The sequence below is a fragment of the Tympanuchus pallidicinctus genome, unplaced genomic scaffold, assembly GCF_026119805.1.
Source record: "Tympanuchus pallidicinctus isolate F22 unplaced genomic scaffold, pur_lepc_1.0 scaffold11, whole genome shotgun sequence".
In the NCBI taxonomy this organism is placed as follows: Eukaryota; Metazoa; Chordata; class Aves; order Galliformes; family Phasianidae; genus Tympanuchus; species Tympanuchus pallidicinctus.
In genome coordinates, this window is record NW_026294627.1 from 23,980,375 (window position 1) to 24,123,176 (window position 142,802).

The following is a 142,802-nucleotide window of genomic DNA, read 5'->3' on the forward strand; positions in this document are numbered from 1 at the left end:
GGCTTGGACGACTGTGTAGAGGAAATGGACCTGGGGGTGCTGGTCAACACTCAGCTGAACATGCGCCAGCAATGTGCCCAGGTGCCCAAGTAGGCCAGTGGTATCTTGGCTTTTATCAATGTCCTGGTTATATCAGTATTTGATATCACGACATCATGCAACAATCTGTTTGAAGTAGAAGGACAGTGCACTGCAGTGCTGTACTTCCTGGTCTTGTGTTCCCTAGCAGTCCCATGTGAGTTTTGATTCTCCAAGAAGAAAATACACTGAAATGTACTACAATTCCCAAGGACCTCCACATGATCTACAATTCTGAGTGATGGGTTTGAAGGCATTTCTGGGTTCCAGCAGTGCAGTGAGCGACAACATGGTCAGAGCCTTCCTCTCTCTCCCATTTGAGTTATCAGTTGTAACTTTCTTATTATTATCTAACATTCTTTTACCATTTGTAGTAAGTTTATTATCTCTTAATTGGGCCTTAATTGGGTTGTCTTTCTTTCCTTCTCCCTGAAAGGGGAGAAAGGGACCCTTGGCCTGTCACGCTTGAAACTGCAACAATCAGAAATAATGTTGTCAGCAGGAGCAAAGAAGGGTATTTCTCTCCATACTCAGCAAAGATGAGTCTGCACCTCAAGTACTGCATTCAGTCTTGGGTCCCTCACTACAAGAGAGACATTGAGGCCCTGGAACATGTGCAGAGAAGAGCAGTGAAGCTGGTGAGGGATCTGGAACACAAATCTTACGAAGAGCAGCAGAGGGAACAGGGATTATTTACTCTGGAGAAGAGAAGGCTCGGGGAGACGTTATTGCTCTCTACAACTACCTGAAGGGAGGTTGTGGCGAGGTGGGAGTCAGCCACTTCTACGTAACTATCAGTAGGACTAGAGGGAATGGCTTCAAGTTGCACCTGGGGAGATTCAGGTTGGACATTAGGAAATACTTCTCCAGAATTGTGGTCAGGTGTTGGAACGGGCTGCCCAGGGAGGTGGTGAAGTCACTGTCCGTGGAGGTGTTCAAGAAATGTTTAGATGTTGTACTGAGGGACACGGTTGGTGGGAAATATTGTTGATAGGTAGAAGGATGGACTGGATGATCTTAGAGGTCCTTTCCAACCTTAGTGATTCTATGATTCTATGATTCGTGATCATGATTCATGGTCATGCCAGTTGGCCTCAGAGCCAATGGTCAGACCTTTGACTGTCTGATATACTTGCATAGATGTAGCCTCACATGTCACTTGCTTGGCATGCACACCTTCTAATCACACCTTCTGTTCTACAATTTAATAGCACTACAGAAATAATAGTTGCAGCATTGTGTATGAGAAGAATCACAGGGCTAACCAAGTGGATTAGATCAGATTTTTGCACTTTTATTAAAAATAAATAAAAGCATTAACATTTTAAGAATATTTTTAAATATTTAAAAATATTTAAAATAAAATTTAAAAAAAAATTAAAGAAAAAGAAACGAGGAGTTCATCCCTTTGCACTCAGATCTTCCTATGGGCTTGTAAAATATGACCTAAATATGCATGAGCATCAGAAATTCTGGAATAGCCTTCTGATTTCCCAAGGAAATTTCTACAAATTGTGTTTCCTGTTTGCTCTGTCTGAACATTGAAATTAATTTGCTGTTTGCTAAAGCTGTAGAGCTTTTGGCATCTGCTTTGGCACTCAGAAATAAAAATATCTCCCACTGATTTCACTGATATTGACTAATGACCAACATAAGTTTTCTTCAGAAGCAAATTCTGAGTTCATACTTACAAGTATTCAGCAATTCATATCCCACTACTAGAAAGCTACTACCCAGTCAGCAGATGATCCCATGAGAGACATATGTCCTACACACTTTGAATTCTAAACATAAAAATTCACACTGAATCTCTTAAAAATAACATATAAAATGTATCCTTTCACAGGAGTTATTTGGTGAGTAATTTCTTATGCCAACAATTGAAAACTCACTCTTTATTCATGTGGTACTTGCAAACAGAAATGTAGGAAACTCAGAGTATATAGCAGCATTGATGCTCTGTATGTGTTGATGTTATCAGAAATGTTGGGGATCTATGATGTGTTGGGAAGATTGTGCTGCTCAAGGGAGTAGCCTTTACAGACATAGCAGCCCCAGCTGTATACCCCTGGTAACTGCCACCTGTGCTGAGACTGGTTGGAGGCAGATTCAGTTCTCTTCCCTTTGCTTACCCATGGCCAATCCCAATATTTTTAGTGAAGATTTATGTAGTCCTATTAGTCTGTACAATTCTATCTGAGATGCTTGGGAAACTTATGCACTATTATACCCTCCACGAAAGAATCAGTGAATTACAGCAGTGCCTAAGCTCAGCCAATTATTACTTAAATATCTAAGTGGGTGTAAACAGCGTATCTGGAAACTCGGATGTACAACTAAATGGTCAGGAATCTCGCGGAGTATCTCTGGAGGTCAAGGCTTCCATCTAGTGGTAGAACTTAAAGGTGCAAAAAGTGATAACGGCTGAGGTCTTTGTGAAGGCTCTATGAGCACACAGGCCAGGCAGCATAGAGAAGAAGAATGCAGCAAAAGGAAAGACTATTCAAAAGGCAGCCAGGCAACCCACAACATCACTGATGTTTGGGAGGAGGAATGTAGCTCGGACAGGAAAGGAATATAGCTTCTGAATTTATTTAAAGATAGGAGAGGCATTCTGAAGAAGTATTGGTGATCAGGTGTAGTGGGTAAGCTGTGTGACCCATTGCCTCAGGTGTGGCAGAAGGCAGTCTCTTCTCTTGATGTTTACCTGTATTCTTGGATTTCATTTTCAGGAAAAAAAACCTGAGTCTTTGAGAGTGAGGAGGAAGGTGTTTTCTAGGTTGAGGTCATCCTTCCAAAAGCTCTTGATATCTTTTTCCTCTCACGTGGTTTACACTGCAATCTGGCTCAAAGTCACTTCTGCAAGGATATGCTGAAGAGATGGAACAAAGGGAGCCTTTATTGGAAAACATAATGACATTATTGGCTCTGCAACAGGCAGTGAACTCTATAAAGAAAGAGGGTTTTGTCCTTGTAGAGGTTGTCTCTGCAATATTATCCTGCCATTTCTCTCCTTATCCTCTTCCCAAGAAAACCCACACCAACCAAACAAAAAAAGCAACCTCAGCAGACAGTTCTTGATATTCATGGGCACAAATCCAGGCATACGCTGCAGGAATCTAAGGGCAGATTTCATCAGCATATCAATAGTCATAATGATATTCATTATGCAAAAAATGAGAAACGTTGAGACTTGTGTTATAAAATATAGTGTTCTTCATACTGTTGAAGTCTATAATGCGAGTGGAAGTGAATTAAACTCAAATATCAACTCAGTTCCCGTTGCCTCATATTTTCAAACAATTGGATTTCTCTCTATACGGGAAGAATTATGGATGACTATGGATTTCCACTGTAACTTATTCCTGTGTATGTTCCAGTTCTATCTACTTAGTTCTAGAAGATGTGAAAAATATCCACCACAAAGACATCGATAGCTGTGTTTTGACCCAGAAATACAGTGTCCTTTGCTTGCTGCCAGCTCTCACCATGATCTGATGTACTATTCTGGCCTGTGCACTTTTTGTAACTACCACAGTTTCCTGCAGGTTTATTATTATTAATAATGTTTTTAGAAAAAAATGTAACAGGATCAGCTTCTCATACTGAAGGGACCCTCTCTCAGCGATGCCTGGTGCCAGGGCCAGAAGTCTTGAGTACAAACAGGAGCACAGGAGGTTTTCTCTTCTTATGGTCAAAAGCACATATTCTGCCTGATTTCAGGGTGTAAACATATATTTCCACGTTCCTTTGAGCACAGTGTGAGTTCAATTGCAAACATTTAGAGTTACATAGGTATTTTAGATTGGGAAGCATCATTTGGCTTTGCAGATTACAGTAAACATCTTGCTAGGATGCAAGGTTTGAGACAGATGCCCACCAGGACATACCCTCTTTGTGACTTTCTTACCCAGTTACCTTTCTTGAGTCTTTTCAGGTTGTGTTGAGAACATGGGTAAATAAAAATTTAGGTATTTTTGTCTTACTCTCTTTATTATTATAAGTAAACCACCTCTGAGCTTTATAAAAATTCCGAATTCACTGCGAGCAACATCTATTCCAGGAACTCATCATGCATCCATTTCTAGATATTGCCAAAGGGCTTTGTGCAAACTTTCTGAATCAAATATTCTAGCAGCACTGCACTGTGTCCAACAGCCTGGTGGTGGGTCTCTGCAACTTCTGAGCAGCTGTTGCCTTAAAATAATATGTTTCTTCATGTTTAGATCCCACACAGTATGTTAATTAGTATAGAAGATGAGGTTGATTGAAAATTTCAGGGAGAATGTAAACAAGTTCTCTTTGGCCTTGTGAACAGGCACAGCAGTAATTTGACTGTTCCCAGTGAGGGGAAATTCTGTAGGTTTGGCTTGAAAGCATCAGATGAGGGTTGTTAGTTGTGTTTTCCTCTTCACTCTCCTTTCAGCTTTATCTACAGACTGACAGGGCTGTTTGCAAGAGTGATGGAAAGGCAGGTAAGAAGTGAGCACAGGCAGAAGATCAAGCTAGCCGAGGAGAAATAGTACGTTTGCCAGCAACAGTGCTTTCAGTTAAAAATGACAAATGAGCAAGAAAACATGGAATCTTAATTCTCCTCCTTCAACGAGCAATCAGGGAGAGGCAACAAACTTCCTACTGCTCCTGACAATCATAGGAAGTAATCATCCTTTGTGTTAGGCTGCAAACAGATTTTTTTCCCCTATGGAGACTGTGATCTGAGCAGAAAATATGTTCAAAAAGATCTATTTCAAAACATATTTATTCTCTTTCTATCTGGTCTCCCTAGTGCTCATATAGTATCTCTCTTGCATTAAGTCTTCCTTTCTCGTATCTCTCAGCAGATCAGGACAGATAGTTAATGTTTGAATTATATAAAAAAATTCGAAGAATGGCTGCTTATAACATTCATCCTCATTGAGCCATCCTGAAGGAATCTGTTTATTCACCACCCTCTCCTGTCAAAGACTTCATCAGTGGATGATAAATGTGACAGGCAACTAGCTAGACATCACAACAATTCTTCAGCCATCTCTGCAACAAAAGACTCAAGAGCGGAGAGAATAACTAATTCAACTAAGACTAGCAATGCTTGCAAATGTCCTAACAATGTTTGCATTAAAAGGACACAGATTATTCCAAAGAAACAAGAAAGGACAACTGGCTGTTCCTTGACCCTGTGAGACAGAAGACAAGACAAAGTTCCCCTGTAAACCTTGTCAAGCAAATGAAGTGGGGTTGTTTGAGGAAACAAAGGGAAGAGAGAGGCTAGATAAAGAAGTGGGTAAGTGTGGTAACATTTCACTCTCTTATAAAGCTGCCAAGCAACAGCTATAGAGATATGGATATAGGCAAAGGGAATTTCTCTAGAGTGAGTTTTACTACTTTGTCATAGGATGCATGCTTACCATTTCCAAAGAGCAAAGCCAAGGTATGCTGAATTATAAAAATGAAATAAAATAATACCAATACCTAATTTGCACAATCACTTTCTAAGCATTTAGATGTACATAAATTATGGCATTTCTTTATTTTTCCATTCCTGATGGAAATGTAGTCACTCCTTTGGTTACTTATTGTCAGTGCTTATGCTGCAATAAAACCTATTCAGTGAATGAAAATGTCACATGCAGTGAAAATTTATGGACAATATGCGGGATCTAAGTCAAATGGAAGTAACATATTCAAATCTAGATTAGCTGGGAAGATGATGCTCCAGATTTACAAAAGTTTATTCATTCACTGACTTTTCTGACTCAGCTGGTTTTGCAGGTCATTGTTGCTTTAGCATAACTCAGGCATATCCTTAGAAAAAGAAGATCACCATTAAATATGACGTGGGCCATACATCTGGACTTCACTGCATTTACCTGAAAATCAACTCAAATAACAAATCCTTAGGGAACTAATTTGTCCAATTTCATGGCTCAGAGAATCAATAATAGGGTTTTTTTTTTCAAATGCGTGGTATCAGAACTGCTCCTCACTTCCCATATTTTGGGAATTTCCTGAATGAGGAAAGGCATCGAGTATTTGCTGACAGTAGTTTTGAGGAGGCAGAATTCCAGACCATTACCTTCATAGTTTCCACAGAAATAAATAGGAGGCATTACTTTTCGTGCAACGTACTTATTTTTGTTTAGTTTTAAGTTGTGTCTCCAGAATTCCTGCGTTATTTTTAACATTTCTCTTAAATAGGAGATTCATAGGAGGCTGTGTATTTTTTTTGTGTGTGTTTTTACAGAACTTCAAGGGAACATATGACATGGCTAGCAAAGGATAGGGATTAAAGTGGAGGAACAGATATGTGTTGTGGTGAAGATCTGTTCATAAATAGATTTTAATAGAGATTGACAACTTCACTTTATTTATGAGCCATCTGAAATAGCACAAGTCTCAACAAATTAACTATCCATTAGTATGTCTTATACTGATTTTTTAAATTTTTTTGTTTAAAAGCTAGACTAATGTTTTCACTTAAAAATAAAAATGTAGTAAAATATATGTAGGTCACTCTAAAAATAATGCCTCTGATTTTTTTTTCCATGGAAACTGCAACAGATATGAAGAGCACAATGACAGTATTTGATAGAACTAATTCATAGCTACAAAACTCTATTTTTCAACATTCTCCACCATCAGCTATGCATTTTTGCCAACAGTGAAAAAAACTCTGCATGTTGAGCTCATAAATAGCTGCACCAGTGGAGATGATCCACTGCTGAAACGCATCACCCACCTTCTCACTGTGCTCTTACCTATTTGGTCTCTATAAACATTCAATAAGCATCAATGAATGTCAGTAGGTGCATTTTTTTTCCACGTGGAAGAATTCAATTCCACACCTTTTCTTCATATGCACTTCCATGCCAGATTCCATTCTATCAGACTGCCTCTCTGCTTCTATCTCCTGCACAGCAACAAAATATAATGGAATATTGGTGGGAAGGTTCATCTACAGGTTGTCAAAAGTTTCCTTCTTTGGTTTCAGAGCTTTACATTTTGACAATTCAGTCTTTGCAAAAAACCCAAAACAAACAAAAAACCCCACAAAACTTAAGGATGTGTGATTTTATAATTTAATCCACCCATTAATCATGAACTCATGTGATCAAGGTATTTTAATTGCATTTATCTACACATCTGATATTAACTATGTATAGTTAATATCAAAATACATATACTGTGTTTTCTAGTTGGATCTCCTTACCCAGTCATGACGGCTCAGGAATTGCTAGTATGTTGAGTGTAGATAACCATGGCAATTTGTGTGCTAATGAGTAGTGGTCTGTGGAACTCAGATCAGCCCATTAGGTACAAAGCCAGACAGAAGTACTGAAAACAGTAGCAGGAAAAAAAAAAAAAAACAAAAACAAACAAACAAACAAAAAAAAAGCCACTTAGAAATTATAGAGCAAGTGAAGTAAAAATCAAGTAGCCAAGTGAAGAAATAAGGTATGAGCATTGTCTTGTCAAAGTTAGTAATCTTAGATGCTGTTAAATATTTAGTGTGGTCTATTTGATCTGCTTCTCACAAGCTTCTTTGGGAGGTCTTTATTTATGATTTAATGGCTGCCTGTGAATTTGGTACTTTGAATTGAGAGAGCAAATATTCTTCTTCAACCATACTATCCATCTGATAAGTGTTTTTGTTTGTTTGTTTGTTTGTTTTTTGTTATTTTGCTTGTGTATGTGTGTGTGTGTGCATAAAAAAATAATTCTGGAATAAAACCGTGGTTTTTAATCACCACTTGGCTTAGATGCAGTAACATATTTGGTCCCCAGCAGTAAGAAGAGAAGAGACCTGTGATCTGTGGAGGTCAAATTCTAATTGCCCTGCTGTTTAGTTAAATTGGAGCAGTTACAGATACAAGAAAACTGGAGTTTGACTTTAAATAAATAACAGCTATTCAGAAAACATGTTTGAACAAAAATGCCCTATAGGAAATCACCTAGAAAAGATGTAGGGCATTCTTCTTCTTGCAAAAGACACTAGAGACATTTTTGACCTTTAAAGATATCCAGAATTTTATTCTTAAACTTTCTAATTCTGGAGAGCTATTTAAATTACAGTAGAGACACTGAAGAAAATAGATTGATATTAATTTTTACCATAGGAAAGGAAGATTTTATTCCCACTGCTCATAACCAGTACACAGAATAAAATATTAATGTCTGAAATAATCATGGACGTCCATTTATTACATCAAATGAAATTCTACTATATAACATAGCTATTAACTGACTAATGCATTTATTAGTCTTATTTTAACACCACAGTGAACAATGAGAACTACATGTAAGTTGATGCTCAGTGAATGTGAACCAACAAGCACTTGAAAAAATTGGGCATGGACACACTTAAAGGCATAAAAGATTTTTGAGTTATTTTTATTTAATTATTTATTTTTATATCAGTGAGATGTCAGCATATGCTTTAAGCACTTTGTTGAAACAGGACTGGAGTATCTAAGGCCCATATGGATTATTATTATTATTATTATTATTATTATTATTATTATTATTTTCCCCCAGAAATCAGCATGCATCATTGCATTTACTCTTCATGGTGTACGACGCTCCTACTTTTTTATTTTCACTAACAGAAGCCTGGTGGATTTTTTGTTTGTTTTTTGTTTCTATATGCGTGTCTGTGAATTTGACCTATAGCTCTTCATAAGATTGATTGAGCTTGGAGGTCAGTCTGCTATGGCAAGACAATGTCTGATCCTATAAGCAGTTGCTCTGTGGAGTTCCCTTCACTCTTACTGATTAGTGTCTTTGTCAGTAATTCTTTGAGCTCCCAATGATTTTCTTGACTCATAGACTTTTCAGGTGAAGTGACTTCAAGGTTACTTCGAGTATCTACTTCGAGTGTCTCTCTGAGGCTCACTGGTGTTGTATCTTATTTATAACCAAAGATCAGAAGACCATGTAGAAAATCAAGCTGTTATTGATGACCAGATATTTCTCTGGTGGAGAAAATTTCAGAGATAATTTTACACAGATATTTAATCTCTTTTCATAGTTCTAATGGTCCACACTAGCATAAAATCAACTTTATTACCTAGTTGTGGCAAATTCTTATTAGAATCTTTTGAGATCCTCTGACTTTTAGGTTGCATAAACCTTTATTTGACACTTCCAGTATAATTAGTGGAAGTTTGTTTAATAGAGTCTGCAGGATGATATCTGTGGCCTTTCAAAATTTCCTCAAATATCGAAAACTTGAGCAGAATGAGCTATGAAAATTGTTCTGAATATGTTAAATCTGGACATTCCTGCTTTTTTCAAAGAGTTGATTGGTTTGGTGGTGTGAAGTGAGCATTTTCACTCTCTACTTCTCTTTAAAACATTCATCATGCTGTTACACAGTCACAAATGATACCGATGCTTGAATATGCTGATAGCAGCCAATGTTGTCGGTAGCTTCCAGTCAACAAAAACACTACATTAGAATGCTCTTCCATTTGTCTAGGAAAAGAGCTACTAGAAATGCATTTGTTTCTGCCTGCTTTTTTAAAACAAAACAAAACCACAAAATATTATTTTAGAAGTGTTTTATTTTACAGCATCCCTTACACAGAGCAGCTTTGTACTGAGCGTAACAGACCCTGACATCTGAATCCACTTTGTTCCCAGTAGTGCTGTGGTATCGGGTAGCTGTAGCCATCTCCTGATTACCACAGGGTGAAACTCGGAGCGATATCTAAATTCTGCCCGTTAGAAACCATCCCTCTGCACTTTGCCCCTGCAGAGGCTGATCCCGAGAAGCGATCCCGAAGAAGCCACCCGCAGAGCTCCGGGATGCTGTCAGGGCGGCAGAAGCACTTCAGCACCATGGCCAGCACCGGGCACCCGCCCGCCCGCGGAGCTCGGCGGTGAAGGAGGCGGCAGCGGCGACCCGCGGGGCACCGAGAAACGTCGAGGACGGGATTTCCAGCTTGGTGATTACGTGCTTATATGGAGACCAGTCACACGAAAGGTCAAAGCATGACCTTTGACTTCCTGCGCTGTGTTTTAATCCGAGGAAAGAACAGAGCTACTTCACTGATGCAAATGGAATAGAAGACAGGCTTCTGCTCTACGATCACGCTCTTCACAATGTGTTGGACTGCAGGCAAAGGAAGCAGTAATAGATGTTTTTTGTCTTCATTATAGTAAGTGGCAAATCTCTTTGTCAGATGAGGACAAGGGTTGCAGCTGTAGATTTAGGGTTAAATTAAGAAGCTAAAGGAGAAAAGTGTAACAGGGTCAAAGAAACACAGTATGTTTAAAAAGATCCATTCCATATTTCACCCCAACTCCCACCGAAGAAATGCAACAGATGACATTCCTTACTGGGATGGCACAGGTTCTGCTGTCAGGCTGATCCGCAGCACCTCTATGTATGTCCTTGGAGATGAGCAGGAAAAAGTGAGTGAACCATTAAAAAAATGCAAAAGTACAAACAGCATTGACTCCTGCAGCCAGTCAAAAGAGGAAGACAGAGAGTGGATGTACTCTAAGACTCAGGACTGCTTGAAATACTTACAGGACTTGTTAGCCTTGAGGAAAAAATACTTTGACAACATCAATAAGTTGAAATCCATGCATATGACTGCAGATTCCCCAACATCCACAAAATCATCCAAAACTGGAAAGAAGTCATTTCTTCCACTTTCCTCCAAAGAGTTTTCTAAGGTAATTCCTAAGAACTTTTATTGTATGATTAGTCTTAATCCATGAAGCAATTGTATGTATGACCTATGTTGATTTTCTGCCTTACTGGTTTCAGCTGTCTGTCTTTTTTGTTGCTGTTGTTACTCCATCTGAAATGCTACCAAATACCCTAAGATATTTCCAGATTTGTGTGAAGTCAAATATGAATGACTGGTCAAGGAAAGAATTATGTGTGTTTGTAGAAGTGTGGAGAGAAAATAAGAGAAGATAAGAACTATGAGCAGATGGGAAGTACTTGAAAACTTGTTATGAAAGAGATGTTTTCTCTCAATTCTGACTGGCTACTTAAGTGGCTCATAGTTCTCCACTGTGGTTATTTATAGCTGTTAATGACTGAAAAGCACAGTAGTCCCTGTGTTTATTGGTATCCTTCTCATTGGCAAAACTTACTGAAAACTATTGTGTTTTCTAAGAAACAGCTGTGATTTTCTTTGACTGATCAGACAGCTTGTCAGTGCTATGTTCATCATCTGTGCAAACTACTGATACATTGTAGGCAATGGAGAATTGGTAGGGGTTCCTTTCTCTGTTTATTAATGAACTGTCAAATAGTTTTGAAGCAGACACTGTAGTTCTTTGTCCTTTACTACAGTGATACAGTGTCCTTTACTACAGAAGAATAGCACTGATTTTTTTGTTGCTGATTGTTTCTATAAGTCCTAGAGGGAAAAACAATGCAAACCTTCTGTAGGGCTGCACCTTACAAGTTGCATGTCACTAGACTGTCCAGTAGTTTGACTGTGGGATTGATTCAGTTAGGAAAAAAGAACTGATTTGCAGCAGGTTGGGTGATCTATTTAGGGAACCAGACCACAAACATGGATTTGGCAGCAGACATGCAGGTTATCCAGTGCAGCCTTTAAACTGGATACTAATAAGAATGGTGGGAAGAAAGGATATAATGGATTACCTACTGACTAGGCCAGGTAGACTTTAACAGAAAATTATTCCACATTTATATGCTCTCTCACAGCATAATGTCAGTATGGCTGAGGCTGAGTTCTGCTGCATACATTGCTTAACCAAAGGACAAGATTCATATTTTTAGAGTTAGATACCATATTTTTTAATTCTACATCCTGATCTAGAACCCATTCTGTCAGTGGGAATCCCTCAGTTGATTATTTGGTCTTTATGTCATTTTTTTAATGCTTTGAGCAAGAAACAGTACTCAGTTCAGTGGGCTGGAGAAGACAGATTTTATAAAGACTTTACCATTTAGGACTAGGGAAACATGCAAAGAGAATAACTGAGTTATAGGAGAGTGGTATGATGATGCCAAGGGAGAGATGAATCTCAGCACTACAAGATACATAACCTGTGAACCAGTTTTTCATGCACAAAGACTGGCTTCATGCAGGAGAGAGTTATAGCATGTCTGCTCCCCTGATGAGCAGAGCAGTGATGTAATGGAGCATGAAGCATGTCTACCACTAGGCAGAGGAGAAATATGAGTGCAGAAGAACATTTAAACCATAGACCAGGAGTCTGTGAGATAGATTGTATACAATTATGATTCATGTAGAATTCTGACTCTCTGATATTTGTCATTGAAAGTGCCACTGGAAAAAAAAAATCAGCAATTTAACTTGAGTTTGGCGAACAAGTGAATCTCCCACATTCTGAGGCTATGAATGCTGTCATCTCTCTGTGGCCAGTTATCTCTTATGCATCCTCAGGCCTGATACTGGCTGACACGCTAACTCCACAACATTCCCCTTTGGAACATCAGGAGGACATGCTGCCCAGCAAGTCATTCTTGCTGACACAAATAGTGGGGTCACAGCTGCACAGCTCTGACTTTGCAAAAATTAGGAAGAGGCCAAGAAGACTTCTACAACATAGGGTACACTCCACTTCCTGACTCCAAGTTTTATGTTCACAGACTGCAAGATTCATTTTACCAACAAGGTTGAATAGTTCTGTCCCTAACTACCTCTTTATATTAAATTTCCTGCCAATTGAATCCACCTTTTTTTTTTCCCCATACATGCTGCACAATTAATAGGAATGTGCTTTGCCCAGACAACCTTGTGTTCAGGGAAAGTTTAATTTAATTCAGATGCGAAACCCAAAGCCTGGACTACAGGCTCTCTCGATTCAAAATATGTCACCTGAGGCTTGTGAAAGAAAAGAATAGAGAAGTGTGTCAGATTCTGGAGCACACACTTTAAAAAAATGTCTTTTAAGTAATGAAGTCTTGGGTATAATGGCAGTGACTATTCTCAGTCAGTGTGTGGTAGTAGTTATCCTTTAGCACTTCTAAAGATGTCAATCAATCAACCTATAAAGTTCAGAAGGAGAAACCCACTCATTTCTGCCTGCACCATCCCACAGAATGGGAAGCAAACTCGTTCTTCAGAGATGTGACACAGCATATATCTTTTGCTTGTGCATTTGAAACCCAGGACAATAAGTTTCTGATTCAGAATTGCTCTGGCAATTGGACTGGCGGGGAAAATACACGGCCCTTCATTAGGCAGAACCTTCATGAATGGCAGAAGGGTTCACCCTGTACTGACCTACAGATTTGCTAACTGAGGCTTTATGAATGCTTCAGCATCTATAGACAGACATTTGCTTTTTTAACAAGACAGGCTCCTAATTTTAAACCTCATGGCTTTCCTGTGGGAATTATCATAGTGTTGAATGACTCATTTTTTAGCACTCACAGTCCTTTTCCATTTCAAAAAAAAAAAAAAAAAAGACAAGCAATTTAGATCTGGATTCATTTTATCAAACCAAGGCATTTTAATAAGATGCTTAAATTAGTAACCAAGTTGCTCCATGATCCCTCAGCACTAAGGAACTAGAGCTGACTGAAGAGGGGAATTCAGCCTACCTAGATTCTGACTCATCTCTTGAAGGTACTCGAGCCCTGCATTAATTAAAGAAGTAACCTTGTATGACTCCATTTCTAATGTGTGCATCCCCTTAGGTGCCTAATACTAGGCAGGATGAATTTGGCCACAAAGATCAGCTGTCACCTAGCCACCCAATTACATGGATCAATAGAGGGATTCTGAGAGATTTTATAAAGACATGTTGGCAGTGCTGAAGTGGAAGATGTCTGACGTTGAGCATGCAACAAGAAGGACACTTGCACTGATGTTCTGCCTTCTTCGTTGGCTGATGTGGAGTAATCTGGAGCCTTTCTGAAATCTTGAAATATGGAACCAAATAGAATTTTTGCAGCTTCCTTATACAGTTTTCTCATTAAGACATTTTTTTTCCAACTGCATCTAACTTCTTTTCTTTCCCTATCTTATCAACAGACATCCATGGAGAGAAGAAAAGTCCCACAGCCCAGTTCAGATGTAAGAGAAGCTATAGCGTTCTTTGACTCAGTTATTGCAGATCTGGATTCAGAGAGATGCCGGAGAGCTCCTGACATGGACCTGCCAAATGTGGATGTTGATTTTGATGGTGAAGTATAAAACAGATTACTTATGATGTGCGATGAGTAGAGGGAAGAGTGGTCAAGTAAGATCAAATTTACTTAAATGGACAATTTTCCTCTCAGTTTTGCTTCTGAGATTTAAGAGTATTAGAATCATAGAATCATAGAATGGTTTTAGTTGGAAGGGACTTTTAAGATCATCTAGTTCCAACCCCCTTACTATAGGCAGGGACATTTCCCTCTAGACCAGGTTGTTCAAAGATCTCTAAGATCATCTAGTCCAACCATCAACGCATCCCCACCACGCTCACTAACCATGTTCCTCAGTGCCACATCTCCATATTTTTTGAACACAGACAGTGACCACCACCCCCCTGAACAACCTGCTCCACTGCCTGACCATTCTTTTGGGGAAGAAGTCTTTCCCCATATCCAACCTGAACTTCCCCTGGCACAACCTGAAAGCATTACCTTTTTTCTATTGCTGTCAACCAGGAGAAGAGGCCAATCTCTACTCCATTGGCACAAAGAACATGGCCAAAATCAAATGCATTATGAGAAACTACAGTAACGCATTGCTTGTACCCTGTTGAAAGGTAGATCTTTTGTGTGTATTACATGAACAAATGTAGCATATATATTGAGGAGTAGTGCTTGCCTTCCACCTAGGGCTAAATTCCATCCTGCATCTCAGTTAATTATTTCTATGTCTAAATCTCATGCTTATCATTGAGAAATGGATAGATGCTTTATCTCCAAACAGAAAAAAAAAAAAGTCCTTCAACGGTTAGTCTAAATAATAGTACCTTTCCAAAGGTTGGGATTACTTGACCAAATGAAGATGTGCCTTTCTGAACTCATCATCCATGCTGCATAATCAAGTGGAGAGAAATATTTTTCTCTTTTATGCTTTGTCTCAGGCTAAGGAACATATGTGAAACAGATCAGAATAGTTCTGTCCTCAAGTGCACATTGCAGGTCTTTGACACAAGTGTTCATTCTTCAGGCACTGAAATATTAGATAAGATGAATCATGATGAATTGGTTCGTGTTTAGAATAATGCTAACAACATACCAATGTTTTGGTTGTTGCTGAGCAATGCTTGCACAGTCACAGGTGTTTCAGCTTCTCATGCTGCCCTGCCAGTGAGGGGGCTGAGGGGTAGGAGCTGGGATGGGACAGAACCAGGACAACTGTCACAGACTGGCCAAAGGGACGTTCCATTTCATGTGGTATTGTGCTGGACATTAAAACTGGGTGAGCTGGCCTGAGGCAGGGGGAACCATTCTTTGGGACTGGCTGGATCTTGGTCAGAGGTGATGAGAAACTGTGTTGTGTGTTGCCTACTTTTTTATTTGTTTTTGTTGTGATTTTCTTTCTTTCTTTCTTTCTTCCTTTCTTTCTTTCTTTCTTTCTTTCTTTCTTTCTTTCTTTCTTTCTTTCTTTCTTTCTTTCTTTCTTTCTTTCTTTCTTTCTTTCTTTCTTTCTTTCTTTCTTCTTTCTTTCTTTCTTCTTCTTTTCTTTCTTTCTTTCTTTCTTTCTTTCTTCTTTCTTTCCTTCCTTCCTTCCTTCCTTCCTTCCTTCCTTCCTTCCTTCCTTCCTTCCTTCCTTCCTTTCTTTCTTTCTTTCTTTCTTTCTTTCTTTCTTTCTTTCTTTCTTTCTTTCTTTCTTTCTTTCTTTCTTTCTTTCTTTCTTTCTTTCTTTCTTTCTTTCTTTCTTTCTTTCTTTCTTTCTTTCTTTCTTTCTTTCTTTCTTTCTTTCTTTTCTTTCTTTCTTTCTTTCTTTCTTTCTTTTCTTTCTTTCTTTCTTTCTTTCTTTCTTTCTTTCTTTCTTTCTTTCTTTCTTTCTTTCTCTTTCTTTCTTTCTTTCTTTCTTTCTTTCTTTCTTTCTTTCTTTCTTTCTTTCTTTCTTTCTTTCTTTCTTTCTTTCTTCTTTCTTTCTCTCTCTCTCTCTTTCTCTCTCTCTCTCTCTCTCTCTCTCTCTTTCTCTCTCTCTCTCTTTCTCTCTCTCTCTCTTTCTCTTCCTTCCTTCCTTCCTTCCTTCCTTCCTTCCTTCCTTCCTTCCTTCCTTCCTTCCTTCCTTCCTTCCTTCCTTCCTTCCTTCCTTCCTTCCTTCCTTCCTTCCTTCCTTCCTTCCTTCCTTCCTTCCTTCCTTCCTTCCTTCCTTCCTTCCTTCCTTCCTTCCTTCCTTCCTCTTCCTTTTTCTTATTATGCTGTCCATATCTCAATCCATGAGTTCATTTCAGTTTTCTCCCCCATTCTACTGTAGTGGAGTGAGTGAAATGCTGTGTGGTATTTAACTTTCTTCTGGGTTAAATCAAGACAACTGACAACTCTTTTAACTTGGGATTACCTTCTGTCTTTCAGTGGCTACCAGCACAAGTGAACACAGTTTACATTCAAACTGGATCCTTCGTGCTCCTCGCAGGTACTCAGAAGATACTGCCCAAACAGCAAAGGCTGCAAACCAGTCACAAAAAAACAGCCAACGAAGAACGACTGGCTCTAGGAAGAGGTTGGAAAGACATCCTATGTACTTGCCCAAAGCTGTGGAGGGAGCATACAACACATTAAAATTTAAGCCCAAAACACGAAAGAAAGAATATTGAAAGAATATTCCATCTTCAGCTGAAGACAGAATGTTTGAAATGGAAGACTTGATGCTCTTTCTTTTTTTTTTTTTTTTTACCTCTAGCCCATCTTTTGCACTCTAGAAATAATACGTGCAGTCATTGAAGATTCTTCATTTTGTATACACGTCAAGCCATCGCAATTCCAACACTGGACTCATGTGAGGATTTAACTCATCGAGTTTACTGTGCCTAACAATACTGCTTTGTCATTCAGCATTGGGGGGGAACTCCCAACTTGACAAGCCTTCTTGTAGTGCTGTTATTGAAAGCAATGATTCAGAAATTATCTGGCGTGGTAAATTTTCCTCTGAACCCAATACAGCAAGATGGTGCTGCTAATACGCTATGAGCTTTTGCACCAGTTTTCAAATTCAGAGCAGTGAAGCAGAATTTCCTCTATTTTTGTATGTGAAAATTTGTATGTGCCATTGTTGACTCTGTGTTCTAAGAGCATACAGCAGCACTGAAATAAGAGAAAGCTGTGGTACAAGCAGAAGAGGCTGTAATGAAGGAATCAGCATTAGAGGACTCGTACTGTTTTGAGGAATAGCTTTGGTGTTTTTGGAAAAAAAAAAAGTCAAGTACTTTTCTTGCTAGTGGGAATAGTTCTGTTCTTGGATACAACAACATCAAAGGATTTGCTGCTTGCAAAAATATGTTCAGCTGTTTTCATATAGTTACACTGCCTCTTAGTTTACATTTATTTCATCATCTGGATGCTGAGTAAACTTGAACCAAATGCTAGGAATGTAGGCTTCCTACTATGCATGGAAAGCACTTAATGTCTTAGAAAATAACACTTTGTGAACGAAGTGAAGCAAAGGTTATCCTCAAGAGCAGAGGGCAATTTGCAGGTAAATACACTACATCAGAATTAGATTATACATAGTATTTTGATTTCTGCCAGCCCATCATTGAATACTACACATACTAGGAAGAATGCAGTCTAGAAGTGTTCCTCTTCAGCTTTTTCATATTAGAGGTGATGTCTTCCACGTGTTGTGTGAAATTGATATGACCCATACTCTGCATCTTTTTCTGTGTATATCACAGGCATCAGTCTGAGACACCTCTAGCTCATGCTTGGTCTTCAGAATTTGCTAAGATGTTTGGATCAAGAGTTTGTTAATCCTACTGTTTTTTCATCTGATGTTCAGTTGGTGGTTCACTGTGGCAGATGAATCACAATAACACTGATACGACCACTTCTTGTTTCTATGTTGTAGGTTTGGTGCCCACAGGCTCAGATAAACTTCATAAGGCACTGGCCATCAAAATAACCTATCTGATACATCATTTACTTTACTTTCTGATACATCATATACATTTACGTTATTGAGTGCACCCTCAGCAAGTTTGAAGATGACACCAAGCTGAGCAGTGCAGTCAATACATTGGAAGGAAGGGAAGCCATCCAGAGGGACTTGGACAGGATGGAAAAGTGGACCCATGAAAACCTAGTGAGGTTCAATAAGGCCAAGTGCAGAGTGTTGCACTTGGGCTGGAGCAATCCCAAGTATTTATACAAACTGGGGGAAGATCTCCTGGAGAGCAGCTCTCTGGACAAGGACTTGGGGGTCCTGTTGGACGAGAAGCTGGACATGAGCCAGCAGTGTGCACTTGCAGCCCAGAAGGCCAACTGTGTTCTGGGTTGATTAAAAAAGGGGTGGCCAGCAGGGAGAGGGAGGTGATTGTCTCCCTCTACTCGGCTCTTGTGAGGCCCCATCTGCAGAACTGTGTCTGGGCTTGCGGTCCCCAGCCCAAGAAAGACTCAGAGCTCTTGGAGCGGGTCCAGAGGAGGGCCACTAAGATCAGAGGGCTGGAGCACCTCTCCTATGAGGAAAGATTGAGGAAACTGGTCTTGTTTAGTTTGGAGAAGAGAAGGCTCTGGGGAGACTTCATTGCAGCCTTCCAGTACTTGAAGGGAGCATATAAACATGAGGTGGAATGGCTGTTTACTAGGGTGGATAATGATAAGAAAAGGGGGAATGGTTTTAAACTGAGACAGGGGAGGTTTAGGTTAGATACTAGGAGGAAGTTTTTCACTCACAGGGTGGTGACGCACTGGAACAGGTTGCCCAAGGAGGCTGTGGATGCCCCATCCCTGGAGGCATTCAAGGCCAGGCTGGATGTGGCTCTGGGCAGCCTGGTCTGGTGGTTGATGACCCTGCACATAGCAGGGGGTTGAAACTGGATGAGCACTGTGGTCCTTTTCAACCCAGGCCATTCTATGATTCCATGCTTCTATAACCACTATAAACATTGTACTTGCAGAATACTTGGCAGGTGGCAATTCTTAATGATTTGTGTTCCCAGTCTTTGGGACTATGTTTTTCAACCACCATTTGTGCCATGAGGAGGAGGAACTCTCAGATCTCACTGATCTAAGACACTTTCTGTCATGAGATAGGAGAGTGCCAAAAAATTGATGTTCTTCCTTTCACAGCTGGCATCTCCTGTTTGATGAAAGCATTTTGTTTATTTTCCTAGTGGTGTTCATGAAGGAGAAGGAGGAATTAGTTCTGCAGTACTTTAATTCTGGAGGCATTTTGCTATTCTCAGTCTACCCAGTTTAGCCAGCATCACTGACACAGAATCATAGAATGGATTGGAGTGGAAGGGACCTCATAGATCATCTAGTTCCATCCCAGGATGGGCTGCTGGATCAAGCACCAGATCAGGCTGCTCAGGGCCCCATCCATCTTGCCCTTGAACACCTCCAGGGATAGGATATTCCCAGCTTCTCTGTGCAGCCTGTGCCTCGGTGAAAAATTTCTCCTTGACATTTTTGAGAAGAGCTTAAATTAAGGTCTAAGTTTTGCTTCCTTGCTGTTTGTACTTGTCACAATTGGTCTGTTGGTGGATAGCATTGCTGCCATTGTAATTCACCAGTCCTTTTTCACTTCCCTGAGCATAATACCTGTTTGCCTTTGATATGGTCACTCAAAGACACTCACTTGAGCACATGGGACAGCCAGAATACAGCATGCTCCAAACAGAGCCCCTTTCCTGAGTATCTTAAGGCTGCAGCTGCGTGTTTGTGTCAAAAGGGAATGGACAGTGCTCTGGCAAATCTGTGACCCTGAAATCGCTCTCCAAGCAGAATCTCACACTGAACTTACTGAGGAACATGTTTCCTAAGTGCGTGGTTACTGTTTTGATGATGGGAAACAAAGCACAGACAGATGCTGACAGAAAGCCTCACAATTGTTTTGAGGTACTGTGATAGAATTAGGTAAACACATAATTAAAATATTGACAAAGAGAAGAAGAAAAGTTTTCCAGTGGTGTTCAGGCCTGGACTGTAGTTCATATTTGTAGTGCCAAGGTTTTACTGATGTGAGCAGCTGATCTTTTTTGCTATTGCTTGAGGAGTACAAAATGATCGTAGAATCACAGAATCATAGAATGGTTTGGGTTGGAAGGGACCTGTAAGATCATCTAGTTCCAACTCCCTGCTATAGGCAGGGACACCTCCTACTAGACCAGGTTGCTCAAAGCCCCATCCAGCCTGGCCTGGAATGCTTCCAGGGAGGGGACATCGATAACGTCTCTGGGCAACCTGTTCCAGTGTCTCATCACCTTTACAGCAAAGAATTTCTTCCTAATATCTAGTCTAAATCTACCCTCTTCCCTCTTCCACTTTAAAGACATTTACCCTCATCCTGTTGCTACCTGTCATTATAAAAAGTCCTTCCTCAGCTTTCCTGTAGGCCCTGTTCCGGTTCTGGAAAGCTGTTATATGATCTCCCCAGAGCCTTTTTATCTGCCCTGGTAAAGCTGGTCATCTCTCCATGACAGGGAGTACGGGTGTCCTGCTATCCAGCGCACAAACTCCAGTGTGAAACAAGAGGTTTGCTCCGGAAATAATGCCTCCTATTTCATTTCATTGGCCCACAACATCAGAGGCAGATGTTGGTGGTATGGCAGTAGAGATGGAACCTTCTCACAAGTATTTCATTACATGGCAGTAGGAGGGCAGTCTGACAAAATGGCATCTGACATGGAAATGCATATGAAGCAAGGATGTAGAATTTAATTCCTCCATGAGGGAAAATGGGGCCCACTGATATTCATAGACATCTGCTGAACATTTATGGAGACCAAATAGTGGATGTGAGCACTGTGAAGCAATAAGGGCTGCATTTCAGCATCAGTGAACGCAACAGTGGGTCACCTCCATCAACAGTTTTTTATGAGCATGACATACAGGTTCATTACTGGTGAAAATGCATAGCTAATGGCAGTCACTACGTTGGAAAATAGCTTTTTGTAGCTGAGAATTTGCTCTATCAAATAGTGTTATCGTACTCTTTGTATCTTGTAATTTTCATGAAAATAAATGGAGGCATTACTTTCAGAACAACCTACATATTTGTTTTTATGAATAAGAGTGAGGGGAAAAAAATCATCTCCCACATGGCTTTGGAGGCAGAGCTGTCTGCACCAACAGCAAAGGGTGTCCCTCTGCCTGCTGTAGGGCCTCTAAGTTACCTCACTGCAACGTGTGGCTGTTTTCAGGCACTGGGAGGCTGAAATTAAGAACCTACTGTAAGAGTCTTGCTGATGTATATTGTACAGAAGAATTATTCATGACCAGCGGAGTTCTACATGACCTAGATCCTTTACAGAGATCAGTAGTGAGTTTTTTCAGTCTTGTTCCCGGGCTCTGATAGTGAAGGCAGTAAACTGGGAGCTCTGCCAATAAAGGCTTCAGTGTGCAAGCACCGATCTCCAAAAGCTCTTTCCCAAAAATGAGTTGGAGTAATGGACAAGTCTCTCTTATTCTGTTGCTTCAAACTCAGCTCTGTTGAAGTACTGAGGTATTTCTTGCTCCTCTTACCAGTGTAATTGGTGACCACTGCTCCTGAAGGGGCTGTGGCTATGAATTTCAGTGATGCCACATCCACAGCTATCTGTGAAAAACCAAAGGCATCTTGAATACTTGAATCCAGTAACCGAAAATAAATGAAATCTTTTGAAGAAGTCATGTCCAGAGGGATTAAAGATCATTTTATTTAGACTGTCCTAAAATGTTGAGGAGCTTGATGCAACCAAAATGCACGCAAGTGAGATGAAACTGCAGCATCTTTGGCAGAAACAGAAGAAATATGGACAACTAATGAAAAATTGGCAGCTGGATAAGATACACAATCTGATTTGCACCTTTTAGTGCCATAAAGATACAGCTAAGGCAGAAGGTGTGAGCTCTGCTTTAAGTGATGCCAGAAGTTCTCCAGGGTAATGTGCAGCAAAGATATCTGCTGCTGAGGCTTGAATGAGATGTATAAAAAAGATTAGATTAGCACTCAGTAGTTGTGTTCAAACTGTTCAGTTGTAGAGCATAATTCTGCCTGGGCAAATTTAGGATAATTCCTCTTCTGTTTCCATGGTGAAGGAGGCCTACAAGGAGAAGAAAACAAAGTGAAGTTGGCCAGTCACAGCAGGCTATGTATTAGGAGGCTTTTGCAATCTTCTGGTCCTGTAGCTCTCAGTTATGCTGATGGTAAGGTGGAAAGAAGTTGCATCAAGTTCATGGAGTTAGTCTTGAATTAAGATGAGTCTAGCAGCTAGAAAAGGATGTTCTTCTGACATAATTTTGAGAGTGAATCAGAACATAGGAATCCAGCTACTTCAGACCAGGTTGAGTAACAGACACTATAGTCTGTTACTTAATTAAGAGCAATTTAGTGCATGGTGAAGTTTTATGCAGAATTTCTTGGGTTGGAAGGGGTCACCTTGTTCCAATCTTCCGTCCCAGAATGGGTAATTCAAAAGTTACCCATCTTTTTTAAAATAAGGCAAGGCATCATTACCTAAATACCCTGATCCTGATGCCTATAGAAGACGAGGTGGCATGTCAGAGAAACTATAAAAAGGATGTGTGGAATTATAAGTGATATATACAACCCTTACTTAAAGTGAGAATGAGAAGGGAGCAAGCCCTCACCAGGAAGCCTGTGGCAGTGATAGTGAGGCACTGCCGGTACTGCCCAACTGAAAAGTGTGATGGAGATGAAAACTTTCATCAGGAAATGCTGTAAACTGTTACTTATTTGAGAGCAACAGCTCTTGAAGCAGTTTTCTAGGAATGTAGCTAAAGACATCTGTTGGCCACACGATGGCAGTTCATTCCCAGCTATTCGGAGCTCTCCTATTTATGTGATTTACAAGAGAACTGAGCATGAAAGGGAAGCAAGTGTTCTGTCCTGCTTCATCGCCAGAAGTCAGTGCGTGTTTGTTATTCACTAGGCTCTTGCACTGACTAACATTGTTTGGCAGTTTCCAATCAGCATTATCTCTTTAAATGATTTTGTGTCTCCAGAGAGATGATTTCCTTAGGAAATAAAGATAGTGACATCTTAGAAGATACCAAGACTACATCTGAGGAGCTGAACACTCACCTCGTACTGCATCTGGAAATAAATGGCCAAAGTAATGAAATGGCTATAAACCATGCATTCTTAGGTGCAGAAAATGCAGAGAGGGGTTGAAAATAATAAGTAGAGGATGTGAACATTCAAAAGTTCAGTCTTGAGATAGGTCTGATCTAAAAGTTTCTGACCTGATGCTGAAGTTCCTTCCAAAGCCCAGGAGAACTAGTGTGTGAGGTTTCCAGGTCGTTTGGGCCTATAATGCTCCTATTCTGCAGTTTGCTAACCCAGGCAGCTTGATTAACATAGTTGACCCACCCCTGCAAAAGCAGCTGTTGTGGCTTCTAGGAGAATTTTTATGTTTAGTACCATCTGAACTACTGAGGATTTGGGATTTATTTTTTTTTTTTAATGTCAAAACACACATTTTCAAAAAATAAAAATAAAAAAAAATAAAAATTTATAAAAAGGAAATACGTCCTTACACAACTTATAATCACACACTTGCAACAGGAGCTTTCATTAATTCAGATGGTAGTATGGTCCCAAAGTGTTCAGTTTAATGGGGTTCCCTGCATTAATAAGGCTCAGATATAATGCCAGTTCTGCGACTGCTTGCATGCAGGCTCTCAGCCCAGGCTTGCTTCTTGCTTGATGTACGATACAGTGTCATTGTAACTGAAAAACACAGCACGGTTGTCTCCAGATGTTTGTATGGGGAACAGCAAAGGGAGGAGCACATTGATAAACAATCAAATACCTTGTATTTGGAAGTTAGGTACAAGCTTTAGAGCCCCTCCACTGATTCATCACATTCCTACCTTTCAGTGGCTTCACTTTTCAGTTTCTAATATATAGAATTAATTTTTGCTCCCCTCATCACAACAGTGTAGATCTTCTGCTGTGAGCAGTTCAGCGGGAGGACTCCAGTGTGTGCAGGGCTGACCTCTAATTACAGCTGAGTAAATTGAAGTGAGCGTCCTTGGCGGGATTTTCAAAAGGCACGTAACCAGCACCAGCAGTGACTGACAATTGCACTGATGCCTGACTGCTTTTGGAAATGGTTTTGAGCCAAGCTTGCGCAGACACAGCTCCACTTCTAGGAATGAAATTAGACTCACAACAAGCCCAGAATTAGCATGTCTGACTAACTTTAGGCCTGCTAACTTGAAGCTCTCAAGTGATGCAATTCTGAGAAAAGGAATCATCTCAAACCTTCATCAGATTTCCACATCCCTTGCCACCCCCTTTGTGCAGCACTGTTGGTTGTTGCTGATGTCAAATCCCTAAGGATTTGATATACTGTTCCTATAAGTGCAATTAGGAAGGAAGGAAGGAAGGAAGGAAGGAAGGAAGGAAGGAAGGAAGGAAGGAAGGAAGGAAGGAAGGAAGGAAGGAAGGAAGGAAGGAAGGAAGGAAGGAAAAAAATCACAACAAGAAGGAATAGAATTTCTATGAATGCATTGTGAATATGAGAACTGCTGCTGGTCTTATACTCACACAAGTACGCCAGCAGTCTTGCAAAAGTACACCTGTGCCAGCCCTGGCAAATGACATACTTGCAAATGACAACATGGCATTTTCCACTGACAACCAACCACACATACAGCTCCTCAGGGAATTTCAGACTTGTTTTACAGTGAAGATGTGAAAGATCAGAGACTGATCTCCTTTACTGTAATACATTTGGAGCTCTTCTGTCATCTTTATGTGGCTGAAAGGAAACAGAAGATAGGAAAGAGTGAATTAAGCTGGCAGAGATCCCAGGATGAAGAGATCTATTTTAAACATTGTCCTTTTCAACAGTGCATGGGTCTTTTCACTTCTCATGTAGTATGATGCCTTATGGTGACAAAGATCAGTGGGGCTTCCAGTGTATTGGTGTGCAACTTGTGGAGAGCTCCAGGTCTGCCAAGAGAATGGGCAGGCAGGGGATTTCCCTGGCTGGATGGACAAACCCTGAGACACGTACAGCATTTGAACTGTCCTAACAGCAGCACTTTCACAAGTGAGCAGCATGATTCCACAACTCCTGGATTTCATAGAATCATAGCATTGTTGAGATTGGAAAAACCATTAAGTTCATCCAGCTCAACCATCAACCCATGCCTGTGTCCATTCTAGACCATGTCACTCAGTGTGACTAATTTCACATCTACTCAATTAAAAATAATATTTCTGTTGCCCTCATGCCCAACATTTCCTGGGCAACTTCAGATTTTCCCCCTGAAAGGCTTATTTCAGACTCAGAAGGAGAGAAATTCTCATTTTGTTTTCTTCAGAGCAATATGCCCTGCTGTCCTGGGAAAGGCGATGTATTACAGAAAAAAATAAAAAGAAAGTGAAGAAGAAAGCTCACAGTCTGTGTGCCAGAGCAACAGAAAGCAGGAACAACTTGGACCCTGCAAAGAACTGAGCACCTGCCTTGCAGAAGCTGTGAGCAGACAGCCAACCCATGGTAAGCTTCCTTCAGTATCACTGTTTAAGACAAAAATATGCGGTGAGAGAACACTTAAAAAAAATTCAATAGCAAGCCTTGTAAGCCAGATTTAAATGCCAGTTGTGGTGTGGTTTTCCCAAACAAAACAGTTGTCCTTCATTCAAGTCTGATATGAGAACCATTAATTTCCCGTTCTTTTTCTTTTTTTTTTTTTCATGTCAATAGTTTTGCCGTATTTCTAAAAGGGTTCAAATTACCCAAAGATGATTTTCTTGTAACTGTCTTTAATTTCAGTCTGGCTTCAAAATTTACTATGTTTTCCTTATGGAAACTTGGATTACTGATGTGAAGAATTTAGGACTGGGGGTCAAAATGAGCAGAGCTATTAAAAAAACAAATGTACACAAAATGAGGGCATTGCTGTTTTCTTTAGAGAGTTGCCATTACATTTTAACTAGAATTTTGAGAGCTCTGTTTTTCCCCTTTTATTCCATGAGGTATAATATGTTAATGTTTTCCCTCCCTTTACTATGGATTTGTCAATTCCTGCCTGAAATCACTTATTATAGAGAACTTTGGTAAAGAGACCTGGGAAAAAAACTCAATTACATATTTTATCCTCCAGAAGAGAGGTACTATTCTGGATGGGGACTTCTGCAAGAGGACCAAAGGGGGTTAAAATCTAATTACATTAAGAAGAGGATTACCAAAAAAACTAGGGCCCCCACAGCTCTGCACTTCACAATTATAATTAATTCAGAGCAGCTTGTGCCAAAATTCAGTGCTGAGTCATATCCCCATAGAAGCTGGGTGGATTGTGACCAGTGTAAATCAGAAAACAACTGAGAAGAAGCAAAGACATCCCACTTCAGTGGTGACAGATTCATTTGTTTGTGAGATTGATAGTGCCATCACCTTCTGTTGGGTTCAGTGTTCCCCTCTGGGTTTTCATTCATTGCATAGATGTTGGACATACTGGAGAGAGTCCAGCATAAGGCCACCAAGATGACAAAGGGCCTGGAGCACCTCCTCTGTGAGGAAAGGCTGAGAGATCTGGGCTGCTCAGCTGAAGAAGAAGAGGCTCAGGAGGATCACATCAGTGTCCTTAAATCTCTGAAGGGAGCGTGCAAGAGGCCAGAGCCAGGCTGTCAGTGGTGCCCAGTGCCAGGACCAGAGTCCATGGGCACAAACTGGAGCACAGGAGGTTCCCTCTGAACACCAGGAGCCCTTCTGTGCTGTGCAGTGATGGAGCACTGGCACAGGCTCACAGAGGCTGTGGGGTCTCCTCCCTGGGGATCTCCCAGAGCTGCCTGGATGTGGCTCTGGGCACCCTGCTCTGGGTGTCCCTGCTGGGGCAGGGACTGGAGCAGAGGGACTCAGAGGGTCCTGCCAGCCTCAGCTGTATTGTGACCTGTGTGATCATCAAATAACTGTGTTTGTTCAGACCTGATTCTTCATACCCCGTTTTAGTCCTGAGACAGTGACCAAGACAGAGACATCTCTCTTGGGTGGAGAAATGTGGTAAGCCAAAGCCACACCAAATACGTATAAGCATTTTGAGATGTCACCATCAACTGGAAGAGTATCCTGGACCAGCGAAGGGGCAAGGGGTCTCTGTGCAGATAACCCTGTGCTGTGCCCCTGAAGGATATCCTAAGGCTTGTGCAGCTGCTGGCAGCAGTGAGACGGTGTGCATGTGTGAGTGCATGTCTGTGCATAGAGAGGGGAGTTGGATTGGCAGCCCCACACTACCCTCAGTGAAATGGTCTGGGAAAAAATCCACGAGGAGAAACTCTCCACAGCCCTGTTTCATTGACAGGAAAGATGATTTCATTAACAGACCACAGAAAATACATTTATAACTTAAAAATAATCTTACAAAGTGTGATATTAACAGAGCCCACTGCTTTTTGGATGTGCTCTTGTTCAGTAGAAACATTAAATAACAGGTCCATGGCAATGGACATGCTAGAAGTGCCGTTACTTATGGAAAAATGAGCAGAGATCTTTCTCACTCTCTCACTTGTTTCAATTTTTGAACCAAGTTTCAGCGGCTGTGAGGTGGTTTGCACGGCACACTACTCTGTTCCCCGAGAAAGAATTTCCATCCCAACCCTCATTGCTTGCCTTAATTATTAATATCAAGACTAAACACAGACAGATGGCAAAATAAACTCTGTTAGGTTGGTGCGAATCTGGAGTTCCTTCCACCAACCTAACTGGGAGCAGATATTGAGCCAAAACATATAGAAAGCTCTTGATGTGAGTCAGAGCTGTCACAAAAGTTTGCACAAAAAGATCCGAGAGTTGAGTTCTTGGCCTCTGAGGCCTGTATATCGAATTGGAGTGGATGGTGACACTTGTGGAGGGTTTCTGGCTCCCTTCAGCGGGCACACATATGCTTAGGTTGGGCCTCACACTCATTTTTGTCTGAATCTGGCAACTTCCATTGCTGAATTGATAGTAGTAGTTTTGTTGTTTAGCTGTTTACTTGTGTTGTGCCTGTGAGCATGCCAGAATCTCTCCGACTTCTGCTTGCACTCAGATTTTCTTCTCTCAGCCTCTCAAATGGGTTTGCACACAGTACATTTTATTTCTCCTCCTTTCCTCAGTACAGCTGTATTTCTCCAGTAGTGCCTTACCGTACCAGTGCCAGGAGAACAAGAAGAGAAATATAGTCATAGATGTAGGCAAAACACAAGAGCACGGAGACAAAGAGGGTTAGGCAGTGGAAGCGTTCTCTGTTAAACGTAAAGAAATGCATACACCTAAACTCTTCTGGAACAGAGTTCACAGGTCCACAGTCAATGTGTATAATTGGCTGACACAACTTTTACCATATAAAGATTTACATTTCTAGTATAAGGCATGCCTAAACTCCCTCTGCTCAAAACAGATTGACAGCCATTCATACAGGCTGCACATAGAACTACTGAGTTGAACCACTGAATGGCTTGAGTTGGAAGGAGCCTTAGAGCCCATCCATTTTCAATCCCCTTCTGTGGGCAGAGTTCTACCCAGAAGCTCAGGCTGCTCAGGGCCCCACACCTCCAGGATTGGGGCACCCACAGCTTCTCTGAGCATCTGTGTCAGGACCTTACAGCACTGACAGTGAAGAATTTCTTCCTAACATCTAATGTAAATCTCCCCTCTTTTAATTTAAAGCCATTCCCCCTTGTCCTATTGCACTATCTTCTCTGTCATCTTTGCATTAGGATTAATCACCTTCTGAAAATGCCTTTCTCTCAGCCTATAAACAGTCCTTTGGCAGTTAGCTCTGATTTACATGCATGACTTCTAGCAATCCAAAGTCAAGTTGCAAATCTTTTCTTCGAAACATGTGTGCTATCTCAGAGCAATATGCCATTCAGCCAGATGGCTGAATACCCAGAGATGCTTGAATCCAGGTCGTAAGTAGAAAGGAGTCCTGTGCTTAAGCACTCTGTGAGTAGACTGAAAACCTGTCTCACCCTCATAGGTTTTATGCTGCTTTGATAATGTCTACATGGCCAACTGTAAAGGATTAAAGATTAAATCAACCTCAGCAGCTGCACTGGGAAGAAATTTGAGTTTATTTACTTCTGCCTGCTTTATGTCATTGATTGACGAGATCTAGAAGGCAATCATGACAGCTCTGTCCCCATGAGGAGCATTGCTAGGTAGATAGGAGTGATATTTAAAGTACGGTAGGGCACCAGGAGATGAACCCTCAATCCTGAATGGGAATTCTGTTGATCATAACACAAGGTCAAAGTTTTGGGAAACTTCCTGTGACTTTCGTTTACCAGTTTAAAATATTTGGTCATGAAGTCCTTTGAATTATTTCAAACTATGTGACCAAAACTTGCTTTTGAAGCCTCGGTGTTAACCACTCCTTTAACTCATGCCATCTTTCTTTCTTGGTATCCTTTGTATGCACCCACTGTGGCAATGGGTCGTTATTAGGGTGTATTTTTGCAGCACTTGACACACCAGGGACGAGGTATTGTCTGGGCCTTTTAGAAGTTGCTCAAGTTCAGAAAATGCAGAGGAATAGATCTCCGATGAACCACTGCTTGTGGCTTTCTGCCTTTTTTTTTCTTTAAACTATTATTATTAATTATTAATTAAATTAAATTAATTAATTAAATTTAATAAAAATTATTATTTTTATTATTATTTTCAATTGAGAGAGTCTATGGATCTTCCTTATCAACAGGGAAGGAGTAAGTAGTTATGTGCTGAGATGAAAATGCTTAGGATAAACAAGCACAAAGAGATAAAGCTATCTAAAGAGGTGAAGATAATATTTTCTTTTCTCACATGGCCACCTGGAAAAAGTATAGAGCTTTCACCTTTCTGAAGTTCCACTTTTTCCTTATTGCCCATTGGGAACTCCTTCTATTAAATCAATAAATTTAAAGAGTGCTGGGCCCTGCTTTCTGGTTTTCCTGTGTCCAACCCTACAACCAGAAGGATTATTTTCAGAGAAAACAAGACCAGATGATTTTCCCTCTGTGTTGCTGGCAGAGATTAGAGATTGTCTTCTCTATTTTTCAGAGAGGAGAAGTACAAAAGCATCTTCATGATCTGTGCTGCGTATGATGAGGTTACAACTTTATGGCCAATTTGAGAAGCCTGTGACACCCTGATCACAAGGATCCAAGGAATCTGGTTGTCTACCCTGACATGTCTGGTTTAATTTGAGGTACCTGGAATGTAGTGCCTGGCCCTCATCTGCTCTTCCAAAAGGTCAGTTCTTACAGGGCCCCCTCAATACATATCATGACTATCATCTTTCCACTACATATGTAGTGTACACAACCACTATGTATGAATGCTTCAGATATCCTGTAAAACCTAAAATGGTACAAGACTGCAATATGTTGATAACTGAACTGAGAGCAAATTTAGGATTCAGATTCAGACTGTAGCTGCTTTAGTATCGTTATCCACACATGAGTTAGGTGCATAAGTTAAAGAAAGGCAGTGGAGATCCTGTTAATGGACCAAATGGAGTCTGCAGTTATTCTGCTGACCGGATGTATATCTCTGCTTCCAGGAAATGAATAATTCTACCTACTCTGTTCATTCATTCATGAGGAACTCAGTTCAGTTGCCTAATCACAGGAACTTTCTTCCTTTTGAGATTGTCTTAGCATCCAAGGCTGATGAATAAGGCATATGCCTCACATCCCCTGTGGAGAAACAGCACTGGGGCATGTGGGACCCTAGGATGTCTCAAATATCACTATACACCTATGTTAATGTAATGAAAATGACCCTAAACTCTCAGTTTGGGCCCTTCACTACAGGAGCAGAGAGGCAGTGGCACAGGCTGCCCAGGGAGGTGGTGGAGTCACCGTCCCTGGAGGTGCTCAAGAACCATGTAGATGTAACACTGAGGGACATGGTTAGCAGGCATGGTGGGGATGGGTTGATGGTTGGACTTAATGATCCTAGACGTCTTTTCCAGCTTAATGATTCTATGATTCTATGGTTCTATGATTCTATGACAAGTAGCACAGCTGGCAAATCTAGCCAGCATGCATGGTGGTAAGAACCTTCTTGGGCAGGCTGGAAATGACAGTCCCTTTACCAACAAAACTGTACCTAGAGGAGGCTTCATGAACAAAGCCTAAACTATTTGTGAACCATATCAGTGTGTCTAGAAATACTGTGCATTGGAGTCAACACATGATTTGCATTATCTGCACTTACAAGTGCATGAAATCTTGGTTGGGCTTTAAGATGTATCCTCTTGCAAAAAGACAGCTCTGGTTGTTCATTTGAAGATCACAGTTTATTTGCTGTACATATGTATGCATTATTGTGAGCATCACATTGTTTTGGGCAGTGGGAATCACAATATAAGTTAGTAATTGCTACTCTTAGTCCTATGGTTTAATTCGAACATATCCAAATAGCTGTGGTCATGCAGCTGGTGCCTTTATACAGTGATAGATACTCCATAAATAACATAGACTGAAAGTAACTCAGCATTTATAAGGTCAAATGAATACTTTTGGGTTTGGGTTCGTAATTTCATGTTTGGAATGGGAAACAAAAATTGTCTTCCCAGCTTTTAATAATATAATTATGAAACTGCCTGATGTTTCCAAATCAAAAAGACAGCCTCTTTCTTGGCTTTTATTTACTCTCCACCAACACATGCACAAAAAAGTGTCACAGTTTGAACCATTCTTACTCTCAATGAAATTGAGCCAGATGTTTACTTCAGTTCTTCTGGTGTAAATCTGGGATCATTATGCCTTGAGTAAAATTCACAGAGATTTACAAACTCGTGGGAGCATAAATCACTATTAAATGTGGTTCTAATTGTCCCTTGTATGGCATATTTTATACCAAATAGTGCTCCTGATTAAATAGGTAACAGTAGAAAGGCAAGTCAAGCTAGAAAGACAATAAAAGTTTCATCAATAACTTAAAAAAAAAAAAAAAAGTATTATATGTAGAATAATTTTTATGTACTTAAACAATTAGGCCATAATACAAATCTGTGATTGCTTTTAAATCAGGTAGAATATGTTGCCAGAGAATTCTTCCACACTGAAGGAACAACAGAAATTCTTAAGGAACAGAACAGCAGTGTAAAGGGAGAGAGAAGCATGTAGAATTCCTTCCGCTGCAGAAGTTCAGCAGCCCAAAGAGAAACAGAAGAATGGATACAAATTCAGAAAATGAAGCCTTTCATAAGGATAATGCGTCGCATACAATGATCTACAGAAATGAGGGAAATTGTAAGCAATTTTCTCTGCCAGTTTGGCTTTCTTTTCATCTCTCAGAAATATTACTGCCTTGAAGTCTAAAGAGGAATAGAAATGGATGAGTTGGATTGTGCTTTATCCTGCCTTTTATATGGGGCAATTGCCTGTGAGCTAAATCAGGCCAAGTGGCTATTTTTTATGCAGGTGTAAATGACTGAAGCGTACTTCCAAAGTGTGATTCGGCTGTCATATTTTAGTTGTCTGTTTTCAGATGAGGTGAATTGTACTGCAGAAATGCCAGTTTATTCTTATTGACTATAAAGGGAGCCTTGGGTGACCAGCTCAGATAATAGGAAAACATAACCAAAAATGGGAGAGAGTATCCGTGAAAGAGTGTATGAGCATGTAATGAAAGAATGCATCATCACTCTTTCGGAGACTGGAGCTAAATGAATATTGCATGCACCACTGCCATCTCATGCTTAGTAAGTACTTATCTTTAAGCCTTCCTGTCATCTTAGTGTACTGTGCTATAACAGTCTACCAAGAGAATTCACATCATGGACACGAATGCACTCACATACGTTCTTCTCTCTGCTATTCCCTAGACAGCACAAGATGAAGTTTCTCAGGAGATGAAGAACTATTCAACATTGTTATGAAATTGAGGATAGCAATCCTACTGGGATACTGTGCAAAGTGTGTGGAATTAAGGCAAGGTGAGAGAACATCCTCTTTACCTTGTCTACAAGGATCAGAAAGAGATATAGGTCCCAGCAGCACAGTTTCCCACGAGGAATATAGTCTGGTGAATATAAATATTGTAGGCAGTGAGTCACCAAAGATGAAGTCACTGATTTATGCAAGGACTGCAGAGTTTGGATTTGATGGGAGAGGATTTCTTGTCCAAATGCAGTCAGACTGTGATATGCAGTGAGTCTATTTTCTTCATATTCTACATTCTTCATATTGCAGTATTTTAAAATTTTGCTTAGCTTTCATTTTTATAGTTTAAATTGTTGGGTTAACTTCTCAGGAAAAATACACATTCTGAATTTCCTTACGTATCTTTCTATCATTCTATGTGCATTTTATCCTGAAAGGAAGTTATGTAGTTATATAATTGCTGTGGTTGCTTATACAACCAGCAAAAGAGATAATATTTATTCTCAGTTAAATTTTCTAAGTGCCTGAAGCGAAGGAAATGACACCCTTGGTGGTGTCAGATGGGACACTGATATCGTGAAGGGTGAGGAGGAGGAGGAAGAAGCAGCTCTTTCTTTATATGAATAACTTAACAGAATAACAGTTCAGATATCAGGTCTGAGCTGCTGCTGGTTGTCTGTTGCCTCCACAAATGTACCATAAGTGCACACTCTGTTTGTGTGTACAATGGAGAAAGACAAGACCTTAGTTTTGAGGATCATGGCTTCATACATAGTGTGAATTGATACATGCTCCCAGATGTGCTGCATTTCATTGCTTCTTTGTGACCACTTCTGGTTTCCTTCTGAACTCTTCCACTGTCAATTAAAGAATGATACACTCTTGGTCAGCCACAGAATTTCAGTAGGCTGAGGCAGTAAGCTACTGCCATTTCCACTGAGCCACACTACATCTACAACTATTGCCTTCAGAGCATTTGTAATGAAGATAGTGCCATCTCAGAAATCACCCAGGTAGCTCCAGCACTATACAAGGCAGTTTTGTATAGCAATAAGAACAGTGTTTATATTAGTATGGGCAGACTTTTTTTGGCAGCTTTTTCACAAGGCTTCAGGCATGCAGATTTCACCCTCTCTGGCACGTTTTTATGGCTCATCCTTGGCATATCACTTGTTGCTTTTACTTTGATAAGGTTGCAGTCAACAAGAAAGGGACAATGTATGTGCACAAAATCATTAGGGCCGGAAAAAAACCAAACACATTTCACCTGCTTCTTAGAAATATTTCAAAATGTTGCATTGCTGTATGATTTCTTTCTTCACCAGAATAAATTAGCTGAGCACATTTTCAGTTCATTAATTTGATGAAAAGTGTAATAAAATACACTTCTGCAGGCAAAGTGAAATGAAAGTTCATGGAAGTAGTTCAGATTTCCTTGAAAATCTGAAAACATAAATATTTTTCACTTTCTCATAAGCATCACCCCATATAAATGTTTGACAAATTTCTACATATTGGTTTTGTTAAGACACTTTTGTGGAAAAAGAAATATATTTTGATCAGTTGACCAATTAGTTGGGATTTGCTATAGAGAAAGAACATTTCTGGGCTTATAAAGAGCAGAAAAGCACGCAACACCTTCAGCAGCACTTTTGTTTCAGCATCACTTATGCCTTTCAAAATCTTCTCCTTGATATTAAAGTTTGTTTTATCCTGTGTTCCATTACAGAATCTTCTACTCTATTCACAGAATCACAGAATCGCTGAAATCGGAAGAGACCTCAAGAGATCCCTGAGTCCAACCCCTAACAAAGAGGTTCCCTACAATAGGTCACACAGGTGGGCATCCAGACGGGTCTTGAATATCTCTGGAGAAATACACTCCACAGCTTCTCCGGGCAATATGATCCAGTGCTCTATCACTCTTGCCATAACGAAGTTTTTCCACTTGTTAGAATTGGAACTTCCTATGTTCAGGTTTTAGGTCATTATTCCTTGCCCTATCACTATGCACCACCGAGAAGAACCTGGCCTCATCCATTTGTCTCCCACTTCCCTTTATGTATTTATAAATATTAATCAGATCCCCTCTAAGTCTTCTTTTCCCCGGGTTAAACAGACCCATGTTACTCACCCTTTCCTCATATGGGAGATGCTCCAGTCTCTTTGTCATCTTTACCATTCAGAAAAGCTTAGAGCTGAAGACAGAAGATTTTGCTGTCTATTTCCATTCCATGCTGTGCTTGATGGAGCAGTAAGGCAACATTTTAGTTTGAACATGGAGACAAACCTCTGTTGCAGAGGAATACATCTATGGGCTGGCTCCCCATCTGGCACAAATAATTGCCTCACTCTATAGTGAAATCGATTAAATTGATGCAGAGAAGATCTTTTTTGTTATTATTACTATTATTACTTTTTTTTTAGGAACCTCTGTTATCTCATGTTGGAGCACCCCGTTCTTGGCTTGATGATTGTGTTGCCTGGGAAATGAAAACCAGCTTAGTCTCAAAAAATGACACCTACTTCAGGATTGGGATGTTGAGCTTTGTGACCTTCATCATTAAGTGGTGCTATAGCATTTCCCAAATGAAGGAACTGAGATTGAAGTGGAATTCTGGCATCTGTGGAGTCACAGTTCTGTCAGAAGTTGAAGCATGGGAATCAAGAATTTGGTCAACCAAAGACCCCTCTATAGTTAGTGGCGTAAGGAAAATCTACAGAATACTCTGTTTAGAGCTTCCAAATTCAGAGCACGTATCACAGGATCTCAGCATGTATCACTGCTTTTTCCCTTTGATTACGAGGGGAAGTTAACAGTGGTTACGTCCCTACATTACGTGCCTTAATCTGATGGGAACACTGCTGGTATAAACATCAGCTGCCTGAGAAATTTACTCCAAACATCATGCAGAGGGTCCTTATTTTCTTTTCGTCTCTCACCATGGACTCAATCTTTACCTGTTTCCCTCTTTTACATATCTGCAGACACACATTGTGGCATTTTATATCAGATATATGGGACTTGTTTAGATAAATATTTTGCTACTACTGATGTAACAGTTATTGTCGCCATTTTCAGTGTAAGGAAACTCATCATGACTTTTTGTTCCTAAAACAGGAGAATTCATCTAAACCATGAACAAACCAATCCGTAGTGTAGCTCCGGGGTATCTTTTCACTTCTCTCTTTGTGGACTGAAAGTATGGAGAGGATAAAACAAAAACAAAAGCAAACAAAGACAAACAAACAAAAACAATCTGAAGAAGATCTTTTGTAAATATATGATTTATGGAAAAAATGCATGATACAGAATGTCAGCTCTTCTGGAGATCCTTTTCCTTTTGGCACTCTCCATTCAAAGGAGCACCCAAGATTCCCAGTATAATCTATGGTATGTATGTACGTCTATTTGCGTTGTCATAGCTGCTCCCAGTGGAAGTTTCAGCACTGAAAGAAGTGGCAGTAAAGGTGCATTGCCAATGCCCATATTCAAACATCCTTCCATTAATGCAACCTTACAATGATTTTAGCTCTGTCCATGTTCCTAAGAATTTATTCAGAATTACACCTTGTCTATCTTTCCATGAAGATGATGGTTGGTTAAATGTCTGGAAAACCTTCCAAATGTCTCTGTTTCTGTTCCACTGAATAAGTCCTGCAACTGTTCTATTACAGGGCATGGACAGGGGAAGTAGATAGGAAGAAGTAGAAGCCTTCACAACAAGGAAGGCATCTGTGGTGTGGGTATTTCTTTGCTTCCAATCTGGAACCTACTAAATCAGCAAAGTCCCATGCAGCGCTTGCTAAAAAGTGCTGTTAGTCACTCCAGTCTGAGGTGTCTGGCACAAGTATTTTGCTGCCCACTTTGCATTTCTTTACTTTAGAACCTTGAATTTGGAGTTATTTCTGCAAATGTACACCTTTAATTTTTCACTGAAAATAGATTTCAAAGAGATTCTTTGATTACAGCTAAGTGGCAGTATAAGAGTACTCCTAAATTCCTGAGTCCCGATCTACATCCTCACCATGCCCAGTTCTGCAGGGCACATCTCCCCTCTCTCCCCATCCCACTGCAGCACACTACTTTCCATTAGCAGAAGAATCACTGAGTGGGAAAGGATTGGAGGTATCTTGTTAGCAGAAGACTAAATTTCTGCTCCACAAAAGTGCACCTCCACAGCATGACACAGAAATCTTTGCTTACGGTTCACAAATACTTGCTCTGAGCCCATCCAAGTTTGATTGATTAGTCAATGTCCATAATACTTATTATTATTATTATTATTATTATTATTATTATTATTATTATTGAACTGTGAGTTTTATTCCATTTAACAAAACAGAATGGGTGGTGATAAAACAAAATGAAATAATTGGATGAAAATTTGGGATGATCAGAGTTCCTTCAGCCATCAGTTTTTGCAACCTGACATTCTTACTATCTCTTCAATGTATTGAAATGAATTCAGAGATCATTTCCATTTCTCTTTCATTTGTCCATGCAGAAAATAACTAAAAATTTGTATCTGAGAAATCTGTGAAATGAGAACTTTTCCAATTCAGCATTTGTGATTCTCTTTATCATTTCGATGTTTGAACACCTGTACCATCAATGGAAATGGAGACTAAGTCTTTATCTGAGTCCATATCACATCTATACGAGCCTTTCCATTGATGTCAGTGGGTCAAAGAGAACAAGTACTTTTATTTTATTTTATTTTGTTTTATTTTATTTTACTAGAACTTCTTTCCATGAAGTTGGAGAAACAGGATATAAATATCGAGTCCCCGTCCCCACTGCTAACCATGAACCAAGATTAGCTAATTGGACTTGGTGTGGGGCTTACCTCCTAAGAGGTCATGATCCCCATGACCGAGAAGCCCATTCAGGTAGGGTTGAGTGAATTTTTGCTTTGAAATAGATGTTATCTATCAGTAGATACTTCAAGCAAGACCTCAAGTTCCAGAAATTCCAACACTTTCACTTCGAGGTAACATCCACGTGCTCTGCTGAATTCAGAGCTTTAATTTTAGAGCAGGCAGGACTTTGCAGTCTGGAATACATTAACACAGAGGAACAATCATTTAACATAGTAGCCAAGTAGTCAGGTCACTGACAATTTGCGGAAGTAAATACTCAGAAATAGACTCTATCTTTATTGGTGTTTATATTCAGAGATAATTAGTAACTTGTGCACAGACACAAAGTAATGGATGTAATGATTTATTTTGAACTTGTTCTTCTCTTGCAAGAGCTGCTTACATAAGGGCATGCGTTAGCTGGTCTGTGGAAAATATTTAATATTGTAACTCTTCGCTGACAAAGTATAAAAACCTTGCACTAATTGTACATGCGAAGAACTGACTTCAAAATGCTGGGCAAAGAAAATCTAGTGCAGAGATGTCCGAAGCAATGCTTGCTATGATACAAGCGAGTGTACTCTTCTCTTCTGCAAATTACAGTCACCAGAGTGAGGATGATAAGATACAGGGGGTCAGAAAAGGGAAAGTAGCCATACTGCTACACACCTTCATCCTCTTCTCCTTCAAACAGTGCACTCCCTGTCAGCTAAGTCCTTGTTTCTGCAAGAAAGTGCATGAGTGCCTGTGGAGAAGTAAGTCTCTATTTCGCCCCTGGAATGGGGCGTGGGGAAGAGCCCATTCAAGGTTTGGCATGGCACAGTGGCTCAGGAAGTACTGCTAATACTGCAGGTAGCAACAGTGAGAAGCTAAGTGATGTATCGCATTTTCTTTTTGATTCATGTTTATGATTCAGAGCTGGGATCCATCCTGGACTAGTGCTGGTTTGGGCTGTTGGTGAGAAAAATGCCAAAGTGCAGCTTGTTTTACAACTTACATCTACTGACACTGCCAGCAGAACTCCACTGAAGGAGAGTCACACTCCTTCCAACAGCTTTTAGGTAGGGAAAAAGAAGTATCAAATAGAACAAACCAAATTGAATGTATTCTTTCCCATAACTTCTGGCTAGAGCAGTCATTTGGCAAAGAACATATTTATATTACCTGTAAGTGGCTATTTTGAAGGTTTCACTGAGGAGTGTTCGTATGATCAGTCAGTTCAACACACAAATCAATGTGTTGGTGCTCCACTGGGACAACCCAGAACATCTAACACATCAAGGGAAGTCATAATGAAGGTGCAAATGCTGCCACCCACTGACATAGGTCACATGAACAGAATTATTCTCACATTACTTAGTATTTCCATCCACCACCTAAAATTCAGATTCCCCTACCACTCAGCTTGTAAAACTCCTCACAGAAGTTCTGCTCACACAAGCGCCCATTGCTGATGAGTGGAGGCGGACCTCTCAGCAGCAGTGTGCTTCCCTGCCTGGACAGCTTTCCATGGGCTCTCCAAATAACAGGCTGTGCTGTGTGAAGTAATGACTTGGAAAGAGTGGAATAGCCACTGCCTTCTCTGTTTGGACTTCTTTGCTGGCAGACTCCCCTTCTCTTTCTGTTCACTCTTTTACCTGGAGAGTGCTGAGCTACAGAGGAGCTAGAGATTCTTTGAGCAACTTGGTCCTGTCCTCTCTGCTGCAGCTCAAGAGCAATGAGAACTTGCTTGCCATGCTAGGCTTAGGATTTACGCTTGCCTGTACTTGCAGAAGAAAAAGAAACCCATTTCTTAGTAGTTCCAATTTTTGGTTTCCCATTCTGTACTCAGGTTCTCCAGCAGGGAGGCATTGGCTCTGATTTATGGTTCACACATTTTTATTGTCCATGCTCTTTCAGAATAATTCACAGCTAAAGCAATTTTTGGGGCATCCAAAAGAGCAATGCTTAAAAATAAAATTTCCGTGGCCTGCAGTGATTTAATACCTGGCACAAGTCCTAATCATCCCCAAACTCAGCCATAAATAATTTGCAAGAACAGCTTTCTTACTGTGGCATTACTTCCTCCCCTAGTGAACAAATACAGACTTCTCCTTTGCATTCCATGTTCAGAAATAATTTCTGGTGGTGCTAATGGGACTTTGCCTCTGTAGTCCAATATCTGCTCAGCCGTGTAACGGTGCCACAGATGATTGAAGCTGGCCTGCTCTGCTCCCTGTGTAAAGCTGAGGTTCTCAGCAGATTCTTACAACCTCGTCACTTTGGGCATCTCTTTGCAATACACAATCCAGAATAATTTTGATTTTATTGGCAGGAAAAATGTCCAGTTAGTAATGTCCAGTTAGTGAGGTCAATATATGTATGTGTTTTTATGTAAAGAAGAAAAAAATGCTAGTGTAGTGCAATTTGAGAGCTGAGCACCACAGAGTCTGTTTGATTTGCATTGTGCATTACTGACGTGTGATCCCATGAAAACAGACAGAAATACTCATTAAAGAGTCATGAAATGTCCCATGCTGTGCTCCACATATAACACCTTCATGTTTTCACACCAGTAATAAGTACTCTAATGTGCCATAACAAACAGCAAAACAAGTTTGCAAATTAAGTCTTGAAAGACTAGTGTGGATCTCTTTTTGAGAAGTCCTGTGAAGTTCTTTTCTGCTCAAAAAATTTGCTACCAACCAATGATTTTTATGAGCACTGCAGAGCTAATGGTGCTGTAGGAGAGAACTCTGGATTCATTTCTGATTCATGCCTCGCAGCGGAATCGTTAAGTTCCAGTTGCAGGACTTTTTATTTCTGGTGATGAGGCATGAGCCAGAAAAGAGCAGAGGCCGAATGGCAGTAAAGTTGGCAATCATGAAAAATATTTCCTAGTAAAAGCTGAGCAAATCAGATCAGAAATCATAAATGTGAACCTTCACAATCTTATTTCAAACCTCTCATTTTCCTGTTTTCTTGTTTTGTGCTGTCACTGTTTTGTGCATGGAACCTGGGTATATAAATGAAATTTACCATTACGGAGGGTATCACTGAATCCTAGTCCTGCAGCATGACATTCCTGAGTAGTGGTTCAGCTGTTATTCATGTTCTGTCCATTATGAATGGGGATTTGGGGCTTTCTATTTGAATTCATTTGAACAGCTAGATAACATCCAGAGACCTCACCTTCCATACAGCTGTGTAAGAATAGTTTCCTTTCTCAAAGCAAATGTGTTCTTGGCATCTCTTCCAGTTCAGGCAGATCCTTCCTGTACTCAGCACTGGTGAGGCTGCAACTCAAGCACTGAGTTCAGTTTTTGGGTCCCTCACTACAAGAAAGTCACTGAGGCTCTGGAGTGTGTCCGGAAAAGGGCAACAAAGCTGTAAAAGCCTGGAGCACAAGTCTTATGGGGAGAGGCTGAGGGAACTGGGATTGATCAATTTGGAGAAGGCTCAGGAGAGATCTTACTACTCTCCATTACTCCCTGAAAGGAGGTTGTAGTGAAGTGGGGTTCAGTCTCTTCTCCCAGATCAATAGGACAAGAGGGTAATGGACCTTAAGTTGCACCAGGGAAGATTCAAGTTAGATGTTAGGAAACATTCCTTTTCAGAAAGAGCAGTGAGGCAGTGGCACAAGCTGTCCAGGGAGGTGTCCAGGAGTCACCGTCCCTGGAGGTGCTCAAGAACCATGCAGACGTAACAGTGAGGGACATGGTTAGCAGGCATGGTGGAGATTGGCTGATGGTTGGACTACATGATCTTAGAGGTCTTTCTAACTTAATTATTCCATGACTCTTACCAGAAGTACAGACACAGAATCACAAGGTTGGAAACGACCTGCAAGATCATCTAGTCCAACCACCCTCCCATTCCAAATAGTACCACAAGCACTAAACCATCTCTCGCAGCTCCTCATCCAGGCGCCTCTTGAACACTACCAGGGACGGCGACTCCACCACCTCCCTGGGCAGCCATTCCAGTGCCTGACCACCCTTTGAGAGAAAAAGTTTCTCCTAATATCCAACCTAAACCTCCTCTGGTATAACTTCTGGCCATTTCCTCGGGTCCTACTATTTGCCTGGGAGAAGAGGCCAGACCCTTTTGCACCATAACCTCCCTTCAGGAAGTTGTAGAGTGCAATGAGGTCTCCCCTGAGCCTCCTCTTCTCCAGACTGAACAATCCCAGCTCCCTCAGCTGCACCTCATAAGACTTGTGCTCCAGACCCCTCACCAGTAGTACTCCATGGTATACTGATTACGTGGAGGATGGGAGTTTACGCTGCCAGGTGTTTTTATGCAATGCTCTGCAAAAGGACATAGTATGCTGAGAACAGCTTATGCCCAGAACTCATTACAACACAGGCAAGAACCCTTACTGAGATTTTGCCTTGAGTATCAATGTTCTGTTCACCAAAATGGACCCAGAACTAATGGTGCTGCACAGACATTTAGGTTTTTCACTTCTTTTTGATAGTTCTCGGTCTCAGTGTTGCCTTAGGGCCTCCCTGTCATAACTTCGATGTTTCCTCTTGCATAGAGCACAGTGAAACCAAAGCCATGAAAAAAATCTAAGAAAAGAAACTGAAGAGAAAGAGAGAGGGAGAAAGACTGCATGATTTTTGAGGAAGAATCTGCATGCAGGTGAGAAAGGAGTCAAAGTGAGAGCACCGCACTGCAGCCAGTAAGCAGAATGGCAAGTGCAGGGGAGTTGCTGCTTCAGTATGTAGCAGGTAAAACAATGTTGTTCTGAATGCTATATCGAGGCAGTGAGCTCAATATATTTTTTGTGTTGAGTAATTTGTCTATACTTCATGTAAAGCCCCTTCAATATGTAAAGACCTTCAATAAATTAAATTCATATATATATATATTAAATTCATGCCAGCCAGAGAGATCTGGACAGGCCCATGCCAACCTCATGTAGTGCAACAAGGCCAAGTGCAAGGTCCTGCATCTGGGTCAGGGCAGTCCCAAGCACAGATACAGGCTGGGTGGAGAATGGCTTGATAGTGGCCCTGAGAGAAGGATTTGGGGGTATCAGTTGATGAAAGACTCAACATGGGCCAGCAGTGTGCATTTGCAGCCCAGAAGGCCAAGTGTATTCTGGGTTGCATCAAGACAAGCATGACCAGCAGGTTAAGGGAGGTGATTCTGCCCCACTACTCTGTTCTCATGAGACCCCATTTGCAGTGCTGCTCCAGTTCTGCGGCCCCCAACACAAGAAGGACATGGAGCTGTTGGAGCAGGTCCAGAGGAGGGCCACAAAGATGACCAGAGGGCTGGAGCACTTCCCCTACAAGGACAGGCTGAGAGAGCTGGGGCTGTTCAGCAGAAGGATCCAGGAGGACGTCATAGTGGCCGCCCAGAACCTGAAGGGGGGGCTGACGGAAAGCTGGGAAGGGGCATTTTAAAATGGCATGTAGCAACAGGATGAGGGGAAATGGCTTTAAAATGGAAGAGGGTAGAATTAGGCTAGACATTAGGAAGAAATTCTTAGCTGTAAGGGTGGTGAGACACTGGAACAGGTTTGCCCGTTGAGGCTGTGGATGCCCCCTCCCTGGAAGCATTCAAGGCCAGGCTGGATGGGGCTGTGAGCAACCTGGTCTAGAGGGAGGTGTCCCTGCCTATAGCAGGAGGATGGAACTAGATGATCTTAAAGGTCCCTTCCAACCCAAACCATTCTATGATTCTATAATATTACATTGCCCAAGGTATACCTTGGCTGTCAGTGAGCACACTGAATGACATGGCTGGATGTTACTGGAAAGCAGATGGAAAGTAAAATTTAAGCAGTAAACATACAATTAGATACACTCATGCTTGGGAAATCATACATGTGAAAAAGGGAAGCACTGTCTTGGCCCAGAAGAGGTATGTCTCCAGTAAAGAGCTTGAAACTGAAGGACACAACACAAAGTCTACATGAATAAGGTATCAATAGACTTAAGAGCAAAAGGTTTTCATTTGGAAAAGATTGCATATCGAACTATGAAAACAGCAGGAGATGTATGTATTCCTCCATGACGCATGTAGCCTTTAGCCTTCAGAAGCCCGGATTACGAAGCCTGCATGTGCTGGGCATGCTGGGATCTAGGGATGGAGGAGGACGGCTAAGTTCATCTTTTACTTTTGTGTCCAAGTTACATGAGGAAATAACAACATGAAGGCAGATCAAAGGTCAATCTATCTCAGCACGTTGGTAGGGGCCAGGAGAAATTCCCTAGGGAAGATCCTTGAGAATGCGAAGCGTAGCAACTGAGGCTCCACTTGGAACAGCCTGTTGGCTTCCAGAAATCAGCAACTTATAGCCTCCCTGCCGCCAGGGTTGGGTCCAGACCACCAAGCTTAACAGACATCACCTTACCTTCCCTGAATCTGTCTAATCCCCTTTTGGACTCATTACTTCACAGCTCTGTAATAGCTGCACTCACAGACACCACTTGGCAGTGATACATGTATGGGAGAAACCAAGCATGCCTAAGCTTGTTAAAGAAAATAAAAATCTAAGAAAGAGTGGATTTTCAGAGCCTTCCTTCCCTCCCAGCCCTCTTTTGAGGCCTTGGTATCTCAGCTCTTCTGCCTACCAGGGGCTGCTTTCTGCCTCCTCTAGCTTCTTAAGGCAGTACAGGCAGAAGCCCAGCCAGGAGAGTGATAGCTGGATGAAGCATGCTGATGACAACCACCTGTTCTTTGCAAGCTTTAAAGTGGCCCTGATGTTGTATTTAACACAAGGGCAGGCAGGCTGAGGATGGTCCAGATGAATCAGGTAATACCTATGCTGTGAAAAGCATGCCCTAAGGGCCAGATGTGTTCCACAGCACTTATGTACTCCACTCCTCTAATTGCCCCAGGAACAAGGCAACTAGGTCCCTTTAAAATCTGCCCCTTTGGTACTGCTACTGTACCACTAATGATTTACCTCTGTTTAGTGCTGGCAGAAGCAGTGGCTTTGCTGACCTGGGTGTGCAGCAGGTTCCTGGGGCAAATCTCATGATTGCTGATGCCAGTGAAAAGCTATGCTTAGCCTGACGGATCCACACAGCAGCAATGAGATCTGTCAACAGAGATTGATACTAGTATTAAATCCAACTGTAGCTACAGGGCATCTCTGCTGGGTTGTGACAGTAGCAAAACCACGTTGAAAGCCAGATTTCAGCCAATGCACTATGAGGGACACTTTAAAACAAGTTAAAGGGTTTTATGACCTGATTTGGCCTTATTTGCTCTGAGCACTGCTGCCATTGAGTACAGCACTAATCTGGTTTGGTCAGAGTTCACATTTTCATGTTCTGATGACAAATTAGTATGAGGCTCATTTACTTTGCAAAGAACAAGCCATCAGCTCCCAAGCTGCTCGGGCAACCAGTCCTGCTGATGCCAAATTGCCTGCCTCTCCAAGAGCCACTTACCTGCAACTGTCTTGCTTCAAAATCACAAGTGACCTTCACTGAGTTTTTGAGAGTGTTCTTTATTCTACACTGCTGGAATCTCCAAGGGATGTCATGAAACTGCTGTTGGCTTCCTGGGGGAGTGGAAGCAGATGAGTCAATACAGATACAAAGTGGGCGAAGGAATATAAGAATGCATACACACAGTGCTTCTGTAGCATCACCTCTAGTCTGCCAAGTCACAGTCAGAACATAATTCTCAGGATTTTGCCTTCTTATTCTCTTGGTCTGATACATTTCTTCAAGCCACCTCACATGCCTGGCCGTGTTACACTATGCTCATCTTCCTCCATTTCCCATAAGCAAATTCTAACATAGTTTCACACTGTAGCTCTAGATTTGTCATTGCTTCTTCTGCTGCGTGGTGCATAGAACTCACAGTGTGGCAAGCAACAGAATCACAGAATCACAGAATCACAGAATCACAGAATCACAGAATCACCCGGGTTGGAAGGGACCTCAAGGATCATGTAGTTCCAACCCCCCTGCCTAACAGGGCCACCAAACATACACATTTAGATCAGGTTGCCCAGGACCCCGTCCAACCTGGAACAACAGGAATCAGAAGCAAAGCAGCAGCTCTATCAGACAGAGCTGGACTCAATGAACCAGCAGAGCCCAGAAGAACGAGGAGTCTCACAGGACAGCACAGGCATCTGAGACGGAGGCACGTTGTCTTGACCAGAGCTTTCTCCTGGGGTAGCTAATGAGAGAGGTCTGCTCACGATGAGCTCTGCTTGGAGACTTTCCTGGCAGTTTTTTTTAACACCTCTTCTTGTTCTCACTATTATCTGTCAACAGCTGAAGCCAGTTGGCTTTATGGAGGGTGTACAAAAGGGAGCAATGAAAAGAATGGATTTCCAGTCGCACAAGAACACAGTGCTTTAGCAATGGCAACAGATATTCTGGGCTTAATGTTTTGTCATAATACATGGAAAGTAGGAAACATTGATACTGAGCTCTTTAATGGAAAAAAAGAAAAAAAAAGAAAGGTTTCATTCCAGAGTTTACGAATGCCAATATTGTGTAATAAAAATGGTAAACAGAAGCATTCAGAGCTTTTGCTTTGAGCCCCAAAATGAAAAAAGAGGAGGTTTTATTACTTTTTTTTTATTTAAATAAGTCTAGAGCCTTTCACTTTGGCAGCTAATATAAAGATGATGGGATATAACACTGTGACACAGCAGCAGCCTTTTCAATGAGGAAAGAGCCCTCAAAAGTTGGTTTGCTGGTATGATATTCACCAAGAGACTATTTAATAAATAGGAGGAAGGCAGGTATCTGCAAGCTGGATCAAGATCCATTAGCATTAATGGACTTCAAAGCTTTGATCCACCCATTTCAAGAGGGTAGATACATGCTCTGAATGTCCATGTTCCACTTCATCAAAATCATTTCAGTGTGGTCAAGAGGAAGCAAGTGTGAGAATGACTTGAGACAGGCAGTGGGTACACATCTTCATATGCTAGACATTAAGAATGGCTAAAAAACACATATGAACTGGAACAGCTTCAGCCAGAGTTCTGAGGAAAATGCCTTAACACTAGGGATATTCAGCTGGAGAGCCTCTGTTCATAACCCTGAGTCAGGGAGCAGGGGTATTTGAACTTAAGCCAAAAGCATTTTAACCTATTGCCTGTGCACTAGGGAGGTAGGGTAGGCTCCAAAACCTCTTAGCAAAAGAGGCCCAATTTTCCCTGGGAAACCAACCCCTCCAGATAGAAATGGTTTGCATCAGAAATGTCAGCATAGAGCACCAATAATGCTGGGGACTATCCACTGACACATCAGAGGTGTACCCAATCCCTCATCTCCATACACATCCATTTTGTCAGCATTGCCACAGGTACAAAAAGAAGGACAAGAATATGGGAAGTTCCCAAGCCTCTGAGTACACAGTATGACAGCGCATTCATTACCTAGACTCACTGGCTGCTATCTGTGTCATTTACTTGGGTGGCTTGTTCTGCCAAGTCCACATAAGGCATGAGGAGAAAAGCAAACACTTTTCCAACTTTTTATATGAATTAGAGTCACGGCACAGGCTCTCTCATGCTTCACTTCTATGGAAAATACTTTTTTTATTTCGTACCCGGGAGTTTTCCTCCTACACATCTTGCAGACAAATAAACAGCCATACAATCTAGCCAAGGAGGTTAGCAGGCCTGATACTGTGCTGAGCCAGTCTTTTACATATGTTATATATTCACCTTTTGTCTGGCATCTGCATTGCACTTGGGAAAACACTCGCACGCAAAGGGATGGGCTCTGGGGAACGGAGAAACATTATCTAGCACGGGAATACTCAATTAATTTTCAGCAAGCAGCTTTTATAATACATAACATACACTTAACATAATACACTTTGGTCTCGTGCCAGAGATTTTAAATGATTAGGCTGTATCAATTTACTCTTGAAACACTGATTAAAATCTCAAAACTTTCATAGCAAATGATGCATGAACCAGAATCTGAAATGTGATGATTGAAATATTGCAATGTCACAGATTCATCATACAGCCTTTCCAAATCTACTCTCGGTTTCAGCTGGCCCCTTAAATGTTCTGCTCACGCGTCCCAGTGATCAACTCTTTTCTCTCGCTTCATCTCCCCCTCCCCAATCCTTCGCTTCTTGGAAAGATAATAGCCAGGCCTTAATTGAAGCAAACAGGTCATTAAAATAGTAATTTTGTAGACATTTGCACTGACAGACATTCATTCACTGCCAAAGACAAGCAAAGAATCAAGGACTGGATATTGCGTGCACGTTAATTCTATCATGGGCCCAATCAAAGTTAAACATCCTCCTCCCTTCTTACTGTGAGAAATTTTCACTGGGCACAGAATTAAAACAAAGAAAACGAAAAAATAACGATTCAGCTCTTGCCCTGTGAATGACGCCTTGAAGCAGGCCTTGTCAAACAACATCACACCTTCTCCATTGAGAAAGAGGACTCTCATCTCCCATTCCTTGGTTCACACTCACATCTATCAGCTGTTACGGATAAGACAGGTCAAGTCACTCCAATTACTTTTACGATCTCCCTGCAGGATTGCTCTCATCACAACCTCACTAAAATGCACTTTTTTTCCCTCACTGGAATCCAGGCATCCCAAGCCAAATTTCCTGCTGTGCAAAGCAGCGTCCAATGACATGGCCCAACTTAGAAACCACCGCACTAGAGTTTTCTTGACGTTTAGTAGTGAGCCACAGCAATAAATCTAGTACTGGGTCTCAAAAGTCTGTACAAATAAGTACACTTGGCCTTCTTCGAGTTGCTGCTTCCAGGACCCTTCCCCAGCTGTCAACCTGCAGCGGCTCCAGGGAAAGTGACGTGTGACCCAGATAGGCAGCTGGTGAGGGCATCCTGACCTGCCCCAAGATGGGAGGGCATTCACTGCCCTGAAGACAGGTAGCTGAGCTTGGGCTCATCCTGCCTGACTCCAGGTCAAGTTCAGAATCTTATTACAGTGAGATTTTTCTTCCCATGATCAGTGGAATGAGGCACCACCAGGGCCCTTGTCAGCACTCAAATGAAGATACACTTCTGCTGTCTACAGTGACTCTGGAGAGAACTGAGCTAGCAAAGCATTCAATTACATGTGTAAAATGAGGCAGGGTGACCAGGGCGAGGCAACAGCTCATGTAGCTGCCTCCACACGAACTGCCTGTTTGCTCCATTGCTATGTCCATTGGCAGGTTGGGGCTGATGTGCCTGACCACAGCAGATATCCCATCTGCACCAAAGGGTATTCAAGGACAGCTGGGATGGAGCCCTGGACAGTCTGACTTAGTGCCTGATTTAGAGGCTGCCAACTCTGCTCACAGCAGGGAGTTGAAACTAAGCAATCTTTGAGGTCTCTTCCCATCCAAGCCATTCTATGGTGCTACAATTCTATGAACTAGGGCCTGGGGAGATGAACTCTATTCCAGGTCTGTCAGGGGTTACATGAGAGAGGGAAAAGCCAAAAGAACAGCACATCACCATCTCAAGGTGATGTCCCCAAGGCTCCCTCCTATCCACCTGTGATGCAGTGCTTTCATGCTGCGCATTCTGCATTTTTGAACTGTGTCCATGAGCTCTCTGTGGTCCACAGGGTCTCACACGTCACCGCTAAGGGAGAACTTCTGTGCTCTTTTCAGAGCTTTTCTCTTCTTCAGCTCAAGCTGCATGTATGGAAAGGGAAAAAAAAAAGTCCCGAATGAGATCATTTTTCTCTTCTCATCTCAGACATTCAGCCCGCTAGCCAGGGTTACTGGAATAAAGCAGAGAAGTTCTTTTTCCACAGCAAGCCATCTGGTTGACATAGACTCATATTGATGCTAATCTGTTGTTTTTTTCTTTTTTTTCCTTTTTTTTTAAAAATTTTTTTTCTTTTTTTTTTTCCTGAGGAACACTTAATCTGCAGCTGTAAATTCAGACCTGCTCCCTCTGTGTGCAGAGCATTCATTCTGCGCACTTATTTATTACCGCATTATGCCCCATTCTAGGTGTCAGGAAATCACTGTTATCCTTGGTGTGTCTACGTTGTTCTAATGTCAGGGATGTACTTTCAAATGGAAATTAAGCAATTATGTTTCACATGGGGAAACCTGACAGATGCATAGATTTTTACACCACTGGCGATGTCACTGTCACAAAAGCAGACATTGTTCTCGGCGGACTGTCAAAGAAATATAATGTATTCCAAGAGCAAAGGGGGGTGGGAAGGGGACTAGGGAGGGAGCGTGGGGTAATTAACTATGTGATTCAAGTTCATAGATCATGGGACTGTTTAACTTCGTGATGCAGTAAAGACAGGACAATGGGTCTACTTAACTCATCCTTGAAAAGGAGCCTGGCGGTAGCCTTTAAAACACAAGTATATGTTTTCAACCCTATCTTAACTTCTACCTAGGGTTAAACCAGGATGCTGCTGTATGAATCATAGAATCATTAAGGTTGGAAAAGACCACCAAGATCACCTCATCTAACGATCAGCCCATCACCACCATGCCTCACCATGTCCACTAACCATGTCCTTCAGTGCTTCATCCACACAGTTCTTGGACACCTCCAGGGATGGTGACTCCACTACCTCTCTTGGGCAGCCTATTCCAGTGCCTCACTGCTCTTACTGAGAAGAAATTTTTCTTTATACCCAACCTGAACCTCCCCTGGTGCAACTTGAGGCTGCTTCCTCTTGTCCTACGCTTGCTATTAGCACTGCTTGGCTAGCAGTTTTAGTGCTAGCATTGGCTAGCAGTTTTAGTGCTGTAGAGCCACTTAAGTGCCATATGTCTGGAAGAGCCATGCCATATTCCAGTTCACCCAACATCAGCTCTGCACTGGCCAGGCAGCATCCTCAGGGTAGGAAGTTGAGGTCCCGCATCCAGTGATGACTGAGTCCCATGGGATATGGCTTGAGTTTCTGCTCAGCCCACACTGTCGTAATGCAGCTCATGTGGCACAGCCCTCTCTCTTCCTCCTTGCCTTCCACTCGTTATTTTTGGTTTGTTACAGGCTGCATTCAGCAGCCTTCTATGTAATTATTCCCTACCCTTGTCCATTAGCTTCATCCTGCTTCCCAGGGGCTGTTGACCACTAGCAGCCCACAGCTGGCAGGCAGTCAGCATGGACCAAGGAGCTATGCTTGTGCCAGTGGATGTCAACATGAATCTGGAGCACAAGAAACATGCTGAAGAATAAAGTCTTTTAAAAATGGTTCAATCAAATATTCAGTAAATGCATGGCATTCATTATGGGCTGTACATAAAAAACAAAGCATCTAAATAAATCAATTTAAAGGCAATATTAAAAAGGCACTTAGCACTGCTTGGGGTTTTTTTTTGTTTTTGTTTAATGGATATTTTAGATGGGCAAATCAGTCCTCAGTAAGGCACAATTCCTATTGTTGAGTTTACAAGGGTAAATTGGAGATCAAGATTCCTGTAAGCCAAGGGCTGCACTGAACATAGCTAAAGAAATGGGTCTTGCCTCAAGGAGTTCACCTTAAAAATACAAGACATCACTAAACCACAGGCAGGGGAAGAATAGAGATTTCTATCTATCTTCTCTCTCCTCCATGAGGAAGTAAAGGTGTGCCTCATCTCAGATCTCAGAGGGGTTTTGGAGGAAGTCAAGAACCAAATCGAGATGACTCAGATGCCAGCTACACCTCTTCAACTCTTCCTGTTGGGAAGGTCAGGTTTACCACTGGGAGAAGGGGAAAAAAACCACAGATGTGGGTTCAGATTCAGCAGGATGGAGATGCCTGAGGCCTGAAGCTCTCAGAGGCATTTGTTGGCTCCTGGATATATCTGCTGTATCCAGAGAGATGACTCTACTCCATCTCTGCAGCCCAAGGAATCTGGCTGGAAGATACAATCCATAGGTTTTGGGCAGGGAACCAGCACAGATGTATCTGGCTGCAGGACAAGAACCCGTATGGCACTGCATTCTCCAACTCCCTACTCCCTTCTCCTGCTGACCTACCTGCCCTGGCCCCAGCTTCTGTTTTAATTCTTTCCCCATTCCCCCTCAAGAAAGTGTCCCCTGTTCATTAAGACCTTACTTACTTCATTTCCAGACCCATGACAGGAGACAAAACCTGAAAGCAGTGCTTGAGGATGTTAAAGTTTGCTGAAAGGACTAGTGCTGCTGTAACACCAGCCATGGCTTATTCAGTGAGAAACAAGTATCACTGACCTACAGATTAGGTAGGGGCATTAGCACCAGGTGGGCTTCTGTCAAGTAAGGCTGAGCTGAGGAAGACAACCCTTTCTAGCCCTCTATAAATACATATTTTACCACAATTTGTAAAACACATAGAATTTTTCCTATGCATATTCATAGCTGATGCAATGTCTCATTGAGTGCCAAAGGAAAAAAAAAAAGTTAGTGATATAACAGTGGGTCACAAAAAATCTATGCCCGTTGCAGTGCAGGCAGCCCTGGAAGCTATGAATCTGAGAAAAATGCATGGTGTGGTCCCAGAGTACTATCAATGGACTGCCTGCACCATGTGGTCAAAAAGCAGAATGTGATCTATATATATAGAATTGAAGAATGCTGAGTAGCAGCCCAAGTCCTTTCTGCAAAGCTGCTCTCTGTCCAGGCAGCCCTCAATCTATATCACTGCAGGGGATTCTTCCTTCCTAGGTTCAGGTCTTGACAGTTGTCATTGCTAAATTTCATAAGGCTCCTGTCACTCTGCTACCCCAGCTTGCCTCTCTTCCTCTGAATGACAGCCCTGAGTGTATTGACTGGTCTACCCACCTTGGTGTCATCTACAAACCTGACAAGCATACTCCTCTATCTCCTTTAGGTCATTAATACAGCTGTTAAACAGGACAGGTCCCAAGGCAGACCTGCAATACCCCACATCATAGGCATCCAGGTAGGGCTTGACCAGTAGCCTTGACCTTCCAAGCCTGACCATGCAACTGGGCTTCTTATTCATCTGATTGTCCATCATCCAGACTATAATGTCACAGCCTGGGTACAACAATACTATTGGAAACTGTGTCAAAAACGTTGGTAAAATCAGTGCAAGTGATGCCACAATCCCAAACCTTTCCCCTTCACTCATGAGTACCTGGTACTGTTAGGATAATGGCTTGCTCTCTGTCAACCCATAAATGTGTTAATACTTGCTGCTTATTTAAACTCAATAGTTCCAAACTCCAGGACAGAATTTAGATACACAACTCCCATTATGTTCACTAGGATTTGTATGGTTAAATTTTGGCAGTTGAAAAATGCTTCCACGTATCCAGAGCAGAATACATGGACACAAGGATGAAGACATCTGAGAATACCATTGCTTGTAGTTACTCTGCAAGTCCCCTGGGACAGATATTTCTCAGTGGTCTTCAAACCCAGGCCAACTTTTCATGCACTGTAAAAATAAATCTCCCTCTGTAAAGAACTGCTGAGCAGGGCCCTGGAAAACTCTGGTTCCAGCATCTCTCTGATCCTTACAAGTGCTACTGAGCCAACTCATTTCTGTAGTGGTTGTCTCTTAAAAAGGTCCAGTAACATTTTCTCTTTGAGGTTGCATGCTGCCTACTGCTTTTCACATCCCATTCGTACAACTAAAGAAGAGCACTTACTGCTTAACTTCCAGACAAAAAAGAGATGGAAAAGTGCTGAACCCTGGTTGTTTTTGTTCTCCTGTTGTCCAAGCTGTCTCTCTCTCTGCCCTTTCTACTTCTGCCCTTGATCACATGCTCACAGACCTCGCGAGCTGCTGAATTTATCTGCCATCCAGCATGTTACCTTGGGAGCAATCATCCCACTACAACCCTACAAATATGTTTTTTGCTGGGCTTACAGTTCAGTACTCCAGGAAGACCAGAAGTCTCAATCTGTGCTTACTGAAGGCAAAATTGTACTAAAGCAGCACAAAAGCTCTAGGGGCTTTTGCTTATGGGAACAATTGGCTGTACTAAATCTTCCACAAAGCTTCTATTCTGTAGGGCCCAACCTAACAACTCTTAAGCTGGATCTAGAGGAAAACTTTCCTCTGTTGAGGTTTAGGAGCCCAGGTCAGGGCCCGGACACTCCATTGTCAGCCTCCCACAGCGTCATGAACGTCAGTGTGGTAATCCCACGCTGCTTTTCCTGAAATCAGAGTAAATCGGTGTCTCCGTGTAGCTCCATTCTCCGAGGAGGTATTCTTTCCTTGTGGTAGGTGTACGGGAATTCAGAAAGTTCAGGTTGAGTTCACAGGGTTCAATTTTAAATACATTTTTATTTAAATGTAATCCTGTGGGCTAGCAACTGCCACAAATCGCTGTGATGAGGCTGGGAGACATAATTCACAGTTTATAGATGGAAGGCTGAGGGACAGAGAACTGAAGGGTATGCTCAGATACACTCTTTCAGCTGAGCCTTAACAGCTTAAGCGTTACGACCCCTTGGCTGCTGGTTGCTGCTTTAATTCACACTGAAAGCCTGGATGTACCTCACCAATACTTCACAGCATCGCAGCCAGAGGGGTGGGGGGCAGTTAACAGGTGAGAAACGATAACTGGAAATTAAGGGGCTAAAACTACTTAAAATCAGTCACAAGCATGTCTGGAAAAGGGCGCATGGATAAACTTGCCTACTTTCATTGCTTACATGCTAAGCAGACAGCTTAGTTCAGTTTCTCAGTGCTTCCTTGTGGGCTGGTGGGAACGTTTCAGGCATTGGAGAATGAACTCTAAAATAAGCACTAGCAAATGTTGCCCTTACAATCACAGAAGAGTAAATTGTGAGGCAGGGAGGAAGTAACAAACTAAGGCACCTCAGGCACTCCTCACATGTCTTCCCCTCCAGAACTCTCACCATCTCTGTAGTCCTCCTTTGGACACTCTCTAATGGCTTTATGTCCTTTTTGTACCGTGGTGCTCAGAACTGCACACAGTACTGGAGGTGAGGCTGTTCCAGCGCAGTGCAGAGTGGACAGTCCCTTCCCTCGCCCAGTTGGCAGTGCTGTGCTCAATGCCCCCCACGATATGGCTGGCCACCTGGATGCCTGGGCACAATATTTAATGGAAAGCCAAAGAGATCTTCAGAGCCTGATCCATCTAGCCTGGAGGTTACATTCAATTCCTCAAATACAATATTGACTCCCACTCTTAAAGATACTACAGAGACGCTGAGGACAACCACCTGCAAATGTTGTGTGCAAGCACACATAGTTGTCCAGGCTCATCTTACTACACATGAGAAAGAGCCATATTCCAGTGGATGATTCTTCCTGGAATACAGTCACCTTTTAAGGATGCTCCCTATTAATAATGGAGAAACTGTGTTGAGATTTAACTTCCAGGCATTTAAAATGAAGTGAAGTGAGTCCTTAGTGGCTTACTTCATAGAATAGAATAGAATGGTTTGGGTTGGAAGGGACATTTAAGATCATCTAGTTCCAATCTGCTGCTATAGGCAGGGACACCTCCCTCTAGACCAGGTTGCTCAAAGCCCCATCCAGCCCAGCCTTGAATGCTTCCAGGGAGGGAGCACGCACAGCTGCTCTGGGCAACCTGTTCCAGTGTCTCACCACCCTCAAAGTAAAGAACTTCTTCCTAATATCTAGTCTATATCTACCCTCTTCCACTTTAAAAGCATTTCCCCTCATCTTGTCACTACATGCCTTTCTAACAAGTCTCTCTCCAGCTTCCCTGTAGGCCTCCCTCAGCAGGCCCTTTCAATGATCACTGCTTTATCACTAGCTACCAATCTCAGTACTTTCTGCTCAGCTTCTCTGATGTTGGATTGGCTAAGATTAGAAAGATCATCAGCTATCATGAAATCAAATGTGACAGTTTAAGAATGCCTAGTAAGGTCAACTGCACAGGGACTTCAAGAGTGAGACTCATGGAAGTGGTTGGTGGTTCCATTCACACCAGGACCAGCTCCACATTATCAGCAGGGTTGGGGAAACCTTAGATTTTGGCTGTCTTCATAAATGTAGGTGCCTATTCTAAATCAGTTTGCTTGGCTAGCTTGAAGTTAAGGAAGGATGAGGCTGTACCAAGTTAGCATCTTTGGAAAAAGAACCAAGCCCTCAGTCAGAGTGAAAAAGCAAAGGATGAACACAGTGAATGCTCATTCAGTGAACATACACCCAAACAAGAAGCTGGATTTTAACGTATACCTTTTCAATTTTCAATTAGCTCTCCTTTTTAGAAAATTGCTGAACCTCAGAGGTGTGGTTTAGCTGGGATAACATCGCTTGCTTTGCAACCAAATACATTTTGAAAAGGGAGCTTTGGAAAAAGTATGGCCATTTGTGACATGACAGACCCCAAAGGGTTTAAGAGTTGGGCACAGAGATACAAGAGAGCTAAGCTTTGACACTTGAACTATGACATTTTTCAGTCTTTGCATTACTTTGCAAACTGTTTGTATTAAACTTAGCAGTGTAAATGCCATTTCACATTTAGATAGAAGCTGCCTTATATGCTTTGTCCTGGTCATTCTGTTTCAACAGAAGACTGCTGGCAGGTGACAGGTTTGAAACAGTATAAACCTTAAGGCTTTCCATGCTTGGTTCTCATTAATATCAATCGAGTACTGTGTCCAGTTTTGGGCCCCTCACTGCAGGAAAGACACTGAGGCCCTGGAACGTGTTCAAAGGAGCACAACAAAGCTGGTGAGGGGTCTGGAACACAGGCCGTATGAGGAGAGGCTGAAGGAGCTGGGAATGTTCAGCCTGGAGAAAAGGAGGCTCAGGGGAGACCTCATTGCTCTCTATAACTTCCTGAAGGGAGGCTGCAGTGAGCTGGGGGTCGGCCTCTTCTCTCGTGTCATTAGTGATAGGACCAGGGGGAATGGCTTCAAGCTACGGCAGGGGAGATTCAGGCTGGACATGAGGAAGTATTACTTTTCAGAAAGGGTGGTCAGGCACTGGAACGGACTGCCCAGGGAGGTGGTGGAGTCACCGACCCTGGGGGTGTTCAAGGAAAGGCTGGATGTTGTGTTGAGGGACATGGTTTAGTAGGAGCTATTGGGAATAGGTGAACGGTTGGACTAGGTGATCTTTTAGGTCTTTTCCAACCTTGGTGATTCTATGATTCTATGATTCTAATAAGCCAACCTAATTGAAAAAAAAAACCAACAAAACAACCCAAAAAACCCAAACAAAAATGACAACCAAAAAAAACCCCAGCCAAACAAAGCACAAAAAACCCCCTCTACATTTGCATTGTCCCTTGTTCTCTGGATTTTGCAAAAGAAATGGCAGTAAATCTAAGAGCCCTGCAGCCTCATGTCAATACTGTGAAACCAGATACAATTAGTGAAACCAGAATAACATAATGACTGAGGAATTGCTTTTACTTTGAGTCCGAATATTCTCTACAAAACAAAAACACCACCACAAAAAAAAAAAAAAAAAAAAAAAAAGACACAAAAAACCCAAACCAACCCAAAACCAATAACAGGAAAAACAAACAAACAAACAACTAAAAATGAGAAATAAAAACAACAAAACCAACAAGAAAAAAAAACACAATCACCCAAAAAAAGCACTCGTGAAAATCAAAATGGCCAAAGTGCTTCGGCCACCAACTACACGTACACACAGACGGGTTTTCACCAGACTGACTGTACAGTAAAGTCCTCAAGGATTAAAGTAACTGCATCACTGATTCTGTCTTATCAAATTTTTAGATTTGTACCTATTCAGGATTCATTTTTTTCCTTCACCTCAGTCCGAGAAATACTGATGAGCTTACAGAGACCAGAGGAATTTGTTCTGTGATGGAACTGCATTTCTCTTCGTATTTCTCTGTGAAATTAATAAATAATCAACAAATGAGTAAAAAAGTATTTATTTCTTTTTTTTTTTTTGGCACATGAATGATAAGTAAAATCCGAAATAAAAAATAGAAATAAAAAATAGAACAAGTTTTCTGAAACATATAGCCTTATTTTTACATCAAGTACTTTTTTGAATACAAGTTAGAAAAATATAAATTTCATCTTGGACCCATTTAATATTCATGCATTACTGCCTAGGAAACTAAAACACATTTTTTTTTTTCTCCATGAAAAGGGACAGTGAACACTTCTGAACTAGACAAGTGTGAAAATAACAAAGAATTCAGCGCAAATTTCTCAAATGAACATTCAGATTATATTTCCTTTCATACTTGATTTCTAAACAGTTCACAGTTCAGTTCTCTCCCATTTTGAAACAAACAATCATAAATGCAAGGGAAAATTGAATACACCAATGCCTCTTCATCTTTTAGATTTCAGGAATGTCCTAATAAACTCTTCTGGATGTTCTTGTTTGACCTGAAGTCGGGTAAATTTTGTGGAAGCAAAGCATCTCTTGATTTCTGATCTAGAATGCCTCAAACACATTCAAGATTTGCAGAACATTTTGGTCACTTGCTGTTGGTATCACAGTGAACTGGGTTCACAGTTAAAATACATAGAAATAGACATGATGTTTAAAATCTTGATCCTCATTACTTTAACAGTTCTATAACAACAACAACAACAAAAAAAGATACCAAAGGCAGTTTGATAGTTATTTAAGTTAAAAATGTCAGCCTGCATCTGGCCTATCATTAAGGATCTCATTAGCATCCATTTCCTCCTTGTTTTATGTCAACTCTGGTTGATATTTTGGTTGAAGTTCACCCATGGAAAATATCTTGTACACATCCACAACAATAATATAACGAAGTGTCTCTTATTTTTTGTTTTTACCAAAAGGACTACGTAGGTTTCAGCTTTGTTCTCAACATTAAAAAAGTACATGTTGATTTAATCATGTTTAGGTTTCATTCTGCCAGGAAGAAAAAAATAGAACTACAGCTCCTCCATTAGCCCCTCGGAAAACACCCCCTAGCCCAAGCCTTAGCACCTCAAGAATCAGCCTGCTCACACAGACAGACCTAGGTAACCTATTCTGGATACCAGAACACGGTTGGTTGGACAAAATCATTCAGATTAAGTTCAGTGAAATAACTCTGAACAAAAAAAAGTTGAAACGACCTTAAAATATAAAAAAATCAACATTTTCCATTTTTTGATGATTTTAAATCTGAACAATTGGACTTTTTGTCTAAAAGAGTATTTTGTTGAATGTGACTACAATTTGAAATATAAATGTGGAAACTGCACAAAGCATTTTGCTATGCAGCTTCTAAATCTTGAAATTATGGCCACTAAAATCATTTGCTCTGTTAAAAACAACCAGAAAATAGAAAGTTCATACAAAATCAAGTAATTATATAGGAATTGCTCAAGGATGCTGTTGGTCTGCTCTTGCAAAATACATAGGCAGGTGCTTAATTTTAAGCATGTGAGTCACCGTGCCAAGAGAGGTTTTATGGCAAACACTAATGCACAAATATTAGTTAGACCAGCTCTTCCACTTCAAGATAAGCATAGACATAAGTGCTTTGCTGGATATGGATCAGGATGCTCAGCACCTAACAGGACTTTAGGCCCTGGTCCAGCAAAGCACTTATCCACACGAACAACACTGCTGACTTGAAGATCACTGCTCATGTGCTTAACATTAGGCATGCTTGTAAGTGCTTTCCTGGAAGGGCCCGATAGACCAATAGTGGATAAGCTATAAAATCTGAAGCACTGTATGTTTAACACACCGCATATTTAACAATGTTAATCTGCTGAGATTTGCTTTTTCTTGGAACAGGGCACATCTAACTTTAAGCATTTATTTTCAGAAAGTGCACTAAAAAAGCCTTTAAAAGCTGGTTTGAGATTATGGCAAGTTAAAATAATATTAGCAAGTCTCCTTACGCTTCTTTCATTTCTTCTTTGGATGTTTTTGTGCAGGCATCTAAAAAGAAAAGAAAAAATCCTAGGCATAAGAATTAATCTATTCAAATAAGCATCCATGCATTTACTTTGTCTCTAAAAGCCATGAAGTCAGATGCAATTAATACTTGAAAGAATTGCTAACTCTTTTAAATTTCAGATGTGAATGCAAATACTACCATCATTTTGTGCCATCATTTTCACTGAAAAATACCAAATCATCAATTGTCACTCCTACAAATAGAACTGATTTTATTATTTCAGACTGAAAATGATGTGCAAGTCCAACCCTGATATATCCCCAAGTCAGTGCTTTATTTCCATATGAAGTTTTCCAGGCTCACTGATGTCAGTCTGTTTGCAATGCGAAGTCTTAAGAGAGTGGGACTACAAGAGCAGCTTAATCCAAAACCAACTACAATAAAAGGATCACAACTCATCAGATATTTACATGAGTGTGTAGAAACAGCATGCTAATTCTGAAAGAGCAATAAAGTTAGACCACATTTCTGAATGGTGCTGGCATATTGTCTCAAACTAAGCTAAGAAGCAAGAAACAGCAAAGCAGCACTTCATGATGACCGAGTGCTACTGCTGGCCAGTCACAGTAACTATATTTAAATCCTCATTGTGGTAGGAAATATTGTTTTATGTATTTGGCACCACGTGTTCTTCATAACTTCTTACAGCTACAAGTTAAGAAGGTTTCAAAGTTACTAAATGTATTACATTCTTTCCTAACAGGAAAAGAGTTTTGTTTTCACATGAAAGCTGTAATGGCTCTTGTAATGGCTCCTCTGTCATGCACAAATTTCTGCTCAAAGGCACAGTAACTAATCAAACCTCAGTTGCTCTAAGTTACAGTATAGCAGTCAGCTGAAGTTGAGATGTGACAAACTAAAGCACAGTACATGCACATACAGAAGACTATTTCTTACATGCAGAGATTGATGTGAAAGCTATGTTCAGAGAAAGAAAAAAAGAAAAGCTCAGATCAGAAGTCCACAAAAGCCTTCCACCTGTATCAGGACTGCCCTTCTGTCCTAAAGTCTGACAGAGAAATAGGATTCTTTTCTTACAAGAAATGTTCTCAAATTGTTCAGTCAATGAACAGGTTGATGCATTTCCAAAACTATTTTAAAAAAATACCAAAATGTAGCAGATTTATATATTTAGAATAAAAAATATTATTATCTATCTTTGCCACTTCACAGCTTGTTTCTTCTGTAAATCTCTCCCATTTGTGTTTTTCCGCTGAAATTCCCATCCCATGCTTGCTTCCTTTCTCAAAATTTTCCAATGCTCAGAATGGGCCCTCTCTTTAGAGATGCAGTTTCTTTCCTCTCATTTTCCAAAACATAATCCTTAAGACGTTGCTTACTGCAGAAAGCTTCACCATTAACATGACAATAAGTGCCCATTTGTTCTATTTTCATTACACTATCCTGCACTTTCATTAGTGTTCTTCAAAAGGCTTCATCAGTGGTGCATCCTTTTTTCTACTGATACCAATTTGGAAGGCATCTTTTATTCTCTAAATAAACCACTGGGCTAAGTTGAATGCTTTTCAAAACCCAGCCCTTCCAAGTTCACAACTGCAGTTGCTCATTCTGGGCTCATTGAATGCTTTTCTTTCCAACTCACAGTAAGAAAAACCTCTGGATAAACAAACACGTCTGCTACAGGGTTTGTTTTCACTTCTAGTGCAGACAAGTAAGGTAGAAAAAAAAAGGCAAGATGGAAATTCACGAAGTAGTATACATCAAAAATTATCACAATGGCACTTACTATTATTTTTTAAGCTTATCTAATAGTTACTGTCAAAACAGGCAGCTCTACTGACAAAGCTGCTGATACTTTGCTAAAGACACCTGAAGAGCAAGGCAGTGTGGTACAATAGGAATTTCTCTAAGCTTAAAAATCAATGGAGTGTCTGCATCTGAATCATACATTGCTGTTTGGATGTATACTGAGAAATACTACAAACTGTCTTCCAGAAATAAGGAAGACATAGAAATGATTCTTCAGAATGCCTGAAAATCGTTTATTTATTCTAAAGAATGTCATTCTTGGCCTAGATGATTCAGTTTGGACAAAGTGGGAGAATTAACTCTACATTTGTTCCTTGTTCCAGCTTCATTGAGAAGGCTCAATGGTGAAATAAGTATCTTTGCAATCAGAGATAATTCCATGTATTTGCCTATTCACAAGCACAGCTTTGAAAAAACACTGTTTTGAAGGCCTACAGATGCCAACAGCAACTACAAAACAGCATACAACGCACAGCAAAGTTTTACATTCACTTCTGTTCGGAAAAGAACACCGCAGAGCTCTTAAACCTAACAGATACCTCTGTAGCACAAGGGCTGTAAAAGGCAAGTAGGTCTGAAATGGGAAAATGGCAGTCACATTTTCTCTAAAAATCCCTATTATCAAGGGATTTAAGTAGATTCTCTACTGAGCTCAAGTAGCAAAGAATGATGTTAAGATCGTCCGTCTCTTTAAAGCATTGCAGCTCAACCACAGTAATGGTGCAGCCCATGAAATGCTTAATGCTTGGTTTCTTCCAGCTCTGCAGGACTGGCTACATCTATACAAACAATCCCAGTGACTTCATTTTTTCATTCTGTGAAATGTAAAGGTTGCATCATAGTAGATAGCTATATCCCTCTGTACAATACAGGAATTCCTTATAATGAGGAAAGAATACATACAAGAGTCAGTTATATGTTCAAATAATAGTCCAACTATGTGCAGGTCTTCATAAACTTAAATCTTATCTAAGATACTCAACATTTATAATTTTGCATCCAACACCACATAGGCTTTTTCAAATGTACACTGCTGTCTTCAAGTAAATCTTCCCTTAATTACTTTCATAAGGACCTACACACCTTGGAACTAAACATAAAATATTCCTATATTACTATGTGTTAAGAGATTTATCATTGAAGTCCACAGCAACATTGTAATTCATTAAGGATTACAATTCACACACTGAAAAATACCAAAAGTCCACAAGGAATGTCTTTACGGCTAACCCAACCCCTGAAACATACAGCAAGCACAATAAACACAAACTGTTACATAAAGCACTTTATTGCATTACATGGATGTTGAAATTTATCACAATTGTTTCCAGCATATTCAAAACCAAAATCCCAATAAACCTTTGCCTTGATAAACTGGCACTAACGGTGATGCTTACTTCAGCACTTAGATTCTCATCAACATAGAAATCTGATTATGCCACCCCATTCGGGTGTTATACTGAGTAAAAACCTCCAGAGCGTTTCAAGAAATAATCTTCCTAATGAACAAAAATCCTCTCCTTTAACATTTGTCACAGGAAAGGGCATGTCTCCAGGCCAGAATGGAGTGCAATGACAAAACTCTGTGGTGACCTTGAATGAGGTTGCCCTAGAAGACGAATTAATATGGCTGCACTGTATGGTATGTGCTAATTCCAGGCTGGAATTTCACCATAATACTGAGACAACAGCAGCCCCACAGATACCTTCATCACACTCCACCACAGACGCAGACATGTCTCAAATAAACTAGTGACAAAAAAACAAGCAAACAAACAAAAGATAGCTTAATGTAAAAGTAACCACTACATAAAACTTTTTCAAGAACAAGCGTTCATTTTGATGCTTTAGGTTTGGAGCTAAAAAAAGAAGAAATGGATTTCATTCCACTCTTATCAACTTTGGCCAGAGCCTTCTGAGCTGCAGACATCTTGCTGTTTGTCTGTGAGTGAAATGAGGAACAGAACAAGTTAAAAAGCATGCCCATAGGAGGGGAGTATAAGTACAAGCTCCTAAATATACAAGTCAAGTAAGAAGTTGAATTACGTTTTTACTAAGATAGTGTTATGCAGGCTTTAAATTGTAGGGAGAAAAAAACCTTACAAATTTGAGATTATTCCATCAGAAAAATACTTGTCATAAATTGCTTAGCCTCAGACAAAGACAGAGAATCAATTACAAGGAAAAGGAGGTGAAACATCTTTCCTTTCTGCAGAATGAGATATCCCAACTCAAACGTTTACTTTTGGATAATCCCTGAGTGTACATTAAGAGGAATAATGCATGCAATATAACAGATGCATACTGTACCCTCCGACTCAATCTCATGATTATGCTGTCAGCAGGCTGAATTACAGCCTTGCATTACTGATGATGAATAATTCACACTGATCTATTATAAAATTCTTCACGTGCAGTGAAATAAAGAGAAAAGAAATGGAAGAACTGAGAATGAAGAAGGTAACCAACATTTGCAAAGCACTTTGAGGCCACTGGGACAACTTCCCAGACTTCTACACCTAAAACAAATTTTATGAGGTATTTATTTATTTTTAGACAGTGCTGACCTCATTTCTTTCTTACATTTTAAAAACGTTATTTTTAAATCTCTAGGTGTTTTCCCTATTAAGAAAACTTTGCATTGTCCTTTCTTTATGATATTTCTCAGACTGTGGGACTTCATAATTACACTACTTGAGATCAGCTAGAAGGTTATGGATAAGATGGAGATAGGCAACTACAGTATGATCACACTGCTGTACAAACATGAACAGTGCTTTAAAAAAGGAAAGGAATACTATACTATATGGAACCCAAGAGCTAATCTTTCTTTCCCAGAATCTCTCATCAGTGTGCTTCATTATCGTATCTAACATTAAAAGGAATGATCTCCCCTCAGTCTACCTTTATGCTCAGTTCAAAACCAGCGGGTAGACAACAGAGAAAGGGGAAAACGTGGATTTTATACCAGTCATCATCTCCACTTGGGGTCAACCTGCTCACTTCAAAACTAGTGTGTGCCCCAAATATGAAAAAATTTGAAGGGAGAAAGGGTTTTATCTGTCAATAGCTGTTTCTCTTTGCAGAAGGATGAAGAATAGTCAGCCTTAAGGCCTCAAGGTCACAAAACCACCACTGAGGGACGTTTTAGCTCCCACTGGACCACAGAAGGATTCATCTTCTTTCAATACTACAAGAAACAACCCAGTGCAAGCCTCACAAGCTTGGCAAAAACACAGACAATCTATTTTTCACATCTATGTTGCTCTCCTAGGAATAGTACAGTGGCAAGCAACACTAAACTCAGATTTAAATTGGCCTCCAAACTTGTGTAAGACCTGGAAGACATCAAGCTCAGTGTTGATTTAACTGTGCTAAACTGACATAAATAAATGCACAAGCAATATTTCTATGTTAAAATACAACCTGCCTTCAAAGCCCTTGGAATTTAAGTGCATGCTGCCACCTTTGCCTCTTTTTCAAATAACCAAAATATAACAGTTGTAATCACTATGCCATAAGATTTATCATGTACTAATTTCAAAGAGCTTTGCAAACATCAGCTGAGCATCTTAACACGTGTCAAAGTCTGACAGCTTCACTGGAATGTTCACTGATAAAATACAGTTATAAATAATAAACAAATAACAGTTTAGAAGAGTTCAGTGTGGAACAGAAGACCTGAGTCAAGTTATGCCTGAAAGCTGATGATGATGCAGCTGCATACGTCTGACATTAGGCTTTTTTTTCTCATTTTTTTCTTTTAATGTGTTTTGGAGTTGACAAAAAGGAGCTCTGTGCTAATACTGAGCTTTAAGCTATGCTTTAACAGAACATGCACGAATGCAAGGCTTACTTACCTTTTTGTTTTTCAGATTACTGCTGTTAAACTTAGTATAGTCTTCTTCTGCTTCCACAGGGACATCTGATAACTTCCTTTTCTGAAATGTTAGAGTGAGGAAGTTGCCCTGTCAACCACTTTTATGATGTACACACATGGTAGTTACAAAGCTTTGGCTTTGTAACGTAACCATAGCACCAAAACAGGACTGGCAATGAACAGAGGAATGTGCAGTAAAAGTTGAAGATTTCTTTTTGTAATTGTCTTCTTTACATATATGCAGTCTCTACAGTAATGAGAATATATCATTCACTGTCGTAAGAACTATTATTTCTTCCCATCCTCTGAAGAATGACTTACAGAAATGACTTCAATCCAGTTTCTAATTTCCATGATTTTATCTGTGGTGTCAGACTCTAAATATTTAGAGAACCTTTATGGAGCAGCTGTTGGAAGCCAGTGTCTAACAGCCAGTGAACTCAGATTCTTGTCAATCTCACAGAACTGTAAAGGACCAGCCACTCCAGCCAGTATTATTGCTATCTGCCAGCACAGGTGGATCACTTTCTAGTCTCTTATCTGTTTGTGCACAACCTCTAAAATTAATTAGTTCTTACAGTTTGGCAAAAAATGAAACACTGACATACAGTTCTGCTGACTGTTTCATCATTTGAATCCAGCAGTATATTGAGAAGTTTGACTTCGCATGCGTTGAGTGCCTTTTAGCTTCAGAAATAATAGGACTTAAGGGTTCTCAGAACTTCACATGATCAGGCTGTAAGAATGAGTATTTCTTTCCACAAACTGTAAGTATGTGCTTAGTTTAAAGGTGAAAACTTTCTGGTATGCTTCCAAAAGGGGAAAAAACTGTATATATTTTACAATGTCCTATTTTTATTATTATTATATATCTGATATTACTACCCTGTCCTTAATATCCTGTGAAATCTAAGCTATGGCCTTCCTAGTTTCTGTGCCAAGGAGAGTGATTTTGCAAGCAACTTGGATGGTACCGTACCATTTTAAGATCCTGTTTTATTCATTTTGTTTACAGAGCTTGTGATCCCCACTCCCCACCCTGCTTTCTCTCTCTCTGGCACTGAAACCAGGTCTGCAGCTTAGATTTCTCAGCTCTTAGAACCAGATCCAACAGCAGCCTTCTCTTTTGATTTCAACGGTATCTGGATCAGACTCTCTGGGAGGCTGTTTACTGAGCTGTGATTACATTTTCAAATGACAATCTAATGAATAACGACTATTCTCCTCTTTTTGGAATCTGATAAACAAATGTTTAAAACTTTAATAAAATGTTTGCATTTCAGCAAAGGATTTGCTCTTCAGCTGTAGTAGAGCATACACATTCTTTTTGTAAGCTGTCTTATCTACAGCCAATGGCCAGACTCCCTGTGCTGACAAACTGGATAGTATGAAGATTACAACACAAGATCAATGGCACACTCTTGATTACAATACAGATTACAAATAATTTTGATTTAATCATTAAATCACAATGTCCAGACTGCATCCAGCTTACTTTGGTACTAAAAGAGACAGAATCTGCCATAGCTTCTTCTGTCAAGCATAGAAGCTTCTAAATTTCTCCTTCCTTGCTAATTTATCTTAACAGCATTTCCAAATGTGCAACTACTTTACTATACTAGAAAATACATGCTATACTCTACTTTATTTGCAGTAATTGTATACTATGACTGCCAAGACACCTTGCCCTCACAAGGAAAAATTTCAGTGCAAGTAAAAATGGTCAAAAATGCACTAACGATTTCAGCGTACAAGTCACACTCCTCTGAGGTTGTGAAATAAAGGAGAATTTTAAGCTCCTTAAGTTGCAAAGATAGATGCATCATGCAAATCCTGCTCTGGAAATTCATGGGATCTTCAGCAAGATTTCACTGCCCAACAACTGAATAGTTCTAAGCCTCATTTCCTCTGTAACCCAACTGCTGAAATACAACAGTTTTTAAAAATAGATTCTAAGAACTATCCCAATGGAATAAAAGCTGTTCATACACAATATGTAATGTACATCATGTGCAGTTTAATATAGTTGTTGTAACATCTTATACATCCTTACACAGCTAATGAATATCAGTTGGCTCATGATGTGTGCTTAATATTTCTTACAATGTGTAAAGATAATTCTTAACAGAATCAAAGGGCCAAGTAACTGTGCAGCCAGAACAACTGTCCAACCACATGGAAATAACTTCTATCCACAGATATACATTGGAGAACAAATGCTATTAATAACATTAGGGCCCAATTATTCCTACATGTGCTAGCTGACATACTGCTTAGCAAAACAGTCATTGAACCAGCCAGAAACAAAGTTATTTTAGACATTGTTTCAGTAAGTAGCAGGGACTTTGCAGGAAAGGTCACTGCAGTAAGAAATCTAGTTTTAGAATACAGAATATTCAGCATACAGAGTACATGTATATTAAATGACAAAGAAACTCAAAAGTGGGGCTTAGGATTCCAGAAAGGCAAGCTGTGCAAATCATCTGTGCTATTTCTCAAAGCCAAAGCAGAAGGCTTGATATGTGAGGAAGACATTTTGAATGCAAAAGAAAAAGATGAAGTGATTTTGGATGTTCAACCTCAAAGTGATAAATCCTGAAGAAAAGAGTTTGTCAGACTAAACCAAATGAATATTGCCCCTACAAACACTTGAACAGATGCACACATTTCCCCACCCTCCTCAAATTAAAAGATATTGGGAGTAAGCAAAATTCTACAACAAATGGGAAAAAAAAAACAAACAAGAAAAAAAACACGTTTGTTTTAGGGTCAGGTAATACAGGGATAAAGTGAGAACTGCCAAAAAGTCAAGCCGAGTTAGGCATTGGGATGGAAATTAAAACAAACAGCAAAAGGTGTTTTAGCCGCAGAAGCAAAAATGCAATCAAAAAAGCATGGCTGCTACACATGAATAGATATTAAAACTAATCTATGTCTAACCCTAAAACAGGTTAAATCCTTCGCCTCTTTGTTTTCAAAGAAGATGAAGAGGTTAAACATGAGCAGAAAAAAATAAATCTCTCTGTTCAGGACAGAAGTAAAAATACACTGACACTGTTGGGAGAATGCTTCAAAAATCACAAGTCCAGAAGTAAACCCTGGCAACTATTCTACTGGATAGGGGCTATATTCTACAGAACAGCAAAATATCCATCGTACGTTAGAGAAGAAAAGTAGTAATAATAGGACTCAGAAGAGTAGAAAAGGGGAAAAAGTGAAAAAAGGAAGAACAATTAAAGACACAGACTAAATAAAAACTAAATGTGGGTAATGCCTACTGACATGGCCTTTTTTTTTCTCCTCCACAAAGATAATACATTTTCTGGTGACAATAAACATAAGAGATTGCCAGAGGATTTGACCCCTGAGGTAACTGAAATGATATAAAATTAAGATTACATGAGGATTTTAGGGTAGGTAAGAATCTGTGTGAAAGGGAAACAAAGGCAAATAATGCAGAAGGGGATCCCACAGGGATTGGTGAATATTACCAATGGAGTGCCATGTACAATATATACTCAAAATGATCATTGTTAAAGATAAAAGCATGCTAACATTTACTGAATGTACACCACAGGGTACCATTATGGCTACCTAAAGAGCTTGCAACACTGTGAAGGAAAAGCCAAAGATCCTTCAAGTCTTGAAATGTTATACATGGATGAAATGTCCAGAAATACAAGGTCACGTACCTACCTACCAGCTGGCTGTATGAATTTCAGGTATAAACTGAATGCTGATTCACTAAGGGTTGCATTGGAGAGAAAAAAAGACCTGCGTGTCTTAACTGTTTGCAGCATACCTGCCACATCACACAGTAAGAGTGGCAAATGGGATTCTAAAATATGATGAGAGACAGTACTTCCAGTTAAGACCAGAACGGATTAATGCCACCGCGTTGCATTGATAAAGATGTTATCATGAAAAATTATATTACTTTGGTCACCTGTCTTCAAGCAATCTTGGAACAGGTGCAAAGAAATGTGACTACAATTATGAGAAAATGGAGAACCCATCTTCCACAATTCAAGCTTAGATTTACAAAATGAAAAGAGAAAGGATATGCATTTTCCCTTTACACACAGAGGGAACTAATGGTTATGGAGGGAAAAGAACCATTTCAACGAAAAAATGAACACAATAATGTTAGCACAAAACCACAGAGGAATAAATTGGCTATGAATAAATTCAAGGTGGAATTTACAGGAAGGTTTCTGAGCATCAGAGGAATGAGGTTATAGAACAGAATTCCAAGAGAAGTAATGGAAATAAAAATCCTAATGAATCCTACAGTGGAGAACGGTCAGTGTACAAGAGATTACCCAACATGGTTGTCTGGGAATCTGTGACCCAGGAGGTCCCTTTCAGGGTCCTCATAAATTACATACAAAAGGAAACCTATGAGGTCATATTGTCCCACCAACCTCAATAAAACTAAATGAGCAAAACACATAAGAAAAGATTGCTGACCAAAACTATAAAATAAGTCTCTCTCTTCACCTCCCTCCCCTCCCTTTTTTTTTTTTTCCAATTGGAAAACCAACCAAAATATTGCTTAACATAAAAGATAAAAGTACATGATAATGTTCTTGTGTTATTTCAGACTGAATTTTTACAAGGCCAATTTACTTTACATATTGTATTGTACCCAGTGCTTGGCTTAATTCAGTTTTAATAACAATTCAGAGAGATTAGCTTACAACAGACTATATCTGTCAATATCTTTCTTACCTTCAACGGTGGCTCTGGTGCTGGGACTGTATGCTCTGGAAGACTGCAGAACAAAAAGACTTCACATTAAAAATTTAGACAGCTGGATGGCACAACCTAAAGTTTAACTCCTCCCCAGCAGTGGCTGCTTTGTGTGTCAGTTGCTCACACATGGCATGTGTTTACAAAAAATGGCTCACGGACCCTTAAGTAACTAAAACAGAGCCAGAAACATGGGCTCTTAAAATTTCTTAGTCTGGGCAGCCAAAACAGGAGACTCCCACCTTACCTTTGAAAACTTTGGTTTTTTTGGTAAGATGATATCATAAAGTACATAACACAATAGCAGCACTAACACATAACTATAACAAAGTTAACATATGGGGCCTCTGAGGTATGAACTGCACATTTTTTCTATAGGCCACAATAAGAGAATGCATTAAGCAAATCTGAATGGAGGGGAAAACGCAGAGTCCCAGACACGCTCCAAGCAAACTGCTGCTGGTTAAGAACACAGTATGAGGACACTGACTCACCTGATAAGAATAGATAAGAAGTGTAAGTTAGCACAGGCTAGATATGTGGACTCAAATCCCAGCAGCACTGAGTGATTAGGAAAAAGGAAAGAGCACTGGGGATGAGGACTGTATTTCCAGGCAGCGTTATTCATGCTCCACAATTACGGACACAGTGCTTTAACTCTTTGGATTTCCTTTTATTCCCCTCTAGAATTGCATAAATTGCTTGAGCATTTCAGATGCAATTGTGATAAAAGACGTTTAGGAGATTTAGATATTATTACATCTCTCCTCCAGCCCACGTCCTTAGTATCATAGAAGGGCACAACATACATTTGAAAATATCAAATTTAAACAGAATGTGAAGGGGTAGGATTGTGTTATTCACTGTAATTTTGATGATCAGATATAAATATTCAATAGAAATGACCAAAAGGACATTAATATATGCCACATGTGGCTAGCAGCTAGCTGAAACAATGCTTACCCTAGGTATTTTGACAGCTCCTTGCTTAGCTCTTCAGTAATATATTCTGATATTAACCCATGAGCATACCGCACATAGTCTTCAGCAACAGGGCAGAGAAAAGAAAAGAGAAGAAAAAAAAAGAGCATTCACATTATATATAGTCATGCTGCCTTAGTCATGATGTATGCACTACCATAAATCATAAGCTTGAACTAACAGTAAGAGACTTCTAATGGATACACTGTGATGGTTCTCTGTGTTGAGTAGTTTATGTTACATGACACTTGTAGGTTTATTTAAAAAGTAAAGACTTACTACACTCACTTTGTCAGCACATGTTATTAATATCTGCTGTATGTACTTAACAAAAACTGTTCACTTTCAGAGAACACCAGATATCATGTATTTTTCCGAAGAAATTAAATTTTAAAAACCTGCAAAAGTAAAAAGCTGACTCAACAGAACATGCAATCATTAATTTTAAAGCATCTGGATCTTACAATTATTTGGCAAGCGCTTCAGTACTAAAGTACATTTTCTGGCTTCAACTGAAAACAATTAGATGAGACAATGAGTCTATTTCAAAGTCTTGTACTTAATTTCAGTACTTTATGGAAAATGCCAAGGCCTATCTAAACGTCGCTGGCAAGACAGGATAATTATCTGTGGAAATAAGAACTACTAGAAGCTGTTCTCAGTACAGGGCACTCCTGCTATAAACGTCTTTCTGAGAGAAAGGAAAAAAAAAAAAAAAAGGTGACTCTCTTAAAACATGAAGTTCTAAACCAGACCTTTTCCAGTCACGTTCTACACTAGCACTGACTGATCATGGGCTGGATCTTCTAAAACTTACTGTTGTCGAGGCTGCTAGGGAGTAACTTTATCCACACAGGAAGCATTTGCCAGAGAGACATTAAACTAAAATCTCACCTCTGAATTCCACATACAGTACGCCAGTTCTATCTGCTCATATGACACACTTGAGAGAGTTCAGAAGCGCATGGTAAACTTGCCTCAGTGGTAAAGGACTATTTTTAAGGTGTGAGAGAGAGTTTCTTTTTTTTTTTTTTTAAATCAAAAAAGCCCAGTACAAATTGGCATTGAAGCTGAGAGCATTAACAAACTGACATCAACATATGCATTTCAATCAGACCGTCATCAAATTCACAGAATCTTCTGTCTGCACTTCTTCCTCCACTGCCTTTATTCATCAAGTCTTTGTCACTCCCTAAGTTTTTTTTACAGGGTCAGGAGGTCAGGAGAGAAGAAAAAACAATTCCAATCCAAGACAACTTCACTTCTTTATTTAATATGCACAATTTATCTCCTAAGAAAATTATTCCAATCATTTCACTCTCAGCAATGTAAGACTGAATGGCAAGGACAAGTCAACTACTTACTAATTATAGCCAAATATAAAATTGAAAATGTATTTCTGCCTTCAAGCAATCTTCACTGACTTCCTTTAGATTAAAAGAATGGCTTGGGTTAGAAGGGACTTCAAGGATCATCAAGTTCTAACCTCTGTGCCACAGGCCGAGTTACCAACCGCAAGATCAAGGAACAGATCAGGTTGCCCAGGGCCCCATCCAACCTGGCCTTGAATATCACCAGGGATGGGGAATCCACAATTTCTCTGGGTTACCTGTTCCAGCACCTCACCACCCTCTCAATGAAAAACTTCACCCTGAAATCTAACCTAAATCTTCCCTCTCTTAGTTTAAAACCATTCCCTTTATCCTGTCACTATCTACCCACGTAACAAGTCGATTTCCCTCCTGTTTATAACCTCCCATTAAAAACATATTGAGGTCTCCTCACAGCCTTCTCTTCATCAGACTGAACAAGCCTAGCTCCTTCAGCCTGTCTTCATCGGGGAGGTGCTCCAGACCTCTGACTGTCTTCATGGCCCTCCTCTGGATACACTCCAACAGCTCTACATCCCTCCTGTACTGTCAGTCCCAGACCCGGATGCAGTACTTCAGATGGGGCCTCATGAGGGCAGAGTGGAGAGGGACAAATACTTCCCTCATCTTGCTGGCCACCCCTCTTCTGATGCAGCCTAGGATGTTGTTGGCATTCAGGGTTGCAAGTGCACACTGCTGGGTCACATTAAGTTCTTCATCTACCAAGACTCCTAAATCTTTCCCAGCAGGGCTATTCTCAAGGAGTTTATTCTCCCAGTCTGTATACATACCTGGGATTACCCCAAACTAAATGCAAAACCTTGTACTCTGCTTTGTTGAACCTTATTACCTACACACGGGCCCACTTTTAGAATTTATCAAGGTGTCTTTGGATGGCACCCCTTCCTTCTGCCGTTATCAACTGCACCACTCAGCTAGATGTCATTAGCAAACTAGCTGAAGTTTCACTTGACCCCAATCACTGTTTGCCTTCCAGGTACTGGAACGTAGTCTTGATTCATTACTAACCTGTCAAACACCAGGAATATCTGTGCACCTACCTTCTTTGTCTTCCCAATGAAATACTAAAGTTTCACATCTTAAATTTTGCCTCCTTTCCTCCTCGCACTTATTACGTACATCTAGGTTTTTGCCCTATGACATGTGTAAAAGCTAACTATAATATTAATCTATTAGTAACGTACTGAAATTTCACAGTACTCCTACACAAGTAATTCTCTACAGATATAAATTGCACTGTCAAGACAGTGAAAGATCAGGCAAGAAAATGATGCTTATTAAAAATAAGTGTTGAGTAAGGTCTTGTTTGACTTCCTGTCATTCATCTTGCTACATACAGTGGAACTTCCCCCAAAACTTACCTATTTTTAACCTTCAGTATTCCCAACTTAACTGCTGCTCGTTTAGATCTACAAATCTAAAAAGGCAAGTATATGCATGCTTCCATAAGCAAGCAGGAAGGTGGAAAAAACAGTGCAGATTAGCAGTTTGGTAACAAATTGCAGAGATAAAGTATTTAGGTATTGTCAAGATTGTCACTGTCAGGACAGGACAGCTTTCCATTTCATTAAAGTAGAGGTAGGAAAAAAAATAAAAGCTACTGTGAAGTTAAAGTAACTTACAAGTTTTACAGCACTGCCTCTTTTTAAAAACCATGTATTACAATCTCTGTTCTATAAAACTGTCTAGCTGCCTCTTAAATCTCATTCATGCTGTTTCCTTTGATATCATTACTTGGTAACTCCTTTTCCACTTTGTCACCAAATTGCTTTGTTTTTCCTTATTTTTCAGTGGCATGAAGACTTCTGAATGTCTCAGTAGTAATCAGAAACAATTTGATTTTGTTCATTTTGTTTGAAACCTTTTTAAATTTTCATTAACTTTCAAACAACTTATTTCCCAGGTCATTTTTAGGTTTGCCTACACAACTTCATATGTAAGTGACAATCAGGACGCAGCCCTCACCAGCAAATAAAGGTGATTAGAATCAAACAGGACCACTTCAGGCCTTCTGGTACAGACACATCCACTTTCAGAGATATTTAATATATATAGTATTGAAGTTTTTGCCCTGAATAAGTGCACTTGTGAGTATTCTACACCTAATCTTCCTCTTTGACTATGTCTTTCTTATGATCCCTTTCCTTTAAGGACAATCATAAACAGCATTTGCATGCTAATAAAAATAGTCTTTTTTAGTATAGACTTTTATTGTGTGGATACTCACACACATTAAATGCATGTGCCCTATTACACAAGATGGTCTCAGTTCCGCAAAACACTTCAGCGTATATTCCAATGAGAAAACAACTTTTCTGCAGGTTAAGAAGCAAAAACAATCCAGCTGAGACCTACAGTTAAATGCAATGGCCTCGATGAAGATACCACCTCAGAAAAGTCAAGAGACTCAGTCACAATCTGTCTGAATCTTTCTGTGTAAGGAATACACTCACTGCAGACTTTAGTACACTTTAAGTACGTTTCAGATGCTGTGTTTTAACTACAGGCACGCAACTTCACAAAAACTGAATTTATTACAGTGCTTAAATGGTTAGTTTCCTTACCTTCTTCAGCATCAGTGATTTGTTTACCGCTGACAAATGTAGCTGAATATATCCTTTCACCTACACATATATTGTTGCTTTTAAGTGCTTTCACTGTTTGATTGACCTATAGGAAACCACAGAATGAAATGTCTATATCAGTGTTGTTATGCACAAGTTAATGCAGTGACAAAGCTCTTGTAATTTTGTTTCAAGCATATAAAACACTCAAGTTATGGACTGTGGTGAAATTTAATATACATTTGTAATGACTAGCATATGAGCTCAAAAACGCAAAGAAGCTAGCACGTTTTTGAGCACGTTGCCTTGGTAACACAGCACCAATTTTGCAGCACCCTGAGATGAGCAGAGCTATTCAGAAGGAACTGCCACCATTATACAGGTGAGAAATATACCTGCTAGGAGAACAGAGAATCCCTGAGCTCAGATGAACTGCAAAGATGGATTACCGAGCGCTGTTACACCGTATCTAACACAGAACACTGTCAGACAAAGAAGTTTTCAACAACACTAACAGGTACTGCTTGGACATAAAAACTCAGGCATTCGCTGCAAAGTACCTTTCCCCTAGATTCAATTGAGGGATGCCACATGGCTCAAAGCACAGATATGAACAAGCCGATACGCACTTGGATTTTAAACATAAAGTAATTCTGAAAGTAAAAGAGAAACACAATACCTTTTTCTTTAACCACTTCAATGTTTTCTCTTGGCTGTACTTGTGAAATTTCTGACTGCCAATCTCTGAGATAAAACCAAATAAGGGGAAGAAAGTCACAACTGGTATGGACTGCATTTTCAATACGCTTAGAATCTTCAGAGTTGTAGACAGAGTATGAAAGTTAATTTGCAACTTGCACATGTTTGATATCAGGACAAAAAGTTTCAAAAATACTGGAAACATGAAAAAATAAACAGACTGAACTGATATGAGTCTGAACAACCTAACAATCCTTAATTAGGCTCCAGTCCAGCAAAGTACATATTTTATTTATATATGTGTAATCTCTTGCTGCCTGAATTCAGTAAGACTTTTCTCAAGCCCTCTTGTTTGCCAAATTTTCACTGCCCTGCATTGCTGGAATGGTCATTTTAATTGCACAGTTTGCAACATAAAATATTGTTTCTATGACTGCTTTAAAACAAAAACAAAACAAAATTAAAAAAAAAATCCCACAAAACCACACCAAACCCCACTACACACAGTATGTTAAACCAATAATTTATGAATTCCAGCAATTAGTAAGGGGCCAGGAGAGAGGGTTGGTTAGGAAGATAAACTATCTGTCCTTTCAATAATCCCTTTTCCTATAACTCCCTCTCCTTTTACTTCACAAGGCAACTCTAACTGAAGTTTTACCTCTATTCCCTTTTTATGTGACATAATACAGTGTCAGAAGAAAATAGAATTAAAACAGTGAAGCATACTCCTAGTGGGAGGAAGTACAAGATTCATTTTTGATTTATTGTGCAGCATAAATTAACTTGATGATATAAGAATTTCAGAAACTTTATCCCCCGTGACAACTAGGGTACCACAAACACTTCACTATCCATGTGTGATCAGTTAGCTGCAAATATGTGAATTCAGGATGCTGAGGTAAAGGAGAAAAAAAAAGAGAAAATTACATGGGCTAGTCGAAATTTTAGGATAAAAATTATTATTACTTCACAGAGCTTCAGTTTAGAAATGGAAAAGAATGCCTAATCAGATTACACAGGAGATTTTAGAGTCCGCAATGTTTGAAGCTTGTTCTTTAGCAGGTATTTCAATAGCTTTTAATCTCCTCTATACCATTCCCATAAATACATACATCTGTTTCATGTCATTTATTGACTCACTATCATATTTCAACACTCGGTTCATGGAGTTTCCTTTTCCCCTTGCAAACAACAACATATTATTTATGATTGTTTCAGCATTTCCTTCTTTGGGGTTTATCTTGGCTCCTTCAAACTGCATACAAATATCTAACTATTATGCACTCTTTATGTATGCATGGTAGGGGGTACAGAGAGGTCAGGGAAAGCTGTCTTCAAGATAAAGTTTAAATCCATCTCGCTAGCTGTAGAAGAGTAAAACACAATTTTTTCTGAGTAAGAAGGAAAAAAGGGCTAATATACACTTTGCTTCATGAAGTTGATGAGTCGCAGATAAAGTAATTAGGTGTGACATTGCTGGCTGCAGTGACTTACAAGATTGAAAGAGAAGCAGAAAATGGGGGAGACACTCTGGATTCTTGAACCTGCTTCTCAAAGAGCTAACATGGTTTGGGTCCAAGTACAGTGAGTACGATTATGGATTCCTCTCTTATCTGAAAAAGTTCGAGGAAGGGACGTCCTCCTGCCACCATCCCCCAACCCACGCTGAAAAGTAATTCCAGTCTGGATTCCCAGGCAGACTCCCCCACAACAGTATGATTCAGAGTGACTCAGTTAGGGAAAGGAAACGTAGAACTGTGAAGCCATTTTCATTAAAACATGTGAAAAATAATTATGCTGAATCCTTCAGAGATCACTTTGTTTGAAAATATTTTGTGTGCTTGACAGTTTTGACTATTAAACTCTAGAACTGACAGTATCTGAGACCTCTGAAGAATTAAAGTGAGTTATGAAAGTCACAAACTGCTGACAAAAGGATTCAATATTGGAACGTGGATTTAACATGTGATGCACATTTGATATTGGTGAGAGTTAGCGACTATGTTTGATAATATGAGTATATATTGGAAAGCTTTTTTTCCCCCTAATGTGTCTGGTGCCTATAAAACTGGTCTGAGACATCTGGAAAGATTGGGTTTGAGAAATACAGATGGAATATAAGTGGTTCTACAATTAAATAATATGTTCAGCGATCGGGTAATCGCTATGTAGACTTGGAAGTTTCCCCGATGTATTGTTGAGCAAACTGCCTAAAGCACATTTTAACATCCATTTTCTCAGTGTTTTCCATAACTCAGAAACTCATATGGCCCCTTTTTCCTACCTTCTGGGAATATAAGCTTGGCAATATTACTTAGTTATTCTAATCAGGTAAGTTCTCTTGGCTCTTCATGTTAATCACATCAGACAAGATCACAGCGCAGTTTTTGCCTTGCAAAATGAAACAAAGAGTAACACTTTGGCACTGGAGTTCATAACCTTTTCTCCAACCTTCTCTGTCATACACTTTATCCAATGTTTGAATTTATTAGCAAACAACCTGCCCAACCCAGGCTTAGTGAGCTGTAACACACTCTTTTCCCCAACTACTGAAGCAGGTAAATGGGAATTTAATCCAGCAAAATGAATTTTCAGTGCCCTTTGACAGTGAGGCCAGGGAAGGTGGACTTTCTACTAACTCATTAAGTGTAAACTGTGATTGCTCTAGGGTAAGAGCTTGTTATACAGATGTTAAGAGCCTTTAAATTAAATTGAAAGTGAAATAATTATGTTGTTAGCTTCTGCCAAACAGAACAGAGTTGCAGAAGACAGAACATGACAGATACTTCTTACCCTAAAGCCCAACTCCTTAAATAAGAAAGGCTATGTAGGGGACAAGTCCTAGCACTGGAAAAGAGTATATTAGTCATAATATTGGTATTTTTTACAAGCAGTAAAAGATGTGAAAATGAAACACATAGAGGGGGATTGCACAAAAAGGTGATCTCGTGCACGACAAGTGGGCAAGCCCTAATGTGTCTATTGCATAATCACAACTTTAGCATTCTAAGAAATTAAAGAAATTCTAAGAACAAGTCCCACATCTTATGTGTCTATGGCAAATACTTTAAATATACATATACATTCTTTTGCTGTTAAAAAGAAAACAAATGCTGCCCGAACAAACACAGTACCCTTGCTTGGGGGAAGTGGCATTTCAGAAAAATGATTTCACCTTGCCCTATATTCCTATGCAGAGCTCTAGTTTGACAGTCAAGAAAATTTGACAGCATTTTTCACCTTCCCAGACGGGTGGGCAGAATTTTACTATCTTCTCTCTCACTCACAGCACCTTAGTCAGCATTAGATAAGCTGCAGGGGACAGAAAATGCCTAAAAGTTTAATGCTAATTTCTATCGGAAGCATTTATCACTCTGGGAAGAAAAAAAGAAGTTCTGTAGTTCAGATGCACCCGTGTTAAGGAAGTCTTCTCAAAAATCACAACTCATCCTACGAAAAGTGTTGACTACTCCCACCAATACCAAATGCAAGTTAATGCATTACTCAGTTTCTTTTGAAAATCCAGGACAGTACATAATTCCAACTACCTCAGTCCCAGCAAAACATACTATGGCACTGCCTAGATTTTCTGCTGTCTGGTTATCATTTCAACTGAAACCAGTCCTGCCACAAAGTTCAAACTGATTCTTTTAGAGAAGTAAGAGCTCCATGTTAACTCTCTCTCTATATATCACAGTATACAGGAAATACTTGAGCTTGTGCATCTAAATCCTTCAGGAAAAGCTCACAGCCATAATGATGTTTTATGCAACGACAAAGAAGTTTGGCATATTACTTGTTAGTGGAGGACAGGAACGTCTAGGAAGCCAGCTCTGATGAGTTCTTCATTTTTATGTCACTTTGCAGGAAGACTGCACAACCGTTTCAGTAACAGCATTACACCTGATTCACGATACTGCAACAATGACTTCTAAGCCTAAACTTCTGCTTTGAAAGTACAGCCTCATCTTGCATACCTTGATTTGTTTGGAAAGCAAAATACAGTACTGAAATCTATATTGTAATGAAAGCACAGATAAACCCAGCCTTTTCCCACACCCTCCCCTGCACTTTTTTTTTTTTTACCTTTTTCTTCTGTTATATGACATATGGATCGTTTGACTCCTTCACACTTCAGCAGCAAAGGACAATATGGGTACTCTGAATCTAGCACAACTTGATCCAGTGGCTGGAACTTTCCTTGCTGCTGAAAATACATCAAAGGGACAATAAAAGCATTATTATATTGTTAAGACATACACACATATGCACATATAGAAATGCAGATGCATGCAGTTGCCACAGCTTTAAAATAAAGGACTTAAAGAAGATTTACTTTGAATGGTACCACATGACATTTAGAAACTGATTACAAAGTAAACTATAAATATTTATTTCAAACCAGCAAATATCTCCTAAATGCAGAACTATTCAACGACTGCACATAAGAATACAAATTTAAAACTACGTGGGATAAGCTAATATGAAGTACAGCAAAAATTTTTTGGAAGATGACGTAAGACATAGTAGTCTATGTGTGCCAATAGTGTCTGAGACCAAAACCTGTTGGATTAAATCCAGCGTCATAACTCCCATTCAAATTTTGCTTTTCCCTCCATAAAGATAAATCTCAAAGGAGCAGGGCATACTTCTGGAACATAGTATTAACCTTTCACCTCTGCAAAGTCAATTTCAGTTTGGCCACAGTATGCATATAAAGTGATTTTGGCAGCACTTAAATAGCCCTACATATGACAGAATCATCAAACAAATCTTGCTGTTGCCAAACAATGCATAATCACTCAGCACAGTTTGGCACAACTGGCAGCCTTCCCCTTGGAAAGATCCTTCAGCGCATCAGTACAAAGACTTAGTGAACTCTCCATCCTTTGGGAGTGCACGGTGTCAGGAGCCAAAGCTGAAATCATTACATCGGTTAGGACAAAAAAAAAAGAAAGCACTTGGGTAAAACACTTTTGTTATTAATTAATCCTCTTATTAGGCAGACAGAGCCTTAATAAAAATAACCATATATCGTATAGTAAGATTAAAAAAAGAATGCATTTTTATTTTTTCCAATTAAAAAGGCACAATTACAATGGCAAAACGTTATGAGAGGCAAAAACAAAGCTGAAATAAACAGCTTCCTGTGGATAACTTACATGCACAAGCCAGCTTGTGTCCAGAAGCAAGACAGCTACATTCACCTTGTGAAGCAACACAGAGCCTAAGCTAAGGTCTACTGGACAGGAGATGGCTCTGCTCAGAGAGACTTCAGCAACCCTGGACTGTACTTTCAAAATGAAAGGATGGTACAAATAATAACTCTACAGAACTCAGTGAGTATCTTAACACTTACTAGTTCAAGCCAGAAAATAAATCTGCCACATTCAAGCTGGCTTTGCATGAAGTATCTGCCACACAGGCCTCAAGACTTCCCCTTTACTCAAGAGTAAATTAATTTAGGCAGGACACTGCAGGTATGCATTTGCCTTTAATGAGTAACCCGTAACAGCTCTACACACTTATCTGGAACCATGTCACACTTAGGAAACAACATACCTAAGAAGAAAAGGGCAGTACAGGACTATTGCTGCAGTTTCTGTGCATAGGAAAGGTCATCCTTTATTCAATTTACCTTAGCACTTATCACAGACAGAAATACACTGATTCTCTAATTAAGTTTGATATAAAGTCTTCAAAGGGATGCTGAATTCAAACCTAGAGAAAGGAAAATACTATGACTGTAAAGAGACTTGCAATGGGCCACCCTGAAGCAGAACAGATCACAGAAAAACTGAATATCTTGGTATATCCTACACCATAAATAATTGAGAAACAATTACAGAACAATAGGTTACTAATACAAATGTCTAGTGGAACTTTATTTCTTCAGTTCAGAAGAAGAGTTTTTCTGCATTCTCTACTTGTAACCCAAAGCAGAAAAACAGCAAGCCACCTTAATGGAAGAAAAACCTCTTTGGATGCATGAAACAAAATCAGTGCCTCCATGAAATAAAAAATATGGATTCATGTTTTTATTTTGTCATTTCTTCAAAGGCAGATAATAAACTGTAAAGCAAAAATATTGTCTATGTCTTTTGATATACTTACGAAATTTAAGTAAGCTTTTGCAATGCCCACAATAAATTGATTAACCCATTAACGTATTATCCATCTTTTGGGTAGTTGTTAACCCCTTTGCTGTTCAGCAATACACCATCTCTACAAACACTATTTCTGAAAAGCCAATGTTTCCTTTCAAGTTCAAACCACAACATAAAAGTTTCTCTTCCGTAGCATCCAAATTCATCTTTCTTTTTTCCTCTCTTTCTCAAAGTGAATCACCCACTCCTCAGGATGGGCACCGGTTTGTTTTATGATGATGACATCTACCATTTTAAATTCAACTGTTCTGGGATAGGCTCTCGCAAAAGGACAAAAGATTCTCTGCTTCTCTTACAAAGAGGGGGTTTACATTTTGTTCAGGTTCCAAGCTGATTCATGGAATATACTTTATTGGTCACAAAAATAAAAAGGATGAAAACAAAGATACATATGGGATGAACATCTCTGCTTTAAATGCAAACTATATTTCCCACAGTACGGAAGTCCCTCTTCATAAAATTAATGCAATAACAGAAATAATGTTTCCTCCTGAGAATATCAATGAAAAAAATAAGCAGGCTTACCTCTTTGTCCGCCTTTATGAGGTAATAAAGTATCAGAAATAAGGGGTCCATCGGTGTAACAAAGAGCAGGCGCCCATCTAAGGGACAGATATATAAAAGTGTCATTAGTACTACTAGGCACAGAACTACCACTGGATCATTTTTTTTAAGATGCTTTTTAGGAGTGTAAGCAAGAAGAGAGGATTTTTTTTTTTTTTTCCCCACATTAAGCATTCCAGTATTTCACTGAAATAGTCAGGAACACTATTTGTGATTTTGTATTAAAAATACAGGGAGCTCAATTCTCAACCCTGCCAAATGAAAGCACAAGCTGTGTTGCTTCTGACTTGAAGCACTATGTTTTCCCTTTTTCAGTGATATTTGACAAACAACAAAATTAAAGCTGCCCTCCATTGGCAGATTTCAGTGTAGTAGAACCTTGTTTTGAGGTAGTAGATAAATATCCAGCACACTCTGCCCCAGATACTGGGCAAGGCAATGCCAGTTCAGAGAATATATAACTGAGTGTTCTACACAAAATTATACCACCATTTCAGAATGACAGCGTACTCGTGCTCTCTGCACAATCATAGATAATTTGAAACAATGTAACATTAAGGATTTCCACTAATTAGATCAAATAATTGATAACAACTTGATATTAATTAGCAAACCGAAAACAAATTAATTTTTTGTTTCAATCCACATGATTAAGATAATTAAAGAAAGAAAATCCTACTGGAACAGCCTTAAAACTAACAAAAGACAGGGTGGCAACAAAGCGGTCTGGTCAAAGTTGACAATCTGTCTGTAAAACTGAGATCACGCAATGCCTGCAGTCTCTACATCTGTACAGCCAAATTAGCTTGGGGATCCAATTTACATTTATTTCTAAGCTAATTTCAATTTTTCTGTCCAGAGGGAGTATTGAAGACATGGCTATTTATTAGAAGACTACTTCTACAGTTTCTGACAAGCCTCGAGGATACCAAACGACACATAGGCTGGAGCAGAGTGAGCTCTTACACTGTACTCTGCTGTCTTCCTTCTGAAAATCGGTACTCAATATCTAAGCCTCCAAGTACCAGCCATGAAACATGGCTCTAGTACTCAGTGTGAATCAAATGAAAAAAAAAAAAAAAAGGCATCAAAATTATACAGACCAGCCCAAGCAAGTAAAACCAAGACATTCAGGGCCAAAATATTTCTCCAAGTATGGCACTGCCAGGTCCCTGGAAGAATACTACCCAGGTCCCAAGGGAATATATTTCCCTGACAATTAGACAAAAATAATCCCAACTCCACAGCTATTAGCAAAGAAAGTACCAAGACTACTTCTTCACAAACCTGCAAGTTTTGATAATAAGACTGGAGACAAAAAAAAAAAACAAAAAAAAACCTAGCTCTTTTCTTAAAGCTCCCATTTATAAGCTTTCATCTGTACCTTCAGGAAAAAGTATTTTAATTTGTTCTATGGAGTTCTGACTCACTGTAGATGTATGAAGACCTTGGAGAATCATGAAACGGTTTGGGTTGAAAAGGACCTTTAAGATCTGATCATCTAGTTCCAGCCTTCCTGCTAAACGTAGGGACACCTTCCTCCAGACCAGATTGCTCAAAGCCCCCATCCAGACTAGGTTTGAATGCTTCCAGGGAGGAGGCACCCACAACCTCTGTGGGCAACCTGTTCCACTGTCTCACCACCCTCACAGGAAAGAATTTCTTCTTTATATTTTGTCCAAATGTACCCTCTTCCACTTTAAAACTATTCCCCCTTGTCCTGTTGCTCCATGCCCTTCTAAAAAGTCCCTTCCCAGCTTTCCTGTCGGCCCCCCCTTCAGGTACTTGAAGGCCTCTATAAGCTTCCCCAAGAGCTTTCTCTTCTCCAGGCTGAAAAGTCCCAGCTCTCTCAGCCTGTCCTGCTAGGAGAGGATTCTGCAGCCCTCTATTCATCTTTGTGGCCCTCCTCTGGACCTGCTCCAACAGCTCCATGTTATTCTTGTGTTGGGGGCCCCAGAACTGGAGGCAGTACTCCAGATGGGGTTTCATGAGAGCAGAGTAGTGGGGCAGAATCATCTCCCTCAACCTGTTGGTCATGCTTCTCTTGATGCAATCTTGATGCAAGAATACATTTGGCCTTCTGGGCTGCAAATGCACATTGCTGGCCCATGTTGAGCCTTTCATCAATTGACACCCCCAAATCCTTCTCCTCATGGCCAATATCAGGCCATTCTCCACCCAACCTGTATCTGTGCTTGGGACTGCCCTGACCCAGATGCAGGACCTTGCACTTGGCCTTGTTGCAATACATGAGGCTGGCATGGGCCCACCTCTCAAGCCTTTCCTGGACCCTCTGAACAGCATCCTTTTTCCTCTAGCATGTCAACTGCATCACTCAGCTTGGTGTCATTTGCAAACGTGCTGAGATTACACTTGATCCCACTGTCCATGCTGCCTACAAAGATGTTCAGTACCACTGGTCCCAGCACTGATCCCTGAGGAATGCCACTTGTCACCATCTCCACTTGGACACTGAGACATTGAAGACATTGACTGCAACTCTCAAGAGTGCAATCATCCAGCTGATTCCTTATCCAGCAAATGGCCCATCCATCAAATCCATTTTTCTTCTATTTGACAATCAGTATGTCGTGCAAACGGTGTCAAACACTTTGCTCAAGTCCAGGTAGATGATGTCAGTTACTCTTCCTTTATCCACTGATGCTGTAACTCCATCATAAAAGGCCACCAAGTTTGTCAGGCATGAGTTGCCATTGGTGAAGCCATATTAGTTACCATCAATTACCTCAACTTTGTTTTCCATATTTCCTCCTCAGTAGAGCCTTCAGGAGGACCTCTTTCATGATGCTGACAAGCACAGAGGTGAGACCATAGTTTTCTGGATCTTCTTTTTTTCCCTTCTTGAACATGGGGATTATGTTTCCAGTCAGTGGGAACTTCACCAGGCTGCCACAACCTTTCAAAACATGACGGATAGCAGCTTGACAACTTCATCTGCTGTTTCCCTTGTAATCCATGAATGGATCTCACTGAGTTCTGTAGACTTGCGCACCTTCAGTCTTCAGATAGTCTCAAACCTGATCTTCACTAGCAGCAGGGGTTCCTTCTCCCAGTTCTTACCTTTGCTTTCTGCAGCTTGGGCAGTGAAGCTAGAGCCCTTGTTGGTAAAGATTGAGGCAAAGAAGTCATTGAACATCTGAGCTTTCTCTGTATCCCCTGTGACCATGTCTCCAGTTTGGTTCCAGAAGGTGCCCACATCTTTCCTGGCCTTCCTTTTGTCACTGATATACCTGTAGAATTTGTTCTTGTTACCCCTTATGTCCCTGGCTAGATTTAATTCCATCTGGGTTTTAGTTTTTCTAACCTGATTCCTTCTTTGTAGCCCTCCAGGCAATCCATTCCTGCTTCCACTCCCTACGCACTTCTTTGTTAAGTCAAAGTCAGTCCAGGAGCTCCTTGCTGGTCTACAGTGGCCTTCTGGCATTCTTGCCTGCCTTCTTTCTAGGGATGCACTGCTTCTGGACATGGAGGAGATGGTCCTTTAATACTGACCAGCTTTCTTGGGACCCTCTTCCCTCCAGGGCTTCATCTCGTGTCACCCTGCCAAGCAGTTCCCTGAGGAGTTTGAAGTCTGTCCTCCTGAAGTCCAGAGTAGCAGGCTTGCAGCAAGCCCTCTTTGACACCCTAAGGATCTTGAACTCCACCATTCTGTGGATGAGGATCTTGAACTCCACCACCCTTGAACTTTGCAATACTCACCAGCTCCTCCTAGTTGGTGAGGACAATCTCCAGCACAGTACCTCTTCTGTGGATTCCTGTACCACTTAGAAGAAGTAATCATCAACACATTCCAGAAACCTCTTTGATTTCTGGTGCCCTGCTGTGTTGCCCCTCCAACAGACACCATGGTGGTTGAAGCCCCCACAAAGACCGTGTTTTATGAATGTGAAGCTGCTCCTATCTGTTTATAGAGGGTCTCATCCACTTGGTCTTCCTGGTTGAGCCACCCGTTTCAGACCCACACTACGATGTCTCCTTCCTCTGCCTTCCCTTTAACCTTAACCCATAAACTCTCTGTCAGCACCTTATCAATCCCCAGGCAGAGCTCCATGAACTCCAGCTGGTTCTTCATGCAGAGGGCAACACCTCTCTCCCCTTCTCCTCTGCCTGTCCTTCCTGAAGAGTTTATACCTGTCTATTCCTACATTCCAGTCATTTCCTTCTTGGCAGATAATGAGATGATTTGCAAACACACAGCTCTTCTGAGTTGTTCATGGCCCAACTATTTCAGAGATGCAGCAGCCCAATTCCATTCAGGAAAAAATTTTACCCTTTTTTATATATTAAAAAAAAAAAAAGAAAAAAGAAAATGGCCATTGTTTCCCAAGGGCCAAAGCAGAGGTTAGAAAGGGAGGGGGAGAATATAGAGTGGACATAATTGGGAGCAGGGAGCAGACTCAGTCTTTTGGCTCACCCCTAAAGGGAATAAGGAAAAGCTCATAGACCTACTGCTTGCATTGCTATATACACCTGCAAAGTACATTTAAACATTAACACACATTTGGGATATTGCCATTAAAGAAGGTATATGTCTGCTCGAGTCACTTTATTTATTTTAATATTAGAAATGGTCTTTTTTCTAATTACAAACAGACAAAAAGGACACACCTTCATCTCCTGAAGGGATACTAACTACATAATCTATGGAAATTCTGGGAGTGAAACACTATACCAGGGACATCCTTACTGAGAAAGGATTGTTAAAGCCATCATGAGTGGTTGCACAAACTTCTTTCTCATTTTCAGAAAGATGAGCTAGGATCAGAGACTATGATGCTACAGATGAGGTCACTTAGACACAGCACTGAAATGGCACCTTCAGACAGCAGGCTTATCCCACAGCACTTACAGAGAAGACTACAGAGGTAATTAAAAGAAAACCAGATCAAACCACACTCCAGTGCTTGGAGTTCTGCTTAGCGTTGCTCTGCTTAGCTAGCTCAGGCTTTCCAGCCCTTTTTCCCTTCTATAGGATAAGAAATATTTTACGTACACCGAGGACTTTCTGGTTTGACAAGGAAAGCTAAGTATTTTATGGCACTTCAGTTTAAACACAACTGAACAACTCCCCCATCCCACCATACCCTTCCTCAAAGACAAATCAACATCTGTCTAATTGAAGCTGCCAAAGGCAGCCTTTTAAAGAGAGACCACAAAGCCCCTAGCCCTGCTTAAATCCAGATGGCAAATGAGTGCGTCAGAAGGTGGGGACGTGATGCAGCATGCCTCAAACAACTAAGAGAAACACCTGTAAATTTAATAGAAGAAAGAGAGAAGGTCTCTTTGTATGAACATTAGTTATGGTTGGGGGAAGGATACAAAACATTACTCACCTTGTTGAACAGTCTCACCTATAAACCAGGAACGATATTCCTCATGAAAAGCTTTTACTTCGAACAGCTGCTGTGCACCACTATTGAATAAGTAAAGAGTTGCTTCCCCTGTTGAAAAAGAAATCTGGTTTGTGTTGTAAGCTTTCACAAAAATCAAAAGAATACCCAATACATCTGAAGAATGTGTCTTATACACACACACACACACACACACAAACATACGCACATTCTACATAAACTCACTACAAAGAAAGCTCAGACAAAGAAAACTATTATATACAGATGTTCATTTACCAGCTCTATAAACCAAATTGAATTTGAATCAATAAATAAGATGTGTGAATAGTTCATCTTACAACACAAAGCCTTTGATCCAAACCCAAATCAAAATCACACAAGAAATTACTTTTTTTGCCTGTACTGAAGGGGGAAGGTGGAAACCCAGAAAATTTCCTTGTCTTCTCTCATGTTTGTATCTAAGATATCAGAAGTAAGGAACAAAATCCTCAAGTGACAGTGATATCTTTTTTTGCGCATCTAAGCGGACAGCAGTAACTCAGTATGAGTACACAAGTAAGGTGAACAAGAGAATACTGACAGTCTGAAAAGGGAAGCTTTATTTTAGGCTGCTCCACAGCACAACTCTGCTGTTTCATGTTAGTTTTGGGCTCTAATGAAAAAATGACATACATTACAAAAAAGACTGGCATTTTCTACGTCTAAACTAGGAAGTCACAGAACTGCAGAAGGGGCCACAGATGTTCAGGTACTTGAGTCTGTAGGCTGAATTAGTCCTGTCATCCTCAAAGGCAACATTAACTATTGCAATCCTGCTCAAAATACAGCTTGGAAAATTAAAGATCATGGGCAGGCTCAAAAAAGTATCAGTGCAAGCCCTTAAAAGCTGATGTAATCACTGCTGTTTTCAGCCTGGACAGATACCTGGGTCTTACTGAAGGAAGGTCAGCTAAAATGGGCAGATGCATCTTTTCCCAAAAAATGACTGATGATGCTTTTTCCCCCCTTTATTCAAAAGCTGATGGGATGTTTAACTTCACCTAAGGTTACAGATTCAGTTCTCTGACAATCACATTTCTTTTGGATGTGGGAGGAATGAACAGCAAATACTAGGAAGAGCAGAGATATCCATCATCACCATGTGATTCTCAACAAGGGTCTACATCATAGTTTGATCAGCACCACACATCAAGACTAATCACAGAAGAGTTTGTTGCACAACTTAAAAGACTCCTACCAGTGAGTCTTCCAGCCAAGCATGGTGGAGAGCAAGGAAAAGTTGTGAAATGGACCATTTCTATTGCCTAACTTCAGCTCCTTGTTTTACCTGCTTGCGTTAAAAGGACAAGCACCGCAGGTTATCAACACTATCATTAGAGACATTCTCTAGTGAACAAGGAGAGAATCTAGGCAGCTTTGCTTCTACTTTTATCACTTCATTTAGATGATTAAGTTTGTAGCATAAATATTCCCTTGTTTTAGTTCAGAACTTTGAAAAATGCTTCTTGCAGCATTTCTGAATTACAAGCTAAAACTCCAGTTTGTAGTCTTTGTACAGGACAGAAACGTTGTCCTTTTTACTTGCCTATAAAAAGGACCATGCATGCTTTCATTAAACAAAGTGGTTAGCATGAATATCTGCTGTACGTTGAACCTTTCAGTGGCTATTTATACAATATTTGTCAACAACAATTTGTCTGTTAGATCCAAACATAAGCAAAAGACATTATCAGGAGTTCTCAGTCCTTCTATTTTCAAATATTAATGCACGACATCACTGGAAGTTCATGCAGGTCTACACATAAGCTTCTGTAAATTCTAAAGGAACACACCCAGTCAAATCATTGTACTCTTGGTTTTTCCCAGAAACCTTTCCCAAGATCTCATATTCATCAAGTTGAACAGATCTTCCACAGAGAAAAGCAAATTAACATGTGTGCTTTTAAAAACATAATAAATTACAAGACAACATAATAAAGCAGGTGGAAAATGTCTGTGGCTGTATATTCTCATAGTAAATCTGAGCAATCAAAAAATAGATATCATGATGAGGAAAAATGATTTCATATTCTGTATCTATTGTTTTTAAATTACTCTTTCAGGAAGACTTAGAAATGAGTACATCATGTGTTAAAGTACCTGAAGACTCCAGTTACAAACACATAAATAAGAATAGTGAATTTCAATATAAAAATACGTAACTTAGAAATCAAATGAGATTGTAAAAAAAGGAAAAAATGCATTAATTCTGTCTTTAAGCAAAATGCATTAACCTTAACCAAGGCTTGCTGCAAGTTTCTATTCCAGTATCTCATACTGCAAACACTGGGGGTTGGACTCAATGATCTCTGGAGGTCCCTTCCAACCCCTACAATTCTGTGATTAGATTACTCATACTTAATAAGAAATCCTTGACAAAAAGGGCAATCTGACCAGAGGAAAGTAACTATTTGTAGGATGGTGGTATGATTATATCACTTGCATTTGCTGGTCTTTCCAATGTATTTCGTATTTAAAGTGCCTCATCATCTATTAATAAGAAAAGAGATAGCACTGCTTGAAGCAAGGAAAGAAGAATATTAGCTTTAAAAATGAAAAGACTCAAAAAGCTTGGTAAGTATAACTGTATCACTTTTCTGACTCTGCCTGTTTATTTTACAGCATAAGATGAATGGTATGAAGCCTAAATTTGGATTTAAAAAAAAAAGCCAAAGTTCAACACCCAACACTGCAAGTTCCCCAAATTAAATGCATTTAAAAACACAACTTAAATTACAATTCTTTTTTGTGCTGCCAATATTCCTGATGAATAAACAGTTCAACCAATTAAAATTATAAAAGAAATCCTAAATGTTTGCACAGCATTAAACTATCTGGCATCAACAGCAGTATCTCTGGCACATAAGACTTACATTATCATCACTATTTCAGCTTGCAAAATACGAATAGTTTGGTGGTGGAGGGAATCAACCAAAGCATTAACAGGCTCATGTCACAATTCCAAAACTTGCCTGTGCTCGGACTGCGGAGTTTTGTAAACATAGGTTCGTTGTCAGGTGCTGTAGGGGGGTCGGTAGCAGCCTCTGTGGAGGGAAAGGGAAAAGTTATGAACTTGAGAACTGAGAAGCATTTCACGTTCTGCCATGCTTCTCCAAGACGTTAAGAATTAACTGGATTGACACTATTTGAAAGCTCACATATTTTCTGCTTACAAAGTTATATGCCTCAGCCCAAATCCATCCTACCTGATCAAGGTACCTAAATTGTGATTCCAGACTTCTGGCACTTTCTGTTTGCCACAGAAAAGATATGCACCTGGGGATGATTTAGATTCTGAAACCCAATTCTCCTCACAGAGCCTCAAGCAACAGTACTCCTAAGTTCGATAACTCAGTTTGATAATGAACTGATGTGTTGCCTTAATTAGTCTCAAAGATTATTGGAACACTTCGGTAAATAAGGCGAACCCACAAGCTAAAATACTTGTGGGAAGAAACAGTGGTCTTCTATAGCATTCAGGAAGTTTCAGATTATTCAGCAATATGAGGCAGGAACTGTCTGAGTGGTTGTTAGTTACGTGAAAAGTATGCACACTTGTTTATCTGTTGTATATAATCTTAAAAAACAAAGAGTGCATTTAAGAGTGCAGGAAAAAGAAGCTGAGAAAATACAGCACTTCTGGCTTAGCCTCCTCATGGTTGTGCTCTTTTCTGTGTATTTAAGCAAAAAAAGTTAGACAAAAAACAGAGCTGCAAAAGTACAATTTCGATGTGAAATTAAAAAAAAAAAAAAAAAAAAAAGAAAGGAAACAGCTCCCATAAGGACTGAAGCTTGAAAATCATCTTTAAGGATCCTCAGTTAATTATATTCTATCCAAGTTCTCTCTGTAGGGAAAGTCTAACTTATATTTATGAAAACAACTTCCTACATCTGACTGAAGAGCAACATGACAGCATCGTCTCTCTTAACTTGCAGACTGCCAGTTCTGTCCCAGTTCCTCTCATAAACGCATTCATCAGAGCAAGGAAAATAACTAAAACATTTCACATCCATAACTAGCATCCAGACCCTGGAGAATGGGCTGACAGGGACCAAGCTGCTGGTTGGGTTGCTGGGCTGCTGCTGAAAGAGGAGAGAAGCAGCAGAGGTGGGCTGCGCATCTACTCCCAGGGGAGGCTGCTGGAGGGAACAGAAGTGTGATGCTGCCCTTCCCTTTTTGGTAGTATCCAGGTTTAATGACACAGAGACTACAAACTGCTTTTCTGTGAGAAACAAGGAAATAGGAAGCTCAAATGCATTCAAAAATAGCCACCCCCTGCCTGAAAGCTGCTCCCTAACACCTCAGGAAAGGACAGGTGGGTGGACTTCTCACAGGCTGTTTGTTCTCAGGTACCTCAGTGGCTGAAAAAAAAAAACAGAAAACAAACCCAAAGCCCGAAACAAACAACTCTCATCTTTCACATCTACACCTGGGTACTCAACTGTGCCCCAAACAGAAATCGCCCAGATGAAGCCGTAAGCAAGGCTTAAAGAGAATGTCTTTTTGTTTGTTTGTTTGTTTTTCAAGTGCATTCTGTGGCAAAGTATTGGAAGATAATGGTTCTTAAAGGTGTTTGAAGAATTTACAGCCATTTTCTTCCCCTGAATTTTCAGTTGAGTCTTCAGGTAGGTTGAAAAAGTACTTGAAAAAGTTTCAATATAAGTTGGGAGGTTTTTAATGGAAAAAAAAGTCCAATTTGCTAACCAGACTTACTTCATATGCTGATACATAATCACACACGGTTGTCAAGCTACATTTGTCCTGGCAAAGGAGAACTTCAAATTTCTATAGCTGTGTATATTTCATTTTTTGACCACAGTTTAACATTGCTGTATTTTTTGTTACTTTTTAAAACGCTGCCGTGATTAATGACAGCGAAAGAAACACACTGCATGTGTTTACTTTGATGTGTTTCATATGAACATGTGAAAATATACACACCAAATATGATTTTCAAAATTTAAAACACAAAGCAAAACAAAACAAAGGAATTTTTAGCGCTCACTTGCTCCGCTTTCTTCATGAGTAGATTTATGAACACTGGGAACACATCCAGCCGAGCCCTAGCTGCATCTTGTAGAACGTGAACAATTAAGCAGACAACCCTTCCTAATGTAGCTGTTTTTAATGAAGTCTGCATCTTTATTTAGTTGATGTGTTCATTCCCCAGCTTTCTGACACCAAGTGCATGTTCCATCCTCACTGGGATGCCCGCACGTAGGGAGCTCAGCTAAACCACTGCAGGGCTGCAGTGCTGACCCCCCTATCTCACACGGCACCCTGCAGATGGGACACACAAAGGGAAAGAGGGGGCAAAGGAAAATGTGGTTTCTCCCAGCTTCTTGTACCTTGGGTTTCTTCTACCTGTGTTCAACGCTCTGCTTCTAGGCCTAGTCGAAGTATCCTTCTGTTACAGATTGGCCCTACTAGATGTCAAGCTGGCAAATAAAAAGAGGCATTTGGGAGAATGCCTGCTTGGAAAACTGGATGCAATAGTAATGAGGCCTTATGGGCAAAGGAGGCCCTATTTATCTGAATTTAAACACTTACTGACTAGGAAAATGCTGAGCAAGGGATTTTCAAAGTTAGGTGTCCAAAGCCTTTCTGGTGTGTGTTCTGGCCTTCCACCAGAAGAAAGGTAACTGGATTTCTTTAATGTCATTACATTTATCAGTCCTTGTGTTTGGGCAAGGATCTGTTACAGCTAAATAAACAGACTTCCTAAAAAGTGGTTCTGAAGAGATTTTCTAGCAAAACTAAGTTAAAATAGGTCTAATTCTAATGGAAAATGACAGCTAAATGTCACTACTCTTAACAGCAACTTTTTCTGTAGCTCAGCTGACACAGAATGTGTAACAGAATGGAAAAACAAGTGAGAGGGATCGCACTCTTCTGACTGCTATGCTCTCTCCTAAGCATTGGGCAGAGTTCAGCTGCAGGCAGCACACAGCTGTACAGCACAATTCCCCAGCAGGTGTGTCAGTACAGCACGCCTCTCTCCTAGGACAAGTCTCATTGCAAAGGTACAAAAAAATGGGTACAAGAGTACAGAGGGGCCAATTAACCCCATCCCAGTGAAAAAGCAAGCTGTTCCCTAAGCTGCCAGGGAAGACAGACAGGCAGACACTTCCATGAGGCAGCTGGCCCACCTCAGTCCTGTCTCGCGCCCAGAGAGTCCCCACATCAGTCCTGCAGAAACAAGCCAGGAGCAGCACCACAACAGGGAGCTCTGAGATGAGCAGGGGGCAGGACAACCAAATGCCAACACCAGGCTGCTAAGTTGGCACACTTTGCTGAAGCTACAGCCTACTGTGCATTCACTGGTAACCAAGCTGCACAAAGCCCACCTAGAAGTGTGGGTGATACATCCACCAGTGGCACTGGAGTCCACAGAGAGAACCTCAGACTCCTGAAGCTGAGCTACGGAGACCGTAAAAGCTTTATAGCAGCTTTCCATTACAGAGAAAGAGAAAAGCCTACTGTATTTTGTGGAGGTCAGACATGCAACCAGGCAAATTCTGTAAAACGTATAAACAGAACAAAGTGAAAATGAACCAGCTGTCTAAGGATTTCTGGCAACAGCTTGTTCCACAATGGATTGATATGAGGCATTAATGAATCCAGCCATTAAAAAAATAAAATGTTGCTGGTATTGCAACATGAATGAATTGGAAAAGAACATAAAACTCCCACTAAGATCTATGAAACTGTTACAGATGATGCAAGGTCTGTTCACCTTTTTTTTTTTTTTTTTTTTCTTTTTCCCCCCAAGAAACTGCTTATAGATACTATATATAACAGACTAATATCAAGTTATATGGAATTCCCATGAAAAAAAAGCTTCCAGCCAAGCAAGCAAAAGGCTGTAAATATCTGTCAATTGCGTAAGAGGAAAAAACCCTCCACCACCACCCTACAAAAAACCAGGATCATTTAATAGTCTGGAATTATAAAGTTAAGATTTCATTTAAAAACAGATATTAAACCATACGTCACCTACACAAGTCTTTTCCATTCCCTTCTGAACTTTGAGTCAAGCAAAAAAGGTGTGTCAGATGGAGCTCATTTAATGAACATTTTATGGAAGACTGAACTATGCAGTCTAGAGGTGCAAATATGTTAGATCTAATATTTGTTTTATTTACATTCCTTCCAGAATCAGTCAATCCTGAAGTAAATAGCTTTAATTCAGTGCCTGTGCTAATGGTACATGAGCAAAGTCCTCTGTCCTGCAGCACAAACTGAAAAGAAGCCCAACAAAAAATAATCCAGAACTTTGTATCATTCTCACTTTTAATATCATAGAATCATAGAATCACCAAGGTTGGAAAAGACCTAAAAGATCATCCAATCCAACTGTTCACCTATTACCAACAGCTCCCACTAAACCATGTCCCTCAACACAACATCCAGCCTTTCCTTGAACATCCCTCGGGTCGGTGACTCCACCACCTCCCTGGGCAGTCCATTCCAGTGCCTGACCACCCTTTCTGAGAAGTAATACTTCCTCATGTCCAGCCTGAATCTCCCCTGCCGTAGCTTGAAAATATCCTTGTAACTTTCAAGGTAATTATGTATTAGTGTAATGAACAAATCCAGGTATGCACCGACTGAGGACACAGTTCTACAAATGGCTTCAAATACCAAAATTCACAGGTCATTAAAAAATACAATCTTGAGTTCCCTATCTCTCCTGCTTTCTTTCCACTCAAACCAGCAATTCTGTGCCACATGGCAAGTCAGCTCAGTTTGCTGATCCAGCCGTGAAGAAAACACTCATTTCCACCCAGATCAGTAAACTACTGCCACTCACCATACAGTTACACATGGAAGAGAATCTGTGGCAGCAGCAGGCAATGCAGAAAATAACCTATTATGTTCTGTATGTGACAGTGGGCTCCTCGATTAGTTTAAGAGTATTAGAAAACTAGATTACATGTGAATTACAGAGGTGGGAAAGCACGAGAACAGCCACAAGACATCACTGTGTCCCTGGCTGACTATGCTCTAGAAGAGTGCTACACAGAACACAGCTCCATCACCTCTGCAAACAGCTGCTCTCCTGCACGCTCGCACAGAAGGCAGAGCTTTGCATGAGCACCTACTTGATTTTTGGAGATCTCACCTTGGTCTTTACTCAGTTACGATAGTTTGATTACCTCACCCTCTTATCCTCCTGACCGTATGCAGCACTGGCTTCAGCAAAGGGACTTCTGCAACATTTAATATGAAAGCTAGAACAGCAATCTGCTTGGTAATCACATTTATTATCTGCTGCCTTAAGCAAACAACATTTAATGCAGTGTAACTGACACCCTCTTAAGCTGTTTCTGGCTCCCACTTCACCTGGAAACATTACAAGAAAGAGGTTTAATGAGATACAAAAAATGACACCAAGTTTCTATCTTGAATAAACCTTCCCATGGAAATGCTTGAGGAGTCCTATGTCCTGGTACACAACCAAGCAGCTGCACTGAATGGTAAGGGTTTTGCTTAAGAACAGCCTTTAGCTTTGCCTTATGCTGTCACAACTCACTTCTGAACCCAAAAACACGTGCTCACAGGCTCACTGGCAGTAATGGAGAATACTAACTCAGCTGTTCCTGCAATCGAGAGGCTGGGCAAATTGTGCAGAGAGGTTGGGGGTGAATGATGAAGTCAATCTTGAGAAGTTCAAGAACAGGTTATCACTTGAAAGGCTAAAAACTTCAGACTTCCCTTCTCAATATTTATAGGGTCAACACCAGTGCAGCTGTATTACTGGCTGAATCAGCCCTATTCCCATGTGCAGAGAGGCCTAAGTTGGCATATGTTGGTCTCTTCCAAGCCAGATGGCAGAAAGCAGAAGTAGGAGATGGTGTTACACATTAAAACATCTCTTTTCAGTTCTTTTATTTGCTATGCTTCCTTCTGGCTCCTTAGCTTGCCAGTTTTATCTGCTTTATACAGCTGAGCTCAGCATGCATTTTAAGAGATGTAAGAAATAGTGCAAATTACCTGCAGGCAAAGGGCTTTGTTCAAGAGATGCAAATGCCAGTTTAGGGGGAGTTTAAGAAAAATATGCATATTCACACTCATTTATTGAGAAGGTGCACATTATTAATATGTGCACATAAAATGTAAGAAAGATTATATAAATATAATTCAGATACTTAAAAATACACATTTTTAATTGTGAGCACTATTTCCATGTTCTCTCTCCAAATTACAACTGGCCCACCCCATTTCGACATTTGCTACAACTTCTGAATCAAGTTTTCTAGCAGCACAGCACTGTGGGCTATTTTGCAGCAGATGCTTTGAACGATTTTTTTAATGTTAAATAAAAGCAAGCATCAAAGTGCTTTTAAACACAAGGTGTGAGAATGGTCAAGAAAAAATAGGGAAACTGCCTACATCAGATTTCAGTGCAAACTGCATTTATGCATTACACAAAAACTTCTTTTGATATGACGTCTTCTCTCAATACAACCCCAAATTTTCAAGTAAAATGCGTCCTCTGTTGTTGCATGTTGACAGAAGTTCCTCAGTCTCATTTGAAAGAAAGGATTAATTTAATGCATGCTTATGCCCTATGGTTTGGCATCACAGTTCATTTATTTCTGCCTCCATTTGACTTTTGGCATATGAAATTTGTTCAAAAAACTTGCCAACCATTATGTGAAACCGCTCCTTTTATTTTTAAATAAGTAGTTCCTAAAAATAATAGGACTGTTAAAATCCCTCCCTTCGTGCAGCCCTTCCAGACCCACTAAAATAGCAGCTCTCATAAAACAATACAAAAGCTAATCAATTTGCTGGTTAAGAAAACAAAGGAATGAAAAAATGTAGTAATCTAAACTTATCTACTTCAGAAAAATAAAAGTTGAACTTAATCATCAGCTTGCAGCTAACCCCTACTTCTACTAATACAGAACAAATCAAATGCAGCAGTCTAAACTTGGGGTGTAGAGAGGAACATCAGACTTAGAAAACCACCTTCAAATGCTGACCTCTTTGCTAAAGCCAATGGAGGATATAAATATATCAATTCTGAGATAACAGCTCCCCCTGCAAAACTGTCCTTCACACCCCTCCCCAGTCAGCAATTGGCGCATGTGTTTGGCTGCTATTGGTAAGGCCAGTCTGAAGCCATTAGATAAGAAAGCTGCTTTGTTATACCGAACCTAGATCAGACCTGTCACACAATGGTATTTGGCTCTTAAAGATCCCTACTTTTACAAACCTACAGTTAGATGAGGTCTCATTATTATTTCTTTTTCCAGCAAAAATAATTTATAGCTCTTACAATTTTCAGAGAAAATGTTGACAACAGACTCTATAAAGCAAGCAGAAATATCCTATATGCACACTTAAAAAGCACTGCAGAATGAGGGGGTATGATTTAAAAAACAAACAAACAAACAACAGACAGAACCTCTTCCACAAATGCATGTCATTAGCAACATACTGGCTGGGAGATAGATGGATTATAATCCTCAGGAGCCACTTTGCTTCCCTTGCAACTATTCAGTAGCTAAACCTATGTAAGAGGAATCATAGAATGGCCTGAGTTGAAAAGGATCACACTGATCATCCAGTTTCAACCCCCTGCTATGTGCAGGGTTGCCAACCAGCAGACCAGGCTGCCCAGAGCAACATCCAGCCTGGCCTTGAATGCCTCCAGGGATGGGGCATCCACAGCCTCCTTGGGCAACCTGTTCCAGTGCGTCACCACCCTCTGTGTGGTGCCTCCTAAAGGAGGAATCTGTATACAAAGCTCTACATTCTCAAGGGGAAGGGAGAGAAGTGGACACAAATGTAATATAACAACCCAGATTATCCAAATACTATGAAAAATGCAGAAGAGCACAACCTGGAAACTCAGACACCCAAAAGTGAAGTTCATGTGGGTCCTTCGATACTCAGAAATACTTCAGTATCTCTACCATGACTCCTCCAGTGCTCCAAATTTGTCGTCTTAACCATAGATGTCAACCACCCCCATTCAGATTTCCAGCCAAGCTCATAAAATACCCGAACGAGGAGCAGAGCAGGTTTGCACAGAGCCCAGTTCAGGTCCACGAGGACTTATTTCAGATACTGCTGAAAGCAGCTGTACTGCAATACTGGTTCTAGAAACAGCAGAGATGCGTTAGCATGGCACAGCACTTGAAATAAGAAACTCTCAGTGCTGAGCAGAATCTGCTATAGGCCAAATCTGGAACCTGTATAGCCACGACATAGTTAATCTCCATCTGGAGAAACGGCCCAGAGAGCTGACTTGACTTTAAGCACAGCTCAACCGCTACGTGCATGTCCAATTTTTCCATCCTCACCAAGTATACACCCTAATCACCTCACTCCATATGACCAATCCTCCCTTTTTCTGATTGCTTATTACTTTCTCTTGGTGATTCACATCCATAGAATCAGAATAGTTGAGGCTGGAAGGGACCTTTAAGATCATCTAGTTCAAAGCCCCTGCTACAGGTAGGGACACCTCCCTCTAGACCAGGTTGCTCACAGCCCATCCAGCCTAGCTTTGAATGCTTCCAGGCAGGGGGCACCCACAGCCTGTGTGGGTAACCTGTTCCACTGTCTCACCACCTCACAGAAAAGAATTTCTTCTTTATATTCTGTCCAAATGTACCCTCTTCCACTTCAGAACTATTCCTCTTGTCCTGTTGCTCCATGCCCTTCTAAAAAGTCCCTTCCCAGCTTTCCTGTAGGCCCTGTTCAGGTACTTGAGGGCCTCTATAAGCTTCCCCCAGAGCTTTCTCTTCTCCAGGCTGAAGAGCCCCAGCTCTCAGCCTGACTTTGTAGGGCAGGTACTTCCAGCCCTTTGAGCATCCTCATGACCCATCCTCTTCAACAGCTCCATATCCTTCTTGTGTTGGGGACCTCAGAACTGGAGGCAGCACTGCAGATGGGGTCTCACAAGAGCAGAGTAGAGGGGCAGAACCCATTTCACAAGCTTCCTCTAAATGCTCATGATAAGGCTGCACACCATCCAGCAGTGCATGCTTCAACAGCAACTGCCATAGTCCAAATAAGAATCTCACCTTCCTTACATCTACACTTTTACATACAAATAGCGAGAGTGCTCTGACACTTTTGCAAGAACAGATAAGATTCTGAAAATGGTGTAAAGATTAAGAGACATGAGTAACACATGCCAGTATTCAGAACTCCAGCCACAACCTCACCTTGCTCTAGAAAGCTACTAAATGGTCAGACTGACTGAGAAGTACTGACAGTTAAGAACTCAAATTTCAGTTCTCAGAGCTTTAATTCCATACTCACAACAGACTGTTCTTTTTTAGACTCCTATGTAGCCTCTTTGTGGAGACAGTTATCATCTGCAGTCATACAGGAACGTCTAAGATGTCACAATCAACGTAACATGAACGAACTTTCCAAGTGGAAAACGTATTAAGTTGTATAGAATGATATGCATTAACTTTGCAAGCTGTTCCACACAGATTGCTCTGGTGAGTAGTCCAAACTAACTTAAGTACCTGAAATCAGGGCCTTGGAAAGTGCCTTTACTGTGAGAAAACTTTTGGAGCTTCTTGCATAGCATTAGAACATGTCCTTCTTCTTCCTGCAAGGTAAACTTGCCATTTACACTTTTTTTTTTTTTACAGCTCAGAAATATGCTCTTTTTAGAGCTAAAAAGCTCTAAAAAACAACAGATACTAACTTTAAGAATCTCCTTACACAAAATCTGTTAAAAAAAAAAAAAAAACAAAAAAACACAACAAAAACTATTACATTTATTTCATTTCAGCAGTCCTACTCATATGATTGGCAAGTCTTATCAGCAATGGAGTTCTGAAATTATCAGCCAGTGATCTGTTAAAATTGCTGTGCACCGCAGGGTTCTAGTAAGGCTTAATAAGCCTTCTTACAGGTCTGGAGCACTATATAAATTTTGTCAGAGCTGCACTGGCATAATTGGTAATACAAACTGTCTGGCTCTGTGGATGTTACAAGCTCTGGCTCCAATCCTGCCAACTCTTACGGAAGAATTTAACTTACTGCACAGAACCCACTACTCGTGCATATATTAAGCATATTTGTAAATATTTACACAGTATGGACATCTGTTGACACAGCCAGTCATCTGATAGAGGATTCAACTTAAATCCTAGTCTGCAGGGAAAGGAATTCCTCACTTGTAAATTCCTTTCTTAGGCATCAAGTACGTCAGTTCCAAAGGCTGGAAGTGAAAAGCTACAACCTGAGGAAGAGAGGAGTCAGTGAAACTGTAACAATTGGTTCTGTTGCTCTTGTAACTAGAGCAGCCCACTTTCTCAGTTCCCCCAAGGCGGAGCCCCTGCCTGGTTTCCAATCCTTGCAGAACCAAACTCATGCTACACCTTCCATCCAAGGGTGCCATTTAAAGCATTTCTCACATCATCACAGACACTTTCACAAAGCTCATAAAAATACTCCCGAGAGCTCCTTCTTGTTATCAGGTTTGGTTGAAATGAACACAAGAGTTCAAAAATTTTGGGTCAAAGAAGAAATAGGCACAGTACAAAGCTGGCTCACAATTGGGGAAGTTTCACTGCCTTAGGAAATCAAATTAGTAAAAGGGCATTTAGCAAAATACTTCCTTGCTCTGTGTCTTGGAGAGTGAAATAGGTCGTGTTCAAACATCATCCTTAACACTATAACCTTTTGTGACTTGTGAAGTTAAAGCCTTAAAATCTGATACCAGCCAGAAGTGAATGTAAAAGGGGGAAAAACATCCAACAACGCTTACTAAATGCAAAGGGAGAGAAGCCAAGACAGCCATGTTTACAGCCCACGTACAGTGCAAAATTGTTTTCAGTTGGGAGGAAGCCCTAAAGGCCACCTGTTCCGGCTCCCGTGCAAAGAGGGCCACCTCCAGGGTGCTCCTGGAGCCCCACCCAGCCTGACCCCGAATGTCTCCAGGGATGGGGCATCCACCACCTCTGGGCAACCTGCGCCAGTGCCTCATCACTCCTACTCTAAAAAAGCTTTTCCTTATTCTAAATCTCCCCCTTTAGTTTGAAACCATTTCGGCACGGCAGACCCTGCTGCCTGTCCCCTTCCTCCTTACAACCCCTTGAGGCACTGACAAGCCGCTCAGCTGTCCTGAGGGCAGCCCCAACTCTCAGCCTGTATTCCTAGGACACGTGCAGGCCTTGCTGCCCTGCTTACAGGATCTTCATAAAGTACAGAGACCTCACGGCCGATGAGGGTGAATGTTTCCCAATGAGCTTGTTAACAAAACTGAGGCACGGCACCGCCTGCCAACTAAGACGGCCCTACCACCACAGGGAACAAAGCACCTCGCTGCGGTGCGGGATTCCGGGGGTCCTGTCGGGACTTCGTGTCACAGAACCGGGGCCGGCTGCACGCCGCAAGGCACTCGCCTCCTGCCGAGCTCCGTCAGCGGGATGGGGCGGGCGAGCAAACGGCGCTGCGGATGAGCCCGTCCCGCCTCGGGGCCCCGCGGGGTTACCTGGTGCAATGAGCACCCACCGGTCAGGGTGCGCGCCCACGGGCCGCCGCTCCGCGCCGTGCATGCTCCTCCACCCCCGCCAGCCGCTCCCGCCGCCGCTCCCGCCGCCTCCACAACATGGCGGCGGGGGCGGGGCGGGGCCGGCACGAGGAGAAGCGGGAAGAAGCACCGCGCGCCCCTCCACACGAGCGCCGCAGGGCACCGCGCCCGGCGGCAAGAAGGCACCACCTCGCGGGACGCAGAGGGGGAGCGGGAGCTGCGGGAGATGCGGCGGCTGCGGCGGCGCGCATCACCCGCTCTGTCCCCCCTCCTGCTTGGGGAGAATGGCACGAGCCGCTGCAGGCGGGGCGGACGGCGGCAGAGAGGCTCAGTGTCGTCCCACCGTGCGGCTTTCGGTCTTGGGGCGCGATCGTAGCTGGTAAGTTCTGTCAGGCAGAAGCGTCCTTCTCTTACCGCTGCCCCGTCGCACGTTTTGCTTATGGAGGACGGTCGGGCGGCCACGGCTGCCCCGCGCCTGCTGCTGCCTGTCTGTGCTGAAATAAGGTCTTCCCTGCGGCTCCTCCAGCCTGAACAATTCCAGTTCCCTTACCTGCTCCCCATACGACTTGTGTTCCAGACCTTCACAGCTTCGTTGCCCTTCTCTGGACACGCTCCAGGTTCTCAATGTGTTTCTTGTAATGAGTGCCCCAAAACTGAACAGAGTACTCAAGGTGTGGCCTCACCAGAGCTGATACAGGGGGATGATCGCCTACCGGCTCCTGCTGGCAGCACTGCCTCTGATACATGGCAGGATGCCACTGGCCTTCTTGGCCACCTGGGCACACTGCTGGCTCATGTTCTGCCAGCTTTCAGCTAACACGTGTTAAAGCCCAGACTGGACATGGCCCGATCAAGCTGCTGTCATTGGCCCAGCTTGGGGGTCCTGGTGGACGAGAAGCTGGACATGAGCCAGCAGTGTGTGCTTGCAGCCCGGAAGGCCAACTGTGTTCTGGGCTGCATTAAAAAAGGGGTGGCCAGCGGGGAGAGGGAGGTGATTGTCCCCCTCTACTCGGCTGTTGTGAGGCCCCATCTGCAGCACTGTGTCTGGGCTTGGGGGCCCCAGCTCAAGAAAGATTCAGAGCTCTTGGAATTGGTCCAGAGGAGGGCACTGAGATGATCAGAAGTCTGGAGCACCTCTTCTATGAGGAATGGTTGAGGGAATTGGGCTTGCTTAGCTTGAAGAAGGCTCTGGGGAGTCCTCATTGCAGCCTTCCAGTACTTGAAAGGAGCATATAAACAGGAGGGGGAACGGCTGTTTATGAGGGTGGACAGTGATAGGACAAGGGGGAATGGTTTTAAACTGAGACGGGAGATTTAGGTTAGATATTAGGAGGAAGTTTTTCACTCAGAGGGTGGTGACGCACTGGAACAGGTTGCCCAAGGAGGCTGTGGATGCCCCATCCCTGCAGGCATTCAAGGCCAGGCTGGATGTGGCTCTGGGCAGCCTGGTCTGGTGGTTGGTGACCCTGCACATAGCAGGGGGTTGAAACTGGATGAGCATTGTGGTCCTTTTCAACCCAGGCCATTCTATGATTCTATGATATGATTCTATGATTCCAGAGGTGCATAATATCCTGGTAAATGTGTCCTGCACCTACCAATAGTCCCAAGGAGACGCAGTCACAAATCTGGAACCATGCATATGCATACATGTGCACGTGTACATAAACTTATTGTTACCAGCACAAGAATGGGCTGATGGCCACTGTCCCAGAGATTTAGAAGACAAACATTGTATGTTATCAGAAGTATTAAAGTATACATATCAATTGTAAATCTCAGAGATATGAAACAAATATTAAAAACATACTGACGTTTATGCCCCCAAACATAACACAGCTAACCAAGGCCAACATATGCAAAACAGCTGAGCTGATGTAAGGCTGAAAAAAATAATTTCCTCAAGTCAGAGCATATACATTCATAACTCTGAGATTACACTAATCTAAATTTGTTTTTTTAATTTTCCTGTTTCTTTTTTTTCCCCTGCCTGAAGTGAGGCAGGATATAAATGCCAAAGACCACACTGCACCATGTGTTTTGAAGAAGTCCCTGCTGAAATCACAGAGCAGTTCTGCTTTCAAAGTGACTGCGAGTTGCCCTAGCACGTGCCTGGATTGCAGCATTTGCTGATGGATCTTGTAACACTCTTTGGTACTTGTTTTAATGAAGAGAGAAAGAGGCTCCCACCTGTCCCACCGTGACCCATACAAGAGCACTGGAAGAGCAGAGCAGGATTTGTTGCTGCATTCAAAACCTTTCTAGAAGTAAAGCCTCCCATATGGTGAAATGGTTCTCTGTAAATAACAATAACAGTTTGACTTCTGGTCCTGAAAAGACAATGTGATGCATGGTAGGCTGTTGTACACTGCCATGCTTTACAAGGCTCAAGAAGACGGGAATCCAGTCCTGCAAGCACCAGTTGCAGTATCAAACTCAAGCCCAGAGGCATCACCTGTCTGTTCCAGAAGTCTTGTTTCCTCTCTGACTGTTGTTTGCAGCATCTTGTGTGATGGAAGTGTTATAGCAAACATTTCTATACATTTGCAAAACTGAGTTGTCAAGCTCGTATTTTCAAAGCACCAATCCTTCCTAATTTAGGCACCTGGTAAGCAAGCTCATTTTCAGATGTGCTGAGTGCTTAACATCTGTTGAACTGAATGGGTATTCCAGATGACCTCCCCTCCCCTCCTTTTTTTTCCATGAACTTCCACTTAACAATGTTTTTCTCACGTACTTCAAAATGCCCCAAACTGAAATTCTTGAATGGGCCTGAATAATGTTTTAAAATGACATTGGTTTGGAATAAAAATAATGCAGTGATTTATACGTATTAAATATTTAAAGCTTTCTGTTGTTGCTCACACACATTTGTGATATACTATCTGTCTTTATAAACCAATTATATATTATATCATTACAAATAAAAGATATACTAATTTGAGGTTTCTCTGTCAGAAGCTGATGGTAGTAAAAACTCATTTGCTTAAGGATTAAATATTTTTCCTCCAGGCTTGCCAGCATTTTTAAACCTTACTGATACCTGCCAGGAGAAAAGGAAAAGGAAAAAGGAAAAAGGAAAAAGGAAAAAGGAAAAAGGAAAAAGGAAAAAGGAAAAAGGAAAAAGGAAAAAGGAAAAAGGAAAAAGGAAAAAGGAAAAAGGAAAAAGGAAAAAGGAAAAAGAGAAAGCCTCAGTTTAAAACACTGGATTGCTCTGAACTGTTGTGGTGATATCATTGTAAATACTCAAATCTTAATTTTACACACATGGGTCCAAATGACTCATCACTACAGAAAGCTAAATAGATGCAATATGGGACTGCATCCTATCGGAGGCCAATCATTTTACACATTTCAGAGCCATTTGATATGCATTCAAACCTCACCTGCATGTTGTCCATTCATTCACTTCTGTTAGGGCTGTTTCCAATAATCCAAATGTCTGCACAAATGCAAGCATTCCTTTTTGCCAAACAAAAATTACTTTCTGCTGCCAAAGAAATGCTACCTTTGTCCACCTTCAGCTGTGGAATTTATCCCTTTCTCCTCTGCTACACAAACTTGAAATCAACAACTTCTAAATTTTACTTGGAGCAATTGAACCAAGGTTTAGAAAGAAGCATGATTCATTGCTAAGTAAAGGTTGTTTAAAAGACAGAAATGATTCCGCTTATGATTATGTTTCATTTTACAGTTTTCCAACACACAAATTACAATTATGGCCAAATTTATCAATTCATGCTTTGGTGGTCCAAAGATTTACAGTCGTAGCTTTAAATCCACTGATCTGCAGGTTTAAGGGTCAGCTGTTTGCGTGGAACAGTGCTACATTTCAGAAGAGTAAGAGCCCAGTTGATACATGTAACTTTAGTTTAAAAATAATTACAATTCATTTTATGCTATGTAGTATGAAATACTGTTCTTGTTACATGTCACATTATTGTTTTGTTTGGTTTTGCTCAAAACAAAAATGCTCCTGGCATTGAAACAAGTTTATTTTTCTTCTTATTTTTCTTCCTATTAGACAAGAATCACAGCCCTTCATCCTCATGACTAATGGCAGATACACTGAAAAGGAAAAACAACAGATAAATACAAAAACTGAAAAGGCCAACAAAATTGTGTAAGGAAACATGAATCATGCTTCATTGCACATTAAAATGAGCTCATTTAAATGACAAATGGTATATTCTTAGCATACTCCAACAGAGCATAAGCTGGTGATGGAGTATCTGTGTTCTGACCCACTAAAACAAATCACAGTCCTTCCTCATTACGTGACCAAAAGTACTCTCTGATGCAACCAAAGCACAACATCTATCACCCACAGTACAGGCAATGGGATCATCTCATCACACATGCGATGGGATCATCTTGTCACACATACAAAGTCTCATTCTGTGACAGGAATAATTGCCATTTTGGTCATATGAAACACATGTGCTGGCATATACGAAGAAAAACATCCAGGTGTGCAGTCCTCTTGTCCACCAGAATAAGTTTCTTTGCCTCAGAAAATGATCTCCCTATATCAGTCTTTCTCAATTCAGTAATACTTGAGAGCTTGTTAATTCCTACCCTTTAATCCTGGTGATCTCAGAGGGTTTTTGTGCAACTCAGAAGATCATATAGAGCCCTAGAATAGAGATGGCATAGCCAGAAAGAACATGCACAGGAACAATATATTTTTATGATTTGAAATCTTTGGGTGCATTCTTTTCTACTGTACGCTAATTTCTTTGTGATTATCCATCCAGTGCTATCATGTGCAATTGACAGTAAAAAGATATCACAGGTCAGCAACAGTATTTTTCATTAGATTAAACAAATAAAGAAATAAATAAAACACCCAACAAACCACCAACATTTAATTAATTATTTTATTTGTAGAGACTCAGTTACACTATTGCTTAAATGTACAGAGTATACAACATCCAAAGCAGAGTATATATTTTTTTTTCCCATACCTTCTGGACAGACTGATTTTGTTTGCTTATCATTTCTATCTTTTTAAAATGTTGCAATAATTAAAAACCTGATGTAAATCAAAAAGCTCTTCCTGAGACTGAAACACTATGTTTTTCTTATGAACCTCAGCAGAAGGATTTACTTTTCATCATTTTGACAGCTGAGACAGTGAAACAGGTGATCCTAGCTAACAAAGCAGGTGTTCTCATGACATCCTGCAGGGCAGGAGAGGAAGGATTTAAGAATTACATAGCAGAACTTAGCACTAAGCATTTCAGATGCTTCAAAACAGCTATGTTTTCTGGCAAATTAAGGGAAGATGTTTTCTTTCAAATGGATTAATTCAAAGAAGTAATTTGTACACTTGAAACTTTGGACTCTGGTCACTATATGTGGGTATCAAAAATTCCAGTACAGCTGTAGTGGAAATATTAAGAAGCATCAGTGGAGTTGCATGAGAACCTGGAGGCTATCACTGCACTGTATTTAAACAATCTACCTTAACTGTACTAACCCAAGCCAGTGGTTTTTTTAAAAGAAGTTTTTTTACAATAAGAGTGGTGAGGCAGTGGCACAGACTGCCCAAAGAGGTGGTGGATCCCCCATCACTGCAGACACCCAAGGTCAGGCTGGAGGGGCTCTGAGCACCTGATGGAGCTGTAGGTGTCCCTGTTCACTGCAGGGCAGTTGGACCACAAGGTCTTAGCAGTCCATTCCAATTCAAATGATTCTGCGATTCTGTGATTCTATGAAATAAGACACATCCTATAACTACAAAGTCCAAAATAACAATGTTGATTAAAATATATAATCCAATAAATACTGCTTTTGTAGAAATATAATTACATGAAGGAAAATTCATTTTAGTGTATCTGAGGAACTATATCCCACACTTTTTTTTCTGTTTCACTTTGGTTATTACATGCTGAGTTGCCAACACCCACAGAAAGCGCATCAAGAATTAGGGACTGATTGTTCTCTGATGGTCCAGTTATTTACTCAAGGAAAACCATACACTACTTTGTCTATAAACTTCAAAGTCTTTCAACACATCTCTGCACATCTCTACAAGGAGAATGTCCCAGTTTCAGCAAAAAAAGTGTTAGTAGCACACTGAGGTTCAGTTCACTGAATCATAGAATCACCAAGGTTGGAAAAGACCTACAAGATCATCCAGTCCAACCATCCAACTGTCACCAATAGTTCTCATTAATAGTTCTCATTAACCATGTCCCTCAACACAAAATCCAAACGTTCCTTGAACACCTCCAGGGGGGTTGGACTCGATCTCTGGAGGTCCCTTCCAACCCCTACAATTCTGTGATTCTGGGTGATTCTGTGAACCTCCACATTTAATGCCAGACCAGGGCCCCATCCAACCTGGCCTTGAACACCTCCAGGGACGGGGCATCCACAGCCTCTCTGGAGGAAAGTGGCTTATTATTCCACATTTATGCACACTTAGTAGATAAGATGAAATACTTAATAAGTACCAAAATTGTAACTTTTGTATTATAGACTATTCTGTTTTGCCAAGAGGCCCTCAGCAAAAGAACAACTTAAGGGGCCTCTGGCATGAGGTCAAACTGTCCCTTTTTTGGATTAGGAGGAATGCAAGTGATATTCCCCTACCTTTTTCCTTCAAACTTACCTCTATCCCAGGACAGCAGGTGTCCAGGAATAATGGCCCAGTGCTGAATGAGCAAATGTGAGAAGTTAATTAGCAATATACGCTTAGCCAGGGTCGGTGACTCCATCCCCTCCCTGGGCAGCCCATTCCGGTGCCTGACCACTCTTTCAGAGAAGTAGTATTTCCTAACATCCAACCTAAATCTCCCCTGGCACAGCTTGAAGCCATTCCCTCTAGTTCTATCATCAGTTACAAGACAGAAGAGGTTGACTCCCAGCTCACTACAATCTCCCTTCAGGCAGTTATAGAAAGCAATGAGGTCTCCCCCGAGCCTCCTCTTCTCCAGGCTGAACAATCCCAGCTCCTTCAGCTGCTCCTCATAAGGCCTGTGCTCCAGACCCCTCACCAGCTTTGCTGCCAGGTCATCAATAAAAATACTGAAGGCCCAGCACCGACCCCCAGGGAACACCACTTGTGACAGGTCGCCAGCTGGATTTAGCTCCATTCACCACTTCTCTCTGGGCCTGCTCCTCCAGCCAGTTCCTTACCCAGCCAAGAGCGTACCTGTCCAAGCCACGTGCTGCCAGCTCCTGCAGGAGAACTGCTGCTGAGTCGTAAGACCGCTCCCGGTGCCAGGCCGGGCCGCTGAGCGGAGCAGAGCCGCTGCCATGACGGGCAGAAGCGGGGCCGGGGCGGGGGCGGGCCTGAGCGGGCCTGAGCGGGGGCTTTTCCGTACCGCGTGACGTCAGGCGAACGCCATAGTGCTACGGGCAGGGCTGTCGTTGTTCGATAGCTGTGTGAGCTGCGGCGGCATCGGCATGTGTTTGGTGCTGTGTTTTCGTCGGTGAACGGTGAGTAATTGCTTTATAACTATGCATGCAGTTACTATAACGTTTTGGTGTCTGTTTTCTGTCTTGGTAGTTGGCTACTTTGTTACAGCACACAAATAGTATTTTGTTTTCAGTTTTTCCCTTAATCCCACCCTGGGGGGACTGAGTAAATGACTGTGATGCTGAGCAGCTGCAGGGCTGCTCTGCAGCGTGAAGCCCAGTGGGACCCAACCCAGAATCATGGAGTCCTTAGAGTTGGAAGGGACCTTTAGGGGCTATCTAGTCCAGCTCCCCTGCAATGAACGGGGACATCTGCAGCTCAGTCACATTGCTCGGAGTATGGTCCAGCTGGCCTTGAATGTGTTCAGGGCTGGGGCAACCACCACTAACCTGTTGCCCTGTTTCACCACCCACAGTGTAAAAGGCTTTTCCTTTATATCCAACCTAAATCTACCCTCTTGAAGCTTGAAACAGTTTCTCCTTGTTTGATCATCACAGACCCTGCTAAAGAGACTGTCCCTTTCTTTCCTGTGGCTCTCATTTAGTACTGAAAGGCTGCTATCGGGACACCTTCTCTTCTTTGGGTGGAACTGCCTCAGATCTCTCAGCCTATCCTTGTAGGGAAGATGTTCCATCTGTTGGATCATTTGGTGGTTGTCATCTGGGCATGCTCCAGCAGGTCTGTGTCTCACGAGTACATCTGGATGCAGTACGCCAGGTGAAGTCTCACCAGTGCAGAGCAGAGAGGCAGGATCACCTCCCTCATCTTGCTGGCCACACTTCTTTGGAAGCAGCCTAGGATATAGTTGGCTTTCCGGGCTGAGAGGGCATGTTGCTGGCTCATGTCTAGCTTGCCATCCACCAGTAGTCCTAGGTCCTGTTTGTCAGGGCTGTGCTCCATCCTTGCTCCCCCAAGCTTGTACTGGTAATGGAGGTTACCATGACTCGGATGCAAGACCTCGCACTGGGGTTCTCCTGGGCCCACTGTTTGAGCCTGCCCAGGTCTCTCTGAATGGCGTCCTGTCCTTTGGGTATGTATATCTCACTACACAGCTTGGTGTAATCAGCAAACTTGCTGAGGTTGCACTCAATTCCTTTGTTGATGTTACTGATGATGAGGTTAAAGTGCACTGACCCCTGATGGACACAACTTTTCACTAAAATCTGTTTCAAAAAGGAGTCATTAACCACCATCCTCTGTGTGTGATCTCATAACCAACTCCTCACCTATCAAATAACATCAAATGTTACCAAATTAGAGAGAAGGATGTTATGGGGGACTATGTTAAAGGCCTTATTGAAGTCCAAATGTGTGACAGTGGTGGTGCTTTCCTTGCCCAGTGATGCAGTTACATCATAAAGTGACAAGCAGGGCCTACCCTTTGTGAAGTCATGCTGGTTATCTCATACCATCTTCCTCACTTGCATGTGCTTTAGCACAGCTTCTAGGAGGATCTGCTCCATGACATTCCCCAGCATTGAGGTGCAGACAAGTAAGTAGTTCCCTGAGTCATTGTGTGGTAACTGTTGAGTCTGTGTCTCAGTGCCTGAACCACTGTTTAAACACCTGGGAAAGGTCCCAGTCAGCCCTGGGAGTACAGGGGAAGGCAATTCAACTGTGAAACCAGAAGGGGTGGAGCCTGGCTCCACCTCTTATAGATCCCATTTCAGGGCTGACTGCCACTGTAGAAGAATCTCTCCCTGGAGATACACTATTTGTGGATTTTTTCCCCTCTGAGCCTAGATCTTTAGTGATGCTTAGGCAGTCATTTTAAATGTTCCTTAATGACACCTTACTATTGTGCTAGTCCCTTTGTCATTACTCCTCTTAGATTACCGTTAAATTGTGTTGATCTTTCTGGTGGTTACAATCATTATTTACATGCTTGTTAAAAAATGGGCATGGTGGTTCTGGTCCATGGAGTAGTCAAATCCATGTACTTGAAATATATGCCCAAAAATGCAATCCCTCAATAACTTGTACTATACACTCTTATTTCACATCTAAACTGGTATAATGCAATCAATAATCAAACACCAATCTTACAGGAACAGCGTGCCACTGGAGGACAGATGTAGCGTGCCACTGGAGGACAGATGTAGCGTGCCGGCAGAAGTCTGAGGTAGTGCGCCAGTGGTGGCTGAATGGGGAGCACTGGGGGAGGTCAGAAGGAGCGTGCCAGGGGAGAATAGGGAGCATCTGCAGGGGTCCAAGGGAGCACATGGTGGGAGGACAGAGGTAGCACCTGTGGAGGCCTGAGGGAGCGCGCAGGGGGATGATGGGGAGCACCTGCAGAGCACCGAGGGATCATGCTGGAGGAGGAGGGGGAATGGCTGTAGAAGTCTGAGGGAGCGCACTAGGGGAGGCTGGAAGGAGCGTGCGTGCCTGGTGAGGATAGGGAGAGCAGAGCACCTGCAGAGGTCTGAGGGAGAGCGCCGGGGGAGGACAAAGAGTGAATCTGTGGAGGCAGGAGGGAGCTTGCTGCTGGAGGCCAGATGGAGAATGAAGGGGGAGGATGGAGAGCGCCTGCAGCAATCTGAGGGAGTGTACTGGGGAAGGCTGGAGTGAGTGCTGGTGGAGATCCAAGTTAACATGCTGGGGGAGGATGGAGAGAGTTAGCCTGGGGGAGGATGGGGAGCACCTGCGGAGGTCCAAGGGCGTGTGCCGGGAGAATACGGTTAGCATCAGGGGAGGACAGAGGAAGCAACTGTGGAGGCAGGAGGCAGTGTGCCAAGGAGGCTGGATGGAGGGTGACGGGGGAGGATGTGAAGCACCTGCAGAGGTCTGAGGGAGTGCGCCGGGGGAAGAAAGACAGAACTGGGGGAAGACAGGGAGTGAACGTGTGGAAGATAAATAGAGGGCACCCAGGAAGGAAAGGGAACACCTGCGACGTCTGAGAGAACATTACAGCTGGAGCAGGCTAGAGGGTAAACTAAGGTAGCGCGCCAGCGAAGGCTAGCGGGTAGGCAAGCTAGCGCGCCGGAGGAGGTTAGCGGGCAGCCAAGTTAGCGTGTCGGTGGAGGCTAGAGGGCAGGCAAGTTAGTGTGCCGGAGAAGGTTAGCGGGCAGCCAAGTTAGTGCACCGGTGGAGTCCAGTGGGCAGGCCATGTTAGTGCGCTGGAAGAGGCTATTGGGCAGGCAAGTTAGTGCGCCGGAGTAGGTTAGCTTGCAGGGCAAGTTAGCTCGCCCGTGGAGACTAGCAGGCAGGCTAGTTAGTGTGATGGTGGAGGCTAGCGGGCAGGCAAGTTAGGGCGCCGGAGGAGGTTAGCTTGCAGGGCAAGATAGCGCGCCGGCGGAGGCTAGCGGGCAGGCTAAGTTAGTGCGCTGGCGGAGGCTACTGGGCAGGCAAGTTAGGGCGCTGGAGGAGGCTAGTGGGCAGGCAAGTTAGCGCACCAGAGAAGGTTACAGTGCAGGCAAGTTAGTGCGCCGGTGGAGGCTAGTGGGCAGGCAAGTTAGTGCGCCGAAGGAGGTTAGCTTGCAGGGCAAGTTAGTGTGCCGGTGGAGGCTAGAGGGCAGGCAAGTTAGTGCGCCAGAGGAGGTTAGTGGGAAGGCAATTTAGGGCGCCAGATGAGGTTAGGGGGCAGGCAAGTTAGCACGCTGGAGGAGGCTTGCGGACAGGCCAAGATAGGATGCATAGGAAGCTAGTGGGCAGGCAAGTTAGCGCACCAGAGAAGGTTAGAGGGCAGGCAAGTTAGTGCGCCGGCGGAGGCTAGTGGGCAGGCAAGTTAGTGCGCCGAAAGAGGTTAGCTTGCAGGGCAAGTTAGTGTGCCGGTGGAGGCTAGTGGGCAGGCAAGTTAGTGCGCCGGAGGAGGTTCATGGGCAGGGCAAGTTAGCACGCCGGAGGAGGCTTGTGGACAGGCCAAGATAGGATGCATAGGAAGCTAGTGGGCAGGCAAGTTAGCACACCGGAGAAGGTTAGAGGGCAGGCTCGTTAGTGCGCCGGTGGAGGCTAGCGGGCAGGCCAAGTTAGTGCGCTGGCGGAGTTTAGTGGGAAAGCTAGCGCGCTGGAGGAGGCTACCAGGCACGCCAAGTTAGCGTGCCCATGGAGGCTAGAGGGCAGGCTAGTTAGTGCACCGACGGAGGCTAGTGGGCAGGCAAGTTAGTGCGCCGAAGGAGGTTAGCTTGCAGGGCAAGTTAGCACGCCGGAGGAGGCTTGTGGACAGGCCAAGATAGGATGCATAGGAAGCTAGTGGGCAGGCAAGTTAGCACACCGGAGAAGGTTAGAGGGCAGGCTAGTTAGTGCGCCGGTGGAGGCTAGCGGGCAGGCCAAGTTAGTGCGCTGGCGGAGTTTAGTGGGAAAGCTAGCGCGCTGGAGGAGGCTACCAGGCACGCCAAGTTAGCGTGCCCGTGGAGGCTAGAGGGCAGGCTAGTTAGTGCGCCGGTGGAGGCTAGTGGGCAGGTAAGTTAGTGCGCCGAAGGAGGTTAGCTTGCAGGGCAAGTTAGTGCGCCGGTGGAGGCTAGAGGGCAGGCAAGTTAGTGCGCCGGAGGAGGTTAGAGGGCAGGAAAATTAGTGCGCCAGAGGAGGTTAGTGGGCAGGCAATTTAGGGCACCAGATGAGGTTAGGGGGCAGACAAGTTAGCACGCTGGAGGAGGCTTGCGGACAGGCCGTGATAGGGCGCGGAGGAGGCTAGTGGGCAGGCAAGTTAGCGCACCGGAGAAGGTTAGAGGGCAAGCAAGCTAGTGCGCTGGTGGAGGCTGGTGAGCAGGCAAGTTAGCGCGCAGGAGGAGGTTACCTTGTAGAGTAAGTTAGCGCACAGGAGGAGGGTAGCGGGCAGGCAAGTTAGTGCGCCGGAGGGGGCTAGTGGGCTGGCAAGTTAGGGAGCCGGAGGAGGCTAGTGGGCAGGGCAAGTTAGCACGCCGGAGGAGGCTTGTGGACAGGCCAAGATAGGATGCATAGGAAGATAGTGGGCAGGCAAGTTAGCACACCGGAGAAGGTTAGAGGGCAGGCTAGTTAGAGCGCCGGCGGAGGCTAGTGGGCAGGCAAGTTAGTGTGCTGGTGGAGTTTAGTGGGAAAGTTAGCGCGCTGGAGGAGGCTACCAGGCACGCCAAGTTAGCGTGCCCGTGGAGGCTAGAGGGCAGGCTAGTTAGTGCGCTGCAGGAGGCTAGTGGGCAGGTAAGTTAGTGCGCTGCAGGAGGCTAGTGGGCAGGCAAGTTAGTGCACCGGAGAAGGATAGAGGGCAGGAAAATTTAGCGCGCCGGCGGAGGCTAGCGCGCAGGCTAGTTAGTGCGCCGGTGAAGGCTAGTGGGCAGGCCAAGTTAGCGTGTCAGTGGAGGTTAGCGGGCAGGTAAGATAGGGCGGCAGAGGAGGCTAGCACTCAGGCCAAGTTAGCGCGCCGGAGGAGGTTAGCGGGCAGGCTAAGTTAGTGCGCCGGTGGAGGCTAGCAGGCAGGCATGTTAGTGCGCCGGCAGAGGCTAGTGGGCAGACAAGTTAGCGCGCCGGAGGAGATTAGCAAGCAGGGCAAGGTAGCGCGCCGGAGGAGGTTAGCGGGCAGCCAAGTTAGAGCGGCGGTGGAGGCTAGTGGGCAGGCCAAGTTAGTGCGCCGGAGGAGGTTAGCGGACAGGTAAGTTAGTGCGCCGGTGGAGGCTAGCGGGCAGGCATGTTAGTGCACCGGTGGAATCTAGTGGCCAGGCATTTTAGCACGCCGGAGGAGGTTAGCGGGCAGGCATGTTAGTGCACCGACAGAAGCTAGTGGGCTGACAAGTTAGCGCGCCGGAGGACATTAACGGGCCGGACAAGGTAGCGGGCTGGAGGAGGTTAGCGGGCAGCCAAGTTAGAGAGCCGGTGGAGGCTAGTGGGCAGGCCAAGATAGTGCACTGGAGGAGGTTAGCAGACAGACATGGTAGTGCGCCGGAGGAGGTTAGTGGACAGGCAAGTTAGTGCGCTGGATGAGGCTAGCACTCAGGCCAAGTTAGCGTGCCGGAGGAGGTTAGCGGGCAGGCAAGTTAGAGAGCCGGTGGAGGCTAGTGGGCAGGCCAAGATAGTGCGCCAGAGGTGGTTAGCAGACAGACATGGTAGTGCGCCGGAGGAGGTTAGCGGACAGGCAAGTTAGTGCGCTGGATGAGGCTAGCACTCAGGCCAAGTTAGCGTGCTGGAGGAGGTTAGCGGGCAGGCAAGTTAGTGCGCCGGAGGAGGGTAGCAGACAGGCAAGTTAGTGCACCAGTGGAGGCTAGTGGGCCGGCAAGTTAGCACCTCGGTGGAGGCTACTGGCCAGGCAATGTAGCGCGCCGGAGGAGGGTAGCACTCAGGCCATGTTAGGGCGCCGGAGGAGGTTAGCGGGCAGGGAAGTTAGTGCGCCGGAGGAGGTTAGCGGACAGGTAAGTTAGTGCGCTGGTGGAGGCTAGCTGGCTGGTAAGTTATCACGCCGTTGGAGGTTAGCTTGCAGGGCAAATTTGTGCACCGGCGGAGGCTAGCGGGCAAGCTAGTTAGTGCGCCAGTGGAGGCTAGTGGGCAGGCGAAGATAGTGCGTCAGTGGAGGTTAGCGGGCAGGCACGATAGTGCGCCGATGGAGATTAGTGGGCAGCCAAGTTAGAGCGCCGGTGGAGTCTAGTGGGCAGGTAAGTTAGTGCGCCGGTGGAGGCCAGCGGACAGGCAGGTTAGCGTGGCGGAGGAGGTTAGCGGGCAGGCAAAATAGTGCACTGGATGAGGCTAGAACTCAGGCGAAGTTAGTGCACCGGAGGAGGTTAGCGGACAGGCAAGTTAGTGCACGGGAGGAGGGTAGCGGACAGGCAAGTTAGCGCGCTGGTGGAGGCTAGCGGGCAGTCATGTTAGTGCACTGGTGGAGGCTAGTGGGCAGGAGAGTTAGCACCTCGGAGGAGGCTACTGGCCAGGCAATTTAGTGCGCCGGAGGAGGCTAGCACTCAGGCCATGTTAGGGCGCCGGAGGAGGTTTGCGGGCAGGCATGTTAGCGCACCGGTGGAGGCTAGCGGGCGGGCATATTAACACGTCAGCGGAGGCTAGTGGGCAGGCAAATTAGTTTGCTGGAGGAGGATAGTGGGTAGGGCAAGTTAGCGCGTCGGCAGAGGTTAGCGGACAAGTAAGTTAGTGCGCCCGTTGAGGCTAGCGGGCAGGCATGGTAGCGCACCGGTGGAGGCTAGTGGGCTGGGGAACTTAGTGCGCCGGTGGAGGCTAGCAGCCAGGCAATTTAGCGCGCTGGAGGCGGCTAGCACTCAGGCAAAGTTAGCGCGCCGGAGGAGGTTAGCGGGCAGGCAAGTTAGTGCCCCGGTGGAGGCTACTGGGCAGGCATGTTAGTGTGCTGGTGGAGGCTATTGGGCAGGGCAAGATAGTGCGTCAGTGGAGGTTAGCGGGCAGGACAAGGTAGTGCGCCGGTGGAGATCAGCGGGCAGACATGTTAGAGTGCTGGTGGAGGCTAGTGGGCAGGCAAAGTTAGTGCGCCGGAGGAGGTTAGGCAGGGCACGGTAGCGTGCCGGAGGAGATAAGCGGGCAGCCAAGTTGGAGCGCCGGTGGAGGCTAGTCGGCAGGTTAAGTTAGTGCGCCGAAGGAGGCTAGTAAGCAGGGAAGTTGGTGCGCCAAGGAGGTTAGCGGACAGGTAAGTTAGTGCGCTGGAGAAAGCTAGCACTCAGGCCAAGTTAGCTCGCCGGAAGAGGTTAGCGGGCAGGCAAGTTAGTGCACCAGAAGAGCACGGCAAGTTACCGCGCCGGACGAGCTTAGCGTGCAGGGAAGTTAGTGCACCGGAGGAGGTTAGCGGACAGGTAAGTTAGTGCGCCGATGGAGGCTAGTGGGCAGACAAGTTAGCGCGCCGGAGGAGGTTAGCCGGCAGGGCACGGTAGCGCGCCAAAGGAGGTTAGCAGGCAGCCAAGTTGGAGCGCCGGTGGAGGCTAGTCGGCAGGTTAAGTTAGTGCGCCGATGGAGGCTAGTAAGTAGGGAAGTTATTGGGCCAAGGAGGTGAGCGGACAGGTAAGTTAGTGTGCCGGTGGAGGCTAGCGGGCAGGTATGTTATTGCGCCGGAAGAGGTTAGCGAACCGGCAAGATAGTGCCCTGGAGAAGGCTAGCACTCAGGCCAAGTTAGCTTGCCGGAAGAGTTTAGAGGGCAGGAAAATTAGTGCGCCAGAAGAGGATAATGGACACGTAAGTTAATGCTCCGGTGGAGGCTAGTGGGTAGGCAAGTTAGTGCCATGGAGGAGGCTAGCACTCAGGCCAAGTAAGGGCACCGGAGGAGGTTAGCGGGCAGGGTTAGTCAGTGCGCCGGTTGAGGCTAGTGGGCTGGGGAACTTATCGCGTCGGTGGAGGCTAGTGGGCAGGCAAGTTAGTGCGCCGGTGGAGGCTAGCAGCCAGGCAGTTTAGCGCGCCGGAGGAAGCTAGCACTCAGGCCAAGTTAGCGCGCCAGAGGAGGGTAGCGGGCAAAGCAAGATAGTGCGCAGGAGGAGGTTAGTGGAAAGGCCATGATAGGGCGTGAAAGAGTCTAATAGGCAGGCAAGTTAGCGCACCGGAGAAGGTTAGAGAGCAGGCAAGTTAGTGCTCCGGTGGAGGCTAGCGGTGAGGCTAGTGCGCCGGTGGAGACTTGTGGGCACGGCAAGCTACCACGCTGGACGAGGTTAGCGTGCAGGGAAGTTAGTGCGCCGGAGGAGGTTAGCGGACAGGTAAGTTAGTGCGCCGGTGGAGGCTAGCTGGCTGGTAAGTTAGCGCACCGGTGGAGGTTAGCTTGCAGGGCAAATTTGTGCGCCGGATGAGGCTAGCGGGCAGGCTAAGTTAGTGCGCCGGTGGAGGCTAGCAGGCAGGCAAGTTAGCGCGCCGGATGAGGTTAGCGGGCAGGGCAAGTTAGTGCACCGGTGGAGGCTTGCGGACAGGCCGTGATAGGGCGTGGAGGAGGCTAGTGGGCAGGCAAGTTAGCGTACCGGAGAAGGTTAGAGGGCAGGCTAGTTAGTGCGCCGGTGGAGGCTATTGGGCAGGCGAAGATAGTGCGTCAGTGGAGGTTAGCGGGCAGGGCAAGGTAGTGCGCCGGTGGAGATTAGCAGGCAGCCAAGTTAGAGCGCCAGTGGAGTCTAGTGGGCTAGCCAAGTTAGTGCGCCGGAGGAGTATAGCGGACAAGTAATTTAGTGCGCCGGTGGAGGCTAGCGGATAGACATGGTAGTGCGCCGTAGGTGGTTAGCGAACATGTAAGTTAGTGCGCCGGTGGAGGCTAGCGGGTAGGTAAGTTAGTGCGCTGGTGGAAGCTAGCAGGCAGGCAAGTTAGTGCGCCGGAGGAGGTTGGTGGGCACAGCATTTTAGCGCGCCGGACGAGGTTAGCGTGCAGGGAAGTTAGTGCGCCAGAGGAGGTTAGCGGGCAGCCAAGTTGGAGCGCCGGTGGAGGCTAGTCGGCAGGTTAAGTTAGTGCGCCGAAGGAGGCTAGTAGGCAGGCAAGTTTGCTGGATGAGGTTAGCGGGCAGGGCAAGGTAGCGTGCCGGCGGAGCTTAGCGGCAGCAAAGTTAGAGCGTTGGTGGAGGCTAGTGGGCAGGCAAGTTAGCGTCTCGGTGGAGGCTAGTGGCCAGGCAACTTAGCGCGCCAGAGGAGGCTAGCACTCAGGCCATGTTAGGGCGCCGGAAGAGGTTAGCGGGCAGGCAAGTCAGTGCGCCGGTGGAGGCTAGCGGGCAGGCATATCAGCGCGTCGGAGGAGGCTAGTAATCAGGCAAGTTAGCGCACCGGAGGAAGTTAGTGGGCAGGGCAAGATATTGCACCGGCGGAGGCTTGTGGACAGGCCGTGATAGGGTGCGGAGGAGACTAGTGGGCAGGCAATTTAGCGCACCGGAGAAGGTTACAGGGCAGGCAAGTTAGTGCGCCGGTGGAGACTAGCAGACAGACATGGTAGTGCGACAGAGGAGGTTAGCGAACAGGCAAGTTAGTGTGCCGGTGGAGGCTAGCGGGGAGGCGTGTTAGTGCGCCGGCGAAAGCTAATGGGCAGGCAAGTTAGCGGGCCGGACGAGGTTAGGGTGCAGGGAAGTTAGTGCGCTGGAGGAGGTTAGCGGACAGGGAAGTTAGTGTGCCGGTGGAGGCTCGCGGACAGACATGTTTGTGCGCCAGCGGAGGCTATTGTGCAGACAAGTTAGAGAGCCGGAGGAGGTTAGCAGGCCGGGCACGGTAGCGCACCGGAGGGGGTTAGCGGGCAGCGAAGTTGGAACGCTGGTCGAGGCTAATCGGCAGGTTAAGTTAGTGCGCAGAAGGAGGCTAGTAAGCAGGGAAGTTAGTGCGCCAAGGAGGTTAGTGTACAGGTAAGTTAGTGCTCCGGTAGAGGTTAGCGGGCAGGCAAGCTAGTGCGCCAGAGGAGGTTAACGGACAGGTAAGTTAGTGCGATGGAGGAGGCTAGCATTCAGGCCAAGTTAGTGCACCGGTGGAGGCTAGCGGGCAGGTAAGTTAGTGTGCCGCAGGAAGTTAGTCGGCAGGCAAATTAGTGCCCCGGTGGAGGCTAGTGGGCAGGCCAAGTTAGCGCGTCAGTGGAGGTTAGTGGGAAGGTAAGATAGGGCGGCGGAGGAGGCTATCACTCAGGCCAAGTTATTGTGCCGGAGGAGGTTACCGGGCAAGCAAGTTAGTGCGCCGGTGGAGGGTAGCGGACACGTTAGTGTGCCGGTGGAGGCTAGCGGGCTGGCATGTTAGTGCGCCGGTAGAGGCAAGTGGGGTTGGAAGTTAGCGTCTCGGTGGAGGCTAGTGGCCAGGCAATTTAGCGTGCCAAAGGAGGCTAGCACTCAGGCCATGTTAGGGCGCCGGAGGAGGTTAGCGGGCAGGAAAGTTAGTGCGCCGGTGGAGGCTAGCGGGCAGGCATGTTAGTGTGCCGGCGAAAGCTAGTGGGTAGGCAAGTTAGCGCTCCGAAGGAGGTTAGTGGGCAGGGCAAGATAGGGCACCGGCGGAGGCTTGTGGACAGGCCTTGATAGGGTGCGGAGGAGACTAGTGGGCAGGCATGTTAGCGCACCGGAGAAGGTTACAGGGCAGCCAAGTCAGAGCGCCGGTAGAGGCTAGTGGGCAGGCAAAGTTAGTGCGCCGGAGGAGGTTAGCGGACAGGTAAGTTACTGCGCCGGTGGAGGCTAGCGGACAGACATGGTAGTGTGGCGGAGGGGGTTAGTGGACAGGCAAGTTAGTGCGCCGATGGAGGCTAATGGGCAGGCATGTTAGTGCGCCAGCGGAGGCTATTGTGCAGACAAGTTAGCGCGCCGGAGGAGGTTAGCTGTCAGGGCACGGTAGCGCGCCAAAGGAGGTTAGCAGGCAGCCAAGTTGGAGCGCCGGTGGAAACTAGTCGGCTGGTTAATTTAGTGCGCCGAAGGAGGCTAGTAAGCAGGGATGTTAGTGCGCCAAGGAGGTTAGTGTACAGGTAAGTTAGTGCGCTGGAGGAGGCTTGCGGGCAGGCTAAGTTAGTGCGCAGGTGGAATCTAGCAGGCAGTCAAGTTAGTGTGCCGGAGGAGGCTAGTGGGCAGGCAAGTTAGTGCGCTGGAGGAGGTTAGCGGACATGTAAGTTAGTGCGCTGGAGAAAGCTAGCACGCAGGCCAAGTTAGCTCGCCGGCAGAGGTTAGCGGGCAGGCAAGCTAGTGCGCCAGAAGAGGTTAACGGACAGGTAAGTTAGTGCGATGGAGGAGGATAGCATTCAGGCCAAGTTAGTGCACCGGTGGAGGCTAGCGGGCAGGCAAGTTAGTGTGCCGGAGGAGGCTGGCGGGCACGGCATGTTAACGCGCCGGACGAGGTTACCGTGCAGGGAAGTGAGTGCGCAAGAGGAGGTTAGCAAGTAGCCAAGTTGGAGCGCCGGTGGAGGCTACTCGGCAGGTTAAGTTAATGCGCCGAAGGAGGCTAGTAAGCAGGGAAGTTAGTGCGCCAAGGAGGTTAGTGTACAGGTAAGTTAGTGCGCCGGAGGAGGCTTGCGGGCAGGCCAAGTTAGCAGGCAAGCTAGTGCGCCAGAAGAGGTTAACGGACAGGTAAGTTAGTGCGATGGAGGAGGCTAGCATTCAGGCGAAGTTAGTGCACCGGTGGAGGCTAGCGGGTAGGTAGGTTAGCGCGCCGGAGGAGGTTAGCGTGTAGGGAAGTTAGTGCGCCAGAGGAGGTTAGCGGTCAGCCAAGTTGGAGCGCCGGTGGAGGCTAGTCGGCAGGTTAAGTTAGTGCGCCGAAGGAGGCTAGTAAGCAGGGAAGTTAGTGCGCCAAGGAGGTTAGTGTACAGGTAAGTTAGTGCGCCGGAGGAGGCTTGCGGGCAGGCTAAGTTAGTGCGCTGGTGGAATCTAGCAGGCAGGCAAGTTAGTGTGCCGGAGGAGGTTAGTGGGCAGGCAAGTTAGTGCGCTGGATGAGGTTAGCGGGCAGGGCAAGGTAGCGCGCCGGAGGAGGTTAGCGGACAGGTAAGTTAGTGCGCTGGAGAAAGCTAGCACGCAGGCCAAGTTAGCTCGCTGGCAGAGGTTAGCGGGCAGGCAAGTTAGTGCGCCTGAAGAGGTTAACGGACAGGTAAGTTAGTGTGATGGAGGAGGCTAGCATGCAGGCCACGTTAGTGCACCGGTGGAGGCTAGCGGGCAGGTAAGTTAGCGCGCAGGTGGAGGCTAGTGGACAGGCAAATTAGTGCTCCAGTAGAGGCTAGTCGGCAGCTTAATTTAGTGCGCTGTAGGAGGCTAGTAAGCCGGGAAGTTAGTGCACCAAGGAGGTTAGTGTACAGGTAAGTTAGTGCGCTGGAGTAAGCTAGCACTGAGGCCAAGTTAGCTCGCCGGAAGAGGCTAGCAGGCGGGCAAGTTAGCGCGCCGGCAGAGGTTAGCGGGCAGGGCAAGTTAGTGCGTCCAGGAGGTTAGCGGACAGGTAAGTTAGTGCACCAAGTTTGTGCGCTGGACGAGGTTAGCGGGCAGGGCAAGGTAGCGCGCCGGAGGAGGTTAGCAGGCAGCCAAGTTAGAGCACCTTTGGAGGCTAGTGGGCAGGCAAGTTAGCGTCTCTGTGGAGGCTAGTGGACAGGCAATTTAGTGCGCCGGAGGAGGCTAGCACTCAGGCCATGTTAGTGCGCCAGAGGAGGTTAGCGGGCAGCCAAGTTGGAGCGCCGGTGGAGGCTAGTCAGCAGGTTAAGTTAGTAAGCCGAAGGAGGCTAGTAAGCAGGGAAGTTAGTGCGCCAAGGAGGTTAGTGTACAGGTAAGTTAGTGCGCTGGAGGAGGTTAGTGTACAGGTAAGTTAGTGCGCTGGAGAAAGCTAGCACGCAGGCCAAGTTAGCTCGCCGGCAGAGGTTAGCGGGCAGGCAAGTTAGTGCGCCTGAAGAGGTTAACGGACAGGTAAGTTAGTGTGATGGAGGAGGCTAGCATGCAGGCCACGTTAGTGCACCGGTGGAGGCTAGCGGGCAGGTAAGTTAGCGCGCAGGTGGAGGCTAGTGGACAGGCAAATTAGTGCTCCGGTAGAGGCTAGTCGGCAGCTTAATTTAGTGCGCTGTAGGAGGCTAGTAAGCCGGGAAGTTAGTGCACCAAGGAGGTTAGTGTACAGGTAAGTTAGTGCGCTGGAGTAAGCTAGCACTGAGGCCAAGTTAGCTCGCCGGAAGAGGCTAGCAGGCGGGCAAGTTAGCGCGCCGGCAGAGGTTAGCGGGCAGGGCAAGTTAGTGCGTCCAGGAGGTTAGCGGACAGGTAAGTTAGTGCACCAAGTTTGTGCGCTGGACGAGGTTAGCGGGCAGGGCAAGGTAGCGCGCCGGAGGAGGTTAGCAGGCAGCCAAGTTAGAGCACCTTTGGAGGCTAGTGGGCAGGCAAGTTAGCGTCTCTGTGGAGGCTAGTGGCCAGGCCATGTTAGGGCGCCGGAGGAGGCTAGCACTCAGGCCATGTTAGGGCGCCGGAGGAGGCTAGCGGGCAGGCATGTCAGCGCGTCGGCGGAGGCTAGTGGGCAGGCAAGTTAGCGCACCGGAGAATGTTAGAGGGCCGGCAAGATAGTGCGCCGGCGGAGGGTAGTGGGTAGGCTACTTAGTGCGCCAGTGGAGGCTGTTGGGCAGGCGAAGATAGAGCGTCAGTGGAGGTTAGCGGGCAGGGCAAGGTAGTGCGCCGGTGGAGATTAGCGGGCAGCCAAGTCAGAGCGCCGGTGGAGTGTAGTGGACAGGCCGAGTTAGTGCGCCGGAGAAAGTTAGCAGACAGGTAAGTTAGTGCGCCGGTGGAGGCTAGCGGGCAGACATGTTAGTGCGCCAGAGGAGGTTAGCGGGCAGCCAAGTTGGAGCGCCGGTGGAGGCTAGTCGGCAGGTTAAGATAGTAAGCCGAAGGAGGCTAGTAAGCAGGGAAGTTAGTGCGCCAAGGAGGTTAGTGTACAGGTAAGTTAGTGCGCTGGAGGAGGTTAGCGTACAGGTAAGTTAGTGCGCTGGAGAAAGCTAGCACGCAGGCCAAGTTAGCTCGCCGGCAGAGGTTAGCGGGCAGGCAAGTTAGTGCGCCTGAAGAGGTTAACGGACATGTAAGTTAGTGTGATGGAGGAGGCTAGCATGCAGGCCACGTTAGTGCACCGGTGGAGGCTAGCGGGCAGGTAAGTTAGCGCGCAGGTGGAGGCTAGTGGACAGGCAAATTAGTGCTCCGGTAGAGGCTAGTCGGCAGCTTAATTTAGTGCACTGTAGGAGGCTAGTAAGCCGGGAAGTTAGTGCACCAAGGAGGTTAGTGTACAGGTAAGTTAGTGCGCTGGAGTAAGCTAGCACTGAGGCCAAGTTAGCTCGCCGGAAGAGGCTAGCAGGCGGGCAAGTTAGCGCGCCGGCAGAGGTTAGCGGGCAGGGCAAGTTAGTGCGTCCAGGAGGTTAGCGGACAGGTAAGTTAGTGCACCAAGTTTGTGCGCTGGACGAGGTTAGCGGGCAGGGCAAGGTAGCGCGCCGGAGGAGGTTAGCAGGCAGCCAAGTTAGAGCACCTTTGGAGGCTAGTGGGCAGGCAAGTTAGCGTCTCTGTGGAGGCTAGTGGCCAGGCCATGTTAGGGCGCCGGAGGAGGCTAGCACTCAGGCCATGTTAGGGCGCCGGAGGAGGCTAGCGGGCAGGCATGTCAGCGCGTCGGCGGAGGCTAGTGGGCAGGCAAGTTAGCGCACCGGAGAATGTTAGAGGGCCGGCAAGATAGTGCGCCGGCGGAGGGTAGTGGGTAGGCTACTTAGTGCGCCAGTGGAGGCTGTTGGGCAGGCGAAGATAGAGCGTCAGTGGAGGTTAGCGGGCAGGGCAAGGTAGTGCGCCGGTGGAGATTAGCGGGCAGCCAAGTCAGAGCGCCGGTGGAGTGTAGTGGACAGGCCGAGTTAGTGCGCCGGAGAAAGTTAGCAGACAGGTAAGTTAGTGCGCCGGTGGAGGCTAGCGGGCAGACATGTTAGTGCGCCAGAGGAGGTTAGCGGGCAGCCAAGTTGGAGCGCCGGTGGAGGCTAGTCGGCAGGTTAAGATAGTAAGCCGAAGGAAGCTAGTAAGCAGGGAAGTTAGTGCGCCAAGGAGGTTAGTGTACAGGTAAGTTAGTGCGCTGGAGGAGGTTAGCGGACAGGTAAGTTAGTGCGCTGGAGAAAGCTAGCACGCAGGCCAAGTTAGCTCGCCGGCAGAGGTTAGCGGGCAGGCAAGTTAGTGCGCCTGAAGAGGTTAACGGACAGGTAAGTTAGTGTGATGGAGGAGGCTAGCATTCAGGCGAAGTTAGTGCACCGGTGGAGGCTAGCGGGTAGGTAGGTTAGCGCGCCGGAGGAGGTTAGCGTGTAGGGAAGTTAGTGCGCCAGAGGAGGTTAGCGGTCAGCCAAGTTGGAGCGCCGGTGGAGGCTAGTCGGCAGGTTAAGTTAGTGCGCCGAAGGAGGCTAGTAAGCAGGGAAGTTAGTGCGCCAAGGAGGTTAGTGTACAGGTAAGTTAGTGCGCCGGAGGAGGCTTGCGGGCAGGCTAAGTTAGTGCGCTGGTGGAATCTAGCAGGCAGGCAAGTTAGTGTGCCGGAGGAGGCTAGTGGGCAGGCAAGTTAGTGCGCTGGATGAGGTTAGCGGGCAGGGCAAGGTAGCGCGCCGGAGGAGGTTAGCGGACAGGTAAGTTAGTGCGCTGGAGAAAGCTAGCACGCAGGCCAAGTTAGCTCGCCGGCAGAGGTTAGCGGGCAGGCAAGTTAGTGCGCCTGAAGAGGTTAACGGACAGGTAAGTTAGTGTGATGGAGGAGGCTAGCATGCAGGCCACGTTAGTGCACCGGTGGAGGCTAGCGGGCAGGTAAGTTAGCGCGCAGGTGGAGGCTAGTGGACAGGCAAATTAGTGCTCCGGTAGAGGCTAGTCGGCAGCTTAATTTAGTGCGCTGTAGGAGGCTAGTAAGCCGGGAAGTTAGTGCACCAAGGAGGTTAGTGTACAGGTAAGTTAGTGCGCTGGAGTAAGCTAGCACTGAGGCCAAGTTAGCTCGCCGGAAGAGGCTAGCAGGCGGGCAAGTTAGCGCGCCGGCAGAGGTTAGCGGGCAGGGCAAGTTAGTGCGTCCAGGAGGTTAGCGGACAGGTAAGTTAGTGCACCAAGTTTGTGCGCTGGACGAGGTTAGCGGGCAGGGCAAGGTAGCGCGCCGGAGGAGGTTAGCAGGCAGCCAAGTTAGAGCACCTTTGGAGGCTAGTGGGCAGGCAAGTTAGCGTCTCTGTGGAGGCTAGTGGCCAGGCCATGTTAGGGCGCCGGAGGAGGCTAGCACTCAGGCCATGTTAGGGCGCCGGAGGAGGCTAGCGGGCAGGCATGTCAGCGCGTCGGCGGAGGCTAGTGGGCAGGCAAGTTAGCGCACCGGAGAATGTTAGAGGGCCGGCAAGATAGTGCGCCGGCGGAGGGTAGTGGGTAGGCTACTTAGTGCGCCAGTGGAGGCTGTTGGGCAGGCGAAGATAGAGCGTCAGTGGAGGTTAGCGGGCAGGGCAAGGTAGTGCGCCGGTGGAGATTAGCGGGCAGCCAAGTCAGAGCGCCGGTGGAGTGTAGTGGACAGGCCGAGTTAGTGCGCCGGAGAAAGTTAGCAGACAGGTAAGTTAGTGCGCCGGTGGAGGCTAGCGGGCAGACATGTTAGTGCGCCAGAGGAGGTTAGCGGGCAGCCAAGTTGGAGCGCCGGTGGAGGCTAGTCGGCAGGTTAAGATAGTAAGCCGAAGGAGGCTAGTAAGCAGGGAAGTTAGTGCGCCAAGGAGGTTAGTGTACAGGTAAGTTAGTGCGCTGGAGGAGGTTAGCGTACAGGTAAGTTAGTGCGCTGGAGAAAGCTAGCACGCAGGCCAAGTTAGCTCGCCGGCAGAGGTTAGCGGGCAGGCAAGTTAGTGCGCCTGAAGAGGTTAACGGACATGTAAGTTAGTGTGATGGAGGAGGCTAGCATGCAGGCCACGTTAGTGCACCGGTGGAGGCTAGCGGGCAGGTAAGTTAGCGCGCAGGTGGAGGCTAGTGGACAGGCAAATTAGTGCTCCGGTAGAGGCTAGTCGGCAGCTTAATTTAGTGCACTGTAGGAGGCTAGTAAGCCGGGAAGTTAGTGCACCAAGGAGGTTAGTGTACAGGTAAGTTAGTGCGCTGGAGTAAGCTAGCACTGAGGCCAAGTTAGCTCGCCGGAAGAGGCTAGCAGGCGGGCAAGTTAGCGCGCCGGCAGAGGTTAGCGGGCAGGGCAAGTTAGTGCGTCCAGGAGGTTAGCGGACAGGTAAGTTAGTGCACCAAGTTTGTGCGCTGGACGAGGTTAGCGGGCAGGGCAAGGTAGCGCGCCGGAGGAGGTTAGCAGGCAGCCAAGTTAGAGCACCTTTGGAGGCTAGTGGGCAGGCAAGTTAGCGTCTCTGTGGAGGCTAGTGGCCAGGCCATGTTAGGGCGCCGGAGGAGGCTAGCACTCAGGCCATGTTAGGGCGCCGGAGGAGGCTAGCGGGCAGGCATGTCAGCGCGTCGGCGGAGGCTAGTGGGCAGGCAAGTTAGCGCACCGGAGAATGTTAGAGGGCCGGCAAGATAGTGCGCCGGCGGAGGGTAGTGGGTAGGCTACTTAGTGCGCCAGTGGAGGCTGTTGGGCAGGCGAAGATAGAGCGTCAGTGGAGGTTAGCGGGCAGGGCAAGGTAGTGCGCCGGTGGAGATTAGCGGGCAGCCAAGTCAGAGCGCCGGTGGAGTGTAGTGGACAGTCCGAGTTAGTGCGCCGGAGAAAGTTAGCAGACAGGTAAGTTAGTGCGCCGGTGGAGGCTAGCGGGCAGACATGTTAGTGCGCCAGAGGAGGTTAGCGGGCAGCCAAGTTGGAGCGCCGGTGGAGGCTAGTCGGCAGGTTAAGATAGTAAGCCGAAGGAAGCTAGTAAGCAGGGAAGTTAGTGCGCCAAGGAGGTTAGTGTACAGGTAAGTTAGTGCGCTGGAGGAGGTTAGCGGACAGGTAAGTTAGTGCGCTGGAGAAAGCTAGCACGCAGGCCAAGTTAGCTCGCCGGCAGAGGTTAGCGGGCAGGCAAGTTAGTGCGCCTGAAGAGGTTAACGGACAGGTAAGTTAGTGTGATGGAGGAGGCTAGCATGCAGGCCACGTTAGTGCACCGGTGGAGGCTAGCGGGCAGGTAAGTTAGCGCGCAGGTGGAGGCTAGTGGACAGGCAAATTAGTGCTCCGGTAGAGGCTAGTCGGCAGCTTAATTTAGTGCGCTGTAGGAGGCTAGTAAGCCGGGAAGTTAGTGCACCAAGGAGGTTAGTGTACAGGTAAGTTAGTGCGCTGGAGTAAGCTAGCACTGAGGCCAAGTTAGCTCGCCGGAAGAGGCTAGCAGGCGGGCAAGTTAGCGCGCCGGCAGAGGTTAGCGGGCAGGGCAAGTTAGTGCGTCCAGGAGGTTAGCGGACAGGTAAGTTAGTGCACCAAGTTTGTGCGCTGGACGAGGTTAGCGGGCAGGGCAAGGTAGCGCGCCGGAGGAGGTTAGCAGGCAGCCAAGTTAGAGCACCTTTGGAGGCTAGTGGGCAGGCAAGTTAGCGTCTCTGTGGAGGCTAGTGGCCAGGCCATGTTAGGGCGCCGGAGGAGGCTAGCACTCAGGCCATGTTAGGGCGCCGGAGGAGGCTAGCGGGCAGGCATGTCAGCGCGTCGGCGGAGGCTAGTGGGCAGGCAAGTTAGCGCACCGGAGAATGTTAGAGGGCCGGCAAGATAGTGCGCCGGCGGAGGGTAGTGGGTAGGCTACTTAGTGCGCCAGTGGAGGCTGTTGGGCAGGCGAAGATAGAGCGTCAGTGGAGGTTAGCGGGCAGGGCAAGGTAGTGCGCCGGTGGAGATTAGCGGGCAGCCAAGTCAGAGCGCCGGTGGAGTGTAGTGGACAGGCCGAGTTAGTGCGCCGGAGAAAGTTAGCAGACAGGTAAGTTAGTGCGCCGGTGGAGGCTAGCGGGCAGACATGTTAGTGCGCCAGAGGAGGTTAGCGGGCAGCCAAGTTGGAGCGCCGGTGGAGGCTAGTCGGCAGGTTAAGATAGTAAGCCGAAGGAGGCTAGTAAGCAGGGAAGTTAGTGCGCCAAGGAGGTTAGTGTACAGGTAAGTTAGTGCGCTGGAGGAGGTTAGCGTACAGGTAAGTTAGTGCGCTGGAGAAAGCTAGCACGCAGGCCAAGTTAGCTCGCCGGCAGAGGTTAGCGGGCAGGCAAGTTAGTGCGCCTGAAGAGGTTAACGGACAGGTAAGTTAGTGTGATGGAGGAGGCTAGCATGCAGGCCACGTTAGTGCACCGGTGGAGGCTAGCGGGCAGGTAAGTTAGCGCGCAGGTGGAGGCTAGTGGACAGGCAAATTAGTGCTCCGGTAGAGGCTAGTCGGCAGCTTAATTTAGTGCGCTGTAGGAGGCTAGTAAGCCGGGAAGTTAGTGCACCAAGGAGGTTAGTGTACAGGTAAGTTAGTGCGCTGGAGTAAGCTAGCACTGAGGCCAAGTTAGCTCGCCGGAAGAGGCTAGCAGGCGGGCAAGTTAGCGCGCCGGCAGAGGTTAGCGGGCAGGGCAAGTTAGTGCGTCCAGGAGGTTAGCGGACAGGTAAGTTAGTGCACCAAGTTTGTGCGCTGGACGAGGTTAGCGGGCAGGGCAAGGTAGCGCGCCGGAGGAGGTTAGCAGGCAGCCAAGTTAGAGCACCTTTGGAGGCTAGTGGGCAGGCAAGTTAGCGTCTCTGTGGAGGCTAGTGGCCAGGCCATGTTAGGGCGCCGGAGGAGGCTAGCACTCAGGCCATGTTAGGGCGCCGGAGGAGGCTAGCGGGCAGGCATGTCAGCGCGTCGGCGGAGGCTAGTGGGCAGGCAAGTTAGCGCACCGGAGAATGTTAGAGGGCCGGCAAGATAGTGCGCCGGCGGAGGGTAGTGGGTAGGCTACTTAGTGCGCCAGTGGAGGCTGTTGGGCAGGCGAAGATAGAGCGTCAGTGGAGGTTAGCGGGCAGGGCAAGGTAGTGCGCCGGTGGAGATTAGCGGGCAGCCAAGTCAGAGCGCCGGTGGAGTGTAGTGGACAGTCCGAGTTAGTGCGCCGGAGAAAGTTAGCAGACAGGTAAGTTAGTGCGCCGGTGGAGGCTAGCGGGCAAACATGTTAGTGCGCCAGAGGAGGTTAGCGGGCAGCCAAGTTGGAGCGCCGGTGGAGGCTAGTCGGCAGGTTAAGATAGTAAGCCGAAGGAGGCTAGTAAGCAGGGAAGTTAGTGCGCCAAGGAGGTTAGTGTACAGGTAAGTTAGTGCGCTGGAGGAGGTTAGCGTACAGGTAAGTTAGTGCGCTGGAGAAAGCTAGCACGCAGGCCAAGTTAGCTCGCCGGCAGAGGTTAGCGGGCAGGCAAGTTAGTGCGCCTGAAGAGGTTAACGGACAGGTAAGTTAGTGTGATGGAGGAGGCTAGCATGCAGGCCACGTTAGTGCACCGGTGGAGGCTAGCGGGCAGGTAAGTTAGCGCGCAGGTGGAGGCTAGTGGACAGGCAAATTAGTGCTCCGGTAGAGGCTAGTCGGCAGCTTAATTTAGTGCGCTGTAGGAGGCTAGTAAGCCGGGAAGTTAGTGCACCAAGGAGGTTAGTGTACAGGTAAGTTAGTGCGCTGGAGTAAGCTAGCACTGAGGCCAAGTTAGCTCGCCGGAAGAGGCTAGCAGGCGGGCAAGTTAGCGCGCCGGCAGAGGTTAGCGGGCAGGGCAAGTTAGTGCGTCCAGGAGGTTAGCGGACAGGTAAGTTAGTGCACCAAGTTTGTGCGCTGGACGAGGTTAGCGGGCAGGGCAAGGTAGCGCGCCGGAGGAGGTTAGCAGGCAGCCAAGTTAGAGCACCTTTGGAGGCTAGTGGGCAGGCAAGTTAGCGTCTCTGTGGAGGCTAGTGGCCAGGCCATGTTAGGGCGCCGGAGGAGGCTAGCACTCAGGCCATGTTAGGGCGCCGGAGGAGGCTAGCGGGCAGGCATGTCAGCGCGTCGGCGGAGGCTAGTGGGCAGGCAAGTTAGCGCACCGGAGAATGTTAGAGGGCCGGCAAGATAGTGCGCCGGCGGAGGGTAGTGGGTAGGCTACTTAGTGCGCCAGTGGAGGCTGTTGGGCAGGCGAAGATAGAGCGTCAGTGGAGGTTAGCGGGCAGGGCAAGGTAGTGCGCCGGTGGAGATTAGCGGGCAGCCAAGTCAGAGCGCCGGTGGAGTGTAGTGGACAGGCCGAGTTAGTGCGCCGGAGAAAGTTAGCAGACAGGTAAGTTAGTGCGCCGGTGGAGGCTAGCGGGCAAACATGTTAGTGCGCCAGAGGAGGTTAGCGGGCAGCCAAGTTGGAGCGCCGGTGGAGGCTAGTCGGCAGGTTAAGATAGTAAGCCGAAGGAGGCTAGTAAGCAGGGAAGTTAGTGCGCCAAGGAGGTTAGTGTACAGGTAAGTTAGTGCGCTGGAGGAGGTTAGCGGACAGGTAAGTTAGTGCGCTGGAGAAAGCTAGCACGCAGGCCAAGTTAGCTCGCCGGCAGAGGTTAGCGGGCAGGCAAGTTAGTGCGCCTGAAGAGGTTAACGGACAGGTAAGTTAGTGTGATGGAGGAGGCTAGCATGCAGGCCACGTTAGTGCACCGGTGGAGGCTAGCGGGCAGGTAAGTTAGCGCGCAGGTGGAGGCTAGTGGACAGGCAAATTAGTGCTCCGGTAGAGGCTAGTCGGCAGCTTAATTTAGTGCGCTGTAGGAGGCTAGTAAGCCGGGAAGTTAGTGCACCAAGGAGGTTAGTGTACAGGTAAGTTAGTGCGCTGGAGTAAGCTAGCACTGAGGCCAAGTTAGCTCGCCGGAAGAGGCTAGCAGGCGGGCAAGTTAGCGCGCCGGCAGAGGTTAGCGGGCAGGGCAAGTTAGTGCGTCCAGGAGGTTAGCGGACAGGTAAGTTAGTGCACCAAGTTTGTGCGCTGGACGAGGTTAGCGGGCAGGGCAAGGTAGCGCGCCGGAGGAGGTTAGCAGGCAGCCAAGTTAGAGCACCTTTGGAGGCTAGTGGGCAGGCAAGTTAGCGTCTCTGTGGAGGCTAGTGGCCAGGCCATGTTAGGGCGCCGGAGGAGGCTAGCACTCAGGCCATGTTAGGGCGCCGGAGGAGGCTAGCGGGCAGGCATGTCAGCGCGTCGGCGGAGGCTAGTGGGCAGGCAAGTTAGCGCACCGGAGAATGTTAGAGGGCCGGCAAGATAGTGCGCCGGCGGAGGGTAGTGGGTAGGCTACTTAGTGCGCCAGTGGAGGCTGTTGGGCAGGCGAAGATAGAGCGTCAGTGGAGGTTAGCGGGCAGGGCAAGGTAGTGCGCCGGTGGAGATTAGCGGGCAGCCAAGTCAGAGCGCCGGTGGAGTGTAGTGGACAGGCCGAGTTAGTGCGCCGGAGAAAGTTAGCAGACAGGTAAGTTAGTGCGCCGGTGGAGGCTAGCGGGCAAACATGTTAGTGCGCCAGAGGAGGTTAGCGGGCAGCCAAGTTGGAGCGCCGGTGGAGGCTAGTCGGCAGGTTAAGATAGTAAGCCGAAGGAGGCTAGTAAGCAGGGAAGTTAGTGCGCCAAGGAGGTTAGTGTACAGGTAAGTTAGTGCGCTGGAGGAGGTTAGCGGACAGGTAAGTTAGTGCGCTGGAGAAAGCTAGCACGCAGGCCAAGTTAGCTCGCCGGCAGAGGTTAGCGGGCAGGCAAGTTAGTGCGCCTGAAGAGGTTAACGGACAGGTAAGTTAGTGTGATGGAGGAGGCTAGCATGCAGGCCACGTTAGTGCACCGGTGGAGGCTAGCGGGCAGGTAAGTTAGCGCGCAGGTGGAGGCTAGTGGACAGGCAAATTAGTGCTCCGGTAGAGGCTAGTCGGCAGCTTAATTTAGTGCGCTGTAGGAGGCTAGTAAGCCGGGAAGTTAGTGCACCAAGGAGGTTAGTGTACAGGTAAGTTAGTGCGCTGGAGTAAGCTAGCACTGAGGCCAAGTTAGCTCGCCGGAAGAGGCTAGCAGGCGGGCAAGTTAGCGCGCCGGCAGAGGTTAGCGGGCAGGGCAAGTTAGTGCGTCCAGGAGGTTAGCGGACAGGTAAGTTAGTGCACCAAGTTTGTGCGCTGGACGAGGTTAGCGGGCAGGGCAAGGTAGCGCGCCGGAGGAGGTTAGCAGGCAGCCAAGTTAGAGCACCTTTGGAGGCTAGTGGGCAGGCAAGTTAGCGTCTCTGTGGAGGCTAGTGGCCAGGCCATGTTAGGGCGCCGGAGGAGGCTAGCACTCAGGCCATGTTAGGGCGCCGGAGGAGGCTAGCGGGCAGGCATGTCAGCGCGTCGGCGGAGGCTAGTGGGCAGGCAAGTTAGCGCACCGGAGAATGTTAGAGGGCCGGCAAGATAGTGCGCCGGCGGAGGGTAGTGGGTAGGCTACTTAGTGCGCCAGTGGAGGCTGTTGGGCAGGCGAAGATAGAGCGTCAGTGGAGGTTAGCGGGCAGGGCAAGGTAGTGCGCCGGTGGAGATTAGCGGGCAGCCAAGTCAGAGCGCCGGTGGAGTGTAGTGGACAGGCCGAGTTAGTGCGCCGGAGAAAGTTAGCAGACAGGTAAGTTAGTGCGCCGGTGGAGGCTAGCGGGCAAACATGTTAGTGCGCCAGAGGAGGTTAGCGGGCAGCCAAGTTGGAGCGCCGGTGGAGGCTAGTCGGCAGGTTAAGTTAGTAAGCCGAAGGAGGCTAGTAAGCAGGGAAGTTAGTGCGCCAAGGAGGTTAGTGTACAGGTAAGTTAGTGCGCTGGAGGAGGTTAGCGTACAGGTAAGTTAGTGCGCTGGAGAAAGCTAGCACGCAGGCCAAGTTAGCTCGCCGGCAGAGGTTAGCGGGCAGGCAAGTTAGTGCGCCTGAAGAGGTTAACGGACAGGTAAGTTAGTGTGATGGAGGAGGCTAGCATGCAGGCCACGTTAGTGCACCGGTGGAGGCTAGCGGGCAGGTAAGTTAGCGCGCAGGTGGAGGCTAGTGGACAGGCAAATTAGTGCTCCGGTAGAGGCTAGTCGGCAGCTTAATTTAGTGCGCTGTAGGAGGCTAGTAAGCCGGGAAGTTAGTGCACCAAGGAGGTTAGTGTACAGGTAAGTTAGTGCGCTGGAGTAAGCTAGCACTGAGGCCAAGTTAGCTCGCCGGAAGAGGCTAGCAGGCGGGCAAGTTAGCGCGCCGGCAGAGGTTAGCGGGCAGGGCAAGTTAGTGCGTCCAGGAGGTTAGCGGACAGGTAAGTTAGTGCACCAAGTTTGTGCGCTGGACGAGGTTAGCGGGCAGGGCAAGGTAGCGCGCCGGAGGAGGTTAGCAGGCAGCCAAGTTAGAGCACCTTTGGAGGCTAGTGGGCAGGCAAGTTAGCGTCTCTGTGGAGGCTAGTGGCCAGGCCATGTTAGGGCGCCGGAGGAGGCTAGCACTCAGGCCATGTTAGGGCGCCGGAGGAGGCTAGCGGGCAGGCATGTCAGCGCGTCGGCGGAGGCTAGTGGGCAGGCAAGTTAGCGCACCGGAGAATGTTAGAGGGCCGGCAAGATAGTGCGCCGGCGGAGGGTAGTGGGTAGGCTACTTAGTGCGCCAGTGGAGGCTGTTGGGCAGGCGAAGATAGAGCGTCAGTGGAGGTTAGCGGGCAGGGCAAGGTAGTGCGCCGGTGGAGATTAGCGGGCAGCCAAGTCAGAGCGCCGGTGGAGTGTAGTGGACAGGCCGAGTTAGTGCGCCGGAGAAAGTTAGCAGACAGGTAAGTTAGTGCGCCGGTGGAGGCTAGCGGGCAAACATGTTAGTGCGCCAGAGGAGGTTAGCGGGCAGCCAAGTTGGAGCGCCGGTGGAGGCTAGTCGGCAGGTTAAGATAGTAAGCCGAAGGAGGCTAGTAAGCAGGGAAGTTAGTGCGCCAAGGAGGTTAGTGTACAGGTAAGTTAGTGCGCTGGAGGAGGTTAGCGGACAGGTAAGTTAGTGCGCTGGAGAAAGCTAGCACGCAGGCCAAGTTAGCTCGCCGGCAGAGGTTAGCGGGCAGGCAAGTTAGTGCGCCTGAAGAGGTTAACGGACAGGTAAGTTAGTGTGATGGAGGAGGCTAGCATGCAGGCCACGTTAGTGCACCGGTGGAGGCTAGCGGGCAGGTAAGTTAGCGCGCAGGTGGAGGCTAGTGGACAGGCAAATTAGTGCTCCGGTAGAGGCTAGTCGGCAGCTTAATTTAGTGCGCTGTAGGAGGCTAGTAAGCCGGGAAGTTAGTGCACCAAGGAGGTTAGTGTACAGGTAAGTTAGTGCGCTGGAGTAAGCTAGCACTGAGGCCAAGTTAGCTCGCCGGAAGAGGCTAGCAGGCGGGCAAGTTAGCGCGCCGGCAGAGGTTAGCGGGCAGGGCAAGTTAGTGCGTCCAGGAGGTTAGCGGACAGGTAAGTTAGTGCACCAAGTTTGTGCGCTGGACGAGGTTAGCGGGCAGGGCAAGGTAGCGCGCCGGAGGAGGTTAGCAGGCAGCCAAGTTAGAGCACCTTTGGAGGCTAGTGGGCAGGCAAGTTAGCGTCTCTGTGGAGGCTAGTGGCCAGGCCATGTTAGGGCGCCGGAGGAGGCTAGCACTCAGGCCATGTTAGGGCGCCGGAGGAGGCTAGCGGGCAGGCATGTCAGCGCGTCGGCGGAGGCTAGTGGGCAGGCAAGTTAGCGCACCGGAGAATGTTAGAGGGCCGGCAAGATAGTGCGCCGGCGGAGGGTAGTGGGTAGGCTACTTAGTGCGCCAGTGGAGGCTGTTGGGCAGGCGAAGATAGAGCGTCAGTGGAGGTTAGCGGGCAGGGCAAGGTAGTGCGCCGGTGGAGATTAGCGGGCAGCCAAGTCAGAGCGCCGGTGGAGTGTAGTGGACAGGCCGAGTTAGTGCGCCGGAGAAAGTTAGCAGACAGGTAAGTTAGTGCGCCGGTGGAGGCTAGCGGGCAAACATGTTAGTGCGCCAGAGGAGGTTAGCGGGCAGCCAAGTTGGAGCGCCGGTGGAGGCTAGTCGGCAGGTTAAGTTAGTAAGCCGAAGGAGGCTAGTAAGCAGGGAAGTTAGTGCGCCAAGGAGGTTAGTGTACAGGTAAGTTAGTGCGCTGGAGGAGGTTAGCGGACAGGTAAGTTAGTGCGCTGGAGAAAGCTAGCACGCAGGCCAAGTTAGCTCGCCGGCAGAGGTTAGCGGGCAGGCAAGTTAGTGCGCCTGAAGAGGTTAACGGACAGGTAAGTTAGTGTGATGGAGGAGGCTAGCATGCAGGCCACGTTAGTGCACCGGTGGAGGCTAGCGGGCAGGTAAGTTAGCGCGCAGGTGGAGGCTAGTGGACAGGCAAATTAGTGCTCCGGTAGAGGCTAGTCGGCAGCTTAATTTAGTGCGCTGTAGGAGGCTAGTAAGCCGGGAAGTTAGTGCACCAAGGAGGTTAGTGTACAGGTAAGTTAGTGCGCTGGAGTAAGCTAGCACTGAGGCCAAGTTAGCTCGCCGGAAGAGGCTAGCAGGCGGGCAAGTTAGCGCGCCGGCAGAGGTTAGCGGGCAGGGCAAGTTAGTGCGTCCAGGAGGTTAGCGGACAGGTAAGTTAGTGCACCAAGTTTGTGCGCTGGACGAGGTTAGCGGGCAGGGCAAGGTAGCGCGCCGGAGGAGGTTAGCAGGCAGCCAAGTTAGAGCACCTTTGGAGGCTAGTGGGCAGGCAAGTTAGCGTCTCTGTGGAGGCTAGTGGCCAGGCCATGTTAGGGCGCCGGAGGAGGCTAGCACTCAGGCCATGTTAGGGCGCCGGAGGAGGCTAGCGGGCAGGCATGTCAGCGCGTCGGCGGAGGCTAGTGGGCAGGCAAGTTAGCGCACCGGAGAATGTTAGAGGGCCGGCAAGATAGTGCGCCGGCGGAGGGTAGTGGGTAGGCTACTTAGTGCGCCAGTGGAGGCTGTTGGGCAGGCGAAGATAGAGCGTCAGTGGAGGTTAGCGGGCAGGGCAAGGTAGTGCGCCGGTGGAGATTAGCGGGCAGCCAAGTCAGAGCGCCGGTGGAGTGTAGTGGACAGGCCGAGTTAGTGCGCCGGAGAAAGTTAGCAGACAGGTAAGTTAGTGCGCCGGTGGAGGCTAGCGGGCAAACATGTTAGTGCGCCAGAGGAGGTTAGCGGGCAGCCAAGTTGGAGCGCCGGTGGAGGCTAGTCGGCAGGTTAAGTTAGTAAGCCGAAGGAGGCTAGTAAGCAGGGAAGTTAGTGCGCCAAGGAGGTTAGTGTACAGGTAAGTTAGTGCGCTGGAGGAGGTTAGCGTACAGGTAAGTTAGTGCGCTGGAGAAAGCTAGCACGCAGGCCAAGTTAGCTCGCCGGCAGAGGTTAGCGGGCAGGCAAGTTAGTGCGCCTGAAGAGGTTAACGGACAGGTAAGTTAGTGTGATGGAGGAGGCTAGCATGCAGGCCACGTTAGTGCACCGGTGGAGGCTAGCGGGCAGGTAAGTTAGCGCGCAGGTGGAGGCTAGTGGACAGGCAAATTAGTGCTCCGGTAGAGGCTAGTCGGCAGCTTAATTTAGTGCGCTGTAGGAGGCTAGTAAGCCGGGAAGTTAGTGCACCAAGGAGGTTAGTGTACAGGTAAGTTAGTGCGCTGGAGTAAGCTAGCACTGAGGCCAAGTTAGCTCGCCGGAAGAGGCTAGCAGGCGGGCAAGTTAGCGCGCCGGCAGAGGTTAGCGGGCAGGGCAAGTTAGTGCGTCCAGGAGGTTAGCGGACAGGTAAGTTAGTGCACCAAGTTTGTGCGCTGGACGAGGTTAGCGGGCAGGGCAAGGTAGCGCGCCGGAGGAGGTTAGCAGGCAGCCAAGTTAGAGCACCTTTGGAGGCTAGTGGGCAGGCAAGTTAGCGTCTCTGTGGAGGCTAGTGGCCAGGCCATGTTAGGGCGCCGGAGGAGGCTAGCACTCAGGCCATGTTAGGGCGCCGGAGGAGGCTAGCGGGCAGGCATGTCAGCGCGTCGGCGGAGGCTAGTGGGCAGGCAAGTTAGCGCACCGGAGAATGTTAGAGGGCCGGCAAGATAGTGCGCCGGCGGAGGGTAGTGGGTAGGCTACTTAGTGCGCCAGTGGAGGCTGTTGGGCAGGCGAAGATAGAGCGTCAGTGGAGGTTAGCGGGCAGGGCAAGGTAGTGCGCCGGTGGAGATTAGCGGGCAGCCAAGTCAGAGCGCCGGTGGAGTGTAGTGGACAGGCCGAGTTAGTGCGCCGGAGAAAGTTAGCAGACAGGTAAGTTAGTGCGCCGGTGGAGGCTAGCGGGCAAACATGTTAGTGCGCCAGAGGAGGTTAGCGGGCAGCCAAGTTGGAGCGCCGGTGGAGGCTAGTCGGCAGGTTAAGTTAGTAAGCCGAAGGAGGCTAGTAAGCAGGGAAGTTAGTGCGCCAAGGAGGTTAGTGTACAGGTAAGTTAGTGCGCTGGAGGAGGTTAGCGTACAGGTAAGTTAGTGCGCTGGAGAAAGCTAGCACGCAGGCCAAGTTAGCTCGCCGGCAGAGGTTAGCGGGCAGGCAAGTTAGTGCGCCTGAAGAGGTTAACGGACAGGTAAGTTAGTGTGATGGAGGAGGCTAGCATGCAGGCCACGTTAGTGCACCGGTGGAGGCTAGCGGGCAGGTAAGTTAGCGCGCAGGTGGAGGCTAGTGGACAGGCAAATTAGTGCTCCGGTAGAGGCTAGTCGGCAGCTTAATTTAGTGCGCTGTAGGAGGCTAGTAAGCCGGGAAGTTAGTGCACCAAGGAGGTTAGTGTACAGGTAAGTTAGTGCGCTGGAGTAAGCTAGCACTGAGGCCAAGTTAGCTCGCCGGAAGAGGCTAGCAGGCGGGCAAGTTAGCGCGCCGGCAGAGGTTAGCGGGCAGGGCAAGTTAGTGCGTCCAGGAGGTTAGCGGACAGGTAAGTTAGTGCACCAAGTTTGTGCGCTGGACGAGGTTAGCGGGCAGGGCAAGGTAGCGCGCCGGAGGAGGTTAGCAGGCAGCCAAGTTAGAGCACCTTTGGAGGCTAGTGGGCAGGCAAGTTAGCGTCTCTGTGGAGGCTAGTGGCCAGGCCATGTTAGGGCGCCGGAGGAGGCTAGCACTCAGGCCATGTTAGGGCGCCGGAGGAGGCTAGCGGGCAGGCATGTCAGCGCGTCGGCGGAGGCTAGTGGGCAGGCAAGTTAGCGCACCGGAGAATGTTAGAGGGCCGGCAAGATAGTGCGCCGGCGGAGGGTAGTGGGTAGGCTACTTAGTGCGCCAGTGGAGGCTGTTGGGCAGGCGAAGATAGAGCGTCAGTGGAGGTTAGCGGGCAGGGCAAGGTAGTGCGCCGGTGGAGATTAGCGGGCAGCCAAGTCAGAGCGCCGGTGGAGTGTAGTGGACAGGCCGAGTTAGTGCGCCGGAGAAAGTTAGCAGACAGGTAAGTTAGTGCGCCGGTGGAGGCTAGCGGGCAAACATGTTAGTGCGCCAGAGGAGGTTAGCGGGCAGCCAAGTTGGAGCGCCGGTGGAGGCTAGTCGGCAGGTTAAGTTAGTAAGCCGAAGGAGGCTAGTAAGCAGGGAAGTTAGTGCGCCAAGGAGGTTAGTGTACAGGTAAGTTAGTGCGCTGGAGGAGGTTAGCGGACAGGTAAGTTAGTGCGCTGGAGAAAGCTAGCACGCAGGCCAAGTTAGCTCGCCGGCAGAGGTTAGCGGGCAGGCAAGTTAGTGCGCCTGAAGAGGTTAACGGACAGGTAAGTTAGTGTGATGGAGGAGGCTAGCATGCAGGCCACGTTAGTGCACCGGTGGAGGCTAGCGGGCAGGTAAGTTAGCGCGCAGGTGGAGGCTAGTGGACAGGCAAATTAGTGCTCCGGTAGAGGCTAGTCGGCAGCTTAATTTAGTGCGCTGTAGGAGGCTAGTAAGCCGGGAAGTTAGTGCACCAAGGAGGTTAGTGTACAGGTAAGTTAGTGCGCTGGAGTAAGCTAGCACTGAGGCCAAGTTAGCTCGCCGGAAGAGGCTAGCAGGCGGGCAAGTTAGCGCGCCGGCAGAGGTTAGCGGGCAGGGCAAGTTAGTGCGTCCAGGAGGTTAGCGGACAGGTAAGTTAGTGCACCAAGTTTGTGCGCTGGACGAGGTTAGCGGGCAGGGCAAGGTAGCGCGCCGGAGGAGGTTAGCAGGCAGCCAAGTTAGAGCACCTTTGGAGGCTAGTGGGCAGGCAAGTTAGCGTCTCTGTGGAGGCTAGTGGCCAGGCCATGTTAGGGCGCCGGAGGAGGCTAGCACTCAGGCCATGTTAGGGCGCCGGAGGAGGCTAGCGGGCAGGCATGTCAGCGCGTCGGCGGAGGCTAGTGGGCAGGCAAGTTAGCGCACCGGAGAATGTTAGAGGGCCGGCAAGATAGTGCGCCGGCGGAGGGTAGTGGGTAGGCTACTTAGTGCGCCAGTGGAGGCTGTTGGGCAGGCGAAGATAGAGCGTCAGTGGAGGTTAGCGGGCAGGGCAAGGTAGTGCGCCGGTGGAGATTAGCGGGCAGCCAAGTCAGAGCGCCGGTGGAGTGTAGTGGACAGGCCGAGTTAGTGCGCCGGAGAAAGTTAGCAGACAGGTAAGTTAGTGCGCCGGTGGAGGCTAGCGGGCAAACATGTTAGTGCGCCAGAGGAGGTTAGCGGGCAGCCAAGTTGGAGCGCCGGTGGAGGCTAGTCGGCAGGTTAAGTTAGTAAGCCGAAGGAGGCTAGTAAGCAGGGAAGTTAGTGCGCCAAGGAGGTTAGTGTACAGGTAAGTTAGTGCGCTGGAGGAGGTTAGCGGACAGGTAAGTTAGTGCGCTGGAGAAAGCTAGCACGCAGGCCAAGTTAGCTCGCCGGCAGAGGTTAGCGGGCAGGCAAGTTAGTGCGCCTGAAGAGGTTAACGGACAGGTAAGTTAGTGTGATGGAGGAGGCTAGCATGCAGGCCACGTTAGTGCACCGGTGGAGGCTAGCGGGCAGGTAAGTTAGCGCGCAGGTGGAGGCTAGTGGACAGGCAAATTAGTGCTCCGGTAGAGGCTAGTCGGCAGCTTAATTTAGTGCGCTGTAGGAGGCTAGTAAGCCGGGAAGTTAGTGCACCAAGGAGGTTAGTGTACAGGTAAGTTAGTGCGCTGGAGTAAGCTAGCACTGAGGCCAAGTTAGCTCGCCGGAAGAGGCTAGCAGGCGGGCAAGTTAGCGCGCCGGCAGAGGTTAGCGGGCAGGGCAAGTTAGTGCGTCCAGGAGGTTAGCGGACAGGTAAGTTAGTGCACCAAGTTTGTGCGCTGGACGAGGTTAGCGGGCAGGGCAAGGTAGCGCGCCGGAGGAGGTTAGCAGGCAGCCAAGTTAGAGCACCTTTGGAGGCTAGTGGGCAGGCAAGTTAGCGTCTCTGTGGAGGCTAGTGGCCAGGCCATGTTAGGGCGCCGGAGGAGGCTAGCACTCAGGCCATGTTAGGGCGCCGGAGGAGGCTAGCGGGCAGGCATGTCAGCGCGTCGGCGGAGGCTAGTGGGCAGGCAAGTTAGCGCACCGGAGAATGTTAGAGGGCCGGCAAGATAGTGCGCCGGCGGAGGGTAGTGGGTAGGCTACTTAGTGCGCCAGTGGAGGCTGTTGGGCAGGCGAAGATAGAGCGTCAGTGGAGGTTAGCGGGCAGGGCAAGGTAGTGCGCCGGTGGAGATTAGCGGGCAGCCAAGTCAGAGCGCCGGTGGAGTGTAGTGGACAGGCCGAGTTAGTGCGCCGGAGAAAGTTAGCAGACAGGTAAGTTAGTGCGCCGGTGGAGGCTAGCGGGCAAACATGTTAGTGCGCCAGAGGAGGTTAGCGGGCAGCCAAGTTGGAGCGCCGGTGGAGGCTAGTCGGCAGGTTAAGTTAGTAAGCCGAAGGAGGCTAGTAAGCAGGGAAGTTAGTGCGCCAAGGAGGTTAGTGTACAGGTAAGTTAGTGCGCTGGAGGAGGTTAGCGGACAGGTAAGTTAGTGCGCTGGAGAAAGCTAGCACGCAGGCCAAGTTAGCTCGCCGGCAGAGGTTAGCGGGCAGGCAAGTTAGTGCGCCTGAAGAGGTTAACGGACAGGTAAGTTAGTGTGATGGAGGAGGCTAGCATGCAGGCCACGTTAGTGCACCGGTGGAGGCTAGCGGGCAGGTAAGTTAGCGCGCAGGTGGAGGCTAGTGGACAGGCAAATTAGTGCTCCGGTAGAGGCTAGTCGGCAGCTTAATTTAGTGCGCTGTAGGAGGCTAGTAAGCCGGGAAGTTAGTGCACCAAGGAGGTTAGTGTACAGGTAAGTTAGTGCGCTGGAGTAAGCTAGCACTGAGGCCAAGTTAGCTCGCCGGAAGAGGCTAGCAGGCGGGCAAGTTAGCGCGCCGGCAGAGGTTAGCGGGCAGGGCAAGTTAGTGCGTCCAGGAGGTTAGCGGACAGGTAAGTTAGTGCACCAAGTTTGTGCGCTGGACGAGGTTAGCGGGCAGGGCAAGGTAGCGCGCCGGAGGAGGTTAGCAGGCAGCCAAGTTAGAGCACCTTTGGAGGCTAGTGGGCAGGCAAGTTAGCGTCTCTGTGGAGGCTAGTGGCCAGGCCATGTTAGGGCGCCGGAGGAGGCTAGCACTCAGGCCATGTTAGGGCGCCGGAGGAGGCTAGCGGGCAGGCATGTCAGCGCGTCGGCGGAGGCTAGTGGGCAGGCAAGTTAGCGCACCGGAGAATGTTAGAGGGCCGGCAAGATAGTGCGCCGGCGGAGGGTAGTGGGTAGGCTACTTAGTGCGCCAGTGGAGGCTGTTGGGCAGGCGAAGATAGAGCGTCAGTGGAGGTTAGCGGGCAGGGCAAGGTAGTGCGCCGGTGGAGATTAGCGGGCAGCCAAGTCAGAGCGCCGGTGGAGTGTAGTGGACAGTCCGAGTTAGTGCGCCGGAGAAAGTTAGCAGACAGGTAAGTTAGTGCGCCGGTGGAGGCTAGCGGGCAAACATGTTAGTGCGCCAGAGGAGGTTAGCGGGCAGCCAAGTTGGAGCGCCGGTGGAGGCTAGTCGGCAGGTTAAGTTAGTAAGCCGAAGGAGGCTAGTAAGCAGGGAAGTTAGTGCGCCAAGGAGGTTAGTGTACAGGTAAGTTAGTGCGCT

The 142,802-nt window shown here is 45.0% G+C and overlaps 2 protein-coding genes and 1 long non-coding RNA gene across 6 annotated transcripts; 1 reads left to right on the top strand and 2 right to left on the bottom strand.

Annotated features, from left to right (window-relative positions):
- Nucleotides 1-10,330: 10,330 nt before the first annotated feature.
- CUNH13orf42 (chromosome unknown C13orf42 homolog) lies at nucleotides 10,331-16,806 on the top strand. Its single transcript, XM_052670885.1, has 3 exons — nucleotides 10,331-10,758; nucleotides 14,073-14,223; nucleotides 16,565-16,806. The coding sequence occupies exons 1-3, from the start codon at nucleotides 10,345-10,347 to the stop codon at nucleotides 16,804-16,806; spliced, it is 807 nt and encodes a 268-aa protein (XP_052526845.1). The 5' UTR covers nucleotides 10,331-10,344.
- A 20,941-nt stretch (nucleotides 16,807-37,747) lies between these two features.
- LOC128074787 (uncharacterized) lies at nucleotides 37,748-49,694 on the bottom strand. Its single transcript, XR_008203464.1, has 3 exons — nucleotides 45,275-49,694; nucleotides 44,785-44,919; nucleotides 37,748-38,074 (listed from the first exon to the last, which is right to left on the bottom strand). It is a non-coding gene; the product is annotated as an uncharacterized LOC128074787 (long non-coding RNA).
- A 7,907-nt stretch (nucleotides 49,695-57,601) lies between these two features.
- On the bottom strand, nucleotides 57,602-102,435 carry RNASEH2B (ribonuclease H2 subunit B). 4 transcript variants are annotated; one of them, XM_052670877.1, is made up of 11 exons: nucleotides 102,293-102,435; nucleotides 90,785-90,856; nucleotides 87,756-87,863; nucleotides 82,363-82,439; nucleotides 79,757-79,877; nucleotides 75,648-75,712; nucleotides 74,969-75,074; nucleotides 70,996-71,074; nucleotides 70,012-70,054; nucleotides 65,261-65,341; nucleotides 57,602-59,611 (listed from the first exon to the last, which is right to left on the bottom strand). In XM_052670877.1, the coding sequence occupies exons 1-11, from the start codon at nucleotides 102,354-102,356 to the stop codon at nucleotides 59,579-59,581; spliced, it is 849 nt and encodes a 282-aa protein (XP_052526837.1). In that variant the 5' UTR covers nucleotides 102,357-102,435; the 3' UTR covers nucleotides 57,602-59,578. The 4 variants fall into 4 exon arrangements, with proteins under 4 accessions (XP_052526837.1, XP_052526838.1, XP_052526836.1 ...); XM_052670876.1 differs by lacking the exon at nucleotides 57,602-59,611 and adding an exon at nucleotides 62,668-63,342 and having other exon boundaries at nucleotides 79,757-79,874; XM_052670875.1 differs by lacking the exon at nucleotides 57,602-59,611 and adding an exon at nucleotides 62,668-63,342 and having other exon boundaries at nucleotides 102,293-102,434.
- Between the last annotated feature and the right edge of the window lie 40,367 nt (nucleotides 102,436-142,802).

Excerpts from the sequence above, each read along its gene's own strand:
- RNASEH2B (XM_052670875.1), bottom strand. The coding sequence starts at position 102,356 with ATGCACGGCGCGGAGCGGCGGCCCGTGGGCGCGCACCCTGACCGGTGG. Across the intron at positions 71,075-74,968 it reads AATCACTGATGCTGAAGAAG|ACTATGTGCGGTATGCTCAT; the intron begins GTAAGGAAACTA and ends CTGTTGCTGAAG. Across the intron at positions 65,342-70,011 it reads CACCAGAGCCACCGTTGAAG|AAAAGGAAGTTATCAGATGT; the intron begins GTAAGAAAGATA and ends CTAACATTTCAG.
- CUNH13orf42 (XM_052670885.1), top strand. The coding sequence starts at position 10,345 with ATGTTTAAAAAGATCCATTCCATATTTCACCCCAACTCCCACCGAAGA. Across the intron at positions 10,759-14,072 it reads CCTCCAAAGAGTTTTCTAAG|ACATCCATGGAGAGAAGAAA; the intron begins GTAATTCCTAAG and ends TCTTATCAACAG. Across the intron at positions 14,224-16,564 it reads TGTGGATGTTGATTTTGATG|TGGCTACCAGCACAAGTGAA; the intron begins GTGAAGTATAAA and ends TCTGTCTTTCAG.